This window comes from Pseudopipra pipra, chromosome 4 (assembly GCF_036250125.1).
Source record: "Pseudopipra pipra isolate bDixPip1 chromosome 4, bDixPip1.hap1, whole genome shotgun sequence".
Classification (NCBI taxonomy): Eukaryota; Metazoa; Chordata; class Aves; order Passeriformes; family Pipridae; genus Pseudopipra; species Pseudopipra pipra.
The window spans coordinates 28,451,259-28,595,437 of NC_087552.1; the positions used below are offsets into that span (position 1 = coordinate 28,451,259).

The 144,179-nt window shown below is 42.1% G+C and overlaps 2 protein-coding genes and 1 long non-coding RNA gene across 7 annotated transcripts; 1 reads left to right on the top strand and 2 right to left on the bottom strand.

Moving 5' to 3' along the window:
• The first annotated feature begins 15,800 nt into the window (after nucleotides 1-15,800).
• Nucleotides 15,801-50,399, top strand: ENPEP (glutamyl aminopeptidase). Its single transcript, XM_064652105.1, has 20 exons — nucleotides 15,801-16,698; nucleotides 21,610-21,751; nucleotides 24,283-24,414; nucleotides 28,518-28,638; nucleotides 30,753-30,907; nucleotides 31,546-31,659; nucleotides 33,324-33,458; nucleotides 36,535-36,600; nucleotides 37,978-38,043; nucleotides 39,356-39,507; nucleotides 42,361-42,440; nucleotides 44,093-44,220; nucleotides 44,338-44,393; nucleotides 45,212-45,362; nucleotides 45,964-46,037; nucleotides 46,138-46,239; nucleotides 46,348-46,518; nucleotides 48,297-48,437; nucleotides 49,252-49,330; nucleotides 49,577-50,399. Exons 1-20 carry the CDS (start codon nucleotides 16,067-16,069, stop codon nucleotides 49,715-49,717), a joined length of 2,838 nt encoding a protein of 945 aa, XP_064508175.1. The 5' UTR covers nucleotides 15,801-16,066; the 3' UTR covers nucleotides 49,718-50,399.
• A 29,727-nt stretch (nucleotides 50,400-80,126) lies between these two features.
• Nucleotides 80,127-82,764, bottom strand: LOC135413035 (uncharacterized). The gene is made up of 2 exons (XR_010430078.1): nucleotides 81,645-82,764; nucleotides 80,127-80,792 (listed from the first exon to the last, which is right to left on the bottom strand). It is a non-coding gene; the product is annotated as an uncharacterized LOC135413035 (long non-coding RNA).
• A 439-nt stretch (nucleotides 82,765-83,203) lies between these two features.
• Nucleotides 83,204-98,707, bottom strand: PITX2 (paired like homeodomain 2). Of its 5 annotated transcripts, none has more exons than XM_064652106.1 (5): nucleotides 97,376-97,461; nucleotides 95,043-95,098; nucleotides 87,293-87,562; nucleotides 86,352-86,557; nucleotides 83,204-84,509 (listed from the first exon to the last, which is right to left on the bottom strand). In XM_064652106.1, the coding sequence occupies exons 2-5, from the start codon at nucleotides 95,086-95,088 to the stop codon at nucleotides 83,946-83,948; spliced, it is 1,086 nt and encodes a 361-aa protein (XP_064508176.1). In that variant the 5' UTR covers nucleotides 95,089-95,098; nucleotides 97,376-97,461; the 3' UTR covers nucleotides 83,204-83,945. The 5 variants fall into 5 exon arrangements, with proteins under 5 accessions (XP_064508176.1, XP_064508177.1, XP_064508178.1 ...); XM_064652107.1 differs by lacking the exon at nucleotides 97,376-97,461 and adding an exon at nucleotides 96,914-96,983; XM_064652108.1 differs by lacking the exons at nucleotides 87,293-87,562; nucleotides 97,376-97,461 and adding an exon at nucleotides 98,690-98,707.
• Between the last annotated feature and the right edge of the window lie 45,472 nt (nucleotides 98,708-144,179).

Below are 144,179 nucleotides of genomic sequence, written 5' to 3' on the forward strand. Positions count from 1 at the left end.
CAATTTCCTCAACAACATGTTCTCAGAGTTGACTGAAATTCCAGGGGGGAAAGAAGAGTTTCCCATACATTAATGGGATATGGAAAATGCCAGCTCTGCCTTTGAAATGTATAGTTTTTCTCATCAGTAAACTGAAGAGGTATGCATTTTCTGTTGCAGATGCAAATGCAACATTTGTATGGATCAGTAAATACTTTTCCACTGCAATGTAAATACACTTGACAGTTTGAATCTGCCATGAATTTCAGTGATAATTATGCAAATGTCATGCAAAACCAAAGAAAAGCAGTTTCTTAAATATTCATGTGGAAACGTTTATGTTACAATTATAGCAAGATACATAATATTCAAAGTATACTGACCATAAAATGTCTATGACAGCTCTATTCTGCATGAACAGTTAGGAATACTCAGTGCCATCCTTCATACTTGTGGTCACAATAATTATTACAAATAATTATTGTTAATCAGTCTCCAGAGGTACGGCTGTGTAGTCCATTCCCATGAGCTCCAACAGCTAAATATGTATTGCCACATAGACTTCCAGAATGTTACTATATATGTGTCACCACTACTGTATGCCATAGAGGGTTGCTTGAGGACAAGCTTAATCTGAAGGAAAAGGCATTATCCATGATAAAAGTATCTTGCATTTTCTGAGCCTTTCAGAGTTCTTGGGAAAATTCTCATATCATTTGTATGTTTGCAGATTTCAGACATACAGGTCTGAAACATCACTGAAACAGCTTTTGTTCTTGGGATACAGACCTCTCTGAACAAGAGTTTCTTGATTCTTTCTCTTCGAGTCAATGTGACTGTTGTCGCTGAATTTTTGGCAATCTTGTTAAAAAAAATCAGCAACAATGCACCATCAGTTTTTGGCTCCTCTTCGTTGTTTAGAGGACCTGGTTGTTTCTTAGCAAGGTGTCAGTGCTGTTTCAATAAGATCTCACTATGAGTCCATCTGGAACACCCACTAAAGATGTGGAAGTCTAGCAAGTACTAATAACCCCTCTAAAAATAAGGAGAGTGTTTTTCACTGAGGTCCCTGGAAACAAGAATATTTACCTGTAATTTATTCTCTGTCCTTTTCATACCCCTGTGATCAGGATTCCAGGTTTTTAGATTAACCCACGATTGATGATCAGAAGCCTGGCCTCTACACCAGGCCATTACCACAAAGAAAGTGGCTGTATACTGAGAGTGATGTGAACTAAACTTGTGTGAGCCCTGACACTGCAAAATCAGAGATTGGAAAGAAGAAAGTGGATTGACAAAGAAATAGACCCTTGCCTCAGAAAGTTTCATGCAATCTTCCTCTTTTATTTAAATTGGTCTTCACCAGGAGAAGTTAGTTCAAGGTTGTCACATTAGGGAGGAAGAGTAATAAGTACCATATACATGATGTAATATTTACTGCACATGAGGGGAAGAGTAATAAAATATCATAAAAATGGTATAATCTTTACTAATCCTGTTAATGATTCTCTCCCTGCCAACTGATGTCAGCACCAAATTACAGTACAGACGGAATCTCTAATCTCTGATCTCATCTCACCATTCCCTCCATATTTCAGTATTGCAATAGTAGAGGCTATTCCTGAGATGAATTTCCAGCGCTTCTGTTAAAGTTTTTGTGTCTGTGTTAAATTTTGTAAGACTGACCTGTATTAGCAATAATACTGATCTTTAACACAAGAATATCTAAGAAACAGGACATACTCTGACTAAATTAAACATCATTGCATCCTTTCAACCTAGACTATATGTCTTCAAAGTATGAAAGAAATAAATGGAATTTTCTGATATAAATATGTACTATATGAATATTACTTGGTTTAGACAGTACAGAAAAACTGACTTGATGCTATGAGTATATATCTTACTTTGTAACATATAGGAAATATCCTTCTGCATTTGCAAATATCTGTATTTGTTGTGCTGTAAGAGTGTCTAAAGAATCTAACAATAAGCTTTAGTATGACAACAACTGTACAAATTCATAGTTCTGCCTCCAGAAGATTTTCTTGCTACCCTTATGTTTGGATTCAGGGTTAACACATACCTCAGCTAGTCTAGTATAAGACAGAGGGCAGTGTTCAAGAGTTCTAGTTTCTAGATCTACAAAGGTGGCAAGGCTGCACTGAAGGAATCCTGAATTCTTATTGCCACTGACACATTTCTCCACTGTTGTCCCACACAGGTGAATAATCAAGGTAGTTCATTAGAAACAGGACAATACAGCATATTAGGCAGGTGACTCTGCCTACCAGGTTGTTCAGAACCATCTTGAGTGTCCCTATGCAGCTGTGTGCAGTGCTGTATAGGCCAATCCACCACAAATTATCACTCAAGTTGGAATGCAAGGTTCCCGATCCACACTTTGTTAAGGAGTTGAATCCTTTTCTGATTCATATATATTCCACATACACAATAGCCATGCAGAATTTGCTATAACAATCATACATTTTTCAAATAACTATCAAAGTAATTTGCATATCATACTTTTTCCTGCCCTTGCATTTTCTTATCTCTGGTGCATGTTCCATCTGTAATTTAGATCTTGGCAGCTGTCGCATGGCTAGAGGTACTTTACATTTCTTAAGGGAATCTCTTGCTAAGCACATTCCTATTTGCAACTTGACTTTTCCCTTCATTGTTTTGAAATCATTGCTGCTGATCATGGTAATCAGCACTTTGGCAAAGTTTCTCTTTCTATTCCTCCTCAAAGTCCTCATTTAAGATCTCTTGGCAGCGTTAGAAATGTGGAATCTCACCTACCCTCCCCTACCTCAACACACAGTAGCCATTTCAATACTTTTCAATAAACACAAGCCATTTTTTCACCTTTGTGTGAAGCCTTGAGTGCACTAACTGGTCTTTATGGCCCTGACTAGGCTCACCTGGTACCCCCACCCACATCCCTACCTGTTGGATATTATATAGGGTCAGGGTGGGCTTTTACTCCCTTCTTCAAACTCTGTCACAGCCTGTACCTGGTCAAGGACTCTCACACTGTGGACTGACTTTTCCACTAGACCTGAGCCCTGCCTCACCACTGTTAGCATCCATTTGGTGTCCTGGTGCTCTGTTAGAAATCTCCCTTTTAAGGGTGGGGACTTTCCTCAAGGGGTGGTTAAGTTTTGGGGGCTATAACAAGGAAGTCTATGGCTTTCTCTCTGAGGAATGGTAGCTTCTTCCTTGACATCAAAACCAGCCTACTATGAAGTCCAAAATTGTAGCCAAGGAAGTTATTAGGGTTTGAGGAAAAACCTGCCAGTCCTTTTCAGCATTTTAATGGAGTAGGTTCTTTTTTCATTACAGAGAAGTAACTCAATAGCTATCAGGCACAAGCAATGGAACAGTTTAAGTTATGCAGTAATGAAACACAGTCTAGCTCTAAAAATGACTAGGTAAAAAGAAGTACCACAGTTCATAAAAAGTACATTTGGGAACTGGAATGATTGAGTGCACCTTAAGTATTAGTAAGATTACACATCTAGCTTCAGAACAGGATGGCAGAGAAATATCATTCTGCTGCTTACATGAGCAACGTGAGTTACATAAGAGGTCATAAGAGTAAGAGCTTGTCCTTTTAGTCTTTTGGTGCTTTTTTAGCAAAAACCACCACTGAAGGATGTACCTAAAGCACAGAATTTAACAGTCACAATGCTGAACAATCTCCCCAACAAAACAGCATTTGAAACTTAGGGCCTTGTTTATACAACTTTGAGGTTATTTAGCTGAAGGTCTCTTTTCAAAATCTTTCTGTGGTAATAAGGATTCATATCAGTCTATTTTTTATGCCAGCTCCACTTTTCATATGTGAGAACACTAATACTATTTCTGTGCAATTTGACAACTATTAGAGCCACTCCTGGTGAAAGAATGAAGTCCAGCTACATGTAATAAGATAGAACCATTTCTAGCATTTCAAAATGTACTGGTGAGTCCTGAGTAAACTATTAACACGTTTAACTGGAAGACTAATTGCAATACTATAGTACAGGAATCCCCTTGAAAATGAGTACTCAGTTTCCACTTCAGCAATATGCTGCACTTAGAACCAACAGCTGTGACTACCTGTACTCAAAATACTGCAAATCTATCAGCACAAGTCTAAAACAGGACAGTTTGCATAGCCAGGCACATTGATTATGGCTTGCTCACTGCCACCTTCATACAGCTGCAAAATCATCTGTTTTATGCTTCTAGGCAATGAAGAGAAAAGGAGTGTTAAATCCAGATGTTTTCAGGGCAATATGGGTGGGAGGGAGCACAGCCTGGCTTTTTCACTCCAGTCTGAGTGACTGGCCAACAGTGGAGTGGATTATCTTCTCAGAGAAGCTAGTGTGAAGAAAGGGAAACAATACCAAATTAGGAGGAAATAATTTTATTCTCCACACCTGTTCTTTCTTATATAAGTGAAACATCTGTTCCTATTTTTGAATGGGCAATGAAGTTGTCACAGAGTAAGACAATGGAAGCTTGTCCTCGTGAGAATAGCAAAAGTATCTTTTCAAGATAGGCAATTCAGGAAAGCAGCATGGGATTCCATATTCTAGAACAGGAAGGTAAATCATAATCTGATACTAAAGTTCCGCGGCACCACATTTCCAATGCTGCTGGGTAACTTTAGCTCACAACTTTTGGAATTTGATTGTACAGAGTGTAGAAATAATCACACAGCTTTGGGGACAGGCATAAACACAGGTCTGGTCCTGTGGCTGCTCTTACATTGACGGGAGATGCACATGAGAGGCTGAACATGTAAGAGGAAATTGAATCTGAAGTGTTACATATTTTTCATGGAGTCACACAGGTGCCAAAAACAGACCAACCAAAACCAACCAGGTTGCCTCATTAACTGCCCAGTCAGGGAAATATTTTTACATATATCCAACCTCCACAGCACATACATAGAAATCTCAGTCATCGAGTTCCTTTAGCCATCACCTCCTTTGACCACTCTCTTCCCAGTGCTTTTATTCAGAGCAGTTGAGGCCATTTCCTCTGCTCCCTGGTCATTGCCTGGCTTCACCTCTTGCTTTCTGGGTGAGGTCGTAAATCCCAGCAGATCAAAGGATTTAGAACTGTATTTAAGAGACTAGTTCATGCTGTTCCCAGGGGAAGGCAGCTTTAGTGATTTGCTGAATAAAAGCACTTTCTTTCCCTTGTTACAACTGTTTCTAACACTCCTAAAACTGTGGATGTGTGCTGGAAAACACCCGAGAAGCTGAATTTTATAGTTTTCCCCCTGGAAGAAGGCACTGATGTGTGAGGGTCTTTACTGACCCCAAAAGAAGAGTGTAAAGGCTTTGAGGAGACATTATATTTAGCATTGCAGAAATGAATCAGGGACAGTAGAAACGATGGTCTGTCTGAATTAAGCTAATTCCCAAGGACTTGTTTAGCAGACAGTATTGACAGACAGCATCCCTTATTGGGACAGACGGTACTCAATTTAGCTACTCAGAGGGGCTATGATACAGGCCTGAATGTGGGATACACCGCTTGGGAGAATCGCTGGTGCTCTGGCCTGGATGAGGCTGTGGGATTAGTGCTGAATTTTATTTTCCAGAGGAATGACGGAGTCAGATATCAGAGTCATCCTCTGAGCCCTACACGTACAGTTATCAAATAAAAGGCACTAATAGTCCATAGAGATAATTTGCTTGGACACCACTACTGATCATGTGCAAGACCTGAAGCAACATAACAACTTTCCTGTCAGCAGGACTTTTTCAGTATATTGCAGGAGACAGAAAGTCCTGAGTCTTGCTATATACTGTAGGGAAGGGCTGGCACAAGGGCAGTGCAGACAACCAGCACAATGTGGCAGTGGCAATGATCCAAATGATCAGGGAAGCATAACCAGAATCTTTCTGTTAAAATGAGGCTGTGTTTCTGTCTGCAAGCCTAGATATAGTCAGGGGTATGATACTGGTTTTGATAGGATTTCAGGAGTGCAGAACTGCAACATGTAATAATAGAAGCTTTCAGGATAACTATGAAAAGCAGGTGCTGACTTTTCACTGCTTACATTTTATTGCTTTTTCTTCGCAAAAATATTAAATTAAATTTTAATTCTGGTGTATTGGTTTTGTGGTTTGTTTGGTTTGGTATTTTTTAGTTATTCAATTTTTTTCTGGAGATTCAGCTTTAAATTAGATGCTTGAGTTCACTAGGAAGCATGTGAAAAACTGGGCTGCTTGTTAAAATGTTTCATGTGAATCTGGGTGCCTCAGCTGAGTGTGTGCCAAAATATTGCCACAGGACAGTAGGGAACAGCTTGTGCAGCAAGTTAAACTATAGTGAGTCTGTCCAAAGATAAGGCTCTGAACTCTTCTTTCCAGTACTAATGTGCAGCTTTCTCTTAGAGGAGGAGAAGTAAGAAAACCAAGCAGAAAAAGGCCTATTTCTGTAATTAGAACATTTAGGGGGGTTCACCTGGTAGGTAAAACAGCACTGTTAAAATATTCCATATAATCAGAAGCAGTTTGGATATCTGTCCTGGACTGGGACAATTGACAATCAGAAAAGTAAGAAAGGAAGGACTGCGGGATGGAAATAGATTTCAGTGTCCTTTTACATTAACAACTTTGTTACAAAGACAGTATCATTTTGAGTCACTCCATAACTTGTGATTAGCTTTAGTTCCTTTTCCCATTTTTTTCCTCCTACAGTCCATATCTGAATAGTTGAACATCTCCATCAATAACAGAAGTATTACAGACCAAACTACATGGAAGGAAGAGGGTAGCAAAGCTTTTAAAAAAAAAAAAACAGATGACCCTCCAGCTGGAGTAGACAGCCTCAGATCTTGTACAGAGATGCCCTTATATCATAGTCAACTTGATGTACAAATTTTTACATTAGCTTAAGAAAATTATCAAATTTCTGGCTCTGAGATAGCTTTTTGTTGACATGTATCCCTTTAGGAATGTGTTGTCCTCCAAAAAATTGTTATTTCCATTATAAAAGTCACATTGAACTTAAAGGTACGAAAAGGAGTTCAATACATTGCACTTTGTTTTGTTGTTATCCTAAGTATATGACTCAGAAACAACTTTCTAATCTTGGAAAAGTAAGGTATGACTATTGTAAAACTATGCTGAGCAGTTTGTCCTTTGACTTTTTAATCTTTAGGCTAACTCATCAGAATTGAAAAACATTGTTGACTGCACCATAGATATGAGTTCTGGTAATTCAGTTGGCAATTGCTTTGTCTGAGAGTTCAAGAAGTGCTCTTCTCTGCTGAGCAGATATTTTAATGGAATTATTTAATTTAAAAGAACTTCATTTAAAGTCATGTCATTATGAGAAGGAAGATGACAGAATGAGAGCCTGTCATGTAATATGAATTACACGTAATGCGAATTACACATAATACAAATTACATGTGTTGGATTGCAAACAATCAAGATGAATAGCATAATGGTCCTATCACTTAATTTCATACTCCCCTTCCATTTTTTAGTGACCAACTTTTTTCTTGCATTCAGTACTAGTAGATACAGTCTCTGGGCAAGGATCAAGCCTCTACTCTGTCTAAAACCATCAGGCTGCTTTCGAATGTATGTAGACAAATAGAAAAAAAAGTTCTGTGAGGAAGAAGCATCAGACATCCTATGTCTAAACACAGCCCTCAGATGCAGTAATAAATGTAAGCCTGCACTTCTTGGTCTCTCTGCAATGAATAGAAGTGGTATTATTGACTTCAGAAGGAACCAGAAATAGCCTGAGAACACCATATACAAGTTGTTGTGTCTGTTTCTAAAAGACACCAGGATAGAGGCTGAAAAGAATGTCTTTTATATTCATATATATCAAGGATATATATCACAGATGTATATCTGTGGCTTGTATTGCCAGAAGTTCTTGGAATAAAGTTGTTTTTAGTAAAGGAAGTTTCCTGTTAAAGTCTATCATTGAGGTTTAGGGAAAAGGAAAATAAAAAAGTGAATTAAATTGAGAAAGGAAAGAAGGCTCTGCAGGAAATACCTGGCTGTACAGTATCCCATCCTGTAGCTTATCCTGTAAAACATCTGTACTTAAACTTCTCCAGGCATAGCAGAGGCAGTGATCCTACAAAATTAAAAGTGAATTGGTGCATAAGATTCAATCTCATTTGACATCTGATTATCAGTGGAGAAGGTTTTGGACAAGGAGTTAAAACCTTGAACTTGATCCAGATAGCCCAAGATGCTATTTGATTATTTCCCTAACTGTAAGCTTCTTTGGCTCCATTTGGTGTTGAATATAAAGGATGTGACTCAGTTGGTTTTAGAAGGAAGATGAAATATTGCTTTGATCATCTGTAAGGTCTGAAATTCCTGTGTTTCTTTGATTTTGCCTACGCTGCTTTTTCTTCAGTGCTAAATTTTGCTATTTATTTATGTCCTTGGCAGCCTGTACTGCTGCACACAAGCTCAAAATAACATGTTATATACCTGAAGAATAAAGATGTCCTCATCCTTGTGTGGCGTGCAAACACCTATTATTTTGGTTGCTGCTGGTCATAATAAAAATTAATTTAGATATGAGGACTGACTATGGGCCAAAAAATCCTACTCCCAGATCAGCTTAGGCTTGCTAAAATAGGAAAAAATATTTTATAGTATTATCTCTGTGTGAAAACATTTGGCTCTGAAGGACTGCTTTCTCCTTTAAAAGCAGGGGGTAGTTCGGAGGTCAAAAATGAAAATTAAGTATTAGTCACCCAGTAACGGTGTCTGCTCAGCATTCAGTGAAGGACGTGAATCCCAAATAACATCAAATATATATTGCTCATTTCAGAGCCCTCTTCCTAATGCAACACCTCTTTCAGGCAAACTTGCTAACTGGTACTCCAGTGTATATACCTTGCCACCCCTGACATACACACCTGTTTATGAAAGTGTGTGCGATGAGCAATTTAGGAACTTGCCTGGGAATCAGTCCACTCCTCTCTGTCTATCTCCTGCTCTACCCAACCACTGCAGCACCTGCTGGCAGAGGGTGTGGGGAGGTAAGGACTGATGAAAGCAGAGCTAGTCCTCAAAAGAGACACATGTTGCATGAAGGGTAAAACAGATGAAGTAAATGTGGTGGAATTCCCAAAGACATAGCTTGTTCTATTCCTGTTTTGTAGCCAAAGAGATTCAATTGGGAGGGTGGAAGGGAAAGAAGACAGACCTATAATTTTTGATTTTCATTCATTCCCCAGTCTCTTGATTAATTTTGAAATGTTTTAATATAACTACAATCCTGTTTGCAAAGGGGGGGAAAGAGGATTTTTTATATATATGTAATAGTAAATGAAAGAGTTTATGCAACTGCAATTGTTTTCGTTTTTTCAGCTTCATCACCCTGGTCAAGAAAATTAAAGAGATAACAGACTTGGAAGTAACCTAAATACACATTCACAGAAAATTGCCCTGAGATTTCGTCTCTAATCAAGCAAAAATATTTAACTGTTGTATCCTCTTCCATTAACTTGATTTCATTTAAGAGACTTTTTTAGTGCTGGAAATCACACCAACAATTATTTTTCTGTGACTTGGAATGATTTCTGATTCACCTTCAACAGCAAAGGACCACAAGAATTTATACAGCAGAACAGATCAGAAATCTTCTTGGTCCACTGTTTTGCATCTCAGTGGCTTGCATTAGATGCTTCATGAACAGAATCAATGGCCTCTCACTATGAATGAAATATATGTGAAACTAAGGTGAAAGGTTTTTTAATCTGTGCCAAATTTACTGCCTTTGAAAGTCCAATGAGTTTCCTTGGTATTACATTATGACATAGGCAAACTATCTTAACCTAAACCAGTCATTATTTTTACTCTGTTATCATATGCTATTGCTCTTTTTTCAGATTTTCAAGCACTTTACTATTGACTCCTGTGAAATTGCTCCCAGTACACACAATTTTAAGAGTGCGAGATCCAGTGTCTTAATCTCTTTTAGTGATTAAAAGGATGATTGATCCTACCATTGTTTGCCTTGCCAGTTAGTTTGATGACCTTTTTATTTCCACTGCATCTTTTTGAGTAGTATGAGAAACCCAAATTTTGCTGTAAGTGAAAACATCAACTGAAAATACTGTTTTCCATGGTAATCTCCGTTACCTGCTCAATGAAGGTACTATCATGCTTGGATTTAGTACTATCTGCTGCATGTTGAGCAGACACCATTACTGGACTGACTAATGATTCGTTTTCACTCGCTTGGCTTCTGAACTTCCCCCTGCTTCTAAAGCAGAAAGCAAATACAAAAAAGCCTGCCCTGAAAGTTAAGTTTCAGGCAGGTGCTAGTTAAGGTAGGAAGGAAATTTTACACCTCTCCTCCATCAAAATGCCTTTCTTCTTTTGCTCTGCTATCTAGACATAGAAATGGATCAATATAACTGCATACCAAATGACACAGCAGTGCTCAAGGGCAGAGGTGGCACCTCAGGGATCTGCAACTCATATCAGGTAGATTAAAAGTTGTGCCCTGAGTTGCAAGTGGAGAGAGGAGGTCTTGTAAGATATCACCCTCGCTCACAAAACAAAGTGAAGAGAGTGGAAAGCAAGTTTTTTCATTTTAAGAGGATAAAATGCCTCCAAAAGTTCACCAAGGAATTTCATGTGGAATTTCTCAACTGCAGTATTTGGTTTTCCTGTGGGCCAGCTGGTGTTCCAACATATCCTGGAAGTTACACTGTAAGAGCTTGTTGCTTTTCTCACTTTCATTGAGGAAGTTGTTAAATATGATTTATGCTGAGTGAGTTTGAAAGAAGTGTCTGTATAAGTAAAATTGTGTTTGGTCAATACAGTAGAACTCTCCTCAGGCATGTTTTTAAAGACAAAAGGGAAATTTCACACTGGAAGCTGAAGAGTGCAGAGCCATAAACTGTAATTATTTTAATGACCTCTGTTGACAAGAAAAAGGATATGAAAACATAAAAATAATAAAGCATGATAGAACTGGAAAGTTGGAACTCTGTTCACCAGGATTCAGACTATTCTGGTTTTTTATTAAAGGTTAATGATTAGAATGAAAGAACACAAATATCTTGATAGCACTGCAGTGGAAGATGAAATGATATGATATATGATATGATATGATATGACATCAAACCATATTATCATGATTAAGCTGCAAAGGAACTTCTTACAAGGGCCTGTAGGGATAGGGCAAGTGGTAATGGTTTTAAACTGACAGGATAGGTTTAGATTAGATATTTAGAAGAAGTTCTTCACTATGAGGGTGGTAAGACATGCCCTATTCCTGGAACTGTTCAAAGCCAGGTTGTAAGGGCCTTTGAGCAACCTGGTCTGTTATGTCCCTTATCATAACAAGAGGGTTATGACTAGATTATCCTTCCAACTCAAACCATATTATGATTTTATTATAAGAGTTCATTTGATATGATATATGATATCATATCATATCATGGACATGATATAATACAGTAAAACAAATGAATACAGTTTGTCTTGCTTTGTTTACATAAATAGTACAAGAGATGACATTCACATTTCAAAGTACAGAATCTACATCCAGGAACTTAAAACAGGAAAAAAAGGAAAGAAATAATGCCTCTACTACAGGTAACTCACAATACTTCTTTGAGATCAGGCTTTGAGGTAACTCCCTTCAGCCTCGACCCTAGTGATAAATAAAACATCTAGCACTGACCTGCTGGGAACACAGCAGAACCCACAATAAGTGGTGGGACTGCACTGCACTTCTACTAGTGTGTTACAGACGGAGCCTGTTAGTCTGCAGCAGGAAATAACACAGTCCTCCCAAGGCACTGCAGCCAACGGTATCCCACAGCTGAGTCCAGATTTTAAAGATCTAAATGGGTAAACAATTATGACTGAAGAAGTCCTGACTGTCTTTCTCAAATCGGTTCAAAACATTTGCACTTCCAAAAAAGACAAACCCAAAAGAACTTCTTTTGGAGATAAAAGCTGTCATAGAAAAGATTGTGAGTGGAACAAGTACCACTGAAAGTCAGTAATTACTAAGACTTGTGAACTCCAGGGGATTAATGATTCCTAGAGGATGATCAAAGCCAAAAGATGGAGACAAAATCAGTCATTACAGACATAGGAAAACACTGGACAAGAGAATTTGTTCTGACATAGGAAAACACTGGACAAGAGAATTTGTTCTGACATAGGAAAACACTGGACAAGGGAATTTGTTCTGACACTGTTCATTTGTGACCTGGTGGAACAACAGCCTAACCAGTTTCCTGTTTCTCAAATTAATGTCCTAAAGATTTTTTTTTATCAGGGAGCCACAAGGGAGAAATCTGCAAGTGCAGCTCTGCCAGAAAGCAGTCACTACAACAGATTGCTTCATGCCTTCTTTTTTTTATTTCTTGCAATGAAAAATCTAGCAAGGAGTGTTATTTTAGCATAAAGAGAGACAAATTCCTCCTGATGGAGGCAGAGGGGATCCATTTATTATCCCTAGGTCTTGTTGCAAGGGCAGCTCAGAGAGTAGAAGGGAATCAGATGTCCTCAGATTCTGCTGCCCTCATGTTGCCTTAAAGTCCCTGGACACAGTGAGACAAAGACCTCCTTGGCATAAGCTTGGTAAGCGTTTCATGTTATTCCAAAGATGACTTGGCTCATAGGAGTTTCATTTGTTGTGAGTTGCAGCAGAGTTTTTTCTTTTCTTCTCTCTCTCTTTTTTTTTTTTAATATACTTCATTTATTTTCATGTCTTTGATGCTTTCCAGAGCAGCTCTTTTCTCATTGTCATCTTTAATTGAGGATATCCTGGGAGTATGTGACATCTTCCTGCATGCCTAGAGCAGGCCTTTGCTAATGTTGATCCTGGCTGCAGAAATTTTATTCTGTTTTGCATACTTAAAGTTGGAATTATATCAGAGTTGGAAATTATATCAGAAATGAATGACTGGCAATTTGTGAATAAAAATTAGGATTCATTACACTCCTGGTTGTTATCTGAAAGGATACCTGTATTGCTTCTACAGGTATGTACATGTCCCCACCAGCAATGTCATGACAGAGCGGGGTGACTCCACACCCCCCCTCCTTTTTAGTTAGCTGAAGGGGAAGGGTTAAGCCAGTACGGTAACTTGGTGCAGACTGAAAACTAAATCCTAACTTCAGATGAAATTTGCTTCAGTTAAAAATCAACACCAAACAAATAATATCAGGTGTTAGCATTGGCCAGATGACTGCTAGAAGTGTTTAAATCTCTTTTCAGTTTTCGAAATCAAACTAAAGCAATCTAAACCTGTCCAAGCTTGGCCAGCACTTGCCTGCAGTCACAGTTGTGGTTTGTGCTGGAGCAGCTTGGGGTGGGCTTTTTTCCATTTCCCTTCCTTCTGGAGATTCATCATCTTATTCTTGAGGGGAAAGGGAAACAAAGTATCTATATCTTGTTGATGAAGGCCATGGTGCTGTCTTCTCTGGAGAGGTAGATCCTGTTCCCTGCCCCTTTCTGCCTGGAGAGGGCCAAGCAGAGAGAACACTGGCATTGCATTTGGGAGCTCTGCCCTCCTTCATTGCTCCTGTGTAGAGGAAGTAATAGTTTGATGCCTGCTTGCCCTTGGACATCTATATCGGGTCATTGGCAGCTGGGCCGCTTCTTAGCACTGCTTAGCACTGACTCCATTAGTGTCAGCTAGCAACAAAGCACATTTCTGATTTGGGAGAAGTAAGTCTGCTCATAGGTACCACTGTTAGAACTATACCTAGTTTTGGCTGCAACTAGGTTTGAACTTTGGTTATACAGAGGTCAATGCTAAAGCTTGTGCACACTACTCCCTTGACTGACACTTTGTAATGGATTTTTCTGCTAGTGTTGTTTTCAAGGCTTAGGATACATAGATATTTGCTTTTAGGACCAGCTCATCTACATATGTTTTTTAGATCTTCCTGAAGGAAGTAATTGTTACCGATGAAAAAATCTGCAAGTCTTTTCAAAACTACAGTAAATAACCTGCTCTTCAGTCTCTCAACTGAAACAGCATTTTTCATCTTCAGGTTAAAAATGTAACAGAAAAGCTCATGGCTAAGAAGAGTGCAAATGGAAGTGATGCAAAAAGCATGTCTGAAATCAAGACATATTTACTGTCTCATCACTTATGGTCTGTGCTGGCTAAAGATGTCCTATTTAAAATCTATTGTAGCTCTTTTTCCTTGTCCTGTCCAATCGGAACAAAAGAAAAGATGAAGTGGTTTTTAATGTTAAGACCATGATTTTTAGTGCTGGCTCTGTTGCTAGAAGTTGAATTCTTACCCAATCCATTAAAGGGCACTGGTTTCCCATGTCATATCTAGTTTTGATCACAGCAGAGAAATGGGAAACAATAAAAACAGATGTAATGTGAAACAGATTTTTAGCTTTCTGCTTGATTTTTTTTTTACATTAGTTTCTCACTTTTGAAAATATCTGAGTAAGAGTTAACTTGATGCTCTGCAAAAAAACTCCAAAACTTTTCTTTTCTCAGTTCCTGTAGAAAATCCTTGCCTTTAAAACAAGATGCTATATAAATAACAGTGTGCTGGAAGAATGCTGATGCAAACTGGGTGACTTAAGTGCCCTGTGGTGGCTGACAATATTTCAGAGTGAGACTTATGAGAAGATCTAAACAGACTGGGTGAAGTCTTTTCTAGAAAAGTTCCTTCCCCAATTCAGTGCATCTCACTCGGAGTATGCGTTAACTGATTCTAAGGCCTAAATTAATCCATCCAGGTGAAACTTCATCTATCTCAAAAAAAAAAAAAAAAAATTAAAAATGTCAAGACTAATTAGTCAGAGTTGTAACTAATGTAAAGGGTGATAATAATCTGTCTCCTTATAAACCAAAACAGGAGGCATGAAGCCAAACTGATGTGCCTGATTAAAAATCTACTCAAGTGGGCTACATAAGTGGAGTAAAAGGGTTGAGAGATCCAGGGACTAAGGTTTATATTCTATACTATCTTCCTTTAGCCCAGTAACAACAAGGCCAAGACTACTGCTGTGCTCAGTTTCATACTGCATTAGCAACATCTTGCTTGCAGGCTTAGTAAGGCCTTACTTACAATAAGTTCCCTCGAGCAGAATCAGGCTCTATTCACTTAATTTGTTTCAGTGAAGTGCCACATTGTGATGACAAGCAATAAACGCTAAATTAGATCCTCAGTGCTCAAATCATATAATAGCATATTTAGAAGTGTCCCTCACAGCAAGGGTTCACAGGCAGCACTGTAATTGTGCTGACCCACAAAGCAATGCTATCTGAGGCTACCAGCTTGCATGCATGGTTATGATCAATCTCCTGGAAAACTGGCCCTATGAGGGGAAGAGGAATTAGACATCTTTTAAAATTTGAAGTCAGTGATCAAAATTTATCATTCCACTGAGCATTCATCTGTCCGTGACTGCCTTGAATTACTTGGCAAAGGTAAATGAGCCTAGAAAAGAGGGGAAACAATTGAAAGATGTATGTGATTTTTCCTGGATTTTTGAGAGTTTGGAGATGTCATTTCACAACATATAGGGTGGAAGTTCAAGGAAACCTTTATTAATAAGAGGGAAAAAAAAAAACAGCCCAAACCTCAAAAACCTAAACAAGACATAGCAGACAGAAAAAGGAAGAGGTAGTGGTGAAGGTTGAGGATTTGGAGCAGTTACACCTCTATCTGCAAACTCTTTCTGAAAGCTGCTGACAGAGCTTTGGCATCTGATCATGTCCTGACTGCTGATTAACATAGCACTGTTTTATATTTAACTCAGGCCAGAACAGGAGGGGCTGGGGGTGGGGTTGCACTGCTTATAAGGGTAGCACGGCAGGAACAATGTTCTTCTGTGTCAGTTCCCTCCTTCTCTCAGCCCAGCTGCACTTCTTTTGATCACTAACATTTCCTCCAAGAGCATGTTGTCTTTAATTAATTGAGTGTCTCGTGGAAAGCGAGGTGCAGGAGACAGGCAGAGAACAGCTATAGCTACACAATTAAAATACAAACCAAGACTGCTGAGTTTACTGAATGCAAGTGTTGGAGTGACTAATAACCTTTTTTGTAGTTAATGTTTTGCTCTGAAAGCGGACCCAGGAGCAGAGATGGAGGGCATGGATTTTGAGGATGAGAAGTCCAAGAGGTACTGCATGAAGACAAAGCATGTGGCTATCATCTGTGGTGTTGTGGTTATTGTAGGTCTTGCCGTGGGGCTTGGTGTGGGACTGAGCAGACCTAAATCTCAGAAAACTCCAGAGGGAACAGATCAACCAACAACAGATCAACCAACGACAGATCAGCCTCGTCCTCCAGTGGATTTGGGATCCTGTCCTCCCAAAGATGAGACTGGAGAGTGGACAGAATTTAGGCTGCCCACTTATGTCAAGCCTGTCCACTATGATCTGGAAATCAAGCCTGAAATGGAGGCAGACATTTACAGTGGGACAGTCAATATTTCTATTATTTTGGAAAAACCTACCAGCTCCCTGTGGCTTCACCTGCGAGAGACCAAGATTACAGAAATGCCCACACTCCAGAAATCTTCAGGACAGCAGATTGCTCTGAATGATTGCTTTGCGTACAACCCACAGGAATACATAGTGATGAAGGCAGCAGCAGAGCTCTCTGTCACTGATGAAAGTGATCCCTATGTGCTCACCCTGAAGTTTCAAGGCTGGCTGAATGGTTCGCTGGTTGGGTTTTATAGGACCACCTATACTGAGAACGGAGAGATCAAGTAAAGCAGTTTTTCTTTTATTTATTAAACTTTCTTTATTTCTACTTGTTCAGGCCTCCTCTATTCCTGTTTCAGCTTTTCAGTCTTGCTTCTCACCAACTTGCTGACATTTCTGGGCTGTTCTTTAGTTTTCTCATCCCCCTAAGGAAGATCCTGTATTCAAAACCCTTTGGCTGCTGACTAGTGAATCTGGGCTGGAGAGACGAGGGTTTGTTATTATTTTTCTGAAAAACCTTTTCAAATTCTACTGGTCCCAGATTACCTTTGAACTTTATGAATTGCTCTGTCGGAGAGCTGAAAGGATTGAGGCCTGTTTTTATCTCTGTAGTACAATAAATAGCATAAACTATTACCACCCTCTTCCTGTCACTTCCCAAGGTAACAGTTTTGGTGTAAAATACTCTTCTGATATGTTTCCTGATATGATGCCTCCTTGATGTTGTAAGCCTGAGGAATATTCAGACCAGAACTTCTCTGTCCCTCCTGCAGATGGTTTAAATTATATAGGAAAATCCAAACAATTAAGGTTATATTTGACTTGGGTTTTTTGTGCTCCATCTCTTCCTTATTAATATATCAATAGTTATTGAAAGCCTCTGCCAGTTCAGCTAACCCATTCCATTTGCCAGATTTGCACTACAGTGAAAGCTTGAAAAAGCCATTGCCCACCATTCAAAGGCTTTTCTTCACAGTTAATGTATGGAGAGGACACTCATCCATTTTCCAATATTTACATTTCTGAAGTGACTCATTCCAGCCTTTACAGCCAAAAGATAAACTTAGCTAGACTTTTACAAGGCCCTGTAGCAGGAACATGAAGACAAGCACCGATGTGTTGTCATGTCACTTGTTTGCCCTCCTGGGACAATGGTGTCATGATTGAGAATCACATCAGTTCCATTCAACCACTGACAGAAAATGCCAGGAGTAGCAGCAGTGACTGGCACTGACACCAGCAAATCCAAGAGGCAGAGGATAAAGCAAGCATTGATTTTTCCTAGTTAAACACAGTTATCTGATCTGTGAAGAATCTATGCAGTGAACAGCTCGAACACCAGACGGCTCTTTCCCCCTTGTTTTCCTCCATCTCTGACCTCAGTATTGTTCTGACTTGAAAGGTGCTTTGATTTTATACTTTGAGTATCTGACATCTCCACAACAGTTTTAAAGTGCAACCTCTTATGATACATCCGAGTTGAGGTGTGTTACTTCCTTTTTATTGGTGAAGGATACCTAGATATTAAAGTAATAGCTCCAGATCTGTCACAATACCAGAACAGCTGGATCAGAATACAGGTCTCCTGAGTTGCAGAGCAGGAGAGGTGAGTGCCTTTCCCTCAGATCCAGACAGTAGAGGTAGACAAGGGCCAAGCATCTGATGTCAGGAGAAAAGGGGAACTTCAAAAACTGAAGAAAATATGAAATGTGGGCTCACTTTGACTGTTCCTACTTCTTGGCTGGAAGCTACAGTGGCAGGGATGATCCTAGCCAGCAGTCTGAAAACTCTCAATACAGAAAGGAACTCGAGCATGGGAGTTTGTTTGTTAGACCTGAGGAGGGCTTTAATAAGAATGAGCGAATGGTGACTTCTGAAATGTTTTGCATGTTTGGGCAGATTGTTTGGGGGGGTGGAATAGGTGATGTACATCATAGCGATAAGTACGGCTTTGAAATTAAAACAACCACCAGCCAAGCTGCTGCTCTGTGGCATAAGGGGAGATGATAGGATGGAGTGAGAAAGGATGACAAGAGAAGAGTTTTATTATTTAGTAAAACTGCATTTTCCCCTGGCTTTCCATTCAGAGCAATGCTGACTGGAATTGGCTTTTTTGTCTTTGCCTGAGGTAGACATCACTCTTGAAAAATTTTGACCCAAATAGTTCCATTCTTATCATGTTGCAAGTAAATACAAATCAGATTAGGTAAGAACAATGATCAAGTCTATTAATAGGGAGTGTTAAATTGAAGAGGGCTGAGGTGAAAATGCAATCCAACATGTAATTAACCTATTCAACCTTCCCTTCTGTGCAGTGTTAGAAGCAATAGGACCTTTTGAGAGAATTAAGAACAACTGGAAAGTCAGCTCCCAGAACTGAGCTGCTCCCCAGCTATCTATCTGTGAAGGCAAAAGTTTGCCAAAACATTTCTATAACGCCTTTTGTTTACAAACTGGGCACATATCCAGGCTCTGCTGTTGCTTAGATTCAAATCTCCCACTACATTTTGTGGAAAACAGGTAGACATGTGCTGAACATGCCTATAAGTCTGGGATCCTTGAGAGGCTTAGGAGAAGAACACCTCATTTGGGAATCCTGTTAAGACAGATCACACAATTCCCATCAGGGCAAAGGTGCTTTTGGACATGCCCTAAAGCAGATCTTGAGATACTTTGGAACACAACTATTTAAATTGGTGTGCACATGCAGGTAGGGAACAGGAAAGTAGAAACTTTAAGAATGTAGGTTTTGGACATAGACCTGCCTAGATCGTCCTGTGGGTTCCTGAATCCAGCAGTAAGCGCATAAGTCCTTTGGTGAAACTATTCCTCGTGTATTCCATTTCCCCATTGATGAAAAGTGATTAACAGTTCTTCCTTATTTTGCATGATGCAGTGAGCATAACTACCTTACAACTGTGTTATTTTCAGATATTAGGGAAAGAAATATAAGAAGAGTCCTTGCATGGTGTAATGGGTTATTTCAACTCACTAATTTCTTACAAGAAATGTGCTAAAGCCCTCTTGTATTTTCTCCTTAATATTACAAATAATACAAATGTCACAGCAGCTGGCTTGGATTTTGCACGACTATTAGTGATAAGGTATGGCTTCCCTTTTATAGGAATTCTTTCTGTTTTCTATAAGAAAAGAGCAAGAGGTTTGGCACATGGCTAACAGGGACACTTGCATTTAGGATTTTGTTAAACAGTGAAAGACAAAATTTTCTTTAGTGTACAGAAGTAACACTCCTAGTTTTCTTCCTCAAGGAGAAAGTTTCCTCAGAAGAAACAATGAATCTGAATTTTAGGAAAGACTAAGAGAAAAATGCTTTAAATGGCTTAAGGGGAAGAGAGGTTTTTCACTAACGCCATGTACTTTGTGGGGGGGTGGGGAGGAAAATCCATCATGGTTCTTAAATGCATCACTATTTTATTTTGAGAACAGCTGGATGCAGTCTCAGTCACATTTTCACTTCTTATTAGGTATGATTTACAACTGTCACCTCTAGTTCACATTTAAAGATCTGGACATCAACAGCAAGTAGAAGAGCAGAAGCCACCAAAGACTGAAGAAAATCTTAGCTAAAAACTACATTATGAAGCTTGAAAGGAAATTACAACATTTTGAGTTTCTGATGCCACTTTTATGCATGCCATAGTCTGGAGCTGTCATTGTCTAGCCTATAGAAATAGTAGCACTAAGGTTTTGCACTCGTAATGTCTGTATGCCTCTACAAGCATATGAGGATAGATGGATTATCATCTCATAAATCAACAGAGATATCACAGTGTTATCAGTCTGTAGGAACAAGACATAAATGTGTCAAAATATATAGCCAATTTTTTAAGCAATAGCTGTGAAGCATTGCCCTGGAGGCTTGCAGTTAATTTAATTGTGAAATAGCTTTCAAATCCTACAAAAATAGAGAGTGACAGCAAACAATGCACCAAGCAAAAGAAACTCTATTGAGTTTGAAATTATGTTAAGGTGAATGTTCATTATGCTTTCTGCCCATGAACTTTTGAGTTACTATTCCAAAGAACATGAATGGAGAGAACCCAGATATATTACCTCCGTCAGACTGGTAAATGACTCTTGCTGCTACAAGTTCCTAATGACCAGTTTAGTATTTAACCGTCACAGGGAAATGCCAAGGGCAACAGAAACATTGAAAAATTGATTGTCAAGTGAGCTTGTAGGATTGCTGCAGATTTGTAATTTATGGTGTACACTTTTAATTACTTTTTGGAAAGAAAAACTACCTCAATATAGTTGGAGCAGCTGTAGAAGTCCTATCAGAAAATGCTCGACATTCCAGATTAATTGAAGAAGCATCTGTGATCCCTTTCACCATCAATCACTTGAGAATACACCCTGCCACTGTATGGTTCATTAATGGGAAAGCCCAATGTCACTGCAAGAAGCAAGCACATGATATGAACACTCACAACCTTCACCTTATGTTTTTACGTGACCCCTATTGTTCAGCACTTCCAGCTGTTTTTGCACAACTGAGATGGCTTTCTAAACCCCCAATACAGCTTGCATAGCATCAGTTATATACTAGGATATTCATCTGAACTTTCCATGTTTTCTCCAGCAGTTTCACTAATGGAGTCAGGGAAGCATAACAGCACCAACAGAAAGCTGTATGTGGTAAATGCAAAAAAAGAAACACATAGGCAGGATGAGATTTTAGTGGCATTTACACAATTTCAAGGTGGTGTCTCAGGATATGTTCAAAACTCCGATCCCAAGATATGCTGTAGTGGGTAAATGATGCATGGAGTGACTTGATTTCCTTTCAGGTGATATCATCAGTATTTTATTTTAGGTGTATAAATCAGTGGAAAAGCTCATTAGGAAGGTAAGCAAAATTTTTACCATCCATGAGGGGTCATGCCTATCTTACTGCCTGGCTCCTAAAAATATTTGATGATAAGCAATTTGCTTTAGCTTTTGCTCTGAAACCTAGAGGATGCCGATGACAGACTTTGATTTATATGCTACATATACCTATGTGATGTCAGCTTGTGCATTTCTGCTGTCACTTGGTTTTATGAATGGACAAGTACACACAAATACTTGTAGTCGAATTTAGTTTGTGAAATTGCTACAAAAAATGTTTAGAAATTACAGACAAGATTTCAAAGCTCTATAATGAAGGCTTGCCAATGTGTTGTTTGTTTAAGGAGCATCGCAGCTACTGATCATGAGCCAACAGATGCACGGAAGTCGTTTCCCTGCTTTGACGAGCCAAACAAAAAGGCAACTTACAACATATCTATCATCCATCAAGATACATATCAAGCACTTTCAAACATGCCTGTACAGGTATGTATTTCCCAGCTCTGCTGTCTAAGTGAAATGGTTCTATAAAGCCACTGGAATAGTAGTGTGGATTGCAAGGTCCTTGTGTGTTCACAGACTCCAGCACCTGGACACTGTAAAACTAATGGTTAATAAATATTCCATAGAACAGGACTAGTTGGTTGTTAGGACTCATGGTGGTCCGCCAGGACACAACATGGCAATACAAAATCAAATCCAAAGCAGAAACGAAATGTATTTCCTGTCTTTAGCTAGCTGATCCTGTATTCAGATATTCTAGATGAGTGTCCTCTAGTAACTATAAACAGATAATGGCAGGTTCTTCAGCCAAACTGGGTGGACTCTGAGAAGGAATACTCTGGAAGACAGCTTATTCCTAGGTGGAAAGCCTAAAATAATCACTAAAACTAAATAAGGTCCAAAGCAAGGGTCTGCTGATCACAACCTAATGGCAAAGAATCCTTCTAGCAAGGAAGTCTAGGATTATTATTTTTAATAATACCGGATCTGAAATCCCATCTGTCAATTCATGGGTGTGGGCACTTGTCATTCCATCATGTCTATAATTTCGTAAATAATCCATTTCTGGACCAAGTGTGTCAAAATCCAAGTTTTGTATGAAATTCAACAGCATCAATTATCTACCTCTGGGCTTTCTGGAAGAAGATTGAATGACTTTCAGATAAGAGACTTTCTAATGAATAGCTCAACTGAATGTGTAGTCCATTGTGTAATTTCTAATAATGTTCTGTAGTGGGAGATAAAGTGCCAAGTTAAAAAAAAAAAAAAAAAAAAAGAAAGAAAAAAAGAAAAAAGCCTCCAGGCTTTTGGCATTTTCATCTTCCCAAATTGCTCCCCCACCCAGAAAACAAAGGTCTACTTTACTGTGTACTGTTTTATTTAGAGTCCCCTAAACTTTTTCCCCTAGCAATGCAGTGGAGAAAACTATTACCATTCTAGTACAGATGCCTTCCATACCTTCTGCAAATTTAAAGATCTGACCCATTGTTATTAAAGACATTTCTGTGATACCTAAAAGAGACCAAGCACTTTGATGAATAACACATGAAAGGAGAGTGCTGTACCTTTCCTCACAGACCTCAGATAAGGGAGGGTACCAGCAAGGAAGGTAAGGGGATAAGACTAGATAGTATGAAGATTTAGTGGGTTTTGAGATTTACTTTACACCATGTGGACCTTGCCTCTAGAATGGACATACAAAAATAAGGTTTTTAAAGGCTAGCTACAGCTTCTTAATTAATTTACTAAAAAACAAGTACAGATAAGAAAATGCAGATTATGCTGAGTTCATACTCAAATTTGATGGAGGGATTATAGTAGGGCACTTTTATATCTGATATGCTCACAAGGTGAGTAGCTCTGGTCTTAGTAGTGAAAGATCTTTGGGAAACATCCTTTCAACAGATGGAAATGTAGTAGTTTGTAAATGCAAGGCATGTTGTGTGTTACGTGTCTTGTAGCAGTTTTCGTGATGTGGAGCTATATAATCAGCATGGCAAAATCAGATCAACAGAACTGAAACTTGTGCATTTCATTTGCATTTTTCACTGGATTTGATTTTTTAAAGAATTTTTTTCTGCTTAAGTCCTGAGTTTGTTGAAAGAAAAAGAGATGTTAAGATAAGTCAAATAATGTAAAAGTAGACTGTGAATATCTCTGTCGAAAGTGGGTTATGAATATCTGTGAAAAGGGTTTTTTCTCATGGAATCATATTACCTGTAACATTCACTGTCTGAGCTTTATTTGTATTGTGTTTATAACAAAAAAATCTCATGAAGTATTGTATCTCTAGAAAGCTAATGTCTTTTATATTCTTTTTACTTTTTTCCTCTTTAAATTAGTCATCCAGTCAGAAGCACAAAAGATTATCAGACAATAGCACAAAATGAGTAACAGAAATAAATATTTATGGGATAAATCACATACAACAGGAAGAAAGTTTGGTCATATGGTTCATTTGAGAGTTAAGGACATTTGGGAAAATCAAGAAAGCACTACATTTTATGTAAACTGAAGCAACCCACCAGTTAGCAGTGTTCATTTATATTTGAATGAATTCAGGATAGATTCATTACATTGGTCTTTATCCCAAGTAGCGTCTCTACAATGCCTGACTCATCCATGATGCATATATTTAAGAGAGGAGAGAATTCAGTCTCTTCTCTGATCTGTCCAAAGTGATGTTATTTTATGCAAGTATTGCAAGAACAAAACACAGTAGCATACACTGGAAAAATTCCTGCGCATGTGAATGATTTCAAATCTCTGATGAAAATTACAATTAAGTAAACTTACTAAGTGCAGAAAAACAAAGTCCCATTTCATGTAGTGCAGTATCGCAGAAGAATCCATGTCTGTTCTCATGCCTCCAGCAATGAGATGCCAGAAGCGGTGAACCTGAAGAGGTGGTTTATCATTCCTGTGTAGTTGCAGCCTTCATATAAATATTGTACCCTCTTCTGCATGTGTTTGCAATTCCAAAAATCAAACTGATTATTTTTCCATTTCTGCAGCAAACTGTACAACTCGGCGATGGCTGGAATCGAACAACTTTTGAGAAGTCAGTTCCCATGAGCACTTACTTGGTATGCTTTGCAGTGCACCAGTTTTCCTATGAAGAGAGAATATCCCGTAGTGGAAAACCTGTAAGTCCTGCTGCAACCTGAACATGCTTCAGATGACAGATGTACCTTGATTTGCATTTAAAAAAAAAAAAATCTCAATTCATAAAAACAGGAACATATTTTTCCATTTCCCATAGCCTATTATATGCAGCCTATTTTATCAGATTAGGTGTTCACAGTGGTCCCTCTGACCTTAACTACATATAGTGTTTTGCAGTCCTTCCCTGTCTCCCATCTTTGTGAGATCTCAGTCAGTACCTCCCATATGGGCACACAGGTGAGGAAGAAGCACTATTTCTCTAACCTTGTCCCTGACTTGAAGCTCAGTGTCTGAAGGATTGTACAAGTCAAGGGGTGCAGGAGAGTCGCAGGTCATGGATACAAATACGTTATAGTTTTCTGTGGGTTAAAAGATATGAATCCATGCATTTGATATTATCACAGCCATGGAGACATAGGACTACAGTGCTATGTACCATTATGTGTTGGCCTTAATATTCTTTATTTTACAACAGCTGCTGCAGGCAAGTGCCCAGTGTAAGTTCTTTACAAATAAGTATAGAAGTGATAGTGTCTGCCTAAAGAGCTAGCTATTTGGTAGGTGCCCTAATGAAGTGCATGGGTTTGAATCTGAATCCATAAAGTTAAAATAGCTCCTTTGTTTAGATGCAGTAGGCAGTCCCATCCAGTTCTTGCTTAGATTCAAATCTCCTGAAGGTACAGCTGATTAGAGATAAAGAAATAACAAGACACTACATTGATTCACAAACTGGAATCCTAAATATAATTTGCCCCTCAACATAAACTCCTCATTTAGCCTAAACCTAGACTGGGATGCTCAACCTGCTGTAAATTAGTTATTGGATTACATTTTTTCTTCATCTGACACAGAGGATGATCCCAGGGCTGTATGCTATTGCTGCTTCCCCTTCCTTTCCCCTTATGTGAAATGTGGTCTTGTGGTTCACCTGAGCCAGCAGTGCTTCCCTCCTTTTCTGGAGATAGTGACACAAATGAACAGGGAATCTATAACAAAGCCCCAGCTGGGCCACCATTAACCTAGCAAGTTAGCTCTTCCTGAGTTTCCCTATCCAAAAAAGCTCAGCAAATCCTTGCCTACTTAAGGCTGTTCACTGATGTGAAAATCTGTCTTGTAGAAATCTCCAAGGTTCAGATTCAGTTCTTAGCAAAGACTTCCCGGCATAGTGCTGTGCTGAGGCCTCTCTCCTCTGTGCCCTAACTATTATCATGCTGTATGCTTATATTGTTTCTTGATAAATAGCTAAGGTTAAATTACACTTTGACAAGCAAATGGAGCTTGGTTTGAGATAGAGATGTAATATGCTTAGTTCCCTGCTGTTTGGCTAAATAATTTGCAAAACAGGAGCACATTTTTAAGCCACCCAGTCACACAATTTTGTTAACCAGTTGCTCTTCAATGCAGCTGATCCACTTACTATCAGGGACAGGAGTTTAACTATTTGGCCTCAATAGATGTTCTCTAGAGTTTAGTTATTTTAAGAAGCAGAATTTGTGTAGCTTTTTGTGCAGAAAATAATGTGGTAGGGTAAAGAAAAGAAGTGTTTTACACTATTTTCTAGTTGCGAAAGTTAATATTCTCTGCTTGTCCATGCCACGCTCCAGAGTACGGCTCTGAGGTCAATATTTGTTTTTTTTCCCCAAGCAAAACAGTAAAGCCCACAATGTTCCTGACTGGTTGTAGCTTTTCTAAATAGAAGGGAGTGCTCACTGAAACATGGTAATTAAACTGTGTGTGTGTAGAAGCAGGGGTATTCGTGTCAGTACAGAGGTTGCCTGAAGAAACATCTTCTAATTCAGGCCTCGGTTACTACATATTTTATTAATGTTGCTCACTAAACAATGTTTGAGGACTTGCCTGCACTAGAAAACTTGGGGTTTAAGCGAGGTTAATATCACAACTGTTTCCTTTCTCTTAACATGGACATAGTTTTACCAATAAAAAGTACATGTGTAAGATTGTTTTTAATAAAGGGAATCATAAGCTCTATCAAGAAAAATTACCTTTTACCTAGGAAAACCAGACTATCTTTAGAGTTTTAAATTAGATATTTAGAGAGTCATTCTTCTAACCTTTCCAAGGTTTCCTAGACACCTTTCCAAGGTGTCCAAGAACTTTGAAGCCCAGCTGAACAATGAGGAATTTAGATTCATCAGCAGCTGAAAAGAAAATTCCATAGTTTGCTATGTCAATTTCTAGCAATAGAAAAGTCCAACAAAAAGTATCATCATGATCCTTAAATTGCTTTCATAAACAACAGCAAGAACATACAGCTCATGGTAAATTATTTAAATGGTAAATTATTTAAAAACTCTGCTGTTCACTCTGAAAGCTCTAATGAAGACGTTAATGGAATCAATGGTGGGAAATGTGCCTATAGCTGGAAACAGTACTCCTGAGCTGATTACCTGTCAGGTACCAAATGTCTGGTTTGGAAAATCACAGAGGAGGTTATACAAATAAACCCAGAGTCACTTCTAGTGCATGCTGAAGGTTTTGGAAACCATTAATATGGATCAGCTAGGGGACTGAAGGCTGCTAAATTGGGTAAAGAGCTTACAGAAGTGGAAATTGCAAATTGTAAATTGTAATTGCAAACTGACCCTGGGGGAAATCCCCTGCCTAGAATGGATTCCCAATTGAATCCCATAAGCTTTTTTTGGTTTCGTTTTTTTTCATTCCAGCTTTATTTCTGACCACTTTGCCACCCTCCCCTCTCATTGGAGGAAATGTAATTTCATGGTATTGAAATCAATGTGTAGTCAGGCTCCAAGAGAGCTCTTAAAATAGACCAGCTCCTTTGCTCAGCTTGGGCCCTAAATGCCTGGCTGTAAGACAGCACTGAGGAGTAAACAAGCCACACCGACATAGCCAGATGAATGTGGCCCATTCATAAGAGTCACAGAGCTGGCAAAATGAGATGGATCATTTTTCCTAAAACCAGAAACTTCGCTCCATATAGAGATCTCTTACTTTCCACAGTGGAAATATTTAGGGCCAGTGAAGAGAACAGCCTAGAGCTCCTGCAAGCTTTGGGACAAAGAGATTGAGGGAAAGACCCTCAAGAAATTCCGTAATTCTGAATTCAAACTTTGTCTTCAAAATGTGGAGGTAACGTCCCTAAAGGTTTTTTCAAGCCGTAGGTAGGCCTCCTCATCATGGATATGGGTGCCATAAGGTCTCTAGTTCTACAGAGTTTGAGGTTTTCTATTGCTTGACAGCAATAGCCAAAGTAGTCCCAGGCACCAAGCCTCAGGGATTGAAAGGTCAACATACAACACACCATTTTTTTGCATTCAGATATGCAAGAGGAGAACAGAAATGGTCACTCATCACACACAGGGCTACCAAACATGCCAGTTTTCCTGGATTTGCCTGTTGGGAAAAGAAAGAGCTGATTTTTGGCTATGTTTTCCTGGGGCACAGCAACTCAGCGAGCACCACAGCTGTGACTGGGGGGCCGTATGGCCCAAGGTCCTGCATGGGCCAGAATCTGGGAAGAGTGACAGGTCTGGTAAACACACTATCTTCAGAGGATTTGAGATCTTCAAACATACAAGGCCAAGAGGAAACTATGATGATAGTAGGTAGAAAAGATAGAAAGAAGTTGAAGAAAATAAGGTGTTATGGGCTTCAGACACATTTCAATACAAATGTGCTCCTAAAGATTGGTCTGATGGGATCGGTGAAGATGAATTAACTGCTCAGAAAAAGTGGATCCCTTTTTACTGTGCTTGCCCAGGTTTCCTTCTGGAGAAAACCAGCCCTTGGGGGAGTAGGGGTTGGTATGCATCCAGGCCCTGCTCCAAGCTAGGCCACTCTGAGCTTCTGGACATGAGTCTTGACAGTTTTACAATTTAGGTATACTGTGGAAAGCGTGCACAGATTATGTTGGCTTGGTCTCTCTTCTGTACAACATTTGAAAAACTGTTGAATAAACGTGTTAGGGAACAGAATTCAGCATTCAGGCCAGTCTTTTAGAGAAAACCTCCTGTGTTATAGGTATGTACGCTAAATGCCTTTTCAATTGACACCTTCTGGTTTCTTTTAACTGAAAGCTGCTCTAATTGTCTCTATTTTACAGCTGAGAGTTTATGCCCAGCCACAGCAACTACACACGGCACAATATGCAGCAAATGTAACAAAAGTTGTATTTGACTTCTTTGAAGAGTACTTTAATTTGAGCTATTCTCTTCCAAAACTAGGTAATTATTAATATTTATATTTTTCATTCTGTTAATTCAGTGTCATGGTTATGTTGCTCCTACAGGACTCTGTGCTTTTAGTGGAAAACAGCATGAAAGCATTTGGTTGCTAACTGCTTATATTATGTCAGGATATTTTAAAACTGTAGCAATGTAGTTCAAGATGCTCCTAAATGTCATGATGGAAGAGTTGCTCAGTTTACTGAACTGAAGCACTGGTCTTGGCATGGTTATTTTAAAGTGTCTTGTGGAAAGACAGGGCAAGCATTGGTGTCATCAGCAAAGGAACATCATGAGTTAAAACAGAGCCAGAAATTTCATAAAAATATGTACCACTTCCATGGGAACTTCTGGACAAAACTCAGCTGTGAGATAAGTGAAGATGTAAACTGCCAGAGAGTATGTCATATTATTTATTAACCTTAGTGCAAAGTGGGTGTGTATCAACCTCTTAGAAAGATGAATGTGGTCCAGCATTTAATTTGTAGCTTCTACTGCTGGGCTAAATAAAGACCCAGAAATAAACAAGACCAGGCACACTCTCAGATTTTGCCCATGGTTACAAAATAAGCAGAGAGAAAGTAGTGCATTTGGGCATCCTTTAGCTTGGAATATCTGGAGTATGGATCTGATTTGTGCAATTTGAACTAATAAAGTTGGGAATGTAATCAGCATTTTGGAAATGCCCCTTCCTAAGACCTTCAAAGAGGTAATTTAGTTAGGTTCATGAACTTTAAAGGATGGAAAAATACTAACTGCAAACAAGTCAAGCGAATGTAATGGGGAAAAAAATACCCAAAACTTTGAAGACAAGTAATAGTGCTATGCAAACTTTTTATTGGCTACTCGTGTTTGTACCTATCAGGCTAACCTATATTACTTTAACAAAAGATTTTTACCTCTTCCTTTCAAAACATTATGAGTTTACTGTAAATATCTTTTTGCATTTCAATGACAACTGAATAGGGAAACCATACAACATATTGTTCTTTCACACACTGGTCCCCAATAATTATGGGGTCTATATCTCACCTATGCTTCATATTCAAACTTTCATTTCCATGAAAGCCTGATGACTTTGCCAGGCAACATATGTATAAGGGCCTGTCTGCACTACAGGGTGGACTGGTATCCCCAGGTCAGCAGTATCAGAAGTATCAGAAGATAGATACCTTTGTACTGTTTTCCTCAGTGTCTATCTGTTGGATCACAAATCTTGACTTACCATGCCATTTGCTCATTATTAGAAGTCATCTGGGTCAAAATTGATGAATCAAATATGTTTCTGCATAATGTTTTATTTAAATATTGTGTTTCACATTGATTTATGGCTTCTGGCATTGCCAGTCTCCTTGTGATCCTCATTTTGACTATCACTGAAGCCCTTACCAGACTATCAGCTTTGGCTGTGTAATCAAGTTGTTTAATTTATAGTAAGTAATTCCTGCCTTCTCTTATGGTGGGGTGAGAGTTGTTCATTCTATTCAGTTTTAAATTCATATGTACTTTTTCACCAACCCACATAGAAAGGCTCTGGTCATTATTTGTAGAAGAAAATACCAGTCCAGTTGAGTCTGCAATTCTCATTTAAATCGCTATTGATTACTGACCATAAATGAGTGACCCCTACAAATTACCAGGCAGAGAAACAGATGCTGTTCACAACATGGGGGATTTACTTCGGTTAAAATGTCAATAAATACTTTTAATACAACAATGTGACAAACAATGTCCTGCCTCATTATGCTACAAATAGTTTTAGGAGGTTTACTGCCTGCAGCACATCCCCAGACACTAGTATGATTTCTGGAGCCAAAAGTAAGTAATGAGTGATGCACACGTTCACAGAAGTTGGCATAGCATCACCTCACAGGACAGATTCTCAGCTAGGGCAACTGATCCCAGCTCTATTAATCTCAGCAGAGCCAGGGCACTTGCTATCAGCTCCTGTAGGCCAGTTCCCTGCTTCTGAAACACAGACTGTAGCCTGCAGTCCATAGTAGTAAGCCAGAATCACAAATGGTAAGCAACACAGGCTGTAAATACACAGAGAGAGGACGAGCTAAGTGGCTTAAGGGTACAGTGGTAATCATGTTATCTTTCTTTCAATGCAGATAAAATAGCTATTCCAGATTTTGGGACAGGTGCTATGGAGAACTGGGGGCTGATCACATACAGAGAAACAAACCTGCTGTATGATCCTGAGGAGTCAGCCTCTTCCAACCAACAGAGAGTAGCTGCTGTGATAGCCCATGAGCTCGTTCATCAGGTACATTTTAGGACATGATTAATTTTTAAAGTGTTTCAAATACGTAGTCACAATATTTAATCTTGAAAATACTGTTTTTAACTCCATCTCAGGATCTTTTATGTGTGCTCACAGTCTGCTTGCAAAATATCATGTTAAAACAGATCCCCATTAGAGCTTTAAAATACGACTACTGCCTTGGAATTTTTCTCAGGAAGTTAGATGCTTGGGCCCAGCCTGTCAGCCAGCTTATGAAAATCTGTTTGAAATATCTTAAAGGAACTCATTTACATGTGCAGATGTCTCTTTTGGGCAAGCAAATAGGGACAACTATATACTGTGGAGGCTGTCTGAAAACATATCCTTACAAGCACAAATCATCAAATCAAGAGGCAAAACCTAAAAATATTTTCAGTGGCACATGAATCATTAGCAATCTTCCCAGTAATATGCAATTTTATAATAAAAGTGATGTTTTAACACAAGGCAAGTGTGTTAATTCTTATTTAAGGAATTCCTATTTAAGCCTCAGAGTTATGATAATTTTCATCTGGAACCGGAAAAAAGTAAGCAAATGACTATTCTGTGTAGAGATGTGAGATACTGAAATGTACATTTACTATTTAGCTAACACTACATCTTTATGTTTATAATTGTAGTGGTTTGGAAATATCGTAACCATGGACTGGTGGGATGACTTGTGGTTAAATGAAGGATTTGCCAGTTATTTTGAGTTCCTGGGAGCAAATGAAACAGAACCAGATTGGCAAATGGTAATTATTTCTGTCTTGTAGAGGGTTGGCAGGACTGGGAGGAGTATTTTGGAAGGGAATAAAAATGAGACAAGGTTAAGGAAGACACAAAGTGTATTTGTAGAAAATTAACACAGTGCAGTGCAACATAAAGAAAACATTGGTTTAAGCCTTTTCTCTTACCTAGTCAAAGTAAACTTAGTAAAGTTTTAGTCTGCAGGGAAGAGTAATTATTTTTTAATAAGCGAGTCAAGCGTTTAGTTATGATTACGGCAAATAACACCTAGATGGATTCTGGAGCCTTAGCAACTTTGCAAGATTGTTTAAAGGTTTAACTCTGAAAGAAGGAGATTTAGTTCTTCATGGGACTTATAACTGTTATCTGATCTGGTCAGGGTTGAGAACCTGGGCCTGTCTCCACAGCTTGGGCTACTTGTCAAGGAAAATATCAGACTCCCATTCAGCTTCTGCCAGCATTTTAAGTGTCATTTCAAATGCTCCAACTCAGACAATCTTTATTCTGTGCAGTGCAAAAATAGTTAGTGAGATGGCCTACAGTCACACTGTGCAGCAGAACCAACTCCAGACACTTTAAGGGGGTTGCAAAGAGAGTAGCCTTAAGCATCCATCAGATTCTGAGGAACGATAGAAGTGTGTGAATAAAGGGAGGCTTCTTGCTCTTTCCTTCCTCCCCTCCCAAACAGATGTGATGGCACATAGCATGCATAGTTCCCCCAGGTATCCAGGTGTAATGAGATTCTGGCTACTAAGAAATATACACCATATGCCAGTGGAAGGAAGCAGGGAAGATTTTGCATAGCTTGAGTCTGTTTTGTAATCTACTATCCCCTTAGCCTAGTGACTTCAGAAGCAGGCAGTGCCTACTTGGTGCTTTCCCTACCCCCCTTGCTCCTCCTCATAAATATCTCTTGTGATCCATGTTATACGAGGCTGAGAAAAAAATCATTCCTGGGTCACTTTTATACTTTGAAGTAGAGGATCTGTTATCCTAACTACATGAGAAACATTTTTATTACTGAGTTTAAAATTTAAAAGCCCTTTTTTGTATCTGGATAACATATTAATTTAAGATCTAGAGACATTTCAATGTTATCATCCTCATGAGTATTAGAAGAGGAAAACCAAACTGAAATTTAGCCTTTTTTGGTCAATATTTATTAGATAGTACAGGTATTTTGACTGCTGACCACCTAATATTAAAAAAAAGGAAAATCACTTTAAAAATAATTATAAGCTTTGGGATGGGGAACCCTGCCTTCTTCTTTCCTCTTTCCTTCCTACCTAGCTCTATTTTTGCAAGAGAAGCCCATAATGCTTTACAAATATTGTCACACTGCTGAAATTGGTAACACAGCCTACTTTTTTTGCTTATTGGGAGTGGAGGGAGAGTGGGCTGGGTGTGTTTGTGTTGTGTGTGTTCCCTGTGTCGATACACACAAGAAAACAGGATTTCCAAAAGGCAGTTTATCTTAGCTAGGGAAAAACTTTATCCCTCCCCACTCAGATGTAAAGCAGGAGTTTGCAAGTCCCTCTTTAGAGGGCATGAAATCTCATTCTATTTCCAAATGCCTCTCCCTAGAAAAGTTGCAGTTCAAGCTACCTATTTGAGAAGTTAGACATATATTCCCGCCTTTGTTTCTATTCTAATGTCTTCTCTTTCTCAGCCTGAACAGGTTTTAATTGACGATGTGCTTCCTGTACTGAAGGATGACTCTTTGCTGTCTTCCCACGCAATTGTGGTTGATGTGTCATCTCCAGCTGAAATCACCTCTGTGTTTGATGGGATATCCTACAGCAAGGTAGGAAATCCTCCTATTGTGACTTTGGATGTAAAAGAAAGTGGAGGCTTTGCAGAGGAGATAAAAGTCAGGGGTGCTTGTAATCATGACTCCTGATTCACTTGAGCTGTGTCTGTGCAAACCTTTCTTCTGGGACATTCCCTCTGTTGTCGGTGTTGATGCAGTTAAAAGCAACTGTTGAGAGAAGCAGCGCAGCCAGAGCCTTGGTCAGCCACTGTGCACCATGCAGACCTGCCCACAGCATGCAGAGCTGCAAGAAAATCACAATATCTGCAGCTTCTGCCACTAGAGTTGTTGGTTTTAAAATGAAACTAAACCAGCTTGCTGCTTTCCCTCCAAGCTCCCATTATCAGCTAAACATAGAGTATATATTGCATTGACTTTCGCTTTAGCTGTGCTGCAGTCTGTAAATGCAGTTACTACTTTTATTAACTAGATTTGATCCATCCATTTCCATCAGTTTTGTGTTCTCAGTTGTTAAATCCTCTATCCAACAATACAACCAGTATTTATTGCATCATAAATGCTTCACAGTCAAACCATAAACCATGTGAAAACCTGCATTGTGTAACACTGTTTTTAAATCAAACTAGCAAAAGTCATGAAACATACAGAGCTAAATCAAATACTCTGAACCAAAATGTATTTCAGTGTCGAGCTAAGCAAGACATACACTTTTGCAGGGTCTGAAAAAACAATTGAAGAAAAAAAAAATCCTAGCTTTTACTCATCTCTTTGTGCCTAGAGAATTGCTACATTAACTCATTTTTTTTTAAGCGAAAACACTTGAGGACTTGTGCATTGTTTGGGAACAGTTTGCTTGGGATATAATTTGGCTTGGGATATAATTTGGCTTGAAAGAGAAAGTATTTGCGTAGATTTAGCTCAAATTACTGTTGGTATTTATATATAAATGCGTGACAAAATTAACTTGTTTCTTTTTAGCTTTATTTTGGCTTCTCTTTCACATTTTTCTTATAAAAACAATCTTCTTTTGATAATATTCATCACTAAACAAATAAAGAATAATTTGGAATGCTCTCTGTTAGTCTTACCAGAACAATTACAAGGCTTATACAATCCTAAAACTCTAATGAATTGCCTAAGGGTCTATGGAGCCATTGCAGTGTATTCTGTAACGGAGCCTCTAACTGCTGTATGATCCATAGAGCATTGTATGCCTAGGAAATCTCTACTAGAGTAGAGCTCGTGACTAAACAATTAATGTACATAATTTTTTTAATCTGGTCTTAAAAAGTAATTGCATCTCACCTTTTTTCCAGTCTAATCTTCTCCTTTAGTTTGAAAGATTTTATTGAAGTAACAATGAGAATTTCTGTCTTTGGAGTTCAAACTTTGCAAATCTTTTCAGCAAACAGATACTTAAGTAAGTTGTGCTAGAAATTTGCTCTTGGACCTCCATATTTTCTGAGTCTCCCAGCTAAAGAAGTTTAGGATTCATGTTCCATATTTCTGCCAAAAACAAATCTTGTCATATACTTGGCAATTACTATGACTCTCTAGAAGTTCTGTGGGTGTTGATAAAGACTGCCCCTTACATCCCCGTCAGAGTAGGTCACTTTCCGGAGCCTCCCCAAATAGGTGAAAGAAAGGAAAGTTATTAAAACACTGGAGTTCCTATAATCAGTGATTTTGTTAGGATGAGTTTTTCTCAAACACACTCCATCATGGACTACAGAGGAATGACAAGAGTAGGGGAAAGACACGATGGAAAGAAAGAAAGGAATGACAGTAGTAGAAAATGCAAGGAACTAACTATACATTACAATTTGAAGCAAAGGAAATCTCCAGTGTTTCCAAATGCACAAATAAGTGTGTATTTCTACTGTGACTTTTAATATAAATGGGAGGGGATGGTTTATGAGAGGTGATTTCAGATGAGAAGTGACTGACAGACAAAGCTGAGGAACTGAGGTACCCTAGTACATACACGTGGCCTTATGATCACCATTAATCATAAGCAGCCTTATAATTACCATTAATGGATATCCGTTCTAAATTTTACTGAATTGTTTTTGAACATGTTCCATGGCAAACACATTAAATTTCTATATCAGAAAACAGTCCTCTGCTGACCACCTTGACTCTGCAACAATAGCCTGGAAAGCAGTTTGAGGCATATCTGTTCAAACAGTCCCTCTGCCATGTCTCGTGCAGTAGTTATTCTCAGACACGTAAAGAGAGGAAACAGGATTTACTGAGAATTCATATAACATTCTTGTTTTCATGGGACAACTAGATTTTTAAACTATTTGTAGCACTAGGGTCTCAGCTGCCCTTTAATTTTGTTCAGAAAATGAAAACATGCTAATCCTCAAATCATATTTTGCATTTTAGACTGGGTTTGCACTGCTTTTTTTTTTCCGTCATTTTGTGCCTACTCTGTTCTTTGTTCTACATGAGTCTTCTACTTCCCTCTCCTGTCTTCCTTTTGTTTCTCTCTTCTTTCAAAACCCTAATTTTTCAGGGTTTTTCTGTGACATCCAAGTAACTTCCCTGTTCACAATTCTACCCTGTTTAAGAGGCCAAAGCTCTCGCACCAGTCCTCAGAAAAATCTCCTTCTTAATCTTGAAATGGCATCCCCAACATGTAAAGCCCCAGACTTGCAGCATTTTTGGAGTTTCCTACTTGTTGGATGTTCAGCAGAAGTGTCTGCCTCTATCAGGCTGTTCCCCTGACAGGGCTACTTCCCCAGCTGCCCTCACCCCTGTCCTGTTCAAAATAAAACAGGGAGCCCTGCTCACAGAAACTGGCAGAGTGGCAGGACTGTAACCCCCAGCAGAAGGGCTTAGTAGCCCTTCCACCAAACACAGCTGAACTTAGAAACAAGTATCTGATCAAAACTGAAGACCAATTTCCACATCCAGAATTAAACTCCACCAGGCAGGCACATGCCATGCCTCAAAGGAAGTAGAAAACACACTTCTTTAGTGTCATGGATGGTTTCTATTTTTGCCTTATAGAATACTCATTCACATGTTGCTTTTTAGGTGAACGGAAATCCAGTGTTAGAGCAGTGTGGAATAACCTTCACCCCTTTCCCTTTGTCCATAGGGTGCATCTATCCTCAGAATGCTTCAAGACTGGATTACACCAGAGGTCTTCCGGAAAGGCTGTCAGGTAAGGCTGTCACCAAAACCTGCTGGACATACAGCCCATCCTCACCACCAAAGCCATTATTCAAAAGCTGAGTATCAGAGATCCTGGTATTAGTAGCAAAAGTATTTAATGCATTTCAGTACTGAGTACATGGAGGGGAAGAAGTTCCATGCTCCCACAGAAGCAGGAATGTGAACTGCATTAAGATTTGGTAGCCTGCCAGCAAGGACCTAAATTCATGACAGCTTTTAGTGGAGAAATCTACTCCACCCCACTGTTACCCTGTTGTCAGCTCGGATCCTCTCATTCAGCTGTAAAGCACGTCTGCAGCTTCATATGGCCGGTATCCTCCAACCCACACAAGCCTGCTATGTAGGGACACAACAGGCTCATCTGTGCCCTGATGCAGGGACACTACCAGCCCTAGAAAGCCAAGGTAACAGGGAGTAGAAAAGGGTTGCACACTTCATAGTCCTTTCTTTTGGAGTCAAAATGTGTTGCTACAAAATTAGGGAAAGAAGAAATGGGAGAAAGGAGCCCTCCCAGAAGGAGGAAGTTTATCTGTCCTTTCCTCCCAACCAGCATCCGTTGTCTCTACAGAGTTTTGCAGGTTTACCACATTCGTTCTTACTTCCGTCCTTTCAGGACAGCACATTTATAGGGTGCTACAAGACAGCTGTATTTTGCTTTATTTCCGCTTTTATATATTCAATCGGGACAGTTACACGGGATAGGAAAATACAGCCACCTTGTCCCCAAGAACCTAACACTTCCCCTTCTACCTTCACAAGCATTAACGTAGGCAGTTGTGGCTAACAGCGAAACTAACAGCACCATCTACTGACTGAACTTCGCCAGGGTCGGGTAACAGCGTAGGAAAACACTAAGCAGCCAGGTAAGACATAGGACAGGAACAGAGTTTAGGAGGTGCAAACACTTCGCTGGATACAATTGTTCCTTGTAATAGTTGTTTCGATCACAACTTAAAGGTGATCTTTAAGGTGACTTTCGTACTTCCACTCCAAGTGCACAGCTAGGGAAATCTCCTGAATTAGCTTCCTTCTGCTAAACAACATCTTACATTAGACAGAAATTTGAAACAGGGTATGTTCGTGTCCCTTCAAACAAAATACAAACAGCTCTTCAATTACAAATTTATTTTGTATTAACAAGTCACACCGGAAAAGGCTGACTTTTAACGTTATGAGATGCATTGCAGAGCAAAGGATCTTCATCGGCTGAATATTAATCCATTTAACCTTCTACTCACTATACTACCACCCATGGGTACTCTATACAACTGATTGGAACTCTCTGTACAACTGAATATGTGTACTGTTTTCATAGGCAAAAAAGAAAGACCTGGTAGTACTTTCACAGCCTTCTACTTCTCTCTAGGCATATTTGAAGACCTACCATTTCCAGAATGCCAAGACACAACAATTTTGGGAAGCTCTGGAAGAGGTATGTTTTGCATCAATCCAAACCCTTGCTAATAAATAAAAATAAATAAATAAATAAGAAATAAAAATCACACCCACTGATTTCAGTTTCCCAAACTTTTTGTATTCTGTACCTCTCCTGTCACTAAGAGATCACAATAGAGGCAGTCTCCTAGTGTATTCCAGTATATCTTAGTTCCACCAAATATATATAATTTTGTCTTTTTTTTTTTTTTTTTTGCATAAGATCGTGGGAGTGGAATAAGAAACAAGAAAGGAGGCTTTGTTTACAAACAGTCTGCAACTGAAACATTTCCCCCACAACTTGAACTCATTTCATTTTGTGAAAACACCACTCATCCACCAGACACGTGCACCCCATACTCTCCCTTTTCTCTAACCAGATTCAGCTGTTTGAAAGCTCTCAGTAGTATCAATTCCCAAGTAATTTTGGTGCTTATCTGCCTCTCTAGCTTTTGAGTCCCATCTGGGTCATTGTCAGTGCCACCATTTTCTGATCTTTGCTTTTCTTTGAGACTGGGCTATTTCTTTCCATCTATCTCATTACCCCCAAACCCCACCTACATACTACCAAGTTCTTCCTTGATATTATTTCCTTTCTTTCCACCACTGTAGACACTCACACTGCCCAAGTCATGCTTTTGTGTCTCTTTTCTAGCTCCCATCTTCTCCTTAGTCCCAGACTTCTTCCTGCTCGGCAGGACTTCTTCCTACTTTCTCTCTGGTGCTCTGCATCTCCATATCATCTACCTCATTTTGAGAAGGAAACAGTGACCATAGCTCCCTTTCCTCACAGGTGGCATCCAAGGGAAGCAGTGGCAGCTTTCTCCAGCTCCTAGGACAGACGTTCACAGTCCACATAATGAATCAAATGGATCAAATTTTACATAAGTGCAGCTGGTGGTGGTTAATACTGGCTGTTCCTTCACACTGAAAACAGGACACACTGCAAAGAGACTTCTGGCTTGGAAAAATCTCACTGTGTCTTTTTTGTCCTGTTCAGTTATTCCCTCAGAAAAAATGGAGAGATCTTAGAGCAAGCAAGGGGCCTCAAAGGTTCCTCAGTATTTCTTGTCCATGTTATTGACCAGTCTTCCGTCCACGCACTTCTCATTTCTTGTCTGTGTTTAAGTTTCCAACTCACTCTTTCAATGACACCCAAAAAGGATTTAATGGAGCATTTTTTGTGCTGAACCTGTTCTTTCCTCTGCCCCTTTCTGCTCTTCTTTTTCTCAATACCAGAGATATTTAATTTTTTTTCCTCTTTGTACTGAATTTGCATTTTCACCGCAACCTTCTTCCATCATTCATAGGCAAGTAATAAACCTGTGAAGGAAGTCATGGACACATGGACTAGACAGATGGGCTACCCTGTTTTGGAAATGGGGGATAATTCAGTATTCACACAGAAACGTTTTCTCTTGGATCCCGGGGCGAATGCTTCTTATCCTCCATCTGATCTTGGGTAAGTTCCTGCTGTAAATGTCTGTTCAAAACAGGTAGAAATACTGTGCATATACCCTTTTCATCTGACTTATATGTAGGTTGTGTTTTGCTCATTCTTGCTAAACTTACTCTCAGCATTTATTTTAAAAGGAAGACAGGAGGAAGTTAGATACAAATATTTCAAATTTAGGACAACATCAGCCCTTTGTCTCAGGGTTTTTCTTTCTCAAATGCAGCAGGATAAAATTGGTCAAGATCTCTCAGAAAACCTTATTTCCACACAGACAGCTCAGATTATTGCAAATTGTCTGTTGAATCACTGCAAATTATAATCTCTCAGTCTAAGAAAACTAATACAAAATTGTCTCTGTTCAGAAATCAGATACTATGACCCAAATATTTTACATGACAGTAGTTTATTGCCTTTCCTATATGGTGTAGGATCTATAATATATCACAGGATCTTCACATGCAATACAGGGTCTTCTCTGCATGTCTTAAAAACATGATTTAATGTGAAGTAGCTGATCATGTATAAATTTCATTAATCCTAATCAGGAGCTATTTTTTTTATATTTTCCTTAGGATGTATTGCTTAATTTTACTCATTTAAAATGTAGTTGTCTAGTCAAAGTTAGCCATCTTGGGCTCTTATGTGACCAGACAGACATCTGCAGACGTTCATCTACCTGTTCAAGACAGGTGGGATACTGTATTGGAGCATATTTTTTTAATAACAGGCGATGGACCTGAAGGGAAATGAACTCTCTCTGTGGGTTGATGGACCTGTACAGGACAATGGCATGGCTGCACCATGGCATTAAGCAGATGAATAATTTTTCAGATCTGACATTGTGTAATTTCATAGCCAGCCCCAGTTCTGAGGCAGTACAACTTCATTAACCTTTGAGTGAAAGAGATTCAAATTAATCCATGTTAGGAAGGTTTTGTTCCTTGAACTGGATCCTGGACCAATCAATTAAATCAGTAAAACTTGCCAGTATGAAGCAGGACTAAATATACCCAAATGCATTTTTTCCATTAACTTCTACTAGCTCTTTTAATTCAAAGGACAAGAACAAGGACCCTGAGATTAGCTCAGCTGGTTAGAGCATGGTGCTAATAACACCAAGGCTCTGGATTTGATTCCCCTATGGGCCATTCATTTAAGAGTTGGACTTGATGATCCTTGTGGGTCCCTTCCAACTCAGAATATTCTGTGATTCTGTGAAGGAGAAAATGAAGAAACAGAAGAAACGGTTGTGACCACTCTATTTCCTTCTGATTAAAAAGAAAAAAACTTGAGCAATGAGAAGGCCCATGCTATTGGCAGTTTTGGATAGGTATCAAAAGAGTTGGAATGAGATAACTAACTACCTGTGCATTTGCAACATTACATTTCTCCCAACCTAAGCAGAAGATTTCATAGACTCAAAGTACAGCACTGTGCCATCCGAAGGGTGGTGTTACAGACTATTCAGGCAAAAATACTTCTTTGTATTAAAAAATTTGACTTACTGCACTATGCTCTGAAGTAGCAGACTCTAGAATCCTACTTTTGCTTGACTTCAGTGTTTACAGTACATTACGATTTGCCATTTCTAAAGTAGAAATCCTAGCCCTGTTTCTACCTTAATCTGTTAAGAAGCTGAGATGTGTATTGTCCCTGCTACCCCCAAAGTGAAAGGGGAAGATTTTTTCTGAATATGTTGTTTTTATAAATTAATTTTAAAAACTCCCCATAATATATATTATAATGCTGATATTACCTATGCTGTGACAACTGACTCCCTCGCCTAAGGTCAATTCACCAAAAAATCAAAACCTCTTCCTTCCACCATCACAGATGGGGATGAGAGGCTCCTGAAGAGATCCTACCCCAGGTGGAACTGGCCTGTTTCATGTGCAGGTGCAGAGTTTCATTTAAGCAGAGAAGACTCCAGGTCTTGTGTATGCTTTATTCTCTGATCTCTGCAGGAATAAAAGTCCGAGCTGCTGGCTTGTTCCAAGCTTGTTTGGCTTGAAAAAGTCCTCTCCTGCATGTTGGCACTCCAAAGAAATGGAAGTTCAAAAACTAGTACTCTCAAAGCAGTGCTGCTGGGCAAATGGATAGCTTCAGCACAGCGTGTTAGGAACACATAAGGACACAGCTAATATATCAAAAGTACTTACGTACGTAATCTCAAGAACATGAAAACTAAATAAAATCCTTCCTGTAAAGGGTGGGTCATCACACACCCTCATTAAATGCATTTACAAAAATCGAGTTTGTATTAAAAAAAATCATATATGGGCTTTCTCTTGGGGAAACACAGTACTGGAGCTTCTGGCCAAACAATGACAACTCTAAATTCCATTGCAGTAAGCTCCATAAGAGAACTAGTAAAACCCAGAAGTGTATTAAATCTGTTAACATATTTTGTTTAGCAGATACAAAACAATAGATCTTTCTATCAAGAGGAGATACCATAACTTTCATTTTTTTATTTTCTGGGAGTTAATGACCATTCACTTAACCCAGGGTTGTTAAGATGACTTAGATTTTCCCATAGCACTTGTCACCAAGGGATTTAAGGCGGAAGAAAAATCTCCCTGGGATGAACTATAATATGTTAACATGGAACAGCAGCTGACTGCTCAAAAGGGCTCAGTAATTTTAGCAGGCCTAGGCAGATGGCTGTGCAGGTGTGCTCAAAGCATGCTCTGCTGTTCTACTTCCCTGACTCTGCTGTCCCACTTTCCTGACTGCCAGGCCACAGTCTTGGTCAGGCTGTGCTGTGGCTCCATCCCACATACTGGACATACTGGAGAGGGTTTTTCACCATTTGGTTTCAAATGTCATTTGATTTTCTTTCCCTTTAAATAATTTCAGTTACAAATGGAATATACCAGTGAAATGGAGACTTGGGAGTTCAACAAATTATACTTTGTACAATGCATCAGATTCTACAGGTAAACTTCATATTCTCTTTTAAGTGTCCTTTACAAGAAATATAACACAGAATTACTTTCATACTTTTCACTTTTCAGATCCAGGAACCAGCACACAGCTTGGTTGGGCTGAAGTTGGTAGTAATTTCTGTGATAAGATTACTATTCCTCTTGTACACACATTATGTCAATTTAGCCACAGTACAGTGTGGTTCTTAAGCATCTGTTTAAATACAGTCCTATTCACAGAAGCATCTAAGCATACTCTTAATTATAATGTGCTAAAATCAATTGGACTTAGACATGCCCTTTGTTGAGTCTGGGAAAAGAGGTGAAGTGGAACACTGATGAATGCATCTGTGGCATGGTAAACTGGAAATTTTAATTCAGTCAAAGATCTACAAATTATTAAACATCTTTTCTAATGCTGATTTCAGGACTGAGAAAATACCTGTGTGGGTAATTTTGATCATTGTTCTATTATGCAGTCATATCTGAATTTCCCATTCTGTAGCTGTAGCGGACAAAAACGGGGGGGAAACTTTGTTTAGTTTTTCAGTAACATCACATGTTGGAATTTCAGAAATATTACAATCAGCTCATCTTTTCTTCAATTTTTTTGAATGTTACCTATTTAAAATGTAATTTGTCTTTTGTTCTGTTTTTTTTGGGGGGTCGTTATTTTTTTTGCCTAGTTGCTTTTATTATACATGCAAAAGCAAACAAAAAAAAGTTTTATGTCATGATACAAGTCAGAAGTTTACACAAAGGAATTTTCTTTCTCCAATTTCCACATGACATTACAGTGGACTGCAAGGAGCTATTGACTTGAAAAAGCCTGCAAAGGCATGATTACGTGCTTACTTCTACATCCATCAAATTCTTGGCTAGTAAGGCAAACAGCAACTGTAAGGAAAAAATGCCTTTAGAAACACTTGTTTCGGGTCACCCAAATAGAAATGTGCTTTTAACTACAGCCACGCTCAAACTGCAGATTGAAGACCACTGTTTTCAATGAGCAATAGAAAAACTTTCATAACTACCATCATCAACTGGACCAGCCCAAGATTCTGAGAAAGGAACATTTTTCAAGTATTCATTTTAAACAGGAAAATCCCTAAACATGAGTGCTTGAGGAAAGTCTCAACTAATTTGTAATTCCTTTGTCTATATAACTGCAAAAAATTAATTAGTAAAGAATACAGAGAAGAAAACCCTTAAAAAGTTAGTTGAAGCAAACTTAAAAATTAAACTAATGGAGGATAAAATATGATAACTTTGAAACTAACAGTAAACATGAGGATGAAAAACTTTTTAAAAATACATTTGCAAGAACTGTTTCTTTGCAATTTTTTACTTCTTACAATGACACTAAATCTCACTGTCCTCACCCTAGTCACAATGATCTCCATTTTAAATTTAACAAACTAGCTGGCCCAAGTAATTACCACAATTCCTTGTTCTAATACAGATGCTGGTATTCATTAAAGTCTATAATAACTCATCTTTCCTCACAGCCATTTAAAAATAAGTAAATAAATAAAATTAATGTTTGGATCTTATTTTGATATTCATTAAAACCAAATAATACTCTTGGAGTCAAGGAATTTCCAATGAGTTCTGTGTCATACAAGATGCACAAACTGATCCCTGTTTGTTGGTTTGTTTTGCAGGAATTACAATATCAGCTTCTCCTGATACTTTTTTAAACATCAATCCAGACCACATTGGATTCTATCGGGTGAATTATGATGGTCAAAACTGGGCCAAGCTAAGCTCTCTTCTGTTCCTAGACCACAAAGTGAGTATCATAATGTTAACCTGTCTGGTGGATCTCTTAGAAGAGATCTGTAAAGGCTGTTTTTATCCTGCAAATAATCTATATACTCTTGATGCCTCTTTTCCTCTTTTCATACAGAACTTTTCAACTTCTGATCGTGCAGGGATTTTGGATGATGCCTTTTCTTTAGCAAGGTAAACTAACTCCCTGCAGAGATTTCAACACAAATTTTTCACCTTCCATTGCTAATAATTAGAATTAACTCAACACAGGTGGTTGAAAGAAGTTTTCTGAATTTGTTACGAGCCTTATTTCTTTGTTGCTTTACCTTGTCCTCCAAAAGGAGTGACCTTAAGTATACATTGCCAGCTTGCATTACCAATGCAATCAAGAGAAATGCTCCCTTTCAGTTACATGGTAAGAAAAAAGCAGGCTTTAATTGCACAGGTCTTAGAAGGGGGTGTTTTTATCATGTAAATAACAATAATAGGAGCACTCCAGAAGAAGTTAGGTATTCAGAAAGCCAGAGGCATGCCCACAATGCATACCAAGGCATTAGGTATCTACCACCTCAGCTATCTTATTCAGAAACTTGATCAGAAACTTCTAGCTCTTGTACGCAGCCATGCTGACACAGATAAATTTTAAGCGACATTCTGCAGCAGCCTCTAAGTCTAAGTCTCCTCAGCCTTTCAGGATGTCTACAGTTATCAATTCCTTTTTGTGTGGTGTTAATGTAGTCAGTTAAGAGCCACCCACTTCTGGGCACACTGGGCTGCTGCACAATGTGAGCAGTCTTATAACAGTGACAGTTCCTACAGTTTGGCATTGATCAACACTGATCCTCAGTATCTCTTTGGAAAACCTTCCAAGTTACATTCTAGACTACTTTTCCCCTCACAGACTTTACTATTTCAGGCCTTCTAGAGTAAATAGTAAATCTAATATCTTTGAAGAAGCAAGTTCTTCAAATTCATTAAAATAACAGACGTTATGTTTTTTCTTTCCACAGACCTGGACTCGTGGATTACTCTGTTCCCCTGAACCTCACAAAATACCTGAGAAATGAAACAGAGTATTTGCCTTGGAATAGAGCTATATCAGCTGTAACCTACCTTGCAAACATGTTTGAAGATGATACAAATATCTATCCCCTCTTTCAGGTGATGAAACAATAAAAAAAACCATTCCTGCATGGGACCACTGCATCTGACAGTTCAGGATTTGTAACAAGAATAATGTTGAAGTTCAAGTGATTTTCAGTGGTGCTGAATTATCAGTATTTACTTTTTGTAATCTTAAAAAAAAAAAAAAAGAAAGCTAAAAACTGCTCAGTAGTGATATCTGAATCATCTGGATTTTGCATTCAGGACTATGAACCTGAATAAAAGAATTTATGGCTAATTATTTCTATAATCCACCACCATAATACATAATAATCCAGAGTACAGACATTTATTAGTCAAAGCTGTCCTGCATTCGATAAAGAAGCATGTATAGGGCCGCAAAATCTCTGACATCTGTCCTCAGCACAAAGTATGGCTATACCTCAGTATGGCAGGGAGCAGGTTTGTTAATTGACCTAACATACTGAACATGATTTAATGGTCACTAAACCAGTTATGTCCTGAACTCGGCATCATCTGTGGAAAACAGTTGTGGCAGTGTGTCCTTGCTGTACCCCAGGAGAATAAACTGTGAACACAAATATATTATTCTTTAAAGAAATCTACAAAAGTAACCAACCCCCTTTTTCTACCTCAGCGTTATTTTCGCTCTCTGGTAAAACCCATTGTGGATGAACTGAGCTGGAATGATTCTGGAAGCCATTTGCAGAGGTGGAACAATCTTATTTTTTCCTTCTCATATTACTGATGGATTCAAACAATGGTAAGCAGTAGGAAAATGTCTCTTTCTCCCTCTCTCTCTCTTTTCAAGGCTTCTTCGTGCTTCTGTTCTAGACTTTGCCTGCAGTATGGGTGACACAGACTCTTTGAACAATGCTTCTCAACTCTTCGATAGATGGTTACAAGGAGAACCGTGAGTGCTCACAGCTTTTATCGTGGTGAAGAACACAGCATGTGACTTTGTCACTGATTTCAAGCAGGAAAGGGAGAAGAATATTTAAGCACTGTTTCTTTATTTTAGTATTGCTGCAAATCTCCGACTCATAGTATATCGCTATGGGATGCAGAACTCAGGCAATGAGTCATCGTGGACTTACATGTTCAACAAATACCAAGAAACAACATTAGCCCAAGAAAAAGAAAAGCTGCTATATGGCCTGGCATCAGTGAAGAACATTACCCTTTTGGACAGGTGATTTAAGCATACAAAGATTTCTCTTTTCCCGCAGAAGCAACTGGTTTGTTCATTCCCTTCTCCTCTCCTCTGTCCTGTCATTTTTGTCAGATTACAGCATGAGGAAATGCAACACATTTTCAAGACCAGTTATCTAACACCCTCCTCTGAGACTGTACTATAGCAGAAAAAAAGCTTTTTTCATTTAGTGGAAAGATATTGAACATATGGTAGTTCCTGCAACCAGTCAACAGACTTCAGCTTGTCCACCTTCACTGTGCGCAATTTTAGCTGCCTAATAGTAAAGCATCAGGAGAAAATTAGTCATCTGTTTCCTCTATAATCAGTGAAGGGAGGAAGGACCTCCAGAGCACTGCTTATCCCAGACCAGGAAAGGTGCTTAAAATCAATGGGAAGAATTGCCTTTGGGTGTTCTCAGTCACCCTCCATTGACTCCAGAGGGAGTTTACTTAGCCTAGATCTCTACCTTCTCAGTAGGCAAAATTAAGCAAACAACCTTGAGTTGTTGTTACTAACTGTCCTGTGTGAACCTGCAATGCTCCCTGAGGTGCTGTGCAGAGGTACTTGAGCTAGAAACAAAAATATCATATTCATGCTGCCGTGGCACTGATGAGGAGTCTGGAGTCTGGATACTGCTCCAGGCCAGTCCAGCTGTCAGACAGGGCAAGCATCTCACCAGGCTGTTGCTCTGCATAGACACACCTGCTACTTTCAGCTTATCTGATAACTATGCATGTAGTTGTATAACATAGCTGAGATGCAGGCAAACATCTTCACCAGGGCCATTCACCATTGTGTTAGAGCCCTGTCTAAATATCATAAGATGGAGCAATCTTTGCCTAAAAGAGTTCCAAGTTTAAATGAGATGAAATCAGGAAGTGTAGGAGGTTCACGAAGAGTAAATATAAGAGTTAGAGTAATTAAAATAGTGATAGGAAGCAGGTGTATTCCTAAATTCTTTTGACCACAACAGCCATAATCTAAGCCATTCAATAAATAATAACTGACATGATTAAGACATGAATTAATTAGCTAGATCAGCCTGTATTTGCAGAAAATAAAAAATCCCCCCTAAACCAGGGAAAATTTGTCAATTTAATACTGAAATAACAAGTAAGGAGAAAAGAGCAAACAGATTGAACAAAATTGCCCCTTATGCATAGGAAAAAGGAAGACAATCCTTAATCCCAGCACATGACACTTTAAAACGGTGGTGTTCTTCTGCAGCTGCTGCTGTGAAGCCATGATCAGGTTATTCCTGCAAACGTGCATGCTGGGGGAATCCCTCCATTTTGTCAGTCAAAAACATTTATGCTATAATTGGAATTATAATTTCAGCACTTGCAGGCATGCTCTGCCTGAATGAATTTTAATTTTGTATGGATAAAAGTATCCAAACAAACAGCACGGATGTCAGTGTGAGCAAGCCACTTGTTTGTGTACTCATGGTCCTGTAAGATCATTATAGCCTGGACTACTACTTTTTTGGCTCTTTGCTGCCCAAACAGGCTGAACTACTGACTGATCCAATCTTGTTTTCCCTACTTGATTAAAATATAGGAATAATAATGGCATTTGACTATTTGCAAGTAGAAACATAAACCGTACCTACTTTCTAAAGAGACTCCTAACTGCCTAGATTTCTTTCAATACAATTATCTCTTGACACAGTAATGTTTTAGATCCATGTACTTCACCTTTAAAATGCTGTAGAAAAAAACCTAATATTCCTGTTTGGAAATGGCTCTCATCAATTCTTATGGTGTTTCCCTTAGGTATCTGAAATATATTTATGACACTAACCTCATCAAAAGCCAAGATGTGTTCACAGTCCTGAGATACATCTCATATAACACCTATGGGAAAACAATGGCCTGGGACTGGATACGACTGAACTGGCAATACTTAGTCGACAGGTACTCTAATGAACTCACTGGAAACTACATCCATCTATAAATCTTGTTACAGGCATGTTTTTTATAGCTGTGTTTTACTATACAGCTATAATCACTGGCCTTTGCAAAATGAAAACTGAAAGCGTATTCAACACAATTATATCCATCTGCTGTGAAAAAGTACTTTGTTGCTAACTTGAAAACCATTCTTTCCCTAAATGATCGCTACCAGTAAATCGTGATGAAATATAGAAAGTTCTACCAAGGCCGTAGAAATCTGGTTATTGCATGGAAATTAGTCAGTCTTGTCTCCACTCTTGATGCTGATTTCATAACAAGATGACAGCGTACAGAATTTTTTAAAAAATTTTCATCTAATGGTAATAGCAGGCAGCAGACATACAGATCAGCAGTAGAAGTAATAGCAAACCCTTTAGCTTTGCTCCTCCCTATTTGAGTGACTTCACTCTCTTTAGGTTTCCTTTCTAAGTGCTTGGTGGGGGCACGGAAACAGCACATACTGGCAAGTCTAGAGCTGTGAACTGTATTTGTATTGCTGGGCAGCAATATACCTAATTTCCAGCTTGAGGCAATAAGTCATTATTTAAAAAGGAAACAAATCGCCATAAGAGATCACTCCATTAGTAAACGTATTAAAGAACAGCACAGATATTTTATAGGAGTACTATTTTTCAAGAATTTCAAAAAATACTGAAATTTCAATGTATCTGTTTTATTGCAGCACAATTATGAGTTTAAGCTTCAGATAATTACTTGTGTCTTTTCTCTTTCAATAGTTTTGCATGAAGTATCATTTACTAAATTATTTTTCTAGATTCACTATCAATGACAGAACCCTCGGTCGAATAGTAACTATTACCCAAACCTTCAACACCGAGCTCCAGCTTTGGCAGGTATGGTGACAGCACTTTTCTTGGCTTTAAGTCAATATCTTTAATATTCTTCTGGCCCAGAAACTTAGCTTTTTATCCTCTCACTGTGTAAAGCAGCAGGAGTTACTGTAAAACTATTTCAGTGCTACTAACATGAGCTTAAATATCTCTCCCAGCCAAAATTGCCCTTGACCATGTCCTTGTAAAGAGTCACTTGTCCAATAACAGAATTATTTACTTCACATCAATACTTTTTCTCTTTTCCAGATGGAAAATTTCTTTGAAAAATATCCTAATGCTGGGGCAGGAGAGTTGCCCAGGAGTCAGTCACTTGAGCAGGTGAAGAGCAATATTGAATGGCTAAAAGAAAACAAGGAGGAAATACGAATGTGGCTAGAAGCACAGTAAGACTTCAATGTCTTACTTTGTCAAAAAGACCAGGCAGTCGGATCTTCAAAGATGTTTAGCAATGTGGATTTCTCACCTAGGTACCTCAGAGGACCAAGGCCTAATATTTTTTTCTCCAAACACTCAGCAGACCATTGCCAGAACAATATTTGTGTAGTTGCTTAGCAGGAATAGCTTTAGATTCTGAAAGCTGAATTTGCCTGAACAAATAGGACAAACGTTTAAAGTTACTCAAGGCAGAAGTGATGGCAGAACTGAGGTCCTTGCTGATCACTCTGATCTCACTCCTTACACATACCACTCTGAAAAGCTACTCTTGGTTCACACAGAAGTATATCTAGTACTCTCAGGGATTCCTTTCCAAGTGCACCTCATAAGAGCTTTCTCCTGAAGGAAAGGGAATTAAGCTGTAATTTTAACATTGTCTGAAAATCATCCCCTATATTTATAGCTGTAAAAATTTTACATTTGGGATTTAGACTTGCTTTCTGACACTTCAGAAAGGCCAGTTAAGCTTTCCTCTCCATTGATTTTTTAAGTTTAACTATCAGTACACAAAGGATCAATACTACCAGCTTCTTTTTCAATGTTATTAGTTGGGTTTCTGTAGCTTAGTGTAAGGGTTGTCTTGGTTATTTTTGTCTTATTTCTAAATCTTCTCAAAAAAAAAAAAAGGATATGGGGTAGCCAATACTGCAAACAAGATATACTTTACTCACTGTCTCTTTTCTTATGGAAAAATAAAATTAAAAAATCTACCTGAAGTCTCAGTCTTTTTCTAATGAAGTGATAAAATGGCCTGACATATAGAAAAGCGGCTGTTACATAACCCAGCTATGCTGTACAGATAGCTTTAGGAACTTTTGAGGGGAAAAATCTATTATCTCCTCTGAGAAAACAGAAAAAATGGTAAATGCAGTCAGAGGGAGCAGATGAGTCCCACTGCTGCGATTCAATCGATTGCAGAAGTACAGACACAAAGAAACAACTCTCAGTCCCAAAACCCTGTACTGTTGTGGTGCTGGAGAAGGGCGTGGGGCTGCTCTGTCTGTCCCTCCCAAGCCGGAAGCTGGGGCGCTTGGGAGTTCCCAGATTTCCATTGTATGGGCAGCAAAAGTGAGCGCCTCCTTGCCTTCTCCCTGGTCTCCTGAGTGGAACATAACCAGCTACAGCCAGTGCCTGGATGTCCTGGGAGCAGGACCACAGAGCATCTCACAGTAGGTAGCCCTGGGAGAGACTAGGCACAGCTGTCAGGAAACTCTGTAGTTGGATGGGAGGACAGAAGTGGTGAAAAACACTTCTCTTCATCCTGCAGTGCTATTCAAGGGGCAGAGGAGATAGCCCTAAGGTACAGAAATTCCAGGGTACAGACTCTGCCTACCTCTGGGCCATGGTACAGCACAGAAGGCTCCAGAGGAGCTTATACAGTCCCAGATGGAAACACTTTATCCCACTCCCACAGGAGATTCAGGGCTGGTACTGTTTTGGCCCTGTCCCTAGACACCCAATTAGCTGCCCAGACAAGCCCAGACAAATCTGATGACCAAGTCAGTAGTCCTGTTGTGCTGGTTTTGGCTGGGATAGATTCAAGTTTCTTCACAGTTGCTGGTATGGGCTATTTTTTGGGTTTGTTCTAGAAACAGCATTGATAAAACAGGGATGTTTTCCTTATTGCTTAGCAGTGCTTACACAAAGTTAAGGCCTTTTCTGCCTCTCATCCCACTCCACCCGTGAGGAAGCTAGGGGTGCACAAGCTAGGAGGGGGCACAGCTGGAACAGCTGACCTGAACACATCCAAGGGATAGTCCATATGGCATCATGCTCAGCATATGGAGATGCAGGGGACAAGAAGGAAGGGAGGGACTTTCAGAGAGATGGCGTTTGTGTTCCCAAGTAACCATTATATGCGATGGAGCCCTGCTTTCCGGGGGATGGCTGAATACCTGCTGGCCCATGGGAAGTGGTGAAGGAATTCCTTGTTTTGCTTTGCTTGCATGTGTGGTTTTTGCTTTAGTTATTAAAGTGCTTTTATTTCAACCCACAAGTTTTCTCAATTTTGCTTTTTCAATTCTCTCCCCCATCCCACTGAGGGGTAGCGAGCAAGTGGCTGTGTGGGGCTGAGTTGCCAACTGGGGTTAAAACACAAGGCCTGTCAAAGGAAAATGTCAGTCATTTGCCTTCTACAAACAAAATATGGTAGGATTTTGACTAATAGTGGTTACAACTTGCTAGAGATACCAGCTGCTTTTTAAGGTGAGGAAGTGGCAAAGGGTCAGGCAATTTCTTCCAGTTTTTCTTGTTGCTCAGATTCACACACAGAGGACAGTGAAAATGAAGCAGCTGACCACATCCAAACTACTGTCAGCACACAGGGAGCAGACTGTCCTCAGGCAGCTGCCTACTCAATACAACATATGACAACTCACCTTCACCACTTTACAGTTTCAATGAGTGAATTGAAGGTGTAGAAGTCAAATAACAACTTGGTTTCAAGGTCACAAACTGGTTTGGTAGCATCACACCGTAATACTATCAACACACTGTATCACTTTGACTATACAATAGTACAATCATGTCAAAAAATTTTCTGTGCACTGTCAGTATGTTTTGATTGAAAGTTTTTAACTCCAGGTGGCCATGATGTGCAACAATGCAAAACCAATATGAAAATATCCAGGCACATAGCTCAGTTGTTTTCCCTTTCAGAGATGATTTAATGAAATTTGGCAAAAAGAACTGATATTTTAATTATTCATACACATCTGCCATAATTTGTTGTAGAAAGAAAAGTATGACTAGTATGGGAGTGATACGAGATTAGGTAGTTACCTTAACAGATTTGTATCATTTGTTACATGTAGTCCCTACTACCACTGAGCGGGCCCTGGCTGGCCAATATTGTTGGCTACAATAGTAGGCTTCCGTCAAAGAAACAGAGCAAGTAATAAAGGTTTTCTATGATGCTGGAAAGCTATAGCTAAAACAGCCTTCATCCAAATCACGCTGTGATTGGACATACCACTGTTTCAGACAAGATACATCTTGGTAGCACTGTGCATCGCTGTAGTAGAAAAAAGGTCGACCAGAGAGAGGGAACAGAAACATACCACTGAGGCAAAGAGAGAATGAGAAGCAGAGGGCAAGCCTGAACAACTACAGGACTCATGATCCTGGGTAAATGAGGGAGAGAAAGGGATTTAAATGCTGAACCAAGCAATTGCCACTTGTCATTTGATTTTCATTCTATTAAGGAAAGTGGGACCAAGGGCAGTCTTTGTGCATGAGCCACACTGGATCAGAGAGACTTTTGACTAGTTCTTGGATACTTTCGGTGTTACAGAAAGGTTAGCTGGATTTCCACACTGATCTTAAGTGGGTAGGTGAACGTGGAATTAAGTCCAAAAGCCCCAGAAGGCAGCTGCTTTTATGGTAGGGTAAAGGTTCTGTCAATTTTAAATAATATTCTCTAGATTATGCAGTGCTCTCGCTACCTTTAAATGGCTCATGGAGAATGTACTGTATGGCATGTGCCTCTTTCAGACTGTTTGTCCTAGACGGATAACAAATCTGGTACATGCTAAATCTTTCGGTCAGGAACTAGTGCTTTTACAAATGGTCTGTGATAAGCTTAAGAATGCCAATTTGAAACTGAATCCAAAGAAATGTGAACTGTTTTAAAAAGAGATAATTTTCCCTCGGTCATTCGATCAGCAAGGAAGGAATTTCTACTGATAAAGCCAAGTGAGGGAGTGCAGAACCAGCTGGCCCCTTAGATCCCCACAGCTTTTTGAGGCTCTGCTGTTCCTATTGTACCACAGCAAAAGCTATTGCACACAGTGAGGCAGAGAAACACTTTGAGTAATTGAAGTGCGATGTGGTGAAGTTAGAGGGGCCACTTCTAACTGTAGCAGTGTTGCCTTACGCCAGCTCTGTAAATCCTTCTCATATCAGCCACAGCTGTGCGTCCTATAGAGCCTGAGCCCATGGGCCTCAGGAGGCTGTAAGCCTGATAGGCACATGAAAATGCTTTATCTTGATAATCCAGGTAAAGAAACAACTGAAAACATTGTATTACTGCATAGAGAAAAAAATTAATAGCACCAAGGCATCTACAACTTGCCAACTAACTCAGTTCCTAAAACAGCAGCTAAGATCCCTACACAGTATGCAGACATAAGAAATGACTCCTACCTTATACATATGGTATGTCTGTTGAAATAAGACATGACTAAGTACCCCACAATAACCAGTGCCATTTCTTGACATTTTGGATGGCATCTTCTAGCAGCTTTTGGGACTCAAGGTGAAAGGGAAAAAGCTAACCTGTGATGGGCACAGGAAAGCCTATGTGTTTTAAACAGAGTCTAAAGGATAGGACCTTATCCTGTTGCTAGCAGCAGCAATACCATACTGCCAGATGAAAAATTTGTTTTGTGCTATATGTATCCAATTATGAAAATTAGTCAAATTAGGTAGTGTTTGCTTTCCCAAGTGTTTAGACAGAAGCGAGTTGACCTGGAGGTATTTTGCTTTCACATCCACACCTATGGCAGCTGGATGTAGGCCTGTATGTAGAAAACTGGTACAGAAAGATATAGCTACATGAGACTAAGGAAATGTTCTCCAGCTCACAGGGACTACAGTGGTTCATAAGGCTGCCCAAATATCTGAGCTTTTCTGGGATGCATTTCAGAACCCCCCCCCGCCCAAATATATTTATAAAAGCATCTAAAACATATATGGTTCAGATAAGTCTGAGAGTTTCTGGCTTCCCTCTATTCTAAAGAGTCACAAGGGAAGAGCAAATTCTGAGAAATTTGACCATGACACGGTATCTGAGAGACACCATTTGTAAGTAGCAATCACTAGTTCTTTCAGTAATCCCTCACCTGCAGAAAACCTTTCCATATTCTCTTCACAAAGAGATGACCAGATACCAAGCTGGTATCTGCTTGCTAGTGGTTTAACAATGCTGAAACAATGTGTATGGATGGTCTCAAGAACCAGGAAATCAGGGAAAGGAAGAGATCCAGGCATGAGACAGGACTGAAGCCTAACTCTTCAAAAGGAAGGCTGGGGATACAGGGTCATTATTCTTAGTAAGAATCAAAATTTGAAATAGATGTTACAGTTATATATGTGATATCCACCATATAACCTTCATCCAGCTTAAACCATCAACATTAATTTCCTTTTGGACATTAATGAAATGGCCAGGTGACTTCTAAATATCCTTTCCAGCACTTCTGAATTTTTTTTCAACAGTTTGCAATGGACAAGGGACTGGTCATCTCTATGATTTCTTCCAAGAAGTGCAAGGTGAAGCGTGGATGATGAGGTTCTGCCATTCCAGATTTCCCATTCTGTTTTGCCTGCTGTCAAATCCATTTGTGCACCACAGGTCAGCAAAGAAGCCTCTCCAAGCAGGAACTGCATACCACTGAGCTACAGAGCTCATACCTGTTGTAGCTCTGCAACTTGGGGCTATTTTTCATGTCTTTCTCTAAGAGGGAGCCTGAAACCAAACAACTGCAGGATGCTCTCTGGAGGGTAGCTAACGTAGTTAGTAGCCAGAGCAAAAGCTGCGGAACATCATGGCAAAAAAAGGTGTTAAGCTGTAGGTCAAGCTTTCATAAGCCAAAGGCGTTGCTGTGGCAGTCTGAGAGGCAGATTTTCCAGGTGTCTGGTGAGTAGTTAGCCAAAACCTGATTGGATTCATTTATTTTAGCAAACAGTCACTTTCAGCAAACTGAAATTATGGCCCACCCAGGTTCCTTAAGCAAATTCAGTCGGAGAAAACTCTACGGACCTGAAGTTACATAAACCCTGAGGAAAAGTCATCATCCCCGCTTTTTCTTGGGCTGAAACACTTGCAAAGAAAGCAAACAGATCAAGGCTCAGCTCTGCCTCCCCCACAGAAATGCACATGAACTCTTCCACATGACTATACTGGGACTGGTCTTTCACATTCTCTCGTGGTACTTAAACAACAGCCACAATCAAAAGCAAATTAGTAACTTCCTAGTTTGGTGCTTCACATGAGCATCTGAAAACACAGGATAGCCAGACTATTTTATTAACACTTTATAACAGAATATTTTATTATTACTTTAAGTAAAGATGGATATCTTCAACAGAGGCTGCTAATAAGCTGAGATCTGAATCAATAGGCCCTAAGTATTTAGAAGTGTAGGGGAGCACCACTCAACAGTACAGTGGTTTGAGTAATAGCCTAAAAGGGCAGACATGTGGTTTAAAATTCTTTCCAGCAGAAACAATAATTCACCAAGTCTTCCACTTCCCACACAAGGTCTCCAACAACCGCATGTAAGGGGCACTCCTCTCTCCAGTGCTCTTGTAAATACATCCCTTCTTTTACTCTACCACCTCAAGGACTCCAAACCAAAGGGCTCACTCCTGCAAAAGGGAATATTTCTGTGTCAGGTGAGACAAGACTTCAGCTTTTCATTTCCTCAGCAGAAAACAAAGCTTCATTCAAGCTGTACAGACTCACTCCCCTCCTCCCTAATTCAGGAGAAAAACAAACAAACAGAACTGTACTCCTCCAGTGAATGCCCCAAAATAACACGACTGTTGGCTTCACAGACAAGTTGCTCAGCTCCCCAGCCAGACTGCAACAGAGGAAAGACAAGCTCCAGGCGTGAAAGTCAACCAGTGCAAACTGGGAGGCAAACCAGAGCAAACTACCCCCTCAGGTATCACCTTAGCCACAAAACAGAAGCACACAACTGAGCAATTTCAGAAGGGCTGATGCAAACGGGGCTGGCTTTAATGAACATTGAGTCAGACACTAAGTATTACAAAAACAGAACAGCCAACAGAGCCAATAACACAAAGTTAACATCAAAACACCACAACCAAGGGGAAGGTCAGCTGTGGCTAAAATCAGGTTGCAGGAGCGGGAAATCAGGTACAACACCAAAGAGCATGTCTTAGCTGGCACTATTCATTCAAGCGTGGTGCTACACTAACACACCCATACAGCACCCTCTGCTCACCCTGAACCGACCTCTCCCTATGTCCCCTACTCATGTCCACAGACGCACAGCTGGAAGACAACAGAGCAGGGCAAGAAATGTTTGAACATCTTTGAATTTTCAATGAATGGAGAACAACTCATTTGGCCAAAACTGCTTATTCTGGTCTAATGGATGGGTGGGTTTACTAAGGAAAAAGACATTTTTGGGGTACCTTCTAGGCTGTCCAAATGAACATGGAAACAATGGGACAGGGGAACAGAGAGACAGTTAAATTACCAAAGCAGGTTGACCCCCATGTCCTAGTGACACAAACAGCTTGTGTTTTGTTTATTTAAACACACTTGGCTTAGAGGTTAACAGTTCTGTAGAAAATATTTGAGTTCTTTGCAAAATATTGAAGTTATTTTTATCTTTTAGCTAGGACTCCTCGCATAGGAGATGAATGCAATCTTTCAAGGACAAATCAGATGAGGAAGATTAGGAACAGAAAAAAGCAAGCACCAGAAAACATATTAATGAAGTATCATTAATTTTTTACTATGTGAAATATATTATTCCAAAACCAAAAATTTCCTTCTATAATTAGGAGAAATTGCTCAAATACTTCTTAAAATGCAATACAAAAATTTTGATCTATTTTCTGTGTGCACTAGAAAAACAATGAGTATTGGTGGTCTGGGAAATATGGTTTGTCCTTGTATTGGATTGTAATAGCTAGGATGATTTCATGGTTAAACGAATATTTAGCAATGGAAATAAATAGGATAACCATGCAGATGCAGCATGGTGATTAATTTTTTTTCCCTCTCATTAAAGAAAGGAAAAAAAATCTACTTTATAAGAGACAGGAGAAGTGCAGTAAATTTTTCCCTATTTTTACTTCGTCACAGCGTATTAAGAGCAGCCCCTAGTGACAGTTGGTAGCCATTGCATTTAATTATAACTAAACACAGCGTGCATGGTTACAGAAACAGTTCCTTAGCTATTTATAATACATCTTCAAAAAATAAACAAAATAGCTCCAAACTTGCCTTAGAGACCTTATGAACAGCACCAGTCATTAGGCACATAGAGTCTTCTAAGTAACATCACATAAAACTACTTAATCTAGAATAAATTGCAATCATTCTAAAAATTATAGGTATGAAAAAAAAAGAATCAACCCACAAAACAAATTTCTACATCACTTTTTAAGATTACATGTGGCCATTTTAATCACAGAATGGCCTGGGTTGGAAAGGATCCTAAAGATCATCTAGTTTAACCCCCCTGCCGTGGGCAGGGACACCCTCCAATAGACCAGGCCCATCCAACCTGGCCTTGAACACTTCCAGGTATGGGGCAGCCACAACTTCTCTGAGCAACCTGTCTCAGTACCTTACAATAAAGAATTTCTTCCTAATATCCAATATAAACCTACCTTTCTTCAGCTTAAAACCATTCCCCCTTTCCTATCCCTACTTGTTCTTGTAAAAAGTCCATCGCCAGCTCTCATGTAGCCTCCCTTAGGTACTGGAAGTTTGCTATAAGGTCTCCCTGAAGCCTTCTCTTCTCCAGGCTGAACAACCCCAACTCTCTCAGTCTGTCTTCATAGGAAAGGTGCTCCAGCCCTCTGATCATCTTTGTGACCCTCCTCCAATTTCACTCCAACAGGTCCAAGTCCTTCTTATACTGGAGGTCCCAAAGCTGGATGCAGTATTCCTGGTGGGGTATCATGCAAGTGGAGTAGAAAGACAGAATCACATCTCTAGACCTGCTGGCCATATTTCTTTTGATGCAGCCCAGGACACGGTTGGCCTTCTGGGCTGCAAGCACACATTGCTGGTCATGTTGAGCTTCTTTTCAAAAAACACCCCTCAGGGCTGCTCTCAGTCCGTTCTCTGTCCATCCTGTATTTATGCTTGGGATTGCTCCAACCCAGGCGCAGGACCTTGGCACTTTTCCTTTCTGAACTTCATGAGGTTCACTCAAGACCACCTCTCAAGACTGTCAAGGTCCCTCTGGATAGCATCCCTTCCCTCCAGCGTTCCGACTGCACCACACAGCCTGGTGTTATTGGCAAACTGTCTGAGTGCACTCAATCCCACTGTCCATGTTGCTGACAAAGATGTTAAATGGCACTAGTCCCAGTACTGACCACTGGAGAACACCACTTGCCATCAGAAATGGAGAAATGCACATTAAGTTTCAAAAAGCAGTGGGCACTGCCATGAAGAACCAAAAAGCCAAATATTCAGAACTGAAGACAGTCACAGCAAGCTCACATAGATGTCTGTATACAGCAGGTGTGCTGGATTCTGGCATGCTATTTTACTTCAAGAAGTTGTTTGCAACTAAAACAAGCTTCCTAGCAAAAACAGTCACGTGTAATTTACAGCAATCATAAATGCCCATAAACTCCCTTACGTCACCCTGAGCCAAGTATTTTTTAACTTATTTCACCTATAGCAACTGAGTCATTAAGAAGATATTACATCTCCTTGCAAACTTGACTTTCTTTATGGACACACACACACACTCGTGCTTTGAGAGATTGTGGAAACCAAGTGTCTGCCTGTGATCATGCTGTGTAACTCACTGTGCTCAGCAAAACGCTGAGGGGCCATGGAAGGACCCACACTGCAGTTGGGAACAAGCTCTGGCTACCAGAGGTGTGGTGGGGAATGGCACAGCCAGTTTACCCCAGAGAGAATGTCCCCCCACAGCCCTGCCAGTAGCCCACAACAAAGTCCTCAACATTTCCAAAACAGGCTTATGTTTGTTTTTTTTTTTAATCCATTGCTCTGAGGAGTCACATGTTCTTTTATTCCTCACTGAAAAGAAGTTGGGAAATATTTGTTTAAGAAGCCTGAGCACCTGCCTTTAAGTCATTACCTTGTGTACAGAAGAAGGACTCATCTACCACTGCCTATGGTGGTTACCCTCCTGCAGACATGGCTCTGCACAGACCTCTGGAGAACTGCTCCAACCAGTCAAGCTCTGCTTATAGAAGATGAACCCAGGTTCACAGTCACGATAGTGTCTGCAGTGTCAGCAGCTCCGTGACACTTTTGCAGCATTACAACGGGAGGCTGGAGAGCCAGGGTGAGTCCAGGAATGGTGCCTCAGGCAGGACAGCAATGAGGCATTGGGCACCTGTCCTCTCAGCACCTGGCACACACGGTACAGACCCTCTCCCTCAGGCAGCCAGGCTAGGAGAAGCTGCCAGAGGGATGGGCGCCCTCACATGACTGACTTTCCACAGGCTATGGAGAACAAAGCCTTGATCCCAGTGCTGAGGCAGTGTTTGCCCTGACGGGAACAAAGTTTTGGAACACCAGGTCCCTCTATTCAGGCATGTCTCCTGCCTCCGCTCATACCTACCTCCTCTGATGGGGTGGCCTTGCTCTTACACAGTCTGAGGTCTCTTCCACATACTCATCTCACACGAGTCAAGCTGCTGGTTTACTGTTTTAAAGTATAAAGCCTCTCCCTGAGAGCACAGGTGGAGGCTTGGCCCTGCTGCTGGGCTCTGGGCTGCAGCCCAGTTGGTTTGTGCAGTACAGCGTCCCCTGTGGCTGGACCCCTCCAGCACCCACAGTGGCTCTGGCTTCACCTCCTGTCCCTGGCTGTCCCAAGGTCACCACTGTGAGGGAGACCTCTCTTAGGGAGCCAGGAGCCTACTAAGCATTTGCATCTTCTCCATGTAGCAGGCAGAGCCATGGGAGGGAGAATAAAAGGCCCTAATTGCCATCCTGCATGCTCTGCAGTGTCCAAACCCCCCTGCACGAGGTTGGGCAGCACCCAAACCTCCCACAGGTCAAGCCCCCCACGCTGCTGGTGCACCAGGGAGGGCAGGGGTGGGTGGCCAGGCCGCTCCCGTTACAGCCACTCCTCGGACACTAATCCAATCATCCTGGTAATGAAATCAGGCTGAGCTGCTAATGAAATCACGCTGCCACTCTCAGCATCGAGTCAGCCTGCCCGTGGGTAATCTCTGCCGAGAGCCCCTCAGACCTGCTCCTGTTGGTGGGTAACTTCTGCTGAGAGCTCCCAGACCTACTCCCGCAGGTGGGGGGACAGGCAGAATGTCCACAGCCAGCCACTCCGGCAGCACGTTCCCAAGGCTTCTGCCAGCCCTGCCCTGCCAGCAAGCAGAAGGGAGCAGAGAGCAGGATGGGCTGATAATGAGGTGTCAGTTGCTGGTTTTCCAGTTCTCTGAAAAACCAGCTCTTGGAGATGGTGCCCCTGTGTGCAGAGAAGAGAGGCCACCTGGGCTGAGCCCTCCACAGGTGATGGCCTACTAGGACCATGCAGTAGAGACGCTCAGGGAGGGACCTGGCATCTGCAGCACTCAGTGACTGCATAGACAGCTTTGGGATAATGCTGCTAATGAACAGCTCACACAAATTAGAGAGGAGCATCCCAGCACCCTGGTTCTGGCCTCTCTGGACCTTATTCCCAAGCGTTCCTTGTGTAATCTAGAAGTTGAAAAGAGAAAGGGCATCCATTTCCTTATAAAATGCTTCACTTCTGATACTACCATGCCATCGTGCTAGAAGGTGATGAAAACAATGCTAATACTGTTCCTTTAAAATGTCTTTTTTTCTCAGAAGACTTTTGAAGATGCCATAAAATATGCCTTTTTTTTTTTTTACTTTTAAAGCTGCTGGATGTAGGGGAGCAAACTGAAGCATGTGGCTTGTGTTTGGCATGAAGTCTACCTTTAATCGGATTTTTTTTAAACAACTTGGAGCTGAAAGAAATTAAGGAGATAGTGATAACAGTATTGTTTGTATGAAACTTATTCATAGAAAAGACTTTAGCATTCTCCAAGCAATGCTCCTCCAAAGGTCTGCTAGTTAATTGTTGCATTCTTTAAGGGAAGAATTAATGGTGTAGGAGGCATAAGCCATTGTAAATATTATTATCTTAAATGCAAAAAGCCTTATCATGCACTCCCTGCTCAGGCAAGTCTCCTTTTGAGATCATCTGGAGTTTTGTGGGGTAAGAAGCACAGACTCAAATCTATAATAACCCAGCTGCTTAATCGAGTGGTACAGAGAAACACATTCAAGCAGTTTTCAGTCACACATCTGCTAGACATCAGTACTGCCCTGATCTCACTAGAGGGAGCAATTTATTTTGAAATATTAGTCAATATTAGCTCAGTGCTTAGCCGGGCCACCAGTGGGTCAAAATTAAGAAGACTTTTCTGAAGCAAATACACATTTTAAGATAAAAAGACAAACAAGGGGAATAGAAAAATGAAAAGACAGTGCTAGTTAAAAAACCCAGCTTCTGAAACAATGAGCTGTAAACAGAAAAAGGAATCTATGCAACATATGGAGATGATTTTTATATTGTTTTTCCTGCTAAAACATTTACACTAGAGGTTTTGTTCCCATTTCCAGTAGAGATTCAAGTTTTCAGGGATTATAGATAATTTTGGTTGGCCCTTGATGTGAAATTTTGAAACATGGATAGAGCTATTCTCTTTTTTTCATAGGCTGTAAAAGGAAATAAATTCCCAGATGCATCGAGATTCTGCGAAGCATTGCTAGCACTCAGGCTCTGTCAACATTTCCATCTTAAACTATTATTTAATGTTGGGTCATAAACACCTTTCTGTAAATACTTATTTAGCGCCTGACAAGGTCTCCCCTCTAAAGCAGTGGGGATGGTGTTGTTCAAAAAAAACAGGGGTTTAAAATATTTTTAATGATATCTTTAAAAGCTGTGTTCTAAATCTGTCATGGTTCAATACTGTCCTTATTCAAATTCTATATCGGGGTAAGTTTGTTCTGGACTCATACAGTGCCTGGCACAGTAAGGTTCTCAGAGACCTGAGGCACTGCAGCAAAAGCAAATAATACAGATTTAATACTGACTGTGTTTATGCAGTCTGACCCTGAGTACTGCTTAGCTCCTGGGTCCTGCTATCTGGCTCAGCTACGTCTTGACTCTGTGTTGGGGTGAAATGTGGGAATATGATCCCTCTGCTTTGCCCCCTGCCCAGTCTGGAGGGAGGAAAGGGAGTCTGTGGACTAGGAGGGAACCAGAACAACTTCCCTGAGGGGCAGTAATACGGAGCACCCCTGGCCCACAGGCAAGACACAGCCACCAGGAATTAATCCCTTCTCACAAAGGCAAAATGATCTGTGCATCTATGTGAGTGCAGAAGCTAGGTCTTTTTTTCATGTGCTCAGCAAAGAGTCTCTGGATACAAAATCACTGAGTTTGTTTGGTCTGGTGGGTTTTGGATACAACCATTAAAAGCCCTAAATTTGCCATCTAGTCTGCTAAAGAGGAGCTTTCTTTCTATGGAGCACCAACTGCGCGATATAATTTGCAGGATGAGAGCTGAAAAGTTCTATGTGTTAGTAGGTGAGATAACATCACTACCACCTCCCAACCCCTCCAATATGTATTAGACTGAAATTATTGTTATGAGCAGAAATTATAAACCCCACAGTTTTGGACATGATGTTGACTCTATGTCTAACTGAAACAAAAATCAGTTGTTATTTTCCAGATCTGACATACACACAATAAGAATGGCTTATGCCCATATCCTTGCTGAATTTCAGGAGGCTCCACACTACCCCAGGCTCTGGCCACGCACTGGTACAGAGAGCACGGTGTTATGCTTAAGGAAGCTGTGCTTGCGATACAGCTGGATCTTCCTGGACCTAAGTGCCATTTATCACAGGGTGAGAAACTGAGCCCAAGAAAGGGAAGAGGAAAAGAAGGGCTGTACCATTTTCATCTCTATCACAGCCTGGAAGAAAAGCCTTGTTTTTGCTGCCACTGATATTTTACTGTCAAGAAAATCAAATCTCAATTTTCACTGGAAAATTTGAAAAGGATGGTGTGAGTGCAGATTTAAGACTACCTTCAAGAGTGATTGAATAGTGGAAGAAAATAACTTTCCATAGTTTTAATCTCCACTAATCCACAAGTTTGGGGTTTTTTGTGTGGTTGTTTTTTGTGGTTTTTTGCAGACTGAGATTTTCTGGTAGTACTTTATACAAAGAAATCAAGTCCTGGTTTATTCTACTTGCCTCAGTCTACAGGTGAATAGAGATTTAGTGGATGCGGTGTCAGGCAAGGAGGAAGCGAAATCTGACAGACTGACAGAACATGACTAATAACCAGTTCATACAGAAAGTCTTTTTGTTAATATTGATGTAATGTCCTTGCTAAGAGAGCAGGGAAAAATCTGTTTGTTTCTTTCAGCATAGCAATGAAGCACAAACCTAACTTTAACTATGTGAATGTCACTGAGCTCATATGTATACCTAGTGTTAGAAACTTTAAAATATTTGCATATTCATTTAATTGCTGAAGGATCTGCCACTGCTGAAAGAAAATTCTGAATACTAAAGGAGATTTAAAAAAATTAAACAAACATGGGTACAAATTGCCTTCACTTACCTCCCCTTCAGCTTACTATAATTTCTAGTGGCACCTGCCATTGTGTGTATATATGTATATTTCTGTTGTCTTAGAATTATTGCAGCACCTATCTCTATTGCATTGGCTCTTTTTTGCATTTGGTCAAATTCAATGTAATTGAATTGTAAGTAGCACATAGGAGAACATGTCATACCTAAAAATTCCTTTTGCAGCTTAACACAACTGAGACAGCAACAATAGACTGGATTCAAAAATGCTTGATTTTGATTAGTGAAAATCATAAGTGGCCTAAAACACAATTTAAGCAAGTATGTGCATAAAGTGTATATAATCCTTTAATATTTAATAAAGCCATAATATTTAGTTGTCCATCTTTTAAGAAACTTCTTTGTGGACCAAGGTTCCTTCAGATTAGCAGTAATGTTGACAGGACAAAGTTAGCACTTAACATAACAAATTTATGATTTTATATGTTTCCCATTAAAATGTATTGCCAGCTTAATGGAGATTGAGATTCTTAGCACGACAAACGTTTTAGGAAAACTTCAGAGGGTTCTGTATTGCTACTATTTTAAAATGTTTGGTATTACATGTAAAACCAAGTAGGTTATGTGTAAAAAAAAAAATAGAGAGCTGTTGTATTTTTTTGCAATCCTAAACTTAAGTACAAATTCCTTCCTTTCCCATATATAGTTGGAGGAAGAGGAGGTTAAGCCTTTGCATCCACCAAACTACACCTAGTTCACACGACCAGATTGCTGTACAAAATCCACAAAGGCATTCAGTAATCAATTCTTTGTAGGAAAGTGGGTTCATCTATTTTTGTTACAAGAAAAAGTTTTTCTTTGCAAAAAGCCCTTTGCCCTTTGCCATGTGAATTAGCAGCGCACTGCTGTTAGTCTAAGTGGATTAAATAAGGGTAAAGACTCCTGGTCCATGAAAGGCTGCTCTATAGCTAGATTTTGTACAAGTGTAACTGTGTCGGTTGTGTGAGAGACCTGGTGCGGGGGAAGCACAACAGGGGTCTTTTAACTACATCTACAGCTCCTGGTATCAATTCACTTACAGTGACAGGAAGGTGCTTGCAATTCATTCCTTTTCCTGATGAGGAATAACAACATCGGTATGGGGTCTTTATGTTGGTATAATGGCAGTCGCGATGTGGGGGAGAGGGGAATGGTTGTGTTTGTGCTCTTATGCCCGAGTGGTTGAAGCCACACAGCTTCTGTGTGCAGACACAGCCCAAATAATGCATTTCCCAAGAAGACAACAGTGCCATTCTGCCGTTATAAAGCACTGGGCTTAAGAATTTTGCTTGTGAGCATATCTAGGAGCTTGGCATGCTGACTAGATAAATGTTTAAAAATAAATCTAGTGCCCAAGCTGACAAGCCTGTGCCTTTTTGAATATATTCATCTGAAGAAGAGAATGGATTTATCTGAAAGTCTGTTTCATCTGACTGAGGCTCTCATCAGGGATGTAACGCGTACTTGCCATTTTCATTGCTCACCTGAATATTTTTGGTATCTGGAGGCAAAGAAGATAAAGAGGGTTGTATTTTATTAATCACCCTTCTCTTTGTTCTCGAGCTGCCTCTGGTCCTTCTATCCCTCTTCCAAACACACCTCTGTTGCCAAATCTTTAGGAAAAAACTAATCATTGCTATATTCTTTCAGGGAATCTAATACTTACTGGTACAACATGTAATTCTTGTATCTGATTTGGGTTTTTGTCATCTGAATGGAAGACAGTAAAAAAAAATCACATAAAAATGGAATTTTATAAATAACAGATGTAAGCCTTTTTTTGGTGAAAAATATTTGTGTTTTAAAATGTTCAACATTTTTAAGGAAAAAACCAATCTAATTCTGTTTGCTTATTTTCCTTTTCCTTTTTTTTCCTTGTTCCTGTCTCTATTTTCCTGAGTCTAGCAGGCAAATAAAATTTTCCTAGGGAAGACAAAAAGGAAAAGCATTGTCTTTGGTTTTGTCATGGTGAAGTAAGCACAGAGAAGCTAAAGTCAAGAAGTTTTCACACAACTGGGATACCTGAGAGGTGGCACTGTATTCTTCAGATACTCTCCATAACATGGTACAAATTCCACTGGCAGTATTCACCAGTAACATATCTGGATGAAATAGGGTTTGAAGAAGGATTTTGCAGAAAACTGTGTTGCTCAGTGTTAGCTTAGGGCCACCACTTCTGATAGCCTCCTATTCTGTCATATGAGGATCCGGGTGGCACTAATTACAAACCTTGTCACCAGCTCCCCACATCTCCCTCTCTAGCCATTGTAATAACAAGTAATAATCTCCATGCATAGGTATAGAACTGCCAGTGCTGACTTCTGGCAGAGCCATTGTGTGCCCTCAGGTCTCCATCCCCAGGCCTATTGCAGCTCCATGCCAGGCATGGGAAGTATTGCACAGCAAGGTCTTGACCCAACATGGTCTGGGGACGTCGCTGGGACACATACATCCACTGTGTGAGTCTAAAGTGCTGTCAGTTCTGAACATATAGGCACCATCCTTGGAGCTGAAGGCTGCACACTAATACTGCTCTTGAGGCTTCTCAGCTGTGTACCAAAACACCGTTTTCTTCTCCTGGGATAAGAAGACAAAGACTGAGGCAGCCCATCTTGCCATATAGAGGGAATAAAAAATGTGATGAACTGAAACTGGGTTCCTGTGTGCAAAATCCTGGGGACAGAGGCATGTCACTCCCAGACCAGCTGATAGTGACAGCCCTGTTTCCTTGCCAGCCACAGCTGCTCCCACCTCAGCCCTGAGCCCTTCCTGAGTGGAAACAGCAGCCACCCAACTTTGCATGGCTGTAGCAGAGGTGATGCAGGCAGTGGGGGTTACTCAGGCTGAGCTCTTTCACCAGCATGTTCTTCACCATGACAATGGAAAATCTTATCTTACCAAAACCACTGTTGTCACCTTCCTTAGCCATGCTGACTGCCTACTACTCACACTTACAAACTCCAGAGGGAATATGATCCATCACAGTTCTTCCTAATGCCATGGTGCCCTTGTCTGTGCTGTCTCTCATGGTCTCTGGCTGTGAGTGTTCTAATTCAAACATTGTTTAGTTCCCCACCATCTCTATGGAGAAAGCACTCAGCCCTCCCTAAATTTTAGCCTGGCTTGGATTATTTATTTTTTTTTTTGCAAGTTCTGCTTTACAAAAAGTGGTGATTCCAGCCATCACTTGGCCACAAAGTCTCCTTAAGATCCTCCAAGCTGGCCAAGGAAAAGCCTACCCAGCCCAGTGGAGCCTGGGCTGGGTAGCTGAGGTTCAGGACAGCCTGCAGGTCTGTTTGACAGATGCCTAGGTGGTTTTGAGAAGTGAAGCAAGCAGCAGCCCCTGTCTCGCCATAAGCGCAGTACGGCTGGGACATACTGCAATAGTTTGACTTGTAACACGTTTCTTAAAGCAGCCGTAGTTTGATGTGAGCTGGTGAGGGCTACCGCACACGTAACCTTCAGATAATTTAGCTGCCCAACTCTAAGAAGTCTCTCTAGAATACGTCCAAACTAGAATTTCACAAATTTGGCTGATAATATTTAGGAAAGGAAAGGGCATGTTCTGACACCAGAGTAACCCTTTAAGCAAATTCACATCCCTGCTCCTAAGCACACACAAGCCAGTGCTTTGCAGCAGGATGAAGGTGTTTTTCTCCCTTTGGAAAATGAGCCAAACAATAGATTAATTTCATTATCCCTGGAAACACTGGATGAGCCATTTGTGTTGAATCTTTAACCAAAAGATAAATAAATCAACAACTTAAGATAGACATCCTTCATGGGTTTTTTTAGTATGAAGGAAAGCATGGAAAAATTTTAAGTGCCTAAAATACTCATTTACATAGTCATTTACATTCTTATGGATGCAATGTAGTGCCATGTTTCCCGGTAACAGCATTTACTAATACAGGCATCTGTGTCACACCTTTTGCTAAAGCATTTCTTCAAGGAACAGGAAACTTGTTTCACAAGCAGTATGTTAAAAATGATCTAATTTTTCTTAACCCATTAGCAGTGAACTTAAATATGCTTCAGAGTGGGATCTTCCCCCCAGTGCTCAGATCCCATTATCCAAAGAACTTCCTTGTGTGCTGTCTTCCTCTTTCCTGCACAGGCAAATAAAGCTGTCCCTATCCCATTCCCATCTTCGCCTTCTCACAGCTACGGCTTTGAGAAACCAAATGAGTTGCAGGTGAAAATACCAGTGGCTCCTCTGCTTGGTTGGAGGTGTCTAAGAATAAAGTGTGATCTGGGCCTTCATCATGGACCAGTATTGTCCTCCTCCTCAAGACCTCATGGGTCTTGAAAGCACCATCTTAGCAGTGTAATTTCCATGCAATTCTTTTTGATGGCAACATCTAGTCTACTGGATATGATCCTGTAGAATTCACACCCATTAGGGAGGAAAAAACTTCTCTCAAAATCTTCACAAGCAGATCCCTAGAAGGGTCAAGGGTCTGGATCTACGCCAGAAGATGTAGAATATTTTTGCGAATAATGAAGTATCGCTGCCTTTTGCATATAGATTCATTGGGATGGGGAAGTTAAGGGACATACCCAGGGCAGCAAAGCAGCCAAGTGGTAGAGCAGAAATAGACATCTGGCATCCTGACTCTTATTTGTCTCTGGTTTCTATTCTGTCATTTACTGATGCTTTCAAATCTGCAGTTAACATTGCTGTAATGTATTTAGAAATGAATACAAATAACTATTTTTTCTTGTGGGCAATAAAGATGAGTTGATTTTGCACAATTGTAAAATTCTGTTATGTATAAAGGATTCTTTACTTTATAATAGCTATTGGAATGTTTGTTTGTGGGATTTTCTTGGGCTGGACACTTCAGAAGGAGTATTGCTTTGAGCTAATCATTTAGCAAAGGACAAAGATGCCTTAGATTGCTGACTTGTCCTATAGTTAATGGTTCTCTCAGCTTTTCTCTGTCAAATGTGGCAACTATGACATCAAATGTTATCTCTGTAAACACATGCCAACTCAAAATAGCACATGAGGGGGAAGGACAAAGAGTTTCTTATCCTATATTTTAGCCAACATTATGGTCACCAGCATGTTCCTCTCACCACAGAAAAAAAAAGACTTCAGTTCATCCATGCTTTCCAAAAGTTAATATTTAAAAATAAATGACCAATCCAACAAATTGTTTCACTTTCAAATTAGTCGCCCTAGGAGATCATACTCCAAGTGCATAAAATACAGAATTCTTATTTCTGGGATGTCAGAATTTGAGTTATGTTATATCATCTGCAGAGAGACACTGTGGGCATGAGGATATCTACAGCTATTAGAGACCTTTTTCCAAAGATTTTGCAAGACAGAAGACTGGCAGTTCAGACAACCAGACTGTTTTGCTGATCTGCCACTGATCTGCCATGTGACCTTGAGCAAGTCTTTTCACTTTCCTCTAGCTCTGTCTCTCTTCCTACAGTTTGCCTTATCTATCTAAATGGCAGCCTTTCTGAGCAGGGAATTTCTCACCTTGTGCTAGCTAGCAGTGCTTAGCTGAATGTGAACCCGTCTTCCTTGAGATTATTGTATTGCAAAGCCAGCAAGTAACTACCAATTAAAAGCACTAGTATAAAATACTAATAAGATATTTTTCCAGAGGGAATGTCAGTGGAGTCAGAAGAACAGTAATGCCTTCTTCTCCAGTACTTCACTTCTGCTCTTCCTGTCTAGAAGCTGAAGCAGTGACATAGCATCACAATGTTGCCACTTTATGGTCAAGGTTTTTGGAGGCAAGCCTCAAAACCATGAAGATGTGGGGTGCAGCAATGTGAAGCAGAGCTGGCCAAGCTGTTGCTGCTGAGCTGCACTTGGCTTAGGAGCAGGTCAAATCCACTCCCATGCTGCATTTTATCAAGGAGGATGAGAGGTGCTTCTAATCCTGGCCGTGAGTGAAAGTGAACTTGCAGAGCTGCCAAGGTTTTCCTCTGACTGCAGTGCTGGATCTCAGACATCCATGCTCACAGCTTGGTGTTGGCAGTATACATCATCCCAGGGGCTGGGTACCTCTGATGATGGCCAGCTCCAAGGAGGATGAGGCTTACAGGCAACACAGCCCTTCTGAGCCAGAGAGACCAAAGCCACAGGCATTCCTGTGCGCAAAGCTCTCTCCCTTTAACCTGCACACACAGCTCAAAGCAACAGAGGACAGATAACGCAGGTGGCTCACCCGCCACCAAGACCTTTGTGCCTGAGGAGATATTTTAGATAGAGCTGAAAGACATGCCTGCTCATCAGCAAGAAGCCACAGCCAGCCCTAGTGTTTCCAGTGTGGATAATTGTCACTGGCAGTGTCTCATAATGAAATACACTGTGAATAAGAACAAGTACAGAGTACAAAGGCTTGCTATGCCTGCTTTCAGAGTCCTGGGTAATGGTGCACCTCTCCAGAGCCTCATCTAGCCATTTAGCAATTTAGCCATTTAACCTGTTTCTGAAGGTTGGAAACATTATAAAATAAAACCCACCCTAAATGGACTTTTCCTCCTTTTTTGTGGCATATTATCTGTAGACATCTCTGAACAAGCAATCTGTACAGCCTGTGGAGCCGCATCCCACCGGACTCTTGGTAAGAGACTGTGACCTATGGACCAATAATGCAGGGAAACTTTGTGTTCCCACAGAATCAACAGCATTAAACACAAGTTGGAGTAGAGAGGTTTTCTGGGGCTGAACCATGATTTTTGGATGGAATTTTTTGGTTGGTGATAAAATGTGTGCTACAGCTTATGTTGACTTTGGCCAAGCAGCTTATTATCCTAACTAGGATTTGTTTGTAAATTTGTCCAGAAATATGTAATATATTTTACAAGCCAGGTGCAAGCTGTCAGCCTGCAGCACATCCATAGCACAGCCATTTCCTCAGCGTTCTTTCTATAAATTAGGCAAATGCCCAGACTATTTAAGGCAACAGTTCACTTCACAGAACAGGATTTCTTAACACAGGTCCCAGGAGAAATGTGCCTACCTATCTCACTGGCACAATATGGGGTGCTGAGGCTTTCTCCCGAAAGGGTTGTATGGCACCCGTTCACTGTCCTTGCAGCATCCTTTTCCCAGCCAAGCAGACTCTTTCCCCCTCTATCTAAAGGCTGGAGAGAGTAAGCATAGGGGAGTGTAGGCTGTGCCTTTCTCTTGCGCACACATGGCAAATCACAGAGCTTTCTGCCTGGAATCTCCCTGAGTCAGCAAACAGCTGGGTTTCTATCCCAGTAAGGAGGCAGCTCCCAGAGGAACATCTGGCTCCAGTCTCTATCTTGTCTGCTGTTCCTTCACACATCTACTTCCTTAAAAAGAGCTTACGGGGGATGGGGGGGGGGGGGGGGAGCAGGAGGGAAAACTGGCCCCAGGTCCTTTTGGCTACTTGAAGAGGACCACCCTGTTGCACTGTCAAACAAAAGTTATATATTTCATACAAAAAATATAATACTTAAATAAGGGAGACAATTAGATGTGGTTGCATTTTCCTATTGCAACGCAGCTCCAACATGTTTGGGATGACTTGGGATGACTCGGAGGTTTATACATGCAAGAATGCTGCATGCAGCTTGCTCCTCTTCAGTTTGAACTTTCGGGCTGTTAAAGAGAGAGCTCTGCATAGAAAGGGATGAAAGAAACTTCTGGGTGTTTGGGGGAATTGTGTTAAACATTAAGCAGAGATGTCAGTCGGCCCAGATCTCCAGATGAAATCCTTGCTTTGCAAATTGCCCCAAAAGGAGCTAGTGGCAATCTTTTTAGATGTTCGTATTGCTTAGTGTGAATGACAGCAGTTGAGTGTCTTCTCTGACAATTTCCAAATAAGCACAGGCCTAATGAGAAAGGAGAAGAACAAAGGACACTGCTGTGAGGCAATAGATTTGAGGGAAAAAATTGTGATTTTGTGGTCAGTCAAATATGGAATGTGCTGATGGTTCCTTAAGATTTTCTAATGGAAAAATCATAAGCTGCAAATAGTTAAATCAGAGTCTCTATTTCTCAGCAAACATCTTAAATTACACAAAAAAAATCTCTTAAATGCTTCAGATTAAGGGAGGCCCTGTCTAGCTCTAGATCCTTTGCCTTTTGGGAATTTTGCAGCAGACCACCCACTGGGAAAATGAAAAGCTGGCATCTCTACCACCGTGGCACTTTTGCTGGAGATGAGTCCCTAAAATGCTGTGGTTTTTTTCCCTGGGGAGACCAAATGAAAAGGTCTAACCTGATCAATATGATTTGACAAAGTAGGGAGGTATAAATCACTCATGGCATAGTACCTAAACTATTAGGTACTCTATTTACATGTATTTGGACCAAATGTCCTGCTTCACCCGGCTACTTGCGTGTAATGTAATCAGCTTACACTTGTCTACAATTTCACAGAGCGACATGCTATAGGCTGTACATGCCTTGTCTCAGATAATGAGCAAGTTGTACTAATTATTATAAATCTGTCCCAGCCTATTAAGGTCTTTCCTTAATGATATTGCAGTGAGATGCCTGCTTCATTTTAAGTCAGTTTTTCCTGTAGCGATGCCTGTCTTTTTGATTGAAACCTTTTGTGGTGTTTAGTGAAGGTACCCAATTTCCAGTTTATAGGCAAACAAGCCACTTTGCTTGTTTGCAAACAAGCTAGACACTTTTAAGAAGATAATGATTATCACCTGAACAGAAGGTCTAGAGTTGAAACTGCTAGTATAATGCATTAAAAACAAACAAACAAATAAAAACACACAATCCAATGAAACCAAGAGACACAACATAAAAAATGAAGTGTGCATTATGCACAGTAAGTATCCATTTCTAGGTAGAAATTAGGGATTTAATTTTCTGTCCACATATTGAAATGCTCTTCCTTACCGAGTTAGCTGAGCATTTTGCAACCACCAATGCACTTTTATCTTTACATCACATGGGAGACAATTTTTGCTCTAGTTCAGATAAGAGCATCTGAAAAAGAATGTCTGAACCAAGCCTGCATGGCATACGAACTACATGGGACCTTCCAGGTGCCCGTCTCCTTTGGCACACACCGAGGACCTGATGAGAACACACTGTGGTTTCCTCTTTGCTAATTTGCATGCCTGGTTTCCCTCTCATGCTTGGATACATAGGATTATTCAGCATGTTTTTGACTGCTTAAAGCATTACACCAATCTAGATGGCCAGGATATGCACTTGGATCTAAAGGTCTGGAAGCATCTCAGATTCTTCCGTTTAAACACCACCGTAGTGGCTTGAGCTCGGCATATGCACAGCCTATTTACAACCTAGTTAGCTAGGCTAAGCTTTAGGACATGCCATTTTTCAGGATGGGCCAGTTACACCATGGCCACAGGCTCTGCATGTAGAAGGGTCCAGGAGACCTGACTTGATGGTCTAGCCCTCTGTGCTAGAGACATAGGGTCATTCTGCACTCACACACATAGCATCCAGAAACTGTCTCATCCTCTTGGTGCTGGGGGCCAGATCCCAACTCAGCCACAGGCTCTCTTGGGGGTTTACTGTTTGCTCACAGAGGGAGCTGGCAAGGAGGGCTCACTTTCAGAGGAGAGAGGTCCCATTTCACAGGGCAATATGGGACAGTGGGAAGCAGCTGAAAGACAGGTTACTACTGTGTCTCCAGCCCATAGAAACTGTCGCAGGAATCTTTTGGCTACGGTCTAAAACATCAAGAGCCCCTTGGGGTACTGTAAGTGTGTCCAACACCAGTTACTAAGCTGGATTGCATGACAGCATTGTAATCACAGAGGCCACGGAGCCAGGATTACATATCTAATGTCATGCCTTTAAGAGTTAAGTAGTGTTGAACCATAGCATTATGCATAGATGAGTGTCAGATACCCTACTGAATTTCTTGCCAAGATATCAATGAGTGCTTTTTGCGATTTTATCCTTTTCACTCATTTGGCTAAAGTCCATGTTTCTAGCCTCAAATCACACACCTCCTGGTGGACAGAGCAAGGCTTATCTTTGTATGTCTGGGAGACCTCAGTGCACTGAGTGACAAATCCTTGAGCAGGTAACTTCTCAAGCATCCTACAGTTACCTCCAATGGAAAAGGTGACAGGACAGGACCAGAGCATTACTTCTTAAGGCCTGTTCTAGGCTCTGCATTTCTCTTTGTAACAGCCTGACATTCCTAATCCTCTGGGATAGTCAGGATGGGCATTCTGCCCACAGCACTCCATACACTGCTTGTATATACATGTAAACTGAATTTTACAGTGAAATTAATCAGATGTTATGAAGAATAACAAAGAATAAATTATGAGTATCTTCATTACCTTTATAGAAACTACATTAATATCACCAAATTAGCTGTCCCATTTTCCTTCTGCAAGCTTATTTCAACTAGATTTCTTTTAAGAAAGTGACACGGTGACATTAAAATAAATCAGTAAAACAAAATTGCTTGGGTTATATCACCAAAGAATTAGATTCAGAATTATTACTCCTATAACATACCACCCCTGAGCTGATCTACAGAGCACACAGACTTTTCTTAATAAGATAACACATTGGTTTCAGTGGCATTGTATTAGACAAAGGTTTCTTCTTGTGATAGTCACTGCACAAGACACCTAACAGGAATCAGAAAGAAGATTTCTTTTCTTCTTCTCAAACTGTTTCATCTTCTCTTCTTACTCAGCCAAAGGACAGGATCAACATGGTCTTCATAGCCTGGGCAGCATGGTCTCTTCCTTACCCCATGAAAAGCCTTCACAGACCTCCTTTAGAGGGTTTTCTCCAATTTTAATGCATATACATGAGACATACCCGGGTCCCAAACAGCTGATCGATTTCTGTGGCCAGAGATTAAGTATTTTCTGGCTGGGAATTTTTTTAATCTAAGCACTGCAGAACTTCCCAGTTATTCTCCTTGCCCAGCCATGCAAGATTAAATGAGCCTGTTTAAGGCCATAAGAAGGGAAGCTGTTCCCAGTCCCTTCTCTCCAGCCTTGGAGACTGGTCCTGATTCAGCACACTCTGTGGGCACACGCTCCATTCCTGCTCTGTCTTCCAGGATGAGATGAATTGTACTCATCCTGTTCAAATGCCATTGGAAGCCCATGGGATTTAAGTATATGCATACATGCCCCATTGGATTGACAAGCATGTCACAGCTTCTGCTCCTTCCAGTGCAAGGAGGAAAACATTACACTGACTAGTGTAGGCCCATAATATTTCCATGTAAACAATGCTCACTTGGGTGCCCGAGCTCTGTTATTTATGTCTCCAGAATTGCCAGCTCTACCCGAGGGAATTTGAGTGGTCTCAAATGGCAGTGCCTGGCCATCACAAGAATTAAGTACTCCATTGTCATGGAAAGAATTGTTAGAGCTGTACTCCAGTTTCAGAAGCCTTTTTGTTCTGAAGACAGAAAAATGTAACTTATCCTGCACCCTAGACAATTCAAAGGAAACACCCTATAAATTTCTGAGAACCTACAACTGTCACTAAATGAGTGATGAGACCGTTTTTCAAGGTAGTTAATACCCCTTTTTCTTGCAAAAAAAACCCAAGTCAAAATAAAACAAACTCACCCTTATCAGTGGTAGCCATTTTTCCTGCTCTGTATTGGGGCTGAAGTTTAAACCAGCACCTAGGTACACGGTCCAGGACTGAAAAATTGACCTGTACATCCCTCCCTATGTCCTTTACTCAAACTCACTGTGCCATAGCTGTTGACATGTGAGAATGGCTGTCGCCCTGATCGTGTCACACCAACAGTATTTGTCAGGGATGTTGCCGGTCACCCACTGATTACAAGCGAAAGTCTCTGACCTCCTGGCTCAGCCAGCAGTTACAAGTACATCAAGTAGGACAAAGGTGTCCCTTAACATCCAAATAAACCATGAGAATAAAGCCCGACTGCCTGTTGGTGTTAACAAAACACATGGAGTATTTTTATCTCTGGAAAGCTATTTCCTATTTGTAATACTACTTGAAACCCCTTCCAAGTCTTCATTTGATGTTAGTCATATTCATATATTTTATGTGTCTTCTTTTCATTTTCCAAACATGTTTATTAAAAAATGTTCTCAGGGTGATGGCCCTTGTGGTAGGAATTTCTGTTTTGGGGGAAGAATACCAGAGTTGGAGGTTTTTGCCAGAAGGATGTGAAAGCTGAAGGAAATAACAATGACTGGGGCTAGAGATTTGTCACGGGGAGTTAGTACGTGAAAATTTACAGTCTGGCCATGAGACAGTCCAGGCTAAAGCCATGAATTTATAGGAAGTATTGCCAAAAGCTGGATACTATTATTTTACTCAAACCCTGTTTTACTTTGCATGAAAAAAAAATGAGAATTGCCAGAGACTTTGGCTCTGCATATAGAAGAGAAAGGGCAGAAGAGCCACCTCTGTTTCCACTGCTCTTCCTATCCCAGCTGAGGAGTGGGAAGCATGCATGACCTTCCCTGTAGAAATCACGGGAATTCAACCGCTCTGAACCTCATAGGGAGAGTTTCTGCTTGCTTGGGAACTGCCCTTGCACTGAGCGCTGCCAGCTCAGGCTCTGCAAACTTCAAAGAAGCATCAAACTGTCTGGGATCCGCTCACACCAACACATCGTCCTCCAGACTTGCAAGAAATTGCTTCATTCCTTAGTTCTGCATCCACCAAAGAAAATGCAAGAGTTTTGTGGCTCAGAGGGTTGAAAACAACTGCATTGGTACAGGGCTTGTAGATTCCTACTCCTCTCCAGATAATGCAGCCTTGAAAATGCCCAGCAAGGCTTTTCATAAAGGGAAGGCTTTATGCTCCTTTATGCTTGTATTGTCCCAGCGACCTTGATTGTTGATGGGGTTGGTTTTTCTAATTGAATGAAAGAAAAGGGTTCTCTTCACTTTTATCTTAAAAGTATGAGGTCTGGATCTGCTGGAAAATTACTTGTGAGACCTCTGGATCTCTTACTTGCACAGAAGTAGCTACTTACATTTATTGCTTTACATATGGCCACAATCCAGCAAATCACTCAAGCATGTGAATAACTTTAAGCATGGAAGTAGTCCCCCGTGAGGCAGTGGGACAACCACCACACTAAATATACACATCAAGTGATGAGCTCGGCTCCACCCTCGTGTTTTCCCGAGTGCTGCCATTTCTCCCCATACAGACCCAACAGGCCAGGGGGCTTGTTCCTTGGGTTCCTTTCCAATTGCATAAATCTCAGGGGCAGATTTGAACTGTGGGCTGCATTGCTGGCTGCACGCTCATTGATCCTTGCCCGTGCTTGCCCACCAAGACTGTGCAGCACTGTGCTCCCTTTAGACTATATATTCTTCCGTTTTTTCTTTAATACTGAGAAAAATACATAGCGAATTTGAAGGGGGGAGCCTAACTGAGTTTTATGGAACTGAATAGCTCTTATCATAGGCACAGAGACACAGACCCCTCGAAGGGCGGGAGCAGGAGGGACAGCTGCGAGCCGCCCCACCTAGGCTGGCCCTGAGGGGTGGGAGCTCCAGCCGCCCTGAAGGGTTAAGGGCCCTGCCTCTCCCGCTTGTTTTTTTCCCTTCCCGTAGTTTGGAGGGAATGAGGCGGCCCCAGTGCCCCGACGGCTGCGACCAGCAGCACCCTGGTGATCCCCCCCGCAGCGCTCACTCTCTTCACTGGGGGAAAGACTGCATCCCAGGGCATGTGGGTCGAGGGTTAGGACCACAGAAAGCCAGCGGGATTTTGGGGGAGAGAAAAGGGGGGAGAGGAGGAAATGGCAAATACTACGTAGCAACAGTAAGACGTGAAGTTGAGATCACTAAGTGCATACCAGGATTTATAGGTGGACTTTACGGGACATTTTACTACAACCTGGGAGATGATTCATTTTTACACATAGCCTGTTTCACCGCGGAGCCGCTCCAGCCGGTTAATGTTCAACGCAGGCCGGGCTTGGAGGTGGGTGCAAGCCCCTGGCCAGGGAAGGGTCTGCGACCGTCGGCCTCGCTCCACTCCGGGCCCCACCACGACCCTGCAGACCTTGGGGTGGTGGGGGGAAACCTCAAAAAAAGGTCAAACGGAAGGAGAGACTGGAAGACGATCACACCCCCCGCTCCTGTCAGGCGTGGGTTTCACCGAGGCAGTCTGTGCATGGCCAGCCCCTGCGTGGCCGTGCGGGAGCATCCCTCTCATCTGCTGTCAGCGGCTACAAAGCACAGCCCACACAGCACTCTGTGTGTGTATGCGCATACGTGTGTGTGTGTGTATTAAAATATGTATGTATGTGTGTGCAACATATATATGTGTGTGTATAGCCATATGTGTATGTGTGCATATGCATGCGCGCGTAAATCTGAGACGCTTCCCCACTGCATTCCAGGTCGGTGGGGAGCCACGCTGGGCTGGAGACGGGTGTCTCCCACGCTCTTGTGTACTCGCACACAGGCACACACAAGGCTCACACGGCTTCTTCCCCAGCGCCGTCCATCGCCGCCAGGGCAGGGCGCTGAGGCCGAAGCGCTCCCGGGTCTTCCTCACTGCCGGAGCGAGGTACTCGCGGCCTCCTGCTGCCCGGTGGGCTATTGGGGTCTTTCTGGCTTTATTTTTTTTCTTTTCGTTCTTTTTTTTTTTTCCTGTTTTCCTGGTTTTGGGCTGGCCGTCAGTCGCGCCCGCTCTCGGCGGCGGGCTCCAGGCGCGCAAATCGCGTCACTCACCCAGAGCCCCCCGGGGACACGGCTTTGCAGAGTGGCAGCCGCGCAGGGCTTTACCTACCCAATGGCCCGGCCGCCCTCCTCCCGGCGTGGGGGTCTCTTGCCGAGGTGGTGCCGCGGGAGGATGGATACCTGTCCCCACCTCGGTCACGCTGCCTCCCTCCCGTGGGGCTGAAGCCCGTGAGGCCCCGCTCACACGCTGCCACCGCCGAGCTGGAGGTGCCGCTCACGGGCTGGTGGCGACCGTGCGGAGTCGTGGGGCCGGGGTCGGACCGATGGCACCCCTCGGGCAGTCACAGCCCGCCCTCCAAGAAGGCAGAGCCGGCGCGGATCCCACTCTGGCGGCGACAGCGGTTGCCTGGCCCCGCCTGGCTCCGCGGCGGCGGGAGCGATCCGCACTGCCCCCTGCACTTCGGGGCAGGCGGGGTTAGAGTGGTCACAGCAAAGGATAAAGCGACCAAACAAGCTACCCTCGACCCTGATCGACCAGAGGAACATTTGTCGAGTATCACCAGTCTTCTGGCTCCCCGCACAGGGGCGCGGAGCATCAGCTCAGCTCTGCCCTTTCCAGCCCCGCGGATCTGCCCGGCACAAGCGGAGTCGAGCTTGAGAAAAGCGGCCTCAAAAGCGTTTTTAGTTAAAAAATACCAAAACCGAAATACACACACAAACAAAAAAACAGCATAAAAGATTCCCTTGCCGCTAAAAATTTGCAAGAGAAAGTTTATTTTATTTCCTCTCTTTTCTTTTCTGAGAAGTAGATGTGGGCGCCCGGAGAAATTAACTCCAAAAGGGGTTTGCATTTAGAAAACTTCGGATTTAGCAATCAATTAGTCCGGCATTGTATGGAGTTCCGAAGGTGTAAATCCTTCCAAGTTTCTGGATTATTGACTGTTACGCTCTATCGGGTGCCTAATATCCAGACCTACAGATGCGTAATACGCGTACCAAAGCAGGCATTTAGCAAGGTAAATTATACGCCCCGAAAAAGCGTATTAGCGCCAGTGCGCCGTGAGCTGGTCCCCTGTCCTCCCTCCTTGTCTTAAACGGCGGTGTGAAAGCCCCCCCATCACACTCCACACCCCCCGCAACCCCGTCCGCGGCGGCGGGGAAAGACGGTCTGCGAACCTGCCCCGCGCCCCGCCGGCCTCTGCCACCGCCCCCGCTCCGCAACGGAGCATTATTGAAACAAACAAACAAACAAAAGTTCCCGCAACGCGGCTTATAGGAAAAAACCCCCAAACCAACAACAAACCCTTCCCTGGGCTCAGATGTCAACTATTTTCACAAGGAATTTATTTCCCTCCAAAAATGCTAATGAACCTCGTCAGATAAAAAAAGGTTCTTTTATTTTATAGGTACAAACAACTGTACAGGTATGTAAAGATCGGTATCTCGCTGGTTTGTGAAGGCACACGCGGATGAGCGTGCACGTACTAAAAACAAAGCAAGGAGAGGGGAGCGGGAAGCACAGAAAATAACCCAAAGGAGATATATATCCGTGTCTGCGCTTTATTTTGACCTTTGCGAGGCGAGGCACGCCGATCCGACGGCCAGGGACTCTCGCACGCCGCCGGGGTTCCAAGTGCGGGAAGGCACCGTCCGGAAACAAAAGAAGGGAGCCGAGCTAGGACACGGCCCCGGGGCGCCAGCGGCGGGGACCCCTCGCCCCCCGGCAAGAAGCTGGAAGGGGCGCGCTCCCGGCACCGCTCCGCGGCCGCAGCTCCGACCGGGGGGCGGTGGGGGCTCCGCGGACCAGCGGGACTGTGGATTGGGATGTGGATTGGGATGTGGATTAGGAGGCAGACGGCGCTGCCCGCTCGCACGCCCGGCGCGGGGGGCTGCGCAGCAGGCGGCCCGGATAGGCCTTCCCGAGAGCCGAGAGGTGGGCGAGGGGGTGCGAGCCCGTTGTTTAACCACTCTCCCCGCCCGCTTGTCCAAACAGATATTTTGCAAATTCCCCATTTCGTTGTGGCTTTTTCTCTCCCTCTCTGCGGCCTCCATTGTTCCAGGTTCACACCGCCACCGCCGATAAGGGGAAAGAAAGACCCCGAAAAAAACAAAAAACCAAAAAAACAAAAAAACCCCCCAAAAACCCCAATGAACCAAACCAAACCAATTAAAAAAAAAAGAAACCAAACAAAAAATACCCACCAACTCCCCACCCCCCAAAAAAAAAAAAAAAAAACCACCAAAATAAAAAAACCTCCACTACCCAACATTTTGATTTACGACCTAATCAAAACATTATATCTTTGGTCAAGTGGCGCAGAAAAATGATGACCCTCAAAGCTTCAGCTAGGGGGAGAAAGAGAAATTCAGATTACTCTCGGAGTGATTTATGTCCTCTCTGAGCGGTCACGTTGATTTTTCATCGTTTGAGCCATTACACAGTAGAGTGGAAAACTCTGATCCAATATTTTTCTGGTCCAGTATCGGTATATGTTATTCTTCTAAACGTATATGCGTATACTATATATCATATATTTAATATTACTACACACACACATATTCTAAATATATATATAGCGACATTTTATATATATATTTATAAGAGAGGACTATAAATAACCAATGACACGGAGAAGAAACGAGAGCCGAAAAGAGCTTGTAGAATACCGTGCCGATACCCGCAGCGATCCACTCGCTGATTTCCAAGCCCGTCCCGCCGAGAGGATTTGGGCAGAAAAGCTCCCTCGTTTCTCCAGCTTCCCTGACCCCCGACGGGGGCTTCCAGGCTGCCAGCACTTCGCCGCCGTCACCCTCAGACCTTTTGCCCACAGCCCAGCCAGGAGGAGGAGGAGAAGAAAGAGGAGGAAGGGGACATTTTTGGAAGCCCCTGGCACTCACCCGGGTGAGGTGTTGACACGGTGCGGAAAAACCGAGGGGAGCGGCGCTGGGTCAGGGCGGCGGCAAGGCCGGACAAGCCGGGGGGGGCCTCCCACCTTCCCTCCCCACACCCCAAGCACGGAGATTCTTTCTCTCCTATGACTCCCTGGCAAGAACACACAGAGGAAAAGAAAACAGAAAGGTGTAAAATACTAAAATAATTTTAAAAACCCCAACCACACAACAAAATAAGGTAGACAAAAAAAAAAATCTAATAAAAAATTTTTGAAGAAGGAAAAAAGGGGGGGAGGAAAATAAAAATTAAAGGGGTTAAGTGAAAATAAAAAATGAGGGGGGAAAAAAAGTGGAGTCTGGGGTCTGCCCACGCTGCAAATGGTCCCGCGGGTGAATACCCTGATTTCTTGTGGGGGAAGCATTTTCCTCGTAGGAAAGCGCAGGGCGCTGACCTCTTCTCTCCCCCTTTTGCTCCTCTCCCCCTCTAACCGCTGAGGGGGGAAGGAACCCCCTCCACCGTGTCCGCCCACCCCTGGGCTACCTCAGCGGCTCCTCCCGACCTCACAAAAGCGCGCAACGAGCGCGCAAAGGCCGCTCAAGAAGGAAGCTCGCCCTCACCGCGGTGAGTTTCTTTCTTGCCGTCCCCTGCTCCCCTCGCCAGTTTACGCGCCTGCAGAATTTCATAGTGTGTCGATATTCCCGCCGGGTCCTGCGGCTGCCCACCCTCCCGGCAGCCCCTCCTCGCCCGCCCGGGGTGTGAGCCGATGGGAGGGCCGAGCAGCAATTCATCTTGATTTGTTTCAATTGTCCAGCGATGGCAAAGTTATAATCCTGTATAATTTCACGAACAAGCAGGTTGAGAATGAATGGGTCAATATTATTTAAAACAAAACACACGAGAGCACGACCTTTCCCTTCAACGACGTGTTGCAGCACGAAGTTGCAGGAAACTCGGGGCTAACCTCTCACCCCCCGCGCTCCGCGGGGTTGCGGTTATTTGGGCTGCTCTTTGTTTCTCTTCATGTCTGAAAGGGGGATTTGGAAATAGAAATGTAATATTACATGAAGGATCTCCCCGCTGAAGGAAGAAGGTGAGTGCAAGGGGCGGCAAAGGGGATGGATTATTTTGAACAGGAGCAGTTTGTTTGCAAATTAGCTGCCTTTTTTTTTCTTTTTTTTTTTTTTTTTTTTTTTTTTTCCCACTCCTTGTTCTTTAATGTAATAAAAGCTTCCTTCACAGCAGGATAAATTTATGCTCCAGATATAGCAATTTTGTGGCTGGTAATTCTCGAGGCCAACGATGTCAAATAATCCATTTTCTCAGGGCTGCGCAAGGGAATAAAAGGATCCATAGGGTCCAAGCCCCGAGTTTCTCTAGTATGCAACGTTGGCAAGAGGGATATTTTTTTGTGTGTGGAACAAAAAATGCCAGCATTTATTTACATTGCAAAAGTACTGCCACGAGTTTTCAGAGAAGGAGATCCAGTATCAACGATCAGTCAATCACTGCAGACTAGTTACCACTGCACAGCTTGGCTCAGTAAATAAAAAAATCCAGACAGAAGTGTATGCTGTATATTTTACTCCCATGAAATAAAACACATTTTTTTCATGTTTGCTGAAAAGTAAAACAATAATATTGTACGAAATGTTATACACAGGGCATGTTTTACATTGCAATATCAGAAACATCATTGCATCCACCAGAGGTACTATTCTAAAACTGATATTCACACAATTTTTTTAATAATTATATGTTAGAAACATACAGTGTCGCATTTAGTATATACATTCCCTTGCTTGCAAGCGAAAAAATCCTAATCGCTTCTGTGTAACATGCTTTATTTTAAAGCCTAACCTTTTAAAAACACTGTTGTGATATTACTAACAACTGCTTTTATAAAATTAATTTGACATTTCGATATATATACATCCTTTCAGTCATTTTTATGTTAACAATGCTAAACTTAAAAAATAACAAGCTTATAGTAACATTAAAATGTCATATCATATCCAGTCAAACATTTGTCCATATATATATATATATGTCCTTGTAACTGTTGAAATACTCTTAGTGAAAGAAAGATCTCAGAATCTGTAGGAGGTCCTTTGAAAACAAAGGAACTATCTTATTTCAGTGGTTTCCTCTTTTTTTCCTCTCTTTCTCTGTCTCTTCCTCTCTCTCTGACTCTGTCTGATTTTTCTTCCTTTCTCTTTCTCTCTAGTGCCCATTACTTTCTAGTGAAATTCTCAGTCTCTGCGGGAAATGGGAAGGGATTCCCATGCAGTGTTTCCTACTTGAATGTTTCACACGGGTCTGTCCACCGCGTACTGGCAAGCACTCAGGTTGGAAGCGGGGTTCTGCACACTGGCATAGCCAAAACTGGAGTGCTGCTTGGCTTTAAGTCTCAGACTCGCCAAGCTCGAGTTACATGTGTCCCTATAAACATACGGAGGCGTTGGAGGAGCATAAGGACAGGCTGGCGTTGGCACTGCAGAATTCAGGGAGGGATTGCTCAAGTTGTTCAAGTTATTCAGGCTGTTGAGGCTGGAGCCAGGGACCCCGGTGACTGCAGAGGGTACCATGCTTGAAGACATGCTCATGGAGGAGATGGAGTTTGGAGGGGAGAACATGCTCTGAGAAGACAGAGGGTTGACATTCATGGAGTTGAAGAAAGGAAAGCTTTTGGTGGAGAGGGAAGCGGAGGTCAGGCCCTTAGCCGCCCAGTTGTTGTACGAGTAGCCAGGGTACATGTCATCATAGGGCTGCATGAGGCCGTTAAACTGTGGACCAAAGCCGTTTTTGCATAGCTCGGCTTGCTGGTTCCTTTCTCTCTTTCTCCATTTGGCTCTGCGGTTCTTGAACCAAACCTTTGGAAAGGGGGGAGAGGAAGGGAGGGAGATGTGAGAGGCGAGTTAGTCAGGAACCACTATAACCACCTTTGCAGGTTCTCGGGGCAACAGCCGAGCATGTTCGTATCTAAGTTATATATAAAAATGTGTACGAACATATATATATACACATCCATATATAGATTCGCCTTCTCCGCTGTGGAGCCCCGCGCTGGGCTAGGGCAGCGATGTGCTGCCGGGACCGCCGAGCACCCCCGAGGCCACCCGGGTTTAGCAAGGTAGATTCGTGGCCGCGTCATTCCACCCTCGTCCACCCCCACCCTTCCATTCCCCACCCCCAGTCCCCTGTTCCCCCCCCCGCCCTGTAGCCCCCCCGCATAATTTGTGATGCTCTAGTTCACGCCACAGAGGCCAACGCTTCCTTCTTATTCTCTCTCTTCCCTCTCCCCCCCTACCCCGCCCCTTCATTTCTCTCTTTTTTTCCCCCTTCTCCCTTGGCTTTTTCCTCCCTGAAGCCATCCAGGGGAAATACAAAAGTGCAAAAGCGAGGGCAAAGCTCCTGGAAATCCGCGTAATATTTAAGGCAGTGGTACAGGGAAGGAGGGGGAAGCCAGCAACTAATAAATCCTTGCTGCAGTTTGCTAAAGCTACAAGTTCCTCCTGCGTGAAAGCTTCCAGTGCCGAAAACTACTTTCTAAACAAACTCGTTCGACTGCCTTTGGCGGGAGGGAGGGGAGAAGGGGGGGGAGAAAAGAAAAAGGAATTTAAAAAAAGGAAAAAGAAAAAAAAAATCGCCATTTAACAACGTGCTAAACGAGATCTAAGGGACCCTCCCCGCAGACAATGGGGAAAACGTCCCCTTTCCCAATCCACATCTGAGTGTCTGACCCGTCGGGCAGCCGCCAGCAGCAGCCTCACCGTGTGTATTGAAACCACCCCGACCTCGGGGTGTTTGTGGTAACCCCCACCCTAGTCGAGCAGGGCGGGAGCTGGCCGTACACCACGGGGTCGGGCCCGGTCTGGAGGCATCGCGCAGACCGAAACAAAAACTCCCGCAAAAGCCGCGTTGCGACCGACAGCGCTCCGTGCAGGACACCGACCCGGCCGCGTCCCGCTCCCGCCGTGGGGCTGCCCCGTCGCCAACACCTCCAGCTCGGGGCAGAGAGCCGGCCCCACTCGCTGCTGACCCCAGTTCTCACTGTCTCGCTTTCCTCAGTCGACATCAGGGAAAGGATTTATGTGGGATTTCCGAAAATCTGAAGGTTCGGCCCATTTACAGGCTTCTTTTTGCATGCGCGTGTTGGGGTTTGTTGTTTTTCTTTTTTTCCCCCAGCGCGGCGTTTGCAGGCGAGCAGGATCCGGCCGCGGCATCTCTGCAGCGCCGCGATGGTCCCATAAATCTCAGAGGGGGGGAAAGGGCGGAGAGAGACGCTCGTCGAATTGTGAAACCAAAAGAAATAGAAAATGCAAGGAAGGGCACGTTTGGGAGTGCCTCGGAGTGAAGCAAAAGCTCTTGTGTATTTTACATCTTTTTCTCATTAGAGAGAGCGCAGGTTGCAGCCTGTTCCAAGTTGCTTTCTTAGCTAATGTTTTCATTAGCTTTTCGATCAAAAGGAGCGGGACGCATCGCACGGTGAAGGCGAAACGTGCAGCAAACCATATTTCGGAGACACAGAGAAGGATCCCAATCTGTCTCGCTCTGACAGCAATGTCCTGCTCTGCCCTGCTTTTGTGCAAAGGCTCAGAAGTTTACATACAAGCCAAAATCGAAAGCAGCTGCAAACATTTCAGCCCTCCTTCCCTTTTCCCACCCTCCCTGACCCCCGCTGCTCCGAGCTGGAGTGCTGTGTTGGGACTTACCCTAACCCTGGCCTCGGTAAGGTTGGTCCAAACGGCGATCTCCTCCCGGGTGGACATGTCCGGGTAGCGATTCCGCTGGAAGGTGGCCTCCAGCTCCTGCAACTGCTGGCTGGTGAAGTGAGTCCGTTGCCGTCGCTGCCTCTTCTTTTTGGAGGGGTCCTCGGGCCCCGCATCCTCGTTCTTGCTCTGTTGACTCTTATCTTTCTCTGGGGGGGAGGGGGAACAAAAAAAAAAACAAGGCGAAAAACGAGGGCGCCTCAGCCTCCTCAGCCTCCTCGCCAGCGGCTGGGGAAGGGCTTGTCCCCAGCACTGCTGTATCCCGCAGATTGCCCCGAACGCGACTCGGCGCTCTAATGATTAACCAACGCCGGCCTCCCGCCGCCGCGGCCCCTCCGCGCCCGCGGGCACTCACGAGCGGCTCCTCCCGGTGGAACCGCCGCCGCCGAGACAGCGGGACTGAGCCGCCTCTCCGTAGGCAAGCGTTCCACCTATCTGCATCCACACTATTCTCCCATCTGTATACATTATTTGCCTATCTGCACCAGTATTATTCACCTGCCTGTATTAGTATTATTTGCCCGCCTATAACAATATTCTTTGTCCGTATATATCCATATCCTTTGTCCATCTGTATCCATATTACTCGCCCATCAATTCCCACATTATTTGCCAGTCTGTATCCATACGGTTCTCCCACCGGTATACGTGCTATTCGTCTACCCTTACACATGTCATTGTCTCTCCTATAGTCGGCACACAGATACCGCACGCGAAAAACCACGAAACGTATCTCGGCGCGGGTGCGGGGCGCTCCCGGGCAGAGGGGCGGCGGCGCATCGCGGTCCGCAGGGCTGCCGGGGCCGCCTGCCCGACCGGGTCGAAGCAGGACAGGGCGGCGGGGCGCCCTTCGGCTGGGGTCTCTGCCGCTCGCCCCCTCTTACCTGCGGCCTCGGGGCTGGAGGTGTCGGAGATGGTGTGCACCTCCAGCCGGTGCTTGGCGGACTCCAGGGAGGAGCGCCCCTGCCCCGGCGCCAGCGCCGTCGCCATGGCCAGCGCGGGCTGATGGTGGTGGCAAGATGATGAAGAGGAGGAGGAGGAGGAGGAGGAAGGTGAGGAGGAGCACAGCTTATTCCCGGCTCCCAGGCGCTCCAGGTTTAACGGGTCCTTCATGCAGTTCATCGGCAGAAGGACGCCGAAGTCTACGTGCGCGCCTGGGGGGTCGATAGGAGAAGGTATGCGTGTGTCTGTAGGTGTCGGTACGTGTAGGAGCGTCCGCGAGGCGCCCCCTCCGCGGGCGCGGAGCAGCCCCGCGGCTGCGGGGGGTCAGGGTTGCCAGACGGGGAGCCGCGGCGGGGCGGGCGACGTTCGACTAGCGCCCAGGTGGCACGGCGAGCCTCGGAGCCCCCGCCGCCCGGGGGGCCGCGGCGGCGGCGACAGGCGAGAGGGCGAGTCCGGTCCTGTAAGAGCCGTCACGGCGACACGGCTGCTCCCCGGCCGGCAGCCCCCGGCCCGCCGCGGGTCTCCGCGGGGCGGGGGCGGCGAGGCGCGGCAGCGCTCCGCGGGGCGCTCCTCTCCGCTGCCCGCGCATGGACCCGCGCCGCGGCCGGCCCCGCACAGCATCAGCTCAGCCGCTTCCCTCTTGGCCTGACATCTTAAACCGGCGGCGGCCTTCCCCGCGCCGCACGTCACCCACCCCGCCCCGCACCGCCCCCGCACCGCCCCTCCACCGCCCGCCCCGCCCCGCCCGCGCCCCGCCCCGCCCGCGCGGCCCTGCGCGCCCCGCACCACCCCCCGCGCTCTCCCGGCGATGGGCACACCCACCCCCCATCTCAAAACCCCCGCCCTGTTTGCCCCGCGGGTGGTACCCGCGCCCGGAGAGCCCGGCCTCCGGCCGCCCCTCACGGGGCACCCCGTCGGGGCGGTCCGTGCACGTCCGTTCCGCGCCCCGCCGCACTCGCGGACCCGCGGGGGTAAGGAGTGGAACGCTCAGCACTGGCAGAGGAGCTGCAGCAGGAGGAAGAAAGCGGGGAAGCCCCGAGCCCGATTCCCTTCTTATGGAGAGGGTGGAAAATAAACGGGACGGGGACGCCGCCGGTTAGACGGTGGATCTTGGGCTGATGACAGCAATAACTAAACATAAGCAACAAAAACTTCCCCTCGCTCGCGTTCTGGTCTTCCTCTGCCCGCACGGAAGACAGAGAACACGGGGGGGAAATCTCCTCCTTGGCTTTGCCGTTCCCGCCCCTTCCCTGCAACCGGCTCCCAAAAGCTAGCTCCCAAGGAGGCTTTTCCACCCTGGTTTTACAACTTACCCGCGTAGTTACCCGCGGGATGATTCCTCCCTCTCGACGTGGATCCGCAGGGACCGTCCCGCGCCCCCGCAGTAGTCCCCGAACCCACGCCCACGCAAGCCGTTCACAGAGTTCGGCCAAGTCCCACACAGGGCCGGGAGCCGGCACACAACCTTCTCATACCCCTCTCCGAGACTTGGGGGCAGGATTTGACCCCTCGTCCGGGCAGCGGCAGTAGAGGACGGGCTGTGCTGTCCCGCCGTTCCCGCTTACAGGGCCGCTTCATAGCGCAGGGGCGAGGCTGCTGTGGACCTGGGTCTCGCAGGAGGAAGGAGGAGCGGGGCTATTTCACGCGCGTCTAAGGCGGTGGTAGGTTGCCCTCCAGTGCTGGCCAGTTCCTCCTGGGGCAGAGGAGTCTGTCCCCGAGCCCTAGCCCGCAAAGCCGACACTGCCCCGGGAGAGTCGTGGCTGTGGCAGGGATAGGAGCCCGAAGGAGCCCAGGCGCGGGAAATGCAGGTTTGAGTCTCTATCTTCAATTTGTCTGGCCGGTCACTGGTATCGAAAAGTTACAGAAAGCTTCCCTTTGATGTAGCCCTTTACACCCACATCCCAAAGCCCAAACTTTTCTGTGTCCCGTTCACGTCCCGTTTGCCACACCCCACCCCCGCCTCCCCGCAAGGGTCTTCCTTAGTCGCTGATTCTTGTTCAAGGTATGTATCATCCATTGCAATCTTAGTTATCGCTAAATTATACATATTACTTTCGCAGCCTGTTAGTAAAGAAGGTTAAATTAATTTACATTCTGCTCATTATCTGGTGTTTAAATGACGTGTTTTTATCCCTGAGATTTGGCAAAGAATCTCTTTCCTCAGACCCCACAGCGTTTCGATGGAGACAATGCTCTTACATTTGTAGTGGATTTTAATCTGATAAGACTCTAATTTGCTTAAGTCTTTTAAATAGGGGGTTTAAAATGATTCTAGCCGTTTTCTTATTGAATTTCCGCTAATTCCCCGAAGATCATAAAGTATATGTGTAAAGTAAATATTTCCTCCCTTTGCACCGGCAGTAGATGACCTATAACTAAGTCAATATGAATCCAGCTCCATTCTGCACATTTTGTTTACCAATCTTATCCCAGATTCTTCTTAACCTCTCGCTGCCTCCGTGGTCCCGCACCCAGAATCCCGCCCTCTAGCATTTGCCCACGGCGGGGCTGTGCCAAGACCGCGGGCAGGGGGCTGCCACGGCCTCGGCCTCGCTGCGAGGGGCACTTGGGAGGGGGCGCTGCCCTTCTCCAGCCCCCAAATCGGAGTTCCAACAAGTCTACAAAGCCCTGGGGAGGGGGAGCCAGAGGGAGAAGGGATACATTGGTATCTCCTCCCATCTTTTTTTTTTTTGCGTTTCCAAACGGGGCAACGCAACCCTGTCGCAGATGACACCCATCACCACTTTTCTTTTTTTTTTACATTGATTTATTTTTAGTCATTCGGGGGCAATGCTGGCTTCTTCCGTCGCGGCTCGAAACGAAAAGCCCCTCCCGCCTGCTCGGATCAGAATGCTTGTTACGCGCTTTGTGTCCTCGCAGGGCGCAGCCCCTGTATCCGTCCGCGGTAGCCCTCTCTGTCCTGGGACAGCTGGCATGAGCAAGCGGTTCCTGGCGCGCTTCCCCAGGGAACGAGGAGAGTAGGAGCAGGGCCCGGCCACTGCGCCACCCTCCCACACCCTCCCTAGCACCAGCCTCGCGTCTCCTAGACCCGGGCGGGACAGACCCTCCCGCCGTCCCCGCGCCCCTAAAAGCGGGGCACAGCACTGGCCCGGGCCCTGGTAGCCCAAAGAGAGAGGCTGTCGGCATTTCCTAACGTGCCTTTGATTAAAACTCCCCCACCCTAGGCAGGAGGGGAGCTACCACACAGCATTAGTTGTCATGGTGACCATAAATCACGTAAATCCAAAAATACCCACCTATAATCTGAGATGAAGCTTTTATTTCCCAAGTGAAATAATATTTTAAAAGCTGTCAGCCAACCGAAAAACAACCTAATTGTAGTCACCCAGGTAATATATTAGCGGTAAAGGTTTCAATTAAAATGTCAAGTGTTTTTAAATTTTTTTCTTCATTTTTTTTTCTGCTAGAAACTCCCATCACCTCTCCGGTTCGGGTCCTGCCCGCAAAGCAGTCTCACCCGCCTACCGACTGTCCGCGCCTGCTGCGTGTAGCTACCACCACCGAAAAAACTCCAAACAATTGGGGGAATTCTTCCCTTCCCCTTTCGCGCGGCGCTGCAGCGCCCGTCGGGGACGCGCGCCTGTGGGCTGGAGGGCATCCGCCCGCTGCCAAAAATGGAGAATCGGGGCTGCTCCCCACTCCACTCCACCTTCTTTTTAATTTCGTGGAGTTTTGACGGTGGGGGGGATTGTTTTTTGGTTTAGGTGATGGGTTTTTTTTGGTTGGTTGTTTGTGTTTGGGGTTTTTTTGGTGGTTTTTTTTTTTTTTTGGTGGCTTTTTTTTGGCTTTTTTTTCCCCCCTCTGAGGTGTTTTTTGACCTCACGCTGCCATCGGCAGAGCTGGCGACCCAGGATGCCCGGTGCCGGTCCCGGTGCGGTAGATTCGGGAGCGGGGCCGGGAGCTGAGAAGCTCGGTTGGGGGTGCTGCAGGGTGGCCAGACCTACTGCGGGTATTTAGTTTCCCACTTTTCCTTTATCTTCTCACGAGAACTTTGTTTTTAGGCGTAATAGTCCCCTAAATGGATAAATTGGTTCTTATGTAGAGTCTCCAGCTAGTCCTGTTGTCTTTTACCTTTGGCTTGTTGTCTTTCGCCTATCTCGGATTACCGGGTATTCTCCTCGATGAAGAGCCATTAATTACCCATTCAGTCAATATTAGGAAGACTACAGAGCTTTTTACATAGGATTAAGAAGACATCAGATTGTTCCGTTAGTATATTCCTACTCACGAATAAGCTTTCGTTATACATTTAGTTTTCCCTGGAGTGAGGCTAACAACTGCTGCATATATTATTCTCAGACGACAACCAGGGAGAGAAAAAATTCTATAACCGAAACGCAATAAATAACTTCTAATTTGCGCTTGGCGGGGGGTGCGGGACAGGGAGCTCACCTTCCGCGGCGCCGCACAGGGGCAGCGCACCCGTGGAGTGCCTGTGCCCTGGCTAGGGGACATTCCTGCTCCACGGCGCGGGTCACAATTCCGGGGACAAATTTGGCCACGCTTTGTGAGGAGGAGGGTGAAGCTCGGCTCTGCCTGGCGGCCCACAGGCGGCAGCGACGCCCCGCTCCGGCTCCGCCTCGGCCCCCCCGCCCTGGCTCCCTCCCGCGGAGGCAGAGGCTGCGCGCCCACCTCGTCCCGAGGCTCAAAAAAGGCACCGGGGACCTTTGCTTTGCACGCTGCCGTGCCTTTAGCCGGCCTGGACGGAAAGCTGAATCAGCATTAGGTTTTAAGTTTTTGTTTTTGAGAAAGAAATGTTCAGTTACAAAAGACTCAGACCAATTTTTTTTTTCTTTTTTGAGCGAGAGAGTTGAAACAATCGATTTGTGATGCTGAGTGACGATATAGGGCGGAAGGTAATTTCAACGTTTTATGCTGGAGGCTGCTGTTTCAGCAATACCTAGATTATCGATTAGAGGGAAGGATTCTTAAGTAGAATTCACAGAGCTAACAAATTGCATAGATTATATATATATATATATATATATATATACATGTACACACAAATATCTTAAGCATCCTTTCACCCTGTATAAAAATTATTCGAACAAACCCACTAACAAGCATTTACGTGTGCTGTGGGGCTGCCGAAGCATGTGCTGAAGTTTTCCTAATTTTGTGGGACTGGTCACGCAGCAGCAATTTTCCCGTCTCTCTGGAGAAACCTGACACCCGCCAGACTGCGTTTGACACTCAAGGCTGCGATAATATTTTCATACTTTCCCATTTTCCTTTCCTCGGCGTGGCCACGGACTCGTTTTTTCTGGAATAACCCTCCCTCCCTGCGCCCCATTCCCCACGGGAACTGGGCATGCCAGTGTCGTTTTGGAGGGTCTCCTACTGAATTTCGTTTCCTCCTTTCGCAGAAGTATCGATTTGACCAAACAGTCTTATGTTTTGCTATTATTGCCAGTGGTTCTAGTTAGCGATTATTCTCCTCCTGGCCACCGACGGTGCCTAACTCACGAAATTACCTGACTGCCCTCGTAGTTTCAAGAGCTGAACTGTGACGGTGTGTGTGGGGGTGTCCCCAGTCGCCAATACTCCCTTCCCCAACTCCCACCCAGCCATCCCCAAAGATTAGACCATTTGCGAAGTCAATCCCATAAAGCATGGCATACTGACGGCCAGGTAAGATAAAAATCAACGAGCACCGCGCCGTTTTAAGCAAATCAAAGCCAAGACTCAACAAAATCCTCCAGTATCACGAGAAAACTCTCATGATTTCTACTCTTTACAGCAAGTCTCACGAGCAGCCCTGGGCGTCTCGGGACTTGCCATTTTTCGTTGCACAGAGGCAGGGGCTGCGGCTGCACGTAAGTATTGTCCCCACGTCTGCAGCGATATATTTCCATATCTGCAACGATATATCTGTATCCGTGGTCGTCGCGCTTCCCTTCCCCGTAAAAGGGAATGGTTTAATGATCAGGCAACTCCGCGTTGCTTCTTGGACTCGGACGTATATTTTAATTAACGGCATTAAAGGTGTTTAGATAGCAATTTCCCCTGCAGCCCGGCGAGTCAAAAACAGACCGTTTGGTACGGTAACGAGGCAGGAAATTTTGCGTGTACTACAATAATCCAGGTTCATAATTGATGTTTAAGAAAATAACCATTTGTTTCTCGGCAGAGGAAGTAAAAGTTACCGTGTCAGGGAACATATGTGGATATTACTTTTATAAATACTTAGTCGAATAAAGCTGACTTGGAAGGGCTCATAAATTTATTATATCAGAAAGGTCCCCACTTTCCCATTAGATCGTGCTAAGGGCTTTGATTAAGACCACCTGTTCATCGGGAGGAAAAGGCAGGGGAGGGTAAAAAGGCCTTTCTTATTTGCAAACCATATATAAAGCAATGTCACCCTTCCTTTCCACATTATTTGACACTTATTACTGGCCGAGGGGAAAAGTGTCATACCCTGGTAAAGCATATTTGTGCACAATCGAATACCGTGTATGTTTCCGGGATTAAAAATTATCGGCTCGTAATGCCTTCTCGTTTGGATTTACCCCGGATTTTGTTCGCTAACCTTCCTTTAGTCTAAGCATTTCTTTTTCTAGGGGTTTTGATGTCCAGCTAACAAATCCTGTTTAAAGTCTCCTGGGGAGAGTGGACTCGGGAAAGGGATGTGGCCTCTCCTGAAATCACTGGATGTTATTTGAGAAATAGCGAGCTGTTTGGCCAAACAGGGTTAATACAGTATTCTTACAAGGAAGTGTTTAACCACGGGACCAGGAATACGTGCATTATTAATTCACTCTAGTTTCCTGTATTATTAATTCAGGTTAATGTATTTTATTTAAACAAAATTACGTTTATCTTGGATTAAACAGTCTCTCAAAATACAGAGCGCTTGTTTTCTTCTTTGTAATATGTTTGCATTGCTGTTTTTCTTTACCACCCCTCGGGCTCGCCTATCAGACCCCCTGAAGCGGGCAGGGGAAGAGCAGGCAGGAACTCTCTCTGCCTGTAGACGGGGCGCTGTGGGGGTGCCTACCTCTGAGAGCAGGAGAGGGCTGACGGCTTGTTTACGGGTGAGGGGGTGAGTGGTGTCAAAAAATAGAAAATAAATATAAATACAAGAGCGACGCTGCGGGTGTCTGAACGGCGCACTGACACCGATACTTTTTTGGGGGGAGGCGCTGGCGGCGAGGGCTGGTGCGCTGCTGCGGCCGCGGGGGTGCGCGCACTCCCTTTCCCTTTCCCCTTCCCCTTCTTCCCTGTCCCGCGGGCGCGCAGCTCCAGGCGCAAGCGGCGCCCGGCGGGCAGCAGAGGGCGCGCTGGCGCCGCGCAGGCGGTCCCGGCGCGGGGCTGCCCCCGCCGCCCCGCAGCGCGCCCCGCGGAGCGGCGCGGAGGGGCCGCCGCGCCCCGCCGGTGCCGGGGGGCGGCCGCCCGGAGACCGCGCTGCCGGCGGGCTCCTTGTGGCCCTCCGGCTCCTCCGTCCCTCTTACTGATGTCCACCTCCTTGGGAAAAAGACACTCGACGGCGGCGGGCTGCACCCCTGGGCACGGGGACACGGGGCGGGGGGGGACAGGGGAGAGGTGTGTGGGTGGTCAGCGCCCGACGCTTCCCCGGGGGCGGCTCCGCCTGGCTCCACACCCGCGCACCGCTCCGCACGGCAGCGGGGCCGCTGTGCCTCCGGCCCGACGGGCGATAGTGTCTCTTACCTAGCTGAACACAGGCGGAGACAAGTTTGCGGCAGTTGGACTCCATTACCCGATATCTGAAAAAGATGAAGGCACCGGAGTTTTAAAACGATTATTTTGGAATTGAAAAGTACATGCAAAAAAACCGAAACGCCGCCGCCTCAGGAGTAAGTCTCAACGATGGGGGCTGGAACAAGCACTTTTCTCCAGAGATACGCTCAATGTCCCCTCTCCCTGCCTCAGCCTCGGGTCCCCCCCGACTTACACCACGGGACAGGCGCAAACACCCGTGGCGGTTTCCCAGCCCGTTGGACCGCTCGGCCTCCCTCTATCCCTCGGTACTTGGGGACGAGGAGGAGAGTCCCCTGACCTCGTGGCCGTACGCGGGACACCCCGGCCCCGGTCGCAGGGGAGGTGTAGGGCAGCGGGTACCAGCAGCCGCTACCCCACCACGGCGGAAGTTGCGCGGCAGCGGCTGCGCCTCCGCGCTCCCCGGCCGCCACTGCCGCCTCCTTGTCTGAGACGTCAGGCAGTAAAATCACAGGATTAGTGCCTGATTGAGATGTCTGTTCGTGATATATTACAAAATTCATTATCACAGCTCTCTACTAACTCGATATGAAGTAACACAGATGGGATTTTATTAGTCCAGGCTTCAAATGTTTACTTATGATAATTTCGGGGGAAATTTGCATGTCACCATCATTTCGGTAATCTTTCTTCTTCTTCATCGCTTCTTTTTTAATGTCTGGACCGGGCGCATTATTAGCTGGTGCTTAGAAATGCGGTAGCCTGGAACCGAGGCACGTTTGGGATGAGCAGTGCCAGCCGCAGCACTCGCCGTGCAGGGCCCCGTGGCCCCGACCCTGCCACCCTCTGCCGGGCAGGCGGGATAAGGCCGTGGAAAAAGGGAAGGAAAGGCAGGGGGGAAAAAAAGGAAAAAAAAAAAAAAAGAAAAAGTAAAAAGAGGGGGAAATGGGAAGGTGCGGTTATCGAGACTCCTCGGGGTCATGTCGTGACATGGCGGTTTATATTCCAAGCTGAAGGACGCCAGAGAGGAACTCCCTCCAGCAGCCGGGCCTAGCATACGAGCAGTGCCTAAATTAATCGAGAAGGCAATCGAGAGAACCTTAAGTCTTTGCCGATGGTCCTTATTTCGACATAGGTCTCTGTCAAGATCAGTCCTGCGTGACAAATTCAGCTGCCCTCCCCCGCGGCCTGCCTCTATGACTGATTTATCTCACGAGCGGAGACACACGGCTCCCCCAACACACACGCACTGCCACGGAGGGGAAGTTTTTCCTCTCTACTCAAGTGCCGGTCTCCTCCGAGAAAAGTGCCTTTTCCTTGCTCTCAGTTGCCCGTATTTCTCCTTCCTTTTCTCCTCTCCGTATCCTCTTTTAATTTTTGTTGCAAGGCACATCGCAGTACGGGGCCAAGGGGAGTGAGAAGCGTTTCCCCCTATTGTCTCCAGCCCGGCGACTCAAACGAAAGCAACTCCACTTGCTTTTCCATTTCCATTTCTCTGAGCACTTAGAATTAAATATCTCTGCACCTCCACGCACCCACAGCCCCAGAAAACACACCAGCTGTGCGACCTCCCCTTTCTCCGCGGCCGGGCCCGCTCAGCAGCAACCTGCTCGGAGCAACTGCAGGGCACAGACAGGAAAGCACTGTCAAACTACATTATTATTTTTACCCTTATTGGTATTTATCACTATTCTTTCGGGAGAAAAAAAAAATCCACCATCCCCCAGAAATAACGAGAGTCGCCTGGTAAGGATCTCAGCACCGCCCGAAATACTGTGGTCCGTGATTTTGGCGGGAGGCTTTTCGGCAGAGGTCCGCGGCCGCTGGCTCTCAAACGAAAGGGGGTTCCGTGCGGGGCCTACCCTTTCCCGGTGCCCGCAGGGCAGCCGTGCCCCGTCGTCCTCCCGCGGGGCGTACTGTGGGGTCCCGACCACAGACCCTGCAGCCGGCGCGGCAGACCCGCCGCATCGCTTTTGGGAGGCCTGAGCGCGGGCCGGCGCCGCTGCCGCCCCCCGCCCGGGTGCGCGGCTCCGCGGCGGGAAGGCGCTGCCTGCGCGGCCGCTTCCCCGGCGCCCGCCCCACCGAGGGAGGCGGGGACCGGCACTGCAGACAAGCAACGCGGGGGCAGCGCTTGTTCCCCTCGCTGACAGCCCCGCGGGACGGGCCGCAGCCGCTCGGAAGGACATCAGAGACTCAGGTCCACGGGACCCCGTCCAGCCGGCCCACGGCCCCGCCGCCCGTCCCGGGGTGGGCAGAACCGGGACCGGCGGGGTCCGCAGCCCCGCTCCTGTCCCGCCGACACCTCCCGCGCCTACCGCACTCACCGAGGCCGGTCGCGCTGTCCGCCCCGCTGCTCTCGCTGCTGGTGCCTGTGCTGGAGGGGGCGGCGGGGCCGCGCCGGGCTCCTGCGCTGGCTGCGGGGCCGCGGAGCCGCCGCTGGCTCCCTCCTTCCCCGGCCCTCCCGCGCCCCCGCCCCGCCCCGCCCGCCTCCCCGGGCCCTGACGTCACGCAGGCTCCGCCGAGCGCTCCCCGCCGCCGTAGGGCCGGGCCGGGCCGGGCAGCTCCGCGGCTCTCCGCGGGCACGGGCTCAGCGGCGGCGGTGGCAGCCCCCGGCCGCCGAGGGGACAGGGGGCAGGACGGAGGACAAAAGTCGGCGGCGGCACCGCGGCGCCGGGATAGGTAGCCAGAGGAAAACCGAGGTGAGCGAGGACGGCCGTGGCCTCTCCGCGCCCGCGTAGGGCGCGCCCCGCTCCGCCCGGCGGGGGAGGGGGGACACAAGTAACTGTGGCCGAAGTTTCCCGGGCCGGGCTGGCGGCTGTCCTTGCACCAGGTGTGAAGAGGGATCGTCAACCTATTGGGAGAGGTCTCGCTTTCCTTTTTTAACCCACTATTTTTTTTCCAATTTTTTTTTACTCTTTTTTTTTTTTTTTTTTTTTTTTTTTTTTTTTTTTTTTTATATATATATATATTCGGAGTGCTCTTGTTCGTGCCCGTATCGGTAGCGCAGTGCTGGGGTAGCCGAAATCCTACCGTGCCTCTCTGTTGCTCGCCCTGCATCATCTATTCACGATAGCGAGAAAACGCTACAATCTCTCCCCTTTCCCCAAACGACACCGAACTGGCTCGAAGGGGAAATTTGTTTTCGATTTTGCGGTGTTTTCCGTGTTTAAGAAAATATCGAAGTCGGATTTCTTTATTCGTATCAAACTAAAGCGACTAAATCTCGCAGTATTTCCGCGGTTTTGTTTATAGAGGAACCACGCGAAAATAAAATAGGCACTTTCCTTACTCGGAGGCTACACCTGATCTCTTTGTGGCTATTTTTAAGTTATTTCAGCCTGGAGTGAATTTTAGTTATTTATAGTTGTGGGCAGGGGAATAGGCAATTATTGCTGGAGGGAAAAGCGAACTCTTGGAAGAGGCCAAGTTTTCCACGGGTCGTTAAGTCAGCGGCTCCTGCGGAAATCCAGATGCACCCGGCAGTACCACCGCTCCCCGGCGTGCTCAGAAAAGCCCTTTGAATGCGACGCCGCAGCGGCTGCCGCGCCAAGCGGAGGGGGTGGCTTCCTCTCGCAAGAAATTAAATCATGTGGGAAAATCTAGGGAGAAATAAATTAATTAATTGATTCCTTGGCTACCTGCGTTTTTGTCCCTGGGAGCGCTCTGCCAGGTGAAATCCAATTTCTCCTCGCATCCGAAGAAAGAGCGGGGGTGAGAGGGACTCCCAGCTCCCACCTCTCAGTTGTGTCTACCCGGGAAAAGCAAACTGTTTGCGCCGGTGTGCATCTTCCCCACATGCCCAGCCCCGTTGTGTTTTGGGCAGGGAAGGCAAGGCAGGCTGGGGCGCCCGCCTTGGCAGCGCGGCCGGGGAGCGGGACCGCCCGCGGCTCATAGCCCGCCTCCGCGCCGGGCGGCAGCGGGCTCCGTCCGCGCCGGAGCGGCTAAAGTGAGCAGCTGGTGGGAAATGCAAATGGCTCCTGGAGAAACATAAGATACTGGATGATTTTCATTCCCTCCTCGAGTGTGTGGAAGGAGCTGGACATACGTTTCACGCTCCTAATCCTTCTTTTACATTTTTAGTCATACTCCTATTAAACAACTAATTAATGCCTAGAATCACCAGGGAATACATTAGACATGCTGCCGTGGAAGAGGGGTTCCAGGGTGTCTGGAAACTGTGGAGCCGACTTAATACGCGGATTTCAATTTTTTTTTCCCCTTCTGTCAAAGCAATAAATGTAATAATAGATTCCAGGGCAAGGAAAGGCCGCGGCGGCTGCATTAATAGTCTATCTCCCCCCTTCCGCCAGCGCAGTGACAACAGCTTTAAACCTCCCGAGGAGGCTCGGTAGCCCTTCCTCGGCTGGCTGAGGAGCGAGTGGCAGGGGGCTCGCAGCTGACCCGTGGCCCGGCTGGGACGCGAGGAGCTGTGAGAAGAGCTCTCCGTCCCGGCCCCCGGCAGGCACGCCGGCTTTCCGAACCACTTGGAAGGAGGGTCGGGGTTATTCGTCGCCCTGACGGACAGAAAAGCTGCTTTATTAAAAGCTTATCGCGACTATCCGTTTGCAGGCACCTGGCGCAGCCAGCGGTGCTCCCGATGGCGGCGGGAGCCGCGGGGCTTCTCACTAGGTGATCCCGGGTCACAGCGTGGGTGAGGAGAAGGAGGGCCCGGGCTGCTTCCCCGCTGCCGGCCGGGGAGGGTTTTGCCCAGGGACGGGGGAAGAGAAAAAACCGACAAAAAATCCTCAAAGCGTATGTAGCGATGACCCAATGCAGAGCCCAGCCGTGTTCCGGGCAGCCCTCAGCGTCTGGCACAGGCCGCCAGCGTTGGGGGACCGGCGGAAACGGGAGTTATCCTGCAAAGTGCGCGGTGGGGCAATTCACGATCATTTACTTTCTTCATTCCCGGATTATGATCTCAGCCCTCGCAAGCAAACCCTCTCGTCTCCCCCCAGCTTCTCCTCCCACCTCTCTGAGCTCCTTATCTGTCAGCAAACGAGTATGTAAATACCTATAGCTGGCTATGTTTAACACACTCAAACATTATTGATTTGTTGGGCTGCTCGAATATTTTCTTCCTGTCCAGATCTGGTTTCAAATTGCTCATTCAGGCGGTTCGTCCCCGATGCTACAATACAGTAATTGTTAAAAAAAAATAAGCATTTCAAACGGGCCATTTGATTTGCATATAAATTAAAATTATTATGCCTCGCGAATTCCAGTGTTTTATAATCATTTAGAAATTAGCGCTTAACCACTTGATCTGAAAGAAAATATAAATGTCTGTATTGATTTACTAATGAATTGCCTAATTAAAACGTCCCGAGTACATCGTTCGTTAGGAAGATTGTTAATCGGGACATACTAGGTGTAGGGATGACGGTGCGAAACGGAGCGAAGCGCTCTCTGTTAACACAGAATAACATAAGCTTCACACAGTGATTCCCATATTTATTTTCCTTTGCTTTGATTCCTTACCCCTTTTCTATTACTTTTTTAAAATTTTCTGTCTCTCTTTCTCTGTCTCTTTCTTTCTCTCTCTCCCTCTTTCTCTTTTTAATTTATTTTTAAAGGAAATAAAAAGAAGAAGCAGCGCAAATATCTGTCGCTTTGCTCCGAGTCTGCGGTCGCCGCTCCCCGGGCGGGTGGGATGCTCGCGGCCGGGGCCGCTCTCGGCTCCCACCTTCCCGGCACCGACCGGCTTCTGGGAGCAGGGAAGCGCAGCCAGAGCCGGCGAAGCCCGTCCTGCCAAAGAGATGCTAACAGGGCACTTACCTTCGTCATGAGACTAGGGATAAAAAGGTAGCTCTTCTTAGGAGAGGCAGTGCAAAGGAATGCGAGAAGTGCAGGGGGAAAAAAAAAAAAAAGAAAGAAAGAAAGAGGGAAAAAAAAGACCGGCGGTGCGAAAATCTGTAGCCTCGGGGGCTAGCCAGCAACCCCTTTCATTTCAAGCACTTATTGATTTGCTGTTGTCATCTTTGGCGACGCAGAAGGACACTTGAAAGAATTTCTGATGGGGCTCTGATCTGAGATACGAGGTGACCTGACCGGGCTCTCACCAAATTCTTAATTACCACATCAACTGCCTTAAAAATAAAATAAAATAAAATTTAAAAAAAAAAAAAAAAAAGGAGGGAGGGGGAAGATGGGAAGGTTAGGGGGGCAAGAAAAGGGGAGGGAGCGGGAATATTTAACAGCAACAGAGTTTGCTTATCCGAACTTTTTTAACCACTCAGAAACTCTCCTACCACTGTAACCGCAGCCCCGCATCTAGACCCCTCCATCCCCGCACGCCCAAGCCTCCGCTCCCCGCAGTCCCGAGCTTTCGGTCCCCCGGCGCAGCGACCCGGCGAGCCCGCGGGCGTGGAGCAGCCTCAGGGGCCAGCGCCGTGAAACCACGCTCCCGCCCGGCGGCCAAGTCTGAGCCGAAGCCCCTCGAAGCCCCCCTTTCCTTCACCCGGACCGAAAGCAATTCTGGGGAGCAGCCCTCCGCGGGTCGGTGAGACGAGCCTGGGAGGGGAGTTGCTAAAGAAAACGCTTCAAATGCAGCAGATCTCAGAGGAGAAGGGGAAGGAGGTCAGGACAAGGGGTGTGTGTGTGTGCATGTGCGTGTGTTACACTCGGCCAGACATGCAAGCCTGTGACTTGTCTGCAGCCAGCTGTTTGTGTGTCATCAAAACTAGATGTATACACGTTGAGCAGGGGAACCAAAAGGAAAATTCAGATGATGAAATCAACATGAAAGACGTATTGTCGAAGGCACTGAAAGGCAAATAGTGTTTGGTGTTGCTTGTACACAGGCATACAATGCTGACAGATGACAGCAGTGCACTTGGCTGAAGAGAAATACACTGCCTTTGTCCCACATGGTGTGCACACACATGCACATTCCTTCTTCCTGCTCTGGCTTCTGTTTCTGCAGGACAAAGCAAACCCCATCTTTTATAAACATCATCTTCCCCACCACACTTTTTTCTTTCTCGTTTTTTTTTTTACACGCATACACCACCCCTCCCATGTGTAGTTGCTCTTTATTTTAGTATCAGAAAGCTGAGGGATAGGATTAGCAGTTATTTTGGCATCTCTTATTCTGTCCGCCTCCCAGCAGTGGCTGGATCCAGGCTGTGAAAGCTCAGCAGGCTTTCACTTAGTATTTTGTACCCTTGTTATCTTTGAAGGGGCATTCTCCTTTCCAAGTAAATGCCAGTTCTACCAGATCACATCTCCCCATAAAGCAGGGCTGATGATGTCCCTCTTTTCTGTGTGTGCCATCCCTTTCCTATTTCCAGTGGGTCAGCTGCTCAGCTATGGCAACCAGGACTGTCTAGTTATACCTGAGTCCTATACCCTCTGTTGAGCCTCAGTTCCTCACAAGTCTGTTTTGTAGGGTGGCACCACCTATCAATGTGGATTAGACAGCCTAGCATTCATTTTCAAGCCTCATTGTATGGCTTCAGTCATTTGTGACAGAACTTTTCCACCCACAGCTTGCTCACATCCCATGTCCAGTACAGTATACTTAACATGTCTATCTTCTCCCTACATGTCTGACACTTTGCAAAACTGTCATTGAACTTCCTTCTCAGAAGTGTCATGTTGTAGCAGAGGGAATGAATGAAACCACCCCTTGTTATCTTACAGGAGCTGGAATCAAATTCGGAAGATTAGGAGTTTAGTAGAGAAATCCTAGAAGAGGAGCCGCTTGGAGGTTTTTTGACACAGCTCTCTATGTTGTTTTGGAAACCTTTTCCAAAGCTTATGGAAACCCAGGATCTTTGTGTAGCTGCCTAATTCGTTTTCATTCATACTTGGTAAAATTAGACCTTCTGGTAAATGCTGCAGGTGTAGGCTGAAGGGGATGTCACATTTTTCAAAAAACAGGTACTGCAGCACAACAGTGCTGCCAGTGTTAGTGTGTCACAGCCTCCCTGCCACTTTCATCTGGAAAGCAGGCAAGGTGTCACACCTCCTGTCCGTCACAGCATGGAGGGACCCACCCCTCATGCCATGACTACTGGCAGTGTTTGCGCTCACCCTCTTCAGGGAGCCTCTGTCATGCTCATCAAGCGACTGCTTCTCCCGTGTCTCACTTGCCTTTGTTGCTGCCAGTCCATTCCTCAAGCTCCAAAATGCTCCACTTAAGGTGCATGGTCTCTGGCTGTGGCCTTTGAATGTTTCTGAAGGAGAAAGGGGAGAAATGTTGACCCTAATTTATCTGTATATTGTGGGTTTTGTTACAAAACAGTACTTTTTCTTACTTTGGGCACGACGTAGTTGTGGTGAAGATTATTGAAGTAGATGAGGTAAACATGCATTATTACTTGGGCTTTCCTCTCCTCTCACACATAATTTCATGGTCATTTGGTGTGATGACTTACAACTGATCCATTCCTGGGTTTTGGTATCTTTGCTGAACTGGAAAGGTAGATGAACACTGAAAGTATCTGCCTGTGTCTGATCTCATATCATTCCTTACAGCAAACCATTCTATCTCCTTTCTGCTTTCTCTGGGCTGTCGCTGCCCTGGTGCAAGTCATCCATGGCTGTGGTCCCTCGGGGCACTTGCTCCCCCCTCACCATGGATGCCCCTGGAGCATATTTTCCATCCTGGCTGCCAGGTTTTTTTGGTAAGAATATTTGGGAAGGTGTGTTGAGCGTGCTTTGAAGTTCTGATGTCACATTTTGTGATGTAACAGTCAGGTTATGGCTCGTGGCATGACTGTCGCACTACCTGGCTTTTGGAGCTGGCTTGAGCAGGCCCACGGCCCTGGAGGCTCATGGTTGCCACTACTGTGCCTCCTGGTCCATCGCTGGGACATGTGCACACCCATCCAGGACTGCAGGGTATCACAACCCCCCATCCCTGCTAACAGTGGGGTGGGGAGAAGGAGGGGAAAATTCTGCCTAGTACAGGGAAGCCCCACTCCTGTGTTGGAAGGGACACCTGCCGCTGCCTTCCTCTATGGTGTGAGGAGATGGGATATGACCAGAGTCAAGACAGGGTTCAGTGCCCAAGGAGCTGGCTGAAAGCAAGGGAAACAGAGCTTAATAGCAGCCCAGCTGTTTAGTTGGGACAGCCTGGTAGCCCCTGTGGCAGGGAGGGAATGCTCCAGCCCCAATCTCCCAGACCCACTGGGAAGGCCTTGCTGCCCTGGCTCCAGCCCCTTGGCAGCACTCCCACCAACCCACAGCGGCTGCTGGAATGGCTGGTCAGGCCATGTCCCAGCCTTTGGAAAGTCTCCATGCTTTAGAAAGGTTAAAGTATTAAGCGGCATTTGGGGAAATCGCTCAAGGAAGGGCAAAGACGGCAACACCCGGTGGGTCGCTCTCCGTCTGGGACTGTGGCCAAGCTCTCTTACTCACTGTAATACACTGTGTCCAAGTGCTGGATCCTTATTAAACACTGCATTTAAGAAGTATTTCACTTGGAAACGTAATGCTAAATTTTCTTCACCAGCTGAGGGCTGCTTCCCTACTTTATATTTTTTTTCCTTTCACTATTCCATCAGAGAAGATGTTGAATGCTTTCAGAAAAATATTTGTCCTAATGGAATTTATGATGTGATCTGCTATTCAAATTTATGGTTGGCTTAATGGGATAGGTTAGATAAAATGTCTCTTGATGATATTGTGGCAATCACCTAAAGCCATATTTTCAGGCATGTTTGGACGGCTTACCAAAAAGTGTTTGGAAACAGAATGTGGGTATAATAAAATGCAGAATAGTTGGAAAGATTGCCAGGATAAAAAACTCCACAGACTCCAAACCTTAAACTAAAAGACAAATTTATGGGTACACTGTAGGAGTCTCTTAATTACAGAAACACAGGTAAAAGAAACACTGGCTTTGAGATCAGACTTGAGAAGAAAAGGTAAGATATTCTTAATATTTCATTTTGGGAATAGTGAGTGTGTTCAAACTGCTCCAGTAGACAAGAAAGCAGAAGAGGAGGGCCTGCGAGCAGGTTTATCTTCCACATTTCTTTGCTTTAAGGAACCTTGCTTTGCAGGAGAGCAATGTACCTGCTGGTTCTGCCAGTGTTATACCACCCTGCTGAGCACAAGGACAGCTTGGTGCAGTGAAAGGCAATCTCCTTTCCAGCTGCTTTTGCTGATGGTGTTGATACAAACTTGTGAGGACAGCATGCCACATAAACTAGTTCTCCGTTCAGCTGGGTCATCCCTGCACCGTTGAGCCTAAGTAGTGATGCTCCATGAACTATCATGGAACATGTGTTTATGGAGTTGCTCATGGTATCTACAGCCATTGATCTCGCGACCGAACTGTTTCCACACCTGCTTGTCTCACTTTTTTTCCGTCTGCTCTCTACTGGAAGAAAAGCCTCTACAAGAGGCTTTTGCCATCCTGGCTAAGGTTTACTTATACCACTGTTTCTGAGGATAAGAATCACGCTGCCTTTCTCTGTTTAGCATCATGCTATTTAAAAGAATGTATTCCCCATGTAAACTTTAGGGAGAAAAGAAAAAGACCTTTTAAATTCGGCAGACAAAAAAACTGCTGGAGACAGATCTTTCTGTAGCTGATTTCTCTGTCTCTGCCTGTTACTGAGCAGCTATAGCATATTTTGGGTATTGTTTTCCCTCCTGATTTTTGAGATCAAACATTTTCACACAGCCTATTTGTCTTTAAGTCATTTTCTTTTTGCCTCAGAGCAGTGGGAACACAAGTGGCCATGAAAACTTTGTGGCAGTTACCTTGCCATGAAACGAAAGCCCAAATTAAAGAAGGGAGGTTCAGAAAACACAACATTATGAGAATAGCCAGGGAGTTATTTCTGTCTTCTCAGATCTTAAAAGCTACTGAATATACCTGTGATTATAAGTGAGCTGTAGGTCAACAAAAATTGCTGTTCTGCTTTCATTATAATCTCAATTGTTGGGAGTTTACTTAGCACAAACATTTGCTTTGTGGTGAAAGTATGGCATGTAAGGCTTTTGATATGCAAGCAGAAAAAAACCCACCAAATTTTTTGCTTTGTTTTCATTCCCTCCAAACACACTTTACACTGCATTACAGCAGGAATGATCTGATGTTTGAGCTATAAAACATGGCATGAAAATAGATGACATTAGCCACTCCCACTTTGCTTGGTTTGGGAGAAAAGTCTTTTTAAAAGGCACGATAAGATCTCTTCTGAGTGTGCTCAGTAGCAGACTGCACTGTCTCTGCAAAAAGATGAGAAGCCTGAAATATGGGCTTTGCCTCATGTATAGCCCTGCAATGAGTAATAGGCAGAGACACACCCTCTGCAGATCTGTGACCTGCAAGACAGCAGAGAGAGGCTCAAAATATGGTGAGTGTGAAGATTTTAAGATTCTTCAGTTCACACAGGGCAGAGGATCAATGAAAAGTCTTAAGCTGATTTTCTTTTTTTTTTTTTTTTTTCAGTTATGAAGGCTCCTCTTCTCCAACAGAAAATGAAGGCAGCCCACTTGTTGCTTCTCCAGGCCGTTTCAAAGAAATCAGCAATGCAACACTGAACAGCTGGGCTCCTTCTTAGCACTTCACAGACAGGGGGGTGAGAGAAAAAGATTTCCAGATACTAAAGCAGACTCACAGCTGCTGCTATGGCAAAAGTTTTCCTGTGAACAGGCAGGTAGGGATATTTGTAGTGCCTGGAAAGGCTAAAATTTCAACAATGGGCACAGAAATGGGCATGATAGGAGGCAGCATCACTGCCTACCAAACTCCATCCCTGCCTGGTACCCAAAAAGGCCAGTCAATGTCAATTCACGTGCAGCAGAGGCTGCAGCTGCCCAGTCTGTATCAAATGACAGGCTGTTTCTTTAGAAAACCTGTTTGTGGGTTTTCCTAATCTGCTGAAGCACAATGAAACACAACGCGTTCCACTTTCAGGCTGTTTGTCACTCCTGCTGAGCTAAGGTACAAGCAATAAGTAATCCTGTATTTGCAGGTGATATGATAATACAAGAGGAAGGCATCTTCATATCTTGTAGGCATTCCTGAAGGGTTTTTTTGTCCTTGGAAGAATGAACTACAGAGTTGATTGTGATCTTCCTATCCCATCACTCTGCCAATGGACTCACTTTTTGAGATTCTTTCCTTGTTTCTCTGGTCTCTCTCTCTTATACCAGCTTTCCAGATTTTTGGTCTTGCACATTTACTCCAGGTTTCCATTCTGGAGATGTTTACATAAGGATTAGAATTCAGCCTTATGCATTTTCATAGAGATACAGAAAACTGACCCCCATGCAGAACCTTACCTTCCCCCTTATGCTAGGTGTTACTGCTTAGAGACTTATTTTTTTTAACATGTAATTTTTTTTAAGAGAGAAAAACATTTTCTCTTTCTCTTCTTTTGATAAGTTACTGGCTTATTGAAGGTTGACTTTTTTTCTAGAATGCTTCTTCAACACCGAAAACTACTGCCTTCCCAGGTAAAATTTAGCATTGTTACAGGTAACCAAAAATACTGGTCTTATGATAGACAGTGAGAGGAAAGTGTGAGTGCAAGAGGAAAACACACAGAGCAGCAATCAACAGCACCATTTCCATAACTCCTAACACCTGTTAACCCCAATCAGGTGTTGGCACTTTAAATACCAGCTCTAGGAGGACTATTTTTGTTGGGATTCAGAGGCTGTTCGTCTTGGGAAGCTGAAGGCTTAGAGAATCTTTGCTCCATCCCAAAAATATATTGCAGAGGTTTTAGCAATCCTCAATCCCTATCTCTTTCCTGTCCCTGAGGTTAGCCTAAGTGCGCACATGTATGGGTATGTAATATGTTTGCTAGAAAAATCTGATACTCCTGTCTCTTCTGATGGGTTTGATATTTGCTCGAAATTTTTTCTCTTCCACTGAGGTAATGTTTAATTACTTACAATTCTAAATAATTCCTATTAATGGGCAGAATTAAGCTTTGAGTTCATATCCAGAAAAGGTCTTTAAAGATAAGTAACTCAGTTCAAGAAGGTATGCTGTGGATACCTTAAATCCATAGAGTTGATGTCTTAGCCTATTTTTCTGTCTCTCAGGTGGCTTCATTGTGTAGGTGATCAAGCTAGTTCATGTCTTCTAGAAACTGCATTGTACAAGCTGGAGGAGACCAGCCTATCCTTGCTGGTGGGATATTAACTATATTTTCTGACTGGCTAATATGAAAGAATGGGAGCTAGGAAGTGTGTTTAAGGAGTGGACTAGGCTGATGTGCCAGGTAAAAGCCTGTGGACTGGTCTTATCTAACAAATATTTCTACTGAGCGCAAAACTTCTCATGACTCCTTTTAGATCTGACAATTTCTTGGAGATCTGAAATGCTGGGTTTCCTGTTTTGTGCTACCGTTTCTGTAGCTCTCTACTTGGCACAAAATTTTCAAAGGAAGGTGATGCCTGGGGGCTTTAGGGTGTCTTTTTTTCTGCTCACTAATACAACAACTCTTTGTTCTTCTTGATTTTTTTTTTTCTTTTTCCTCCCAAGAAAGAAAGGTAAATTAGGTTTTCTTTCTTCCTTTCCTTTACTCCTCCTTTCTGGCTTTATTATTGGGTTTTCTGTTGTGGTACTGAGTGCATTCAGCTTGCTATATTTCCCACTTAATAGTGTTAATATGTTGAATATGTATAAATGCATACACAAGAGAATAATGCTCTATTTTTATAACAAAGGAAGTAACAGAAAAAATAGCTTTTATTCTTTCTTATTTTATTCCTATCTTAAATATATCAAACTCCTCGCCGTTCTCTTCCTAAAGGCTAGACAGGACTAGTTTTAGCAGTAACATGGGAGATGTTATTTTTTGACAAAGTGAATATGAATTTTAGTGTATTAGGGAATTTTAAATTTGTATTCACAGGTTTGCATTTAAAAGATTATTAGCAAACCTTGGAATTCTAAATGATTGAGCAGTTATATTATACAATAACTTCTGTTCAAATATGTAGAAATGCTTTTTCAGGTTAAAGCATGTCTGTGTGTTCTTGCTAAATAAAAGGAACTGGTTGTGCTAATTCAACACATACTATTTGAAAATAATTTTGTTTGGCATATAGGCTAGAATATCAATTTAGTATCTGCTGTTGCATCTTTGATTGGGGTTTGTTAAATGTGCGTCTAATTTAGATATTAGAATGCCCCCTTCAATTCTGTAAAAAGTTTGACGTGAGGGGAAGAAGGGACATGTAATAACAAGAGTAGGTTTAGATATGCCAAAATTAGTGCTCAGGTGTTTAACATGTGATATTTCTGGTACAATCTGTAGATGTGGTGTTTGATATTCTCATTAGTGTCAATGAAATAAAGATAGTGTGGAGTGGTACCATTATAAAACTTAGTCTTCGTGATCATCTAATTAGGATAACGATGCTACTTTTAATTTGTTATCCGACCTGACTGTTACATGGAAAGGAGCCTGATATTTTCTTCTATTTGCAAAATAAAAATGCTGATTTTTTTGGATAGTCTGCAGCTCTGAACTCTCTAACTGGAAAAGGATACAAATGATTAAACTGTAATTAGAAAGCTAGGGTTTTTTTTCCTTCTTCTCTCTCACCTTATATCCCCTTACCTTTCTTCCTATTCTATAGGACTGATATTAGGAAGAATAAATGGGGATGTGGGGTTTTTGTTAATGGTTATGACCTAGCAGCATACTGACTTCTCTATCGTTGCTTGAAATCTTAGATGGTTTCTGGTGCACCAAGGCTATTTTAAGACTGAGATGCTTTGGTTCACGTGCAAATAGAAGCTGTCAACTGTTCAGCAGAACCAGGATACTTTCAGCTCCCCAGCTGAAGCCTGCCAGGTACTTTCAGCATGTTCTTGTCTGTCTGAAAAAGTTCACAGCTGGTTAGCTGAATGACATGGAGGGACTATTTTTCTTTCGTTATGCAGCTGGTGCTAACTAGTGACTCTGTAGTGGGAAAGAATCAGAATCATGAGATGCACAAGAAGGAGCAAAATGTTAATTGAAGCCCCAAAGGTGCCAGGTTTGAAGGGTTCCGTAACTTGTAATTCAAAACCAGAGGGGAAGAACTACTGTTTCCTTTTCTGAAGTGAAATTCTCTTTTTGCTATCAAATTAAGAATATGGCAGTGAAGTGGCCCCTTGCTCTATCCTCATACTTTTTAAATATTTGATTTGACAGTTTTAGAGATAGCTTTCTTTGTTCAGAAATTCTTCTCCGCTCCTCCTGAGAGCCAAGCTTTTTTATGTACTGGCTTGAAGAGGATTCCTAAAATTGCTAGCTGCCTTTGAAACTTCTTTTCTTGCAAGTAGTACGGAGAGACGTTGTGTTCCTCCTGAGTATTTTCTGTCATTTTACAAGTGTGTTTTTAAATTAACCATCTGCTAGAAAGAAATGGTAGTTAGTGATTTAGCTTCTTGGCCAGGAAAAAGTTTTGTTTCCTTTTGTTATTAGTTCTGTGTCATCACAGAAAGTAGACTTATTTTATTTTGAGTTTGTCTTACTTTTTTTTTCCTAGACATATTGGACTGAATAGCTCAACATAACAAATTATTCTATGTGCTTTAGTTTCAAATTTTTCATGTAGAATCCAAGTTCTAGCATCAGGATTCAATTAAATGATAGTTTGATTTGACTGAAAAATTAATGGTCCAGAACAGAAACCTCGTAGTATTTTTCGAAGTTCTTATTTTCAGTACTCCTGTTTTAAATAAAAATCTGGACTCAGCCCAGTAACATAAAGCTACATGTTCTCTCATCAGCTAAACACACATAATGATTAAATTTAGCAGTGATTGTTTTCTCATTGCTCCTTTTGGCTGCATTGGTATCTTTCTGCATTCATAAAAATAATTCCCTGGCTATAAGTGGCACTATACTGACTTGCTGTGAAAAGTTTTTTTTTGCTACTGTTTGCTGTCCTTTTCAGGAAATAATGATTTGCTAAGTACAAATCATATTCTATAATTATATGTCATCTTCAATGACAGCTTGAACGTTCAACTCCTGTTTACGCTTGAATTGGACATATTGATTTTTCATTTTAATGATAAACAGATTGGCATGTAATACATTTGGTGATACATCTGCTTAAAATGTGTTAAGATTTTGAATGAAAAAAAGGGTTTGCAACGCAGGCTAGTGGAGGGACTCAGGCCAAAAGTAAAACAAGGATGCATGCTACTCTGGGTAATTCCCAGCAAAAGAAAGTGCAGTTCCTTTAATCTGGTATCCTACCAGGTATATTTATAATTTGCTTTTCTGGTTCACTTTTAGTCAGTCTTTTGCTCAGAAGAGATTTTGCAGCCAAGAATACTGGAAGTATTTTGAAAAAATTTACTGTGGCTTTACTTGAAAAATGGTTTTGTTTTGAATTTTCAGTTGTTCTCATAGTTAGAATCTAGTGGAAACTAAAGTGAAAATTGGTCAAACACAGTTTAACTTCTTGGTACCTCTCCATTCTGTCCTGTTTTAATTTTGGTGGTGTTGTATACAGCTGTGTATCTTAACATATTAGGTGAATGTGTACTGACTGTATTAAAAGTATCTTCTACTAAACTTATGATTCTGAATAAAGATGAAGTTTTTCAGGAATACTACAATTTTGATGATGGTAATGGTTTACTTAAGCCTTTAAGGTTTCTTTAGCACAGGTATGTATACCTCTAATTTGAGTTCTCAAAATTTTCTTGTGGACTTGCATGGGAAACTGAGTGTTTGACTATCATATGCTACCTAAATGTTATGTAAAAGCCAGTTATCTACTTTGAGTAGGCACTGTGATGTAAATACTTGTTTCAAAGTACAGTATTCCTATCAGACACCAGGTACAAAATAAAAACATGGAAGTGTGTGTGTGTGTATATACATATATACACACGCACATGCACACTGTGTATACAGTCAAAGGCAAATGATTTGTAAATGTTCTGAAAGCTTTAGATAGAGCAGTTTTAATCAGAAGATGACTAGCATCTTTTGACCAAAAGTCCCCCAAGGAGTACCCACACAAACTGTAATGGTGAAATCAGTTGTGAATGTAGCAGCATCTCAAGTAAAAATATACCAAAAGGATGTGTAATTTACAGTAAAGACCTTATGGTTTGTGGCTTGCAAAATATGGAATTGAACATTTTGGATAACCTTGACACTTGGACTTCTGTACTTCCTGTCACAGAACATCCTGAGGCTCTTCTTGATCAGTGAGGCCGTCATGTGTGTTCTGTCCTCAAGCATCTTTGTCCATGGTGATTTTTGAGGCTACTTTTTTCTTCAGACTTTGATAATTTGACACTTGAAGACAAGTGCTTTGTAGCCCTCTACCACAGAAGAATGTAAACTTCTTTTATAATGCATGAACAGTTTCAGAGAAACAACAGTCATTTTGCTGCTCAAAATGGAGTGAACCCTGAATAACTGGTTTCCTTGCTCCCTCCTGTTCCATTTCTTCCCAGACTCTGTCTTGGGGGTGTGTGTGTGTTTGCCTTCAGGTTTGGTTTTCAACATGAAGTTGATGCAATGATTCCTCTAAGAGGTCTAAGGGCACCATATTGCTGCTGGTGTTTACTCTCTTTGGACCCCATGCTCTTTTCTTTGTGACTTACTAATCCTTTTCTCTTTCTGTTCTTCCTCCATATTTTCTCTGATCTCATTCTATTGTATTTTCAGGATGCTACTTTTACAAGTACAGCTGTATTTAATCACACAAAGGATACATCCATATTCAGGTTCCGTGTTATTTGAGCATGGCTTGTCATGACTCTACCTGTATTTCTGAAGATTCACAGAATTCAAGACTTTGTAGATTCAGTATGCCCCTGTGTTTTATTCAACTGCTACTGTGTGGACATATAGTACCCATGCATGTCTCAAAAAGAAAAATAATTGTAAATTGAGTATTGATTAGTTGAGGTCAGTTAATAGGGAAGGTGTAGAGGATGCTTCAAGAAATATAGAGACCTCCAGATGGTTTGTTTTTGCAACAGAAAGGCATTTTTTCAATTAAAGAAGGAACCTTAACCCTTAAAAAAATTCAGCTGTTAAAGGAAAGTATAGAGAAGCAAGGAGCTGCTAATTATACTTGATTATATGCAGTAGTGGTATGCTGTCTCTCCCAAACAAATGTACCTTTTCTGCCAGTCAGGCACCTAAGTTGTGATGGAAGGATAAAATAGACAAACTTTTAGGCATATAAGCCTTTCTTCATGCTTGACTATGTGCAGTACATGATTACAAGTTCCTGTAGGCATATGGGTCTCTTACAGTATACTTGTACAGCAGTGGTGTAGGCTTTTTCATATAAAATGTGCATTTCAGTATATAAAATGACAGAGATGGTATTTTAAATTTGTTGTTAGTAAAATATATGACATTTTATCTTAATTTTCTTGTTAGTGAGATATATGATAAATAACTGGAGACTTAGCTACTGTAGTGCTATTTGTGTTAACTGATACAGCATAATAATGTGATCGTGAAAAGGACCTGGGAGAGGAAGAGGAAAACAGAATTTGGACAGCTATCTACTGAAGTGAAAAGAGTCTTGACTGCCCACTAGGTTTTAAGTTGTTCACAAGTGTAAAAGAGGCATTTTGATTATATTACTAAAAATTAACACATACTTAACCCCCTAAAAAAACCCCAAACAACAAGAAAACCCTCAAAACTCCAAACAACATAGCAAAATCTGGGGCTGTGTTTTCATTTGACTTCAGCCAGTTCAGTTGCTCTTTTGAGTTGGATTTGCATCTCATTCTAAATGAATGAATTTAGAGTTACCATTTCAAATAGGCATTCTTATTTTTTTTTCTTTCTGGGACAACATACTAATTTCTGGAAAAGACTAGGAACTCCTTGGTGAGTAGATGCCTCAGTATTGATATGTAGCTCAACAAGGCAGAGATCTAAATACTAATTGTGAATAGTACAGAGTCTCTACATTTTATTGAAATACCTTTGCTGGCTACAAATAAAGGGGTGGGAGGTAAGCCACCTGTCAATGTCCCAAGTACATCTCAGGTCATGGAAACCTCCTGACAGAGACAGAGGGAAAGAAAACTCATGTCATATGTGATTGTTGTCAAGGTAAGGGTTGAGGTGTGTGAGCATTAGCTAGGGGGACTGTTGCTGACTAGAGCACAGGTCAAGAAACAGTGGAATAAGACAATTTTGTTTATGACTTGTGTTTGGCACGTAGCGCTGATCAGGAATCTTCTTGGCAGACCCACTCCTCCTTTTTAGCAGAACCCACAAATATAATATAAATGGGCTGTTGCTGGGAAAGAAAAGATGGATGTTTGTAAAGGGTGCTTGAAACTGGCAAAAGTTTAACAGCATGAAATAGTTGAGCTGAGCCCTCCCTTCTCGTCCTGGTCTCCTGCTGATTTTAATATGATTTAGTTGGTACTCAAGTTGTTCCTATAGTCAGATTACAGGCGGGTATTTACAGCTGCTTCTCTTTCCCCTAGACTTTCAGAGCCAGTGGTAGCCCTAATCCTAACCTAGCTGGTAGTCTCCTAGGGTGCCATACTGCAAAGTGGGCAAACACTTCTCATGTTTAATTTGTGGCTGGGCACAGTGAAAGCAGAGTGGTGCTTGCTTGCTGGAACACTGGATTGGAGAGCTGCTGGACTTTGGTGCATTTGAAATATGAATCCAAACGTTGCTGCTTGTATCTTTTTCTGCTTAAAGATGCCTGCCTGTACGTCTTCTTGCTCCCACTGCCTAATTCAGCAGCTGTGAGCTGCAGGCAGTAGCACATGTGCATTGGCTAAAATAACCAGCCAGCCTCTCCCTTTGCTCTTGCCAAAGTCTCATGTTGTTGAAAAGAGTTTTTAGGACTGGATCCGGCTTCTAAATTTACCTTATTCCTTTGCCCAAGACCAGCAGGAAGGCCTCATCAGGGTGGCCTGTCCTCTTATTCTTTTCCATACCAGGTTCAAAAAGTAGTAGGGAATTTAGTACAGTATTTATGTAGTTTTTTACCTTAAAATAGTATTACATATTAGGAAAATCTTTTAGGAACAGACTTTAGGAGGTGCGTGTTTTTTTTTTTTTTTTTTTTTTTTTTAGTTCATTTTTATTGTTATTCTTTTAAACATGTTAAAATATTTTTTGAGTTTCTGCATGACTATGCCTTTACTGTAGAAATAAGGGCTCTTCTTCAGTTGTCCAGTGCAGACTTACAGGGCAGGTAGGTAGAAATGCAGGTTGTTTGCTATTCTCTTGAAACTGATCCCACATATGTGAATGATATGGATATGAATTTTTAAAGTGCAAATAGCATCTTTGTAGAGCGAGATCAATCCTGCACCCCACGCCCATAGGAAAATGCATTTTCCCCGTATTTGTTGGCACAACTTTTTGGTACATTTCAGTCTGAACATTCTTATGCCAAGATGCATCTTAAATCAAATTTTTCTGGTTGTTATAGGCCCCTGAAAAACTGCTTTTATAATGGAAATGTTGAAAGACCCTCAGGTTTAGGACCAGCCACAACTATAATTTTACAGGCCTTAAACATCTGAAATAACTTTGTCTAAAGATTACACTGGGATTTGTCCTCTGTTTTCTAGAAAATATTTAACCTTTATATTTTATGCACATAAAAAGACTGACTTTTTAAGATAAGAAGCTTTGAGATTTACATTCCAATATTCAAAAACACTTTTAAGCGCTTTCTTCATTTTCATAATAGACTTGTCATAAACTATGTTTTAAACATATCAAACTAAATTTATGAAAAAAATTCTACATGGAATCTTGATTCTGAATATTTAAAGTGGAAAGTGTCCCATAAAGTTAGGTCAGCTTTTTAAAAATCACATCTATTAACTGAGTGTCTTCTAGCTTTGCTTGTTATTACATTTTTGTCTATGAATGCTTCATGCGTGAGGAAGATTCCCTGGGCTGCCTCTTGCACTCTGTGAGGAAATGAAAACTTGCTGTTTCCCCAAACAGGCAAAACACTTGCAATATGTTTGGGTGCAGTGGAAGAAATTCTCCTGACAGGCTGGAATGAAGACAAGGGCTGTAAGATGGTTGTATTCCAGCAAAAGGATGTGTGTCCAATTCCTGCATCAGCCAGCTGTTGAGATGTGCACTCCCTTGACATAAGGAACAGCAATGCATCACTGTCAGAATGTCATGCTGGCTTTTAGGGGTCAGTTCTATGTTGCTTGGATGTTTTGTAGTGACCAAAGTTCTGTCATGTAGAGCAGTAAACTTTTTTTTTTCAAATTTGACTTCAAGAAGTCCTAGACCTATTTCTGAGGGATAATCTTGTTCCTCAATAATGTGGACAATGTCTTTTGCAGAAAAGGTATTGAAATGCTTCCCTTTGGTTGCTGTAAATGATGGAGAATTGAGAGCATGTTACTTGCTAAGGCCTCTGAGCATGAACTTAATGTGACTGAATCAGCTAAATAATCTCATTGTGCTTCATCTTCAAAGAGTGTGTAATGAATGAGTATTTTAGGTTGCTCAAAGAATCATGATGTGGCCGGGGATGGGGAGGGAAAGGGGTGTGTGTCGTGGGGTAGCTGTGGTTGTACCACCACAGAGTGTGACAAAGACTGCATACCAAGTGTAGGCCCAAATATTTCTAGCTGTGCTGGCATAGTCTGAATTTTTCAGACAGACGCTCTTACTACAGACTTAATTAACAAGTGTCATTGCTTGAACCTTACTTTTCTGAGCAAAGTTCAGTTCAACACATGTGCAGTGGGGGACTTGGCAGGAAGAGAGATATGGGTGATCTTGCAAGGGTCTCAATGCATGTCCAAATTTCACCTTATTTTTACTTCTTTTTAGTTGCTTTGGAAGTAACTGCTAACAGTTGGAATGATGTAGGTGGTTAAAAAATTCAATCAGTAAGGCTACTGTAGATTTAAATAGTGATTACAGATGTTTCCTGTGATCTGGAAAGACTGCTGTTACAGCAAGGAGTATCCAAAGGAAAGGTCTCATTAGCTGAATATTTAAGTGAAGTGTGAGTTGAACCACACATGAATTTAGCTGTGTAAAGTATTGTAGTGATAACAGAATCCGCTGAAGAGATGGACATTGACATCATTCTTGTTGGTGATTAATCCCTTACCAAATTAAGGGAGGAATTGTAAGAAGACTTGGTTATATCACTACTTCTCCCAGCAAAGCAAATAAGCAGTGGCTGAAGGAATTACTTGCCTGTCTATGGGAGGTAAGTGTGTGAGTAGAAGGACTGGAAGAAACTGGTCATCCTTAATAGATGGTGTAACTGCTTCTTAACACTGAATATAAACAAAACAGCATCGAAAAACTTCCTTGTTAATTTTTCTCCCTTTCTATCAATAAAAATCTGCTAGATCTTGTAATACTGTCTCAAGCTCATTCAGAAAATCCCCTTATTTAAAGCCTAAAAGTTGCATATTTAGTTATTTATTGTATGCAACTTCTAGAAGTTTGTGTCTGCTCAGTTCTTGTAAATAAGTAAACTTTCCAACTGTCCGACTTGAGCAAGAACTGACTGAGCTGTCTGGGAGCAGCTTCTTTGTGTCAACGAGGTATGGGACCACATCAGTGTGGGTCCAGCACCATGCTGAGGTGGTGCTGTAGCGCTGTGAATTCCTGTATCACACAATGTGTGGAGCTTTGTTGCTCTCAGAACTTGCCCAAATGCCCCCTGAGAATGTTGTACTGCCTCATGTAGGAGCTCCCAAGCTGCTTGTAGGCTGAGAGGTAGGAGTAGCTTTATTACTGTACTTTTGCAGATAATGGGTATGATAGTCTATTCTGCTTAAGACTCTGCTGGAGGTCTCCTTGGCAGAGCTAGGAGGTAAAGGTGTTCAAATCTTGAAGTTCCTTATTCATGCTGACTTTACCAGTTTAATAGGCTTCAGCTGTAGATGATTTGTGTTGACTATTTGGCTGATTGTTTCACACTGGCTTTCCCTTGCATTTTTTTGGGGCAAATTGCAGTTTAGGTGAAGTGGAAACCTTAATAGCAAGTGTCAAATAAAAATGATGGTAAAGGCTTGCGAAGGTGATGGAAGCGCAATCAAGATGACAGTTAGACGTGTGAATGCCTTTTGAAGAATATATGTGCAGGTGGTCACTTCAGACAGATATATATTCAGAAAGGTATGTAGAGTCACATACAGAAAGCATGGAGCACATCCCAAATAGTGAATGTGCTTCATTTATCACCTTTATGAAGTCATGTTAATTAGTAAAAATGGAAGCAGGGAGGTGATGGTAGTGTTATGTCAAATACTGTCTTTAAAACCTAGAATGTGAATCATCTTTATAAGGGAATCCTAGAAAACATATGTGTTGAATTGTGCAGATGTTGGAGTTCATGGTCTGTTATTTATCTATTATAGGCTCAAATAATGAGTAAGGGGATGATATAGACCAGCCATCCTAGAGGTGCTGGGGAGGACTGCTTTATTCTAACTGAGAATCGTTTAATTTCCTGAATGATACAAACTGATTTCTTATCACTTATTGAGGCATGTCTAAGTAAGTGCAGAAACTCATTCTGCAAACCGTGATGTCATGGTAAATTTTCTAACAAGAGCTAAAAACATTTCTGAATAGGCACAAGTCACCAAAATCCTCAAAACCTTGAGGAAGGCAAGAGTTGACCCTAATCAAACTTACTAATGCCGATTTTCTGAGATACTGTATGTGGTTGAACAAAATAATTTGAATTGAAGAGGACTTAAAGATTTTTTAAAAAGGAGTTGAAGCAAGACTATGCATGCTTCTCCTGGTAGGAACAGGAATTTTGAGTGGACAGTTGTATAATTGATGTTAAAAATGCCACCATTACTGGATTTTGTTTTATAATGATAGATGAGTAGCTAAGAATGTAAGTCCAACAGAAATAATGATTTGTACCTCCAACATTAACATGAAATAAAATCTGAATCTAATATCTGAAGAAAATAATCAATGCATATTTGTTTAACAAAATTCTACATATTTATGGAAGAATAGGTTGAAATCATATGTTCAATTTATTGAATGTAGAGGAATTTTATTAAAAATTAATAAAGCTTCATTAGAAATAGGGTGCATATGTGGATAATATTTACCACTTTAGTAACAGATTGAAATGTATTCATCTGGCAGGTGCATATAGATTAGAATGTTCTAACTTTTTTTCTTTGATGAGACTCTTTATGGTATACTTCATCAGAAGTTAATTTTAGTTAAAATAGATTTTGATATGGGAACTATAGCAAACACCTCTTATGGAACTGGGGGCAGTTCTCTGTAGTGCTGATAAAAAAATAATCCTGAAATTTGAGTTGCATTGGAGAGGAGTATTACAGAATACCTTTCTCAGCCTGTGCAATACTTAAATGTCTCTTACTGACTTCGAGAATTTTATCTACCATTGTGAGTGTGTTGTTATAGCATATTTTGTTTAAAAGCCATAATAACCAATATTTGTAGAAATATGTGCTTTAAATTTTATTCCTAAATCCAGAGATGGGGAAAGAATAGAGTTTTAAAAACATGGAGTGCCAATGTTCCCTTAGTATCAACCCTAATGAGCATCTTCTTGTGTACAATTTAGTAGTTATCAATTCCAAGCCTAGAAGGGCTTAGAGAGTCTGGTAAATGCCTGAAATAAAGCCAGCAAATCACTGTGAGCAGCAGGAATGCAGGAGCAATCTTAAAACCTCCTGCACCTGCCACATGGGTCTAGTCGCTGCAGATTTGAGTATGAAAAGCTTGCTGGATACCTGTGGGAGGGCTAGACACTTGTGCTCCTGCTGCACATTATTATATCTGTCAACATATCATATCTGTTGCTAGATTTACATGGCGTTACTGACAAAACATACTCTGTTTGTGCTGCCTGTGAAAGTCCTCCTGTTTATTATTATTGGGGGTTTTTCCTAGACTGCAGGAAAGACAGGCAGATATGTCTCTAGCTCAGCTACCTGGTAGTAGTGAAGTAGCTGTAATGTTGGCTTAACTCATGGCTGGAAGACCCCTCTGTTGACAGAAGGTCACCAGGATGGCACTTCTACTACCTCAGAAGGCTTCTGCTTTGCTGTTCAGTGTAAGCACTGAGCAAAAGTGAGTAGGCTGTAACATTTCAATGCACTAGGAACTCCTGGCTGCCAGAGGAGCACTCTGAGTCCATATGAAGCTAGGTGTGAACTATTGCACATGGCACCAGCCCAGGGATAAAGGAGAGCGCAAACATGAATACACTATAAAACTGCTGCTGCCACAACCTTTCTCCTCTGAGCAGGCACAATAAAAAGATAGCTTAGACTTAAGGCCAAGCTCTCTCCACTGGGGATCTGATGTGTTGGGGATGAATGGGAAATAACATAAAACAGGGTGACACAGTAAGGTGGGGGGAGTTTACATCAACTGCTTGGTATACCTAGTTTAGACACATAAGGTACTTGTTCCTTTCTATTATTTTGTCTTTTATTATTTGCTTCCTGGTTTTATATAGTCTACCACACCTATCTGATCCAAAGGAATATCAGATTTAAAAAGAACTGTGTTAGTATAAGGCAGAGAAGCTCTCAGATCCACCATGCAGAGAGGTGATGCCAGTTGCTGAGTGAACAGTACAGGCACAAATTCTCTGAAAAAAATCATCTGAGATTTGAATTTTCACTGACTTCAGTGGTGATATGGTTTTATGGTGCTGAGATGAGCATTGCATATCAGTACCTGTAAAACCACAGTGCTGCTCTGAAAGATATTTGTCCCTCACCAGAAGGTTAGCAGCTTTAGACATTAGCTTGGGGCTTTGCATACCAGCAGTCCCCTTTCAGACAAGCTGCTTCTCAGTGCTTTCCAAGACAAGGAAAGTGGGTTTTGACAACTTGAGCTATAACACTGCTGTGTGAAGCTTTAAAAGATCAACTTTGCTGAATGTGGACTTTATTGCCCAAGTGTTGGCAAAAAGTAGCCGTTGAGGTTTCATGGAAGATAAAACCTTCAAGTATTGCAGTCTACATCTCTTGCAACGTGTAACATTTTCCTGGATATCTCAAGCATTTTTGACCTGACTTTTCATGATAATCCAAATATTCAGCATCAGAATTGCCAGTTTGGAGTCAAAATTCCTGCTACCAGTTTCATGGCAGCCACCCCTTTAGCATTGTTGGATGGAAGAATGTGGAGATGTAATCAGCCAAATGAACCAGTGATTGTTTGGTGGTGGTGCTGGGAAAGGATTAATACAAAGAAAAAAAATAATCCTAGAAGGTGTTAGCTCATTTGTTCTCTTCCTCTTAGAAAGTGACGGACGTAGTTCAACTTCTTTCATCAAAGGAAGCAATTCAAACAACTTCAAGCATTTCATATATAGATTTTGCATCTTGTTTGATTTCAAATATAACAAAAATTTGTGCCAGGTGTTCTGTGGGTTTTTGCCAGAAGTCTGAAACAGACAGCTGAATGAACTTCAGAGAGTAGTGGCTTATGCCTGAGAAGGAATTTTGAGTTGCAAAAACCAGCAAGCTCAACTCTTGCAGAGGCTGTAGGCAGCACTGTAAGATGCAGAGAGCTAAAATGAGTATTATAGACCTGACTAAAGTCAGAGCTTTGTAAATGCATGCAGACTGTTTGAGGATCTTGGACAGATGTTTCAGATGTTAAAACAGGATAGACTTTGCCCGTCCAAACAATCTGTCACTGTGCGTGTGTTCAATAGGCAAATAAGAGGGAATGCCAGCTTTTTTCATGTAAATCTCCAGGGATTTTCCTCTAGGGTTCAGAGCTCTGGCAAAAAGCTGTCTGCAGGAATAATTAAATGTGTGTGTGGGGGAAAAAACCCTACAAAATTTAAGCAAAATATCTAGTGCACAACCACGGCATATGTGCATCTTTGAATTCAACTTATAAGTGCTTACAATTAGGAAAACATTCCTTATAAAATTAGGTGTTTTGAAGCTGTCCAAAGGAGCACAGGGCTTTGTATGGGGAATTGGTCTCTATCCAGTATGCTTTACATGTATTTGTTGAAGGATACAATGCACTTGTATTATTACACCGATTTTATTCTTGGATGATTTTCCCTTTGGCGTACTAGTGGCTGTTTTTCATTGGTTATTCATTTATATTATTGATTAACACCTACTGGACCAATTTATGAGTCCCTCTGAATCCATTTTAAGTATCAGGGTTTTCTAATGGAGAAATATCCTTTACAGAATACTAACATCACACTTGCAAAACATTCATTGGCTTAATTTATTGTACTGTGTATAACATAAACCAGACATCAACAAATAGATGTTCTTTTGTTGCAGGTCTCCAATGTTGCAAACCTCCAGGCTTTTTTGATATGGAAATGTTACCTGGAACACTAGTGAAACCTATCCTCCTGCAAGACTCATGGGGCTCTTCTGGTCCCTCATGGAACTGTTAGCAGCCCTTCAAGGAAAGAGCTTTTTCCCTTTTCCGATCTACTTGCACATGTGGTCCTGCTTGTTGCATTTGGGGAAAGTGTGGAGATTGCCTCTGTTATTCATGTCGGGGAGAATGGAGTGAACCAGGAAAAATGAGGCAGTTCTCTCTTTCTTCTGGAATGACTTACTTAAGCAGAGAATAGTTCAAATACTTGGCACAGTGAGAATTCCTCAGGAAAGCTTTTGGGTCAAGGTGTTGTAACTCTGGGTCATAAATGTACAGGCTGTATCTTCAGAAACCCCCTTATGGGCTGATAATATTAAGTACTCTGATTTAGAATCATGTGTTCCCTGTTGTTCTTCTTGGGAAAATTTATTTGCACATCACTAGGTACATATATATATTTTTTTTTTTAAGGGTTTGAGTTGCCAAAAACCTTGTGTGCACATGCCAAAATTACTGATTAAAGGCCTAAAAACTGAATGGTTGTGAAATTCTACAAACCTACAAAGCTTAGAAGATATTGTTGTTCTGTTAGCTCCCTCGACCCATGTGTTTCCATAAACAGCCATCTGGTTTGTTTTCAATGTTAGCAGATAATTTATTGCAATAAATTAACAGATTTTACTCATAATTTTCTACCTTTACCACAGCCAGTGATTGATATGCTGCTATGACTGACAGGTATTTGCTTATAAGATTTTTGCATGATGCCTGGGGCAGGCCTAGGTATATGGGGGAGAAAGCCAGGGGTTAAAAAAAAATAAGTATGAATAAGGCCAGTGTCCTGAACTTCAACTATTTCCTTCCAGAATAGAGTAATACTAGAAATTGTCTCTCTCCACATTAAAACAGAGTACTGCTCTTGGGCCTTTCTGATCTGAAGTACCTAAAACAAATAAACAAAAAGTTAAATGTAACAAATTAAAAGAAATAACTATAATTAGGGAAATAGCAATTAAGCCAGAAAAAATAATTATGGAATTTTTATACTTTAATCCTCCAGTAGTTCCTAGATCTCCCTCCAGCAGATCATTTTGGAATGGGATTTGTACTTTACCAAGGGAACATAACTGGTGAGAGTTTGCAGTAAGGCTGTGATTTAAGATGCAAACAGATGTAGGGCAGCAATGTGGCTGCGGCAGATGAATAGGTGATGAATCAGGAGAGCTTTGCACAGTACAAAGGATAAATGTTGTCAGTGCAAGTTGTCCTGTTTCTTTTCTTTAAAGACACCTCATTTGGGATGTGTTCTTTTTACCGAATGAAATGTAATGACTGTTTTCTGACTTGATAACTACTTTGAAACTGAGTAAAGCATAGGCTGCAATTATGAATTAGTATTTACTGAAGCTGAGCATGCAATTCATGGTGTTATATTGCTTTGAAGCCCAACATTTCATACATAACACATTTCATGGGATCAAAAATGAGTATTTTAGTAACTGAAAGTGTGCCAGAAAAGTCATGTGAACTTGAAGTTTAAATTTTCTACTTAATGTCCTCTTTAGATAGTACCATGCAGTCATGTAGTTCAATGTGATTTGCAAAGCAGAAAACCTTTATGCTAGGATGTTCCCTAACCTTCACATTCAGCCTCTTCAGAAGCATCATTTGCTGCCTGTGGGGTCCAAACGGAGCTTAGGGAAATCCAAGGCCCCAGCCTAGGGAGGAAAAGGGCTGAATTAATACACATCCATAGGCTGCGTAAAGAATTTGATGCTGACTAACATTTTGCTCATGGGCCCCCTTCTGCAGTGAGAAACTGCATTTCACGGAGTATTTGCAGAAAGCTCCAACAGAACAGCTCCACAGTTACACAGTCTACAGTGCTATGAGAACAACAAATGTTAAGCCTGGTATGGAGTGGAGGGGCTCCATGGAGATAGCGTCTGCTGCACTTTCTAGCAGTTTGTGCATTATTTCTTTATAAAGAAGAGATTGACATATCCCAGTCATCTCTTCTGAACATATACTTTGGTTATTTCTGCCTCCAGCATTTCCCATTCAGTTCCTACCATGGGGGCTGCGTGTGTGTGTGCAGAAGAAATGCAGGAAGGTAGTCTGATGGACACAAAGTGTTGTTTTCTTCATAGGTTTTGGTGGAAGGCCTCAAGGAACTAAAGGCATGGGTTCTCATGATTTCAATGATTCATGCTGTTGGTAAGGGAGTATAAGCCCAGGCTTTTAGTGAGCAAATTAGTTTTTATGTGCTAGTGACTATATAATTATTTGGATTTACTAATGCTTTGGAGCTTATGCATGATAACCTCCTAGTTTCTTTTTTGCTCACTGGATTTTCCCTGCTTATGAAAAAATGCTCAGAATGAATGTACAGTATGCTGAATAAGTTCTCTTTTGATTTTAATTATTTGCTCTATATATTCCAATGCATTTTGTTGGACCCTGAGCAGACTGGACTTTTTTCCCCTGGGTAGATGGCAAGTCAGTTATAGGATATCTATCCATAAGTGCGGTTGAAACTGGCTTAAAGCATGCCTTTATTGGTAATAACTTGCCCTTATGCTGTCACTGAGCTATAGGTTCCTGTCTAGATTTCTGAAGTGACCCAGGTTGTAAAACCTGCATATGGCATGCATGCAATGTTTGTAAAGTTGACTTTTGACAAAGGTAACTTCTAGAGATTAGGTAGATTTGACTGAACAGGGCTAAAGTTGGAAGAGAGAACTGTTTTTAAAGTCTGTTTACCTGTAAAAGAGCAACTTGGAGCTGCAAATTTAGTTTGTGATTCAACAATCCTTCCTGCCAGACCTCTGCTAATGCTAATTAGGTCTGGATCAGCATGTGCACTCAGTTGTGCTGTGTTGAGCCAGGCGCGGCACAAGCTGTGCTGTTGCTACCAGCCCAGTGCCAGCTGCGGTAGCAGAGACGATACCTGATCCAGCATAAAGTGAAGAGTGGTGTAGACAGATGACACCTGATCTCGCCTAGTCTGCTGGGACAGCTACTCCTCGAACATTTTTAACAAATCTGAAATGACAAAGCAAGTTTTCACTAGCTGCGCACTCTGTCAAGGCTTCAGTATTCCTGATAGAGCAGTATGCATCTTAGAGCAATATTCTTCCTCTTGCAAAACCATATCTATGTTATCTCAGTAAACATCTGCCTGTGACCTAGGGAGTTTAGTGAATATACCTTACAGATAGATCAAACCCCACAAATTCTATTCTGTTTGGACATTATTATTGCTTAGTTGTCAGGCAGTTTTGTGCCAAATGCCTGGTCCTGTAAACACTTAAGGGTTAGTACGGTTTTATTGCCCTCGGTGAGCACCTTGGTTATCAGGCTAATACACGTTAGCTGTTGGTATGACCTGGATCCTAAGCCAAAAGAGGTTTTCCATGGTAGCAAGGTAAACACCATAGACACCAGTTATTTTCATTTAATTGGGATTCAGCTGGACTCTAATTGTATATAATATCCTCTTAAGGGCTATCCACAAATTCCATTGAAAGTTGGATTGAGATCTAAAGCAACCAGAGGGCTCTTTTTTTAATATATATTACTATTAATATCTTGGTTTGGCATCTGTCATTTAAAAGAGTTTGTGATGTTTAATAAACAGCGGTTTCTCTGTGTGTATCTGTAAGCAGATTTGGGGACTCTGGTATCTCTTTTTGAGGTGCAGTTCTGTGTTAATAATATAGAAGTGTGGCTTGTCTTCTCATAGTACTAAAAGTGAGATAATCCTTGTGTAAGGAATCAGTAAGTATGGTCTGCTTAATCTAGTCCCAGTGTGAAACTGTTGACATTTGTTCTTTTTTTTTCTATCATTATGTGACTGGGCCTGTTTTGTGCTGGATTAGGCACAAATCTCCTATGCAGCACATTTGGCATGTTACTAGTAGTTTAACTTCATTAATAATGTATGAAGGAAATGTAATCCATGACAAGGAAGGAAAGAAAAGTATTTTTACAGCTACCAAATCCTCTGGAATGGGTAATTATTCAAGATTTGATGTTTGATGTTATAGTTTACAATTGAGCTCCTTTCACAGAATAAAAACAAAAATAAAAATTATACATACACGCACAAATATAGTGGCACTATAGGAAATGTGCTCCCTGCTGTTTGAGGTTGCATGTACTGATTTAGAATGCATCAACTGCAGAGAGAAATTTAGATTGTAAAGAGAGCGTGCTTTATTTTACATGTTGTAAGCAGTGCTGTGTTCTGATCTCAGTGAAATCAAACTCAGACAATATAGCAGGCTTTTTAAAGGGGGGGGGAAGGCAATCGAGCAGCTACTCACTGAATTATGTTGACCTTGCATAAGAAAGAAGATTAATTGCTGATGTCTGTCAGCTATGTAACATAGAGCCCATATCGGTCTATGGCCTGCTTCAAATTAATTTTCTTATTTAGGAATTCAATAGTGTACTTGCTATTCCCTCTCACCTGCAAGTCAGTCCTAAAAAGCCTCAATATTTGTGGTGGCTGAAAAGTCACAGTGTGCTGCGTGGAGACTAAACCAGCCTCAAAGCAGCAGTCACTTGCAACTACTTTTGTGTTCTGCACTCCTGTCACATTTGTGCTATCAGAGCAACAGCTGGGGAGACTTTTTCAACAAAGATGAGTGTCAGATAATCCTGATGAGATTCCACATCCAACATCTTTTGTAATTATGTCACATTCAGCTGTAATGGAATAATTCAAGCTGAAAGGACAAGCTTTGATCCTTTCTTAAACCTTTCCCTGTGGACTGGCTATCTAAAAGATTTAAAGATATTTCTGTTACAAGATCTAGAGTTTCCTCAAAGAAGTCATGTTTCTGAAGCAGTGAGCTCTGCAAGAGCAATATTATTTGCCAAATACATCTCTTAGAGCATTTTTGCAAAATAAAGATGTCAATAAAAGGATGCCCTTCCATCACCAATAAGGAAGTTAGAATTAATTTTAATATTCTTTAATGCATCTGTGTGCAGAGAAACTGGACTTTATTTGATAACGAATCACAGTGGTGTAATCTATAAATACTGGTGTGAAAATATGTTTGTGCTGAAGGAAATACAAATTTGTTTAGGCAAAGATCATACATATGAGGAATATCAATTTAGAGAAGTAAATGTTTCTGAAAAGCCACTCTTTTCAAATAATTAGTTTACACTAGGATTTTTGAAATAAGATTTAGTGGCCAGTTTTCTATTGAATTTCAATAAAATTTCAGTACCTTATGCCCCTAGGCTCTTTTGGTAAACTTAATTAAATTGGAAAGGCTCTTAGGTCTACATAAAACCAAAAAGTTCTTCATAGGAATATTTTTCTTATTTCAGGACAATATTTTGTGTTCATTAGTTCTACAGAATATGACACTAGCTATTTTACCTTTCCAGGCAGAATAATGTGGCTATGGATATGGAAACTGCTGTAGAAGATCTCTACCTAGGATCTTTTGGCCTCAGTTTGGTTTATAGTGTTTGGATCCCTAATTTTTCTGTGTGTCAGATTTATGCCAGTGTAAATCCCTTGACTTCAGTGAACGTTTTTCATTTGTTTCCTGGCCTCCACTGGAAAGAGAACTGTTTCTTAAGGTTTTCACACATGGACTACATTAAGGGGTCACATTCAGATGATACTCTTCTGGCATTTCCATCAGCCAGGGGTCAATGAAGTGCTATCTGGGCTAAGGATGTAGGGTTGGGCATGTGTTTAGTCAGCTCCAAATTTCCCATCTGTCAGACATGAGAAATTCAATGTCTTTTTGTGCATGCCTGTTTGTTTAGGGTGTAAGGATCAGTGTGGCAGGGGTCATTTCTGAGGGCTATGCTGGTGCACTCCTTTGGTATGCTTCTTGAACAACCTGGTGCGTGCCTCACTTCTGTCTACTGGTGTTTAATGCTCACTCATCTTTATGGTCCTGAATTTGTGAGGCCTATGATAGAGGCTGACCTCTTCAGAGGTATACAAATGGGAGAAGCCTGCTTTCACACAGTCTCTTCTCCAAGTTTCTGCTACACATGTAGAAGGTTATTAATTTTGCCTTAGCTTAAGTTTAGTTAATAAATAAAATCAATAACCAAGGTCCTGGGAGAATATTTTTCTCTCTTTCCCAGGATGTATTTCAGTTTATCTGCAAGCTAATAAATGGTAGTGACTAATGATTGGTATGAGCAAACCTCAAAAGCATCAATTCAAAAAGCAACCTTGGGTTTGGACACTTACCCGAGTTAGTTATGTCTCTTGAGTGATCAATCTGGTCTGAAAGCTTGAAGGATTTCTTCCTCTATTTTGCTGGTTGAATGCAATTGTTCTGCCTCTGGTTCAGGAAAGTAAGTTTCTGAGATGTAATACGCAAAGTTGGTCTTGTGTCTCTGAGGATGGATGCTGAGAAGGCAAAATTTTTAACTGTTTTTTATCCAATGTCACTCAATGGGAGAATTGCACGCTGCTGGCAAGTGCAGTTAATACCCCTGAAAAAGAGGTGATATTTCTGCATGGATAGGAAGGTAAGCTTTGGATTTTTTCCATGTCATTTGAATCTGTCCTTGACCATAGGGATTTATTCAGTTGTTCAGAATTTGTGGAAAGTGGATGAGGTACTAAAAAGCTGAGGAAAGGGACAGTACTTGTTTGTATTTTAAAATAGTGAGGAGTTGGTGAAAGGAAAAGAACAGAGGACCTTCTAGACTAGTCAGACTGATTTTAGTCTTTGGCAAAATTCTGTAACAAATTAATGTACAGTCTAGAAATATCTAGGAAATAGAGGATGAAGAGCAGCCAAGAATATCTCAAGAAGAAATCATATTTGACTAATATAACCCCTTTCTATGGCAGGTCAAAATACCTGTGGATAGAGGCAAAGCAATAAATCCCTCTGTATCCTAGCTTCAAAAAAACTTTTAAAACAGTCTTACACAACACTTCTGTAATGAATTCAAGACATGTGAGCTAGGTGAAACTATTGTAAGGTAGGCTCCAAATCAGTTGGGCAATTGTACCATACAGGAGTTATTTGTGGCTAAAATAAAAGGCTCTACCTTTTATTTTATATCTACCTTAAAAACAGACTTTCTAAAGTCTGTTTGGAGCCTTATTCTGTTCGAGGATTTCATTTGATGACTTGGCTGTTTTATTAAAGACTGTAATAAATGAAACATAGGGTGAGCTGCAGTTGTTGTTTGAAGGTGAAAATAGAATTCAAAATATTTTTGTAAATTGGAAGTGGAATGATCTGAAAAGCATAGGGTGAAACTCAGTGGAGTTGAATGATTACTTGGTGGTAGTAATTGCATGCATAAGTATGGGTGAGAAGCAATGGGGTAAGCAGAGGTTCTGTGGAAAAAGATCCAGTGTTAGGGCACAAGAGAAACATGACTTAGCTCTGTTGCTTTATTGATAAAGATTTGAACAGGACTATGATAGTAAGGACGCAATTTATTTTTGTCCTCTCTTGTCACTGTAAGACTGCAGCTGGGATATGTCCCATTTTCAGCATTACATTCCAAGAAGACTTCACAGGATCACAGATTGGTAAGTCTGGAAAGAACCACTGGAGATAATTTAGTCAGACCCCCCTGCTCAAGCAGGGTTCCCTGTTCCAGTGCTCAGTCACCCTCACAGTAAAGTTCTTCCTCATATTCAGGTGGGACTTCTGTGCATTAGTTTCTGCCTGTTGCCTCTTGTCCTGTTGCTTGGCACCACCAAGAACCACCTGGCTTCATCCTCTTGCCACCCTGTTTTCAGATACTTATAGACATTGACATGGTCCCCTCTCAGTCGTCTCTTCTCGAGGCTGACCATGCCCAGCTCCCTCAGTCTTTCCTTGTAAGTGACCTGTTCCAGTCCCTTAATCCTCTTTGTAGGTCTCTGCTGGTCTAGCTCCAGGAGCTCCAGGTATCTCTGTACTGAGGAGTCCAGAACTGGATATTCTGAATACGACCTCACTAGGGCTGAGTAGAGGGGCAGGATCACCTCCTAATGCACCCCAGGATACCCCTGCCCTTCTTGGCCACAAGGGCACACTGCTGACTCATGGACATCTTGTTGTCTGCCAGGACCACCAGGTACTTCTCCGCAGACCTGCTTTCCAGCGGGTTGGCCCCCATACTGTACTGGTGCACCAGGTTCTTCCTTCCCAGGCAGAGGACCCTGCACTGGTCTTTGCTGGATTTCAAAAGGTTCCACTCTGCCTGTTCCCCAGTGTGTGAGATCCTTCTGAAAGGCTGTGCAGCAATCTGGGGTATTGGCCCCTCCTCCCAGCTTTGTATCCTCAATAGGCTGGCAGATGAGGTACTCTAACTCTTTATCCAATTTAAACAATACTGGGTCCAGGATTGGTCCTGGGGGAACATCACTAGTTACAGGCCTCCAACTAGACTTTGTGCTGCCAATAAAAACCCCGAGACCTGCCATTCAGCCAGTTCTTAATCCACCTCACTGTCTACTTGTCCAGCTTGCAGTTCTTGAGCTTGCCTATGAGGATATCGTAGGAAACAGTGCCAAAAGCCTTCTGGAAGTTCAGGTAGACAACATTCACTGCTCTCCCCTTGTCTATCCGGCTCGTTGTCCTAGCGTAGAAGCTAAGGTGTTAAGAAATGAGGACAGGCTGAATGGACCGAGTTCTTTAACCTGACGAAGGTAGTACCAGAAGGGGTGACTCAGTAGTCTGCAAATGTGCTCTAAAAGCAGCATAACAGTCTTATCTCTGCGGTCAGTAAGAAAAGTAGTAATAGACTTGAACTTCAGAAAGATGGGTTAGAAGTAGGTTTTTGGTGACATTCTCTTAAAAAAAGAGATGAAACACTGAAATATCCTATTGGAAAACTCTGTGGTCTGTTCTTGGAGAACACCGAGGATAAGTTAAATAAGTATTTGTCAAGAATGATCAAAGCATGGTTTATACCATGCTGGAAGCAAGGTACAGAAATGACCTCTTGATGTCTCTTATGACAATACTCAAAAATGTGCAGTCCGTTCTCTGTGATAAATGATACATTGTATATGTGTAATGCTAGAACTATAACTGGAACTTGGGTATTGGTATACAAGTGCCAATGACACCAATTTTGCAAACCAGTCTGGAGTCCCATCTGTGTATGATCATTGAAAAGTCAGTTCTTCAGCCACTGAAATAAAAGACAGACTACTGAGGTAAATTTACGAGGATTTGGTCTCGTAACTTTTAAAAGCATTGACGAACCTAAAAGTTAGTCTTAGGTTTAGTAAAAGCTTTCATTAAAGCTTAGGTGTGGATGCAATCCCAAAGGGAAATCCGGATTTGTATACAGTGGATAAAGTTTCACTGAATTGAAGATGTAATTGCAGTTAGTCAAAATCAAAGCAAATGTAACCAGCTCTATGCACTGAAGTGTAATTTCCGCAGCAAACTGACAGTTGTGCATGTGGATAGCACAGGGGAGCTGCCTGTGCATGTTGGTATTTCCTGTGCTAAATCACTTTATATGTTTGGAGATAATGTATTGCCTAGCAGGAAACTAGCTTGAATCATTTTACATATTAGAAGGCACAATATTGATAAAATCCAGCCATTCTGAAAGGGTAGGGGATGACTGCGATCTGTCATCTTGCCGCAGATTACTTCAGGTTAGTGGGCAAAGTCCGTGGGACACATGTGATGTTACAAAGTGCTGGTGAAAGACAGAAGAGTATTCAAAGGAAACCAAGCAAGAAAGACACTGTACTCCTTGACAGGCTACAATGGTAGTGATAAGGCTTAAGGATTTCTGATGTAATTCCTATTTCTGCATTCTACCTACCTGCTGGTGCTTTGAGAACAGTAATAAATCTGTTATTCTAGTATTTAAACTCTGTGTGTTTGGGAAGCTTTTTGGAAATATTCATGACTGGCAATGGAATTATCCAAATGACTGGAGTTACATGGCTGAGAACTAGTCTGGTTAATTTACTTTATTGTGGTAGTTTGTTGTATATATTAATGAAAGATAATGTAAAGTATCTCAATTACTTAATCTACTTTGTGATTTAGGGCATAAATTTAATTATCACAAAGCTCCATCAGATTTAGCTATCATTGGTAAAAATGTTACTAGTACATGTTATATTGTAGACTGACATGTAAGATGTGATGAACCAGTGGTGCAAATGAACTTCCCTTTTGTCCTCCCATCCTCCCTTATGTCCTAATACTGCGTATTTGGTTGTTATTGCAGTGGCAAAGAGAAGATAATGACTTTGTGAGAAAAAACCTCCAACTATCTTTTGTGAAAGTCTAGAAAGTCACTGTGATTTGGAAAATTTATCCTTTATTTGTTTAAGAAAATATTTTTAAATATGTTGTTTAAATAAAGAACATCAGATGCAGCATTTTTTTTCCTCTTCAGATGGGTTACCACAGCAAGCTGTTTAGCAGAGATGGCTTTAACTTTTTTTAATGGAGCTAAAGCTCAGAGATTTTGAAAAATATAACCATTAGACTTGATCAGTTTTTTTATTTTTTGTACATTTGGCTCAAACATTCTTCCTCATGCTTAATCACTTGGTTGAATAAATCTCACAATAGACTCCAGTGTGGTGAGGTGCAGAGCACTTTTAAGGGCAGCATCTCTCTACTAGGGATCATGTTATTTTTACTCTTCAGCATGAAGTCTGGGATTTCTTGCAAATGAAATGCATCTTAGTAGTAATTTAAATACAGTAAAATTGTGTGATTTCAAGGCACTTGTAAAGGTCAATACGCTACCAGCACTAGACTGTTTGAAAGTAATGAGAACTAGTGATCTTGGAACATTTAATAAGATACTATGTTTGCATCTTTAGACACACACGAAATCCACAATTATAAGTACATAAAGTTCTGTGAATCCTTAAAAAGAAGAAGGAAAAAAAAAAGGTATGTAGTGATTCTAGATATCTACCCTGTGTGGCGTAAAGCCTCAGTGCCAAAAGTGTGATATAACACAATGCTAAAGAAGTTCCTTTGCAAAACTGTAACTAGCTTCAGTGATCTGAAGTGCATATAGGTAGATGTGAAATTGGCGTGTCATATTAATATTAACTTCAAATTTCTTGATGGATTCCCCTGGAAACTATTACCTGCTGATATTTTTATGCAGCATTATGATGGACATCAGCAGAGAGCCATTTTGTGGCTTATTCTGTTAATAAATATTAATAAAATGCAAAGCTATGCTTCAGATATCTGTAAGAAGAATGTCAATTTTTTTTCATGAGCATTAAACTACTGGCCCTAATCTTGTAGTGGTATAAACTGGTTGGGTTTTTTTAGCTTTTTGCTTCCTAGATTTTTTTGACTAGAATTAGTAGAATTTCACTGTTCTCTAACTCATCTTGTGAGTAAATGGTTAATAAAAAATATTTCAATATGCATGTCCCTGAAGCTGCATGTGTTGCTCATCAGAAAAACATGATTAAAAATGAGAAAAATATGTAGACGTTAATAAAAGCTATGGGTATAACTGACTAAGTATGGGAAAAGATACCTTAATTAGGGTGTGCCATGTTTATGCTTGCTTTTGACTAGAGAAACAAACGGTCTTCTTTTTACAGTGAACTTGGTTTGCCCAAGGTGTGCTGGTATTTCCTATCTCATCTGAGTTCAGGAAACACAGCAGCTTGCTCCTGTTTAGATCAGCTAAAATTAACAGTCATCCTAGAAGTCACAAATATACATCACTGATGTAGCTGTTGATAACTTATGCCAAGTTTTTTATACCTATGCATGGTTCCTAAGTAGTCTGTGTTTGCTGTGAAGCTTAGCTAACCGCTGAGTGACCTTTTGTTCCTACTTGTGTGTGCATAATAGAATAAAGTTCCTCTGTTGCTCTTAAAGTCCACATTTGCATAATTTCACATTTCTCAGCGAGAGCTCCATCAGCTTAGTGGGTACAAAATCTCCCTTTTCACTTCTTTCAGTTGGAGTATTTCACGGATATCAAAAATAATGGTATTAGCCATCAATTTCATTCCTATGGATCATCCTAGATAAAAAACATAAATTACATTTTAGGTTTGTAAAGTCTATGTTACATTAAAGTTTTAGGTGATTACCACAGAATATGCACATAAAAGGTAGTCTTAGGGCAAGAATCAGATTATTGACTGAAGCTCCGATTTCTACTCCTTTCCCTCCCCCGACACGAGCCACTTATCCCCATATGTGAGAAAGCTGAATTCTTACTTCAAGAAATGGAACTAATCATATCCCTTCCAGCTCCACTGTATCTTCCTAAAGGCTATCCCGTTTTAGTTTCTCTTGGCTCCTCTCCTTCTCAGAGCTGAATGCTTTCTGGAGTGCAGGAATGTCTTTCTAACTTGTCCAGACACTTTTTTAAATTTGTTTTTTCCTCCAAGAGTACTTCAGACAGATGCAGAAATAAATCTGTTGTAGAGAAGAATAAGCAAATAGCCAGTGTGCCTATGCATGTTTTCAGCTCTAGACTATGCTTCAGACCTTCTTCAGTTTTTCATACAGGCTAACACCGCAATATTTAGCCAATTACTCTAAATTAGCTGAGAGGCTGGAATAAATATGAATACATTTTTCATAGTCCTAGATTGTCTTCAAACTTATCTGCCTATTTTGCTTAACAGTAAGACCATTTATGTGATTAGTGGTTTTGAAGTGCCTTCATTATCATCAGTTATCAGCTGCTGAAGTGCATGGCGGTAACAGCACAGACAGTGCTTTTTGAGTATCTTCAGGGTTGGGGAAGTTTCTGCTTTAGTTTATGCTGACTTTGTCATACTGCTGAGGTCTCCTTCTACTAAGCACTGAACTCTGGAAACTTTGGAAAGGAGCAGAGGTAAGAGCCAGGAAAACAAAACTCTCTTCTTGCCAGCTAACAGAAAACAAGACATACAGCAAAATGATGTGAGATATTTTTGTCACTGAATAGATAGAGAGAAATCAGGGAAAATCAGCCATTAATCAAGTGAGAGAAAACAACATCTTTTGTTAATTCTGTAAGTATTATACCTAATAAGGCAGTTTGTATAACAACATTTCAAAGTCATCTCCTACCTGTATATTGCAGAGCACTTCCTAAGATTGGGCAACTATAATTTTCCCACCTAGGCTGGAGAGTGAAGGAGTAAAACTGAAGTGACAATTTCAGTGCTCTCATTATGGAATCCCATTCTCTAAGCTCTGATTAGAGAACATAGAAGATGTTGTGAAAGACTGCATTTCACTCTTGTTTTCTTTTTTATTGCTTTTTACTGATTGAAGTTTTAAAGTATCTTTACAAATATGTTTTCCTGCATGATCGTCCCTGTTCTATATGTGTCAAAAGCAAGAGAGACTTTTTTCACATTGAAAGTACTGAGTTGCACAGTTTAAGCAAGTAATACTATTTCGTCTGCTTGAGAAATAGTGTCTTCCCACTGTTCCTCCTGCCATTACATTGTTCATGATTTAACACATTTTTTTGGGGGAAAAGGAGCTAGAAAACTCTCTCATGCCTTCTTGTCTGAGACATAGGATTTTACCCCATTCTTTCTTTTTTCCATAAAAGTGATTTCACTTCAATCTATAAGTAGAGTGGCAGGAATGAAATACAATGGATATGTGTATTTTAAATTTTTTTTTGTGAAATTGGTTTATTGCTATTGCTGTGGCAAAAACATAGTACCATGCATTAACACTTGTTAACGCGTGATACTCATTTTACCTGCTGAAGTGCTTGAGAACTGATTGGCATACTTAAGTATCTGCATTTAAGAAAGAATTTGCTGAGGATTGATATAGGATGCTGGGCTATGTTTCTGAGGGTCTGAGCACGAATTTATACTTCAGTTCTAAGAGCAATGTATTTGACCTATGTTGTATTTTTCTAAATTACATAAAAATAATACAACAGGTAATAAAATATGTAGTCCATACAGAGTTGTGCTGGCAGGAAGAGAAATTAAAGAGGTCATGTGAGTAGTCTTTGTCACATGTTTTAGCATATTACTAAAAGTGATTGCTTTGGATAAAGCAGGGAGAAGTAGCAGTTTCTTTCTCGCCTTTTTTTTTTTTTTTTTCTTTTTTTTTTTTCTATTTGGCTAAAAGGGGAGTTTTAAGTATAACATACTTCCAGGAACTTCAAGATGTAAATATTCCTTGTTCTCTCTTTCATTTGGTTCTGAGACACAATTGCTGCACTGCCTGCTCCACAAGGAACAGAAAAGATATTTAAAAGAAAATCATCTGCTTGTTCCTTTGCCCTTTCTCACTGAACAGCAAAATCCCACTGAAATGCCCACATTGATCTAAAAAATAAAGCAGTGAACTCTGCCTTTTCCTAACCCAGCTATACAGCCCAGTGATGATACCTGTTTTCTGTGCAATCTAAAGAAATATTTCACATAGCAGCTTTTCAGAAAAGTACACCCAAAGGGTTTGGTGTTAGATAGACTGGGATAGGCTGTGGTCTGGGTAGGTAATCTTGCATCTCTGGAATTGAATTTAAATTGATAGTGAACATATTCAGTCTTTCTTTTGTCCATAAACAAATGTTTATTTGGTGCTTTGTTCCAAGATTGCATTTTGACAGCAGCATGAGATGCACTGTTTAACTTTTTATCAAGCAGAAGAAAACATGTAGTAATTGCCATATTGGATTGTGCTTGTGGTCTGTCTAATGTACTTCCATTTCTCTGATGACCATACCAGATGCTTGAGATGAGGATGGTAGACCCCATAGGAATTAGAGGCTTCTATGAAAATTTCATTCTAATCCCTTCTAATGAGAAATTGAACTAAAATTGAAGCAGGAGCTTTTATCCTTTCCAGCAGTCTTCTTAGGCTAGTGACACTAACTCCTCTAAATATTCTTATCTGTGTCCAGATTTGATCTGTCTTTGGATGAAGTAGTAGTGTTTGGTTTTAATTTTTTTTTAAACTTGTAGCAATGAATTTTAGAATCTACCGCATGAATGGTAATAAACTTAGTGTAAAATCTTCTAAATGTAATTGCATGTCCCCTTTCCTCTGGAATCAGTCTTCTCAAGTGTATTGCAAATGTGGTGTTTCACAGAGTAATAAAAATGTAGAGGACAGCTACTCTCTCCATGTTTTCTCACTGAGTGTAGCCTAACTGTGGTGATAGCCTAACTAGTGTTTATATATATTCAATCTGAGAGGTTCAGCACCTCCCTCACATCTCTCTTCTCAAAATCCCATTTCTTGAGTTTTTCAAATTGGGCACCCCAAATCATTGTTTTATGAACTTCCATTGATCCTGTGACTTCTATATTACAGCATCCAAGTCTAAAAGAGGTATTTTCACTACTTATTTGGATAAGGCATGGATTGATAAGTGGGCTGTGTCTGAAGATGTATCCTGTTGCTTCAGTGTCTATGGCATGTGATTAGATGCTCTTATTTCCAGGTGAAATCTTAGATGTAGTTGTCGGTAAGGAAGATATTACACAATGCAGGCTTGTGTACTGTCTCTAACCCATCTTTCCTAGCAGGGGATAACATGCTTTTGCATATCTGTGATGTACCCAGTTGTGTCATATAAACCAGTAATGACTTTGATTGGAGCGATGGAACTTCCTTGAAGAGAAGTAATAGTCTGAATTCAGTTACATTTGTGTAATTCTAGATTTTTCTCCTCTGTTCTCAAAGAAATTAGTTATATTATCCTGGATATAGTTGGGACTGTAACTGGAGTGGTTGGCTATGTGCTGTTAGAGTGAGTGTCTGGTGGAGTTGGGTTGGAGCTTGCTGGAGTTTGCCTTCCCCCGGGACTGGAAATGCCCTCATGTGCCCCGAGAAGTCAGATGCTGGAAAATATCTCTATTTGCAAGAACCATTTGGTTGGGATAGGGCTCTGGCTGACACCAGTATCAGCAACATGCATATGCTAGTTGTGAACCTAATGAGCAAAAGACAGTGACTTCAGAGGACTGGAAGGAGTTTATTCAAGAGACTGCAAATCTCTGTCAAATAGGTTGTCTCTAAAGAAAGAGATTTGTAAGTTCCTTAATTACAGTAATCATCTCTTGAGTTTATCCTAGAGCTCTACACAAAGAAAACTTGACCATGATTATTGAAAATGTAAATGCTATTAAGTCACCTACCATTTCCAGTTTCTAGATTACACTTTATTTTTTGTTAAACCCAGACTGTCTCTGTACATAATAAAAGAGCACATTCTTTATCCAGCAATTAAATTAAATACATTGTATGAAGTATTAAACTGGACTGAATTTATTAATTTCAAGACCAGGGTATATCTTGGTACCGTTAAAACCATGTTTATTAGGATAAACCTTTCTGATGACTTCAGCAATGAAATGGCACTTAGAACGAAGACTCACTGCACGAAAAACTGCAGCCTTTGCAGTCTCTTGTGGAAGTATCTGGCTGATTTTCACCCCTAGCCCTCTTTATTTTCCCCATTTCTAAATTATTTCCTATTTGTTTCAGTGTCATTGGTTAAATAAATTATTCATCTGAATGATGGCACTTTATGAAGCCTAGGATTCTATTACACAAGATTCTTCATGGAAATAATTTTAAAAAAAGGTGCAACAGGTCTCAGTGGTTGCAAGGGAAATACAGTGAATGACAACAGTAGACACAGATGTAAAGTTTGCAATTCCAGTGGCCCCAAAATTGACTTTTTTTTTTTGATGGTTTTGGTAGAGAAGAGTCTTGGAAAGGGTTTTGGAGGGGAAAATTGTGGAGCTTCAAGAAAGATTGAAGGTAACTTTCATTTAAAAGAACACTTCTGTGTTCCCAGTAGCACCTCAGAAGTGTAATGCAGGTATTCAGCTCTGACTGTTTTATTCTTATTTTTTTTTTCAAGATTTGTTGTGGTCATGATCTCCTTATCCACAAGTCAACAAGAAGTCAGTTTAAATGTCTCAAATGTCAAAGTGCTGTCAAAACACTGTGGAGGAATAAGTCTGGACAACCATTTTTATTGTGATTTTTTTCTATTTGCTTGCTTCAGAAATTCATTTACATGTAGTCATTTTTTTCTGCACTTGAATTTCTTTTGTGCCTGAATATTAAAGATATTATAGAAAATGACTCAGAGAAACTAGTATAAGGCTACGTAAGAATATATTTAAAATATTTAAAAAAAATTAATAAAACTATCCCTCAAAAAACCTTCCCAATGATTTTTTGCTTTTTCTAATTTGAATAAGGAAGAGCAAAGATACTGCAAACACTTGACAGGAACTTAACGTCCCCAGTGTATTTTAAGAAGACTTTTTATACTACAGCCTTTGAAAATATAAATGAAGAATATGCATATACATACCGGAGAATGTTTAAGATATCCCAGAAATGTGTGTATGTCTTGTCTAAACAAAAAGGTGTCCTGGTTAAATTTAAAGTTGGTTTAGAAGCAAATTAGTTGAGGCAAGCTCTGCTTGGACATCCCGTTCATAATTTTCCAGCAGTTAAGTTTAACTTTATTGATTTAACCTGTACTAAAATGAGATTGTTAAAGCCAGAATAGTGTCTTGGCACTAATTTTGGTGAGAACCAAAATTGTTATGGTGCCTGAGTAACTAGTGCTGTTTTCTGTGTAGATCCTGCTGCAGAGATAGATATTTGTGTTGGTTACAGAGCTGGGAGACTAAATTTTCCTAGGTTTTGGTGGCTACCCTAAAGAAAGGTTTGTTATCTTAATCTTCATGCTTATATAAAGCTCCAGTATTTTTAACCTTTGCAATTATGTACTGTAAAAAAAAAAAAAAAAGAGATGCAATCTGTTTCCATCCTGTATGCTTTCAGCCACTGGAAGACATAAAATATTAGATCTGTTAAAATATTTTATTTTTGTACCTTAAGAAATTACTGCATCTACCAGAAGACTCCTTTTACTAAAGCAGTGGTTTGTTCTTAGACAAAATATTTCACTGAATTTGGATTTAAACTTCTGGGAAAGCCTTTGGAACTAACATATTTTTTTCATCCTTGGGAATAATCACATACTTCAAAAGTGGGAGAAACACCTTTTTTAGACTTTTCTAGTATTTTGAGTTCATGGTCACTTTCTAGTTAGACTGGGTATTTTTCAACCTCATTGCAGAACAAATTAGAAAAGTACCTTAGAAAAAATGATGACACCCCAGGTCTTCTTTTAAAGGTTGCGTAACTCTTGGACTGTTTGGTCTCTACACAGAAGTAGAGGTAGCTCTCGACAAACTTCAGTTGTTGTTATCTCTTCCACTTGGGCAGATGGAAGTAGGGCACAAAAAAATGGGACAGAGGAAAACCCCAAGTTGTGGAAAAGGAGATGAAGAGTGAGGAGGCTGAAAGCATATTTAACTTGTTCTTGACAGAGTCTTCAAATCCCAAAGCAATTCCACTGGTGTCAGGATGTGGACAGGCTGATACAATCATTGGCCAGCATGAAAGAGAGGTGAGAATGCCACTACCCTGTTCCTCACTGGTGAAGGTCAAAGGCCTTGTGCAGATACTAAAAGTCTTTACTGATTTCCTGCCAACCCACTTTTGCACAGAATGCTGTAAGGTCCTTCTGTTCCCAAAAACTTCTGCATGAGTTTGCCAGTGTTGCTTATAGCCAGGAGTAAATCGTAAGGGGATGCAAACTGACAGGCTGGAAGTGCTTCCCCATCAAGGTAATGATTTCCTAGATTATTGGTTTGAATTCTGTTCTAACACAGACTTCCTCTCCTTCTCTAAGCCTGTAATGCTAGTGGACTTCTGTCACAAAAGAGTAAACTTCAGAGTAGAGATGCACTTGAATAGACCAATTAATTTTTGGAGCACATCATGCATCACACCCTCTCTGACATATTGTTTATGGTGCAAAATTTATACCTGTTCTAAATTCACTGTGACCATGTGGCTCTGCATGCTTGACTATGAAATCATTGGGTATATGAATTTCCTGTTTTCAGTCAGGCATGGAGCATACTACACACATTTTTGGGAAACGCATCTTTAATTTTTTCAGTAAATCAGTTGTGGTGTTTGTAGAGCATCAAGAGCCATACCATGTAATTCTAGAAATCTGCAGGAGTCTCCAGACATTTCAAAATACCAAGAGTCTCTCCAGCATTTGCAACCCTGCTTGAGTCAGAAACAATAGATGAGCTGTGCTTGCAACTTTGCCCATTTCTTTTTTTTTCTTTTTTTTCTTTCTCGCTTGTGGGACACTGTAGATTTTAGTAGTAATGACTTTCATATGAAATAACATTTAAGTAATTATCAAAAATTATTTGCAGAAACTGTCTAAAGCTGTAAAGTTAAACCAACAAATGCATTTTGATAAAAAACACTCGGTTTCTTTCAAAGGAATTGTCTTTTTCACAGCATACTTGCAGCTGACAATTCCTGAATATGCAGCTATTGAAAAAGCTGAAGGCAATCCCATCTGCGAAGGCTAGTTATAAGATGTGAGGAGTGGATATTTTCTACATGGGGCTTCAGAGAGAATACTTAAACATTTACATGACTTTCTGGGACACCTGGCATAGGTTTTTACTTGTGAGCAAGAGACATTGACAAAGAATTCTTATAAATGCCAGAAAAACCCAAACCTACCTTTTATTCACTCAAGATCATTCACATCAAAGGAACCCATCATTTCTTTCATGCAAATGCTGTGGGGATTGCTTCACCCAGGACTGGAAAGCAGCCAGGCTGCATAGCATGACAGCTACTCAGCAGTCCACAGCAATGCTATACACCACTAAGGAGCAGGAATGGATTGCTGGTTTTAAATCTGATACACATTTGCAGCAAATGTTCAAAAAGCACTTTATTTCTGTGTTTTTACTGTATCTTCTCTAATGTACAGTTTCATGAGCCCTATGGTAAAGTCTCAAATCTTAATTTTTTCTCAGGCTTTAAGTTAATTAAACAGTCCTACAGAACTGTGTGACTTCTCCATCTCTTAACAGCTGCAAATTGGCATCCTACCTTTGTAACCACTGTTGAAGAATTTTCTCTGCTTGTTTACTAGACACTAGGTTGTATCCTAATAAAGCTAAGGTTTTTCTTGGTTTTGGGCTTTTCTCACAACATCTCTAGCAGTTCTTAAAAATTTGTTCTGCCACATGTAACTTCTCAGATCTGCACATTGAGGAAAATGACTTAATTCTTCCAAACTCAGGTCTTTCTCTAATGCAGCTGAGTTAATTTTCAAGTACTTAAAATCCAGCATTGTAACTCATTGCTAATTTCAAAATAACCTTTCTTAGAAGTAAAAATTCTACTGCTGAAAGTATTCTGCATTTTTCCTCCAGCATTTTTTCCAGCTGTCTTGAGGCAATGGATGTTCTGGCTTTCCAAATAAAACAGTCTCAGCTCCCATGGTGTCCATGTCTCTCATGCAGCCTGACATAGAAGTATTAAGTGCTCTCCATAGAGGATCTTTCCACTGAGCATTAGTGAGCAAACCTGAAATTAGCTAGTGGGGCAGCTTCACCATTTATATTTTACATAAGAAAAAGTGAGCAGAATCTGAGGAATTAAGTCAAATGAAAGTGTATGCAATCTCTTATTCCTTCCTAGCAGGAAAAAAAGTCTCTTTCAGATGAAGAAAAGTTATTTAATCATGTGCTTGTCTCCAGACCTTGAAGATAAAGCATCTTGGTTTGTTTTTAGACTTCCATTTTTAAATGTCAAACATAATCCCTGCAACAGAGTTGCAATGGTGTGTATTTGAATACTTGCAGACAACAAATAAAAAGAAAAATTTCCTGCAAGACAAAGCAGATGCAAAACATTATTTCTCAAAGTAATGTCAAAAGGCAGGTGACCTCCCCCCCATCATGAGGTGTCTGTTTCCTCCTTGCCTTTTGAGTATCAGAGTGTTTACAGAACACTCAAGGAGTAATACACCTTGTTCTTTGGAGATTTTACAGACTATAACTGTAACAGGAGTTTGTTCTGGTAGGGTGCTGGGGTCATGCTCTCTCTAGAAGTGCTGCTTTTAGGTTAAAGTAAACTCAGGTGGTCAAGATTTCATTTTTGCATTGTATGCAAGGAAACATGCCTGGTAGCATAAGCTTAATGTGTTGAGTATACACTTGTTATAGAAAAGACTTTCAGTAATTGGAAATATAGAACTGTTTCAGATATGACATCTACTGTCTGTCACTTCACAAGATATTTGGAATTATTTGGATTTTTGAGAACTCTACTTACTGATGCTCTGCACATGTAAAAATAACTTCTAAGAAGTTCCTCAATGATTTGGAAATACAGACGTATTAAGGCAAGATTATACCTTGTGTTTGCAATTACTCTTTTCCAAAAATGATCTTTAGCATGTAAGCTTCTAGTTCTGGCCATAAAATCTTCAAGGTGTTTACATGTAGAATTACTGGACAACAGGCTGAAAGGCCAACAGAAGGGATCAGTTCTGCAAGGCAGTATATGACTTAGTTGTGGAGTTCTGTATCACAGGATATCAAAGGATGCTTTCAGAGAGATTTGATGCACCAGTAAAAGGTAGAGATATGGGTAACTATTAGATGCAGTGGCTGGAATGAAAAGTGTGGTGTACTTCTGGAAACGTTGAAGACAATGGTATATACGGGCAAAGGTTGCTCTCCTCAACCTTTTTCTTTTTATTACATCTTTTTCACTTGGTCATGCACTTCACTAGTAGCCTTGCTAGATCATTATTCAGTTTGGTCTAGCTGCTCTTAGTTTCTCAGACTTGTATTGATATGCTTATAACTGGCTTGGATAAAAGACTAGTGCAGGCTCTACAGATGGCTGAAGCCACAAAGATCAGTCTTTTTGCTTCTCTTTCATTGTTATTGTACCAAGAGATTGTAAGACATATGGTATATTTGAGGACATAAGGTAAACTTAAAGTTTAACCAATGATATGTTAGAGAAAAAAAACCTGAAAATAA

Excerpts from the sequence above, each read along its gene's own strand:
- ENPEP (XM_064652105.1), top strand. The coding sequence starts at position 16,067 with ATGGAGGGCATGGATTTTGAGGATGAGAAGTCCAAGAGGTACTGCATG. Across the intron at positions 44,221-44,337 it reads TTCTGTTCCTAGACCACAAA|AACTTTTCAACTTCTGATCG; the intron begins GTGAGTATCATA and ends CTTTTCATACAG. Across the intron at positions 46,519-48,296 it reads AACATTACCCTTTTGGACAG|GTATCTGAAATATATTTATG; the intron begins GTGATTTAAGCA and ends TGTTTCCCTTAG.
- PITX2 (XM_064652106.1), bottom strand. The coding sequence starts at position 95,088 with ATGGAGTCCAACTGCCGCAAACTTGTCTCCGCCTGTGTTCAGCTAG. Across the intron at positions 87,563-95,042 it reads CTCCGCCTGTGTTCAGCTAG|GCGCGCACGTAGACTTCGGC; the intron begins GTAAGAGACACT and ends TCGACCCCCCAG. Across the intron at positions 84,510-86,351 it reads TTACCGAGGCCAGGGTTAGG|GTTTGGTTCAAGAACCGCAG; the intron begins GTAAGTCCCAAC and ends CCCTTTCCAAAG.